General features: G+C 38.3%; 3 protein-coding genes across 4 annotated transcripts in view; all 3 read left to right on the top strand.

Annotated features, from left to right (window-relative positions):
• Positions 1-15,890, top strand: part of tmprss7 (transmembrane serine protease 7) — a 73,714-nt gene extending 57,824 nt beyond the window's left edge. Inside the window, exons 15-18 of the mRNA XM_051926590.1 lie at positions 3,673-3,844; positions 7,737-8,005; positions 11,508-11,644; positions 15,729-15,890. Of these exons, the coding sequence (XP_051782550.1) occupies positions 3,673-3,844; positions 7,737-8,005; positions 11,508-11,644; positions 15,729-15,890 (740 nt within the window). The remainder of the gene's footprint in view (positions 1-3,672; positions 3,845-7,736; positions 8,006-11,507; positions 11,645-15,728) is intronic.
• Positions 15,891-23,922: 8,032 nt separating this feature from the next.
• LOC114651093 (suppressor of tumorigenicity 14 protein homolog) lies at positions 23,923-101,313 on the top strand. 2 transcript variants are annotated; one of them, XM_051926514.1, is made up of 19 exons: positions 23,923-24,183; positions 24,627-24,858; positions 25,009-25,133; positions 26,518-26,585; positions 33,646-33,839; positions 33,937-33,975; positions 34,429-34,648; positions 55,594-55,736; positions 55,991-56,088; positions 60,223-60,332; positions 65,773-65,906; positions 76,908-77,012; positions 77,399-77,509; positions 78,648-78,764; positions 83,947-84,066; positions 84,229-84,412; positions 94,097-94,368; positions 95,473-95,609; positions 100,319-101,312. In XM_051926514.1, the coding sequence occupies exons 1-19, from the start codon at positions 24,097-24,099 to the stop codon at positions 100,475-100,477; spliced, it is 2,655 nt and encodes an 884-aa protein (XP_051782474.1). In that variant the 5' UTR covers positions 23,923-24,096; the 3' UTR covers positions 100,478-101,312. The 2 variants fall into 2 exon arrangements, with proteins under 2 accessions (XP_051782474.1, XP_051782475.1); XM_051926515.1 differs by lacking the exon at positions 77,399-77,509 and having other exon boundaries at positions 100,319-101,313.
• A 3,775-nt stretch (positions 101,314-105,088) lies between these two features.
• Positions 105,089-135,584, top strand: LOC127527503 (transmembrane protease serine 7-like). Its single transcript, XM_051926520.1, has 5 exons — positions 105,089-105,796; positions 126,851-127,070; positions 129,159-129,289; positions 129,980-130,047; positions 135,333-135,584. Exons 1-5 carry the CDS (start codon positions 105,704-105,706, stop codon positions 135,559-135,561), a joined length of 741 nt encoding a protein of 246 aa, XP_051782480.1. The 5' UTR covers positions 105,089-105,703; the 3' UTR covers positions 135,562-135,584.
• Positions 135,585-144,179: the final 8,595 nt, after the last annotated feature.

The raw sequence follows: 144,179 nt of genomic DNA on the forward strand, positions 1-144,179 counted from the left end.
TTTTCCAGCATGGTGGAGGGTACGAGGTGAGGAAAATTGGGCAGGTTCTGTTTAACAAAGTTTCTAATTTGAAGATAGTGAAAGAAATGTGTAGCTGGAAGGTTGAATTTGGAATGTAATTGTTCAAAGGATACAAAGATATTGTCTATGTAAAGATCTCTGAGCAATTTAATCCCAACGCTTTTCCAGATATTAAAAACTAGATATGTTTGCGAGGGTTGAAAGATTTGGAATTTCTTAGTCAAAGTCCAGACCTAAACACCATTCAGAAATCACACCAAAGACCTGAAACATGTAGTGTACGCTTAAAAAATTGTAAAGGTTAATGAACTTACACACACCTATAGGTGTCCACAGCACTATGAGTCTTATCAATAATAACTTCAGTAAACAACAGTTATTACTGCTAAAGAAAGTGTTGTTGAGTCCAAAGTGGGCAATCACATTTTCTCATGGAGAATAGGTTATTGTGAAATTCTCCTTAATAAAAAATAAGTATCTGAATTGAGTTTTATTTATTCTGTCAGGCGCATTTTCATCTACTTTTAGGCATTAGTTAAAGATTTGGTAACCTCCATGCATCTATCCTTTGCTGAATCTTCCTAATCCAGGTAAGGGCCTTGGGAGACAGATTCAATGAGAGCAGAATCAGGCACAAGGCATTAAATTGGTTGGATGACTTATCAGTACATCACAAGGGAAACTTATTAATATACTCGCACATACTCTACAGGGTCAATATACAGTCACCAATTTGCCTAACATGCATGTCTTTTTCATGTGTGAGGAGAAAATCAGAATACCCAGAGAAAAACACATGGAGACACATGCTGAACATTTAAATTCCACATAGAAATTGCCAATAATTCAGCATTAAAGAGGTAAGAAGTAGTAGACAGGGATTCAAATTTTTCACAGAACTGCATCTTGTATGAAATCGTTAACTTTACTTGCTTATCACTACCTCAAAAAACAAGTTTAAAAGAAATGTTTAAAAACAAAAACTATGTTGGTGGACTTATTTCAACAACCCAAAAGTGGCACCAGAAAGACTGGAGATTATCCGAGCTATAGGAACAAAAAGAGGAGAAGCATTAGGTGGCAGTGCCAATCCTTGCTTATGGGTGGAATTACAAATAGATGAGCCCTCAAGTTGTCTCCCAATTGCACAAGTGTGACTCTCTCTCTCTCTCTCTCTCTCTCTCTCTCTCTATATATATATATATATATATATATATATTGTGGCAAGCAGCTGGGGGTGGTACCCAGCCGGGACGCCCAGAAGGACCGGAGGAGGGCTTATGCCTCCTCCAGACCATGAGGGGGCGACTGCCCTGGTGGCTTTGGGGACCACAGGAACAGAGCTTAGAAGCTCAACCCTATATGGGTCCCGTGGTCGCCGCCAGGGGGCGCCCCGATGCCTATGGAGCCCTGGCCCTCAGCACTTCCGCCACACCCAGAAGTGCTGGGGGGAAGAAGACCAGGGACACCCAGAGTGCTTCCGGGTGCGCAGCCAGTACTTCCTCCACACCAGGAAGGGCTGGCAGAAGCTAATCGGGAGGCATCTGGAGCACATCCAGGTGAGCTTAAAAGGGGCCGCCTCCCTCCATTCGATGGCTGGAGTCGGGTGGAAGAAGGAAGGAGCTCGGAGGAGTGGAGGCGGTGAAGAAGGCATTGTGCTTGAGAGGCCTGGACTTTGGGGTGATTGGTGCTGCAGCACTGGGTTGTGTGCTTCACTTATTGTACATAGTTGTAAATAAACGTGTCTGGAGCATTTAAAACCATGTCTACCTGTCTGTGTTCGGGCTGTTTCCCATAATATATATATATATATATATATATATATATATATATATATATATATATATATATATATACTGTATATATATATATATACAGTGGTGTGAAAAACTATTTGCCCCCTTCCTGATTTCTTATTCTTTTGCATGTTTGTCACACAAAATGTTTCTGATCATCAAACACATTTAACCATTAGTCAAATATAACACAAGTAAACACAAAATGCAGTTTGTAAATGGTGGTTTTTATTATTTAGGGAGAAAAAAAAATCCAAACCTACATGGCCCTGTGTGAAAAAGTAATTGCCCCCTGAACCTAATAACTGGTTGGGCCACCCTTAGCAGCAATAACTGCAATCAAGCGTTTGCGATAACTTGCAATGAGTCTATTACAGCGCTCTGGAGGAATTTTGGCCCACTCATCTTTGCAAAATTGTTGTAATTCAGCTTTATTTGAGGGTTTTCTAGCATGAACCGCCTTTTTAAGGTCATGCCATAGCATCTCAATTGGATTCAGGTCAGGACTTTGACTAGGCCACTCCAAAGTCTTCATTTTGTTTTTCTTCAGCCATTCAGAGGTGGATTTGCTGGTGTGTTTTGGGTCATTGTCCTGTTTCAGCACCCAAGATCGCTTCAGCTTGAGTTGACGAGCAGATGGCCGGACATTCTCCTTCAGGATTTTTTGGTAGACAGTAGAATTCATGGTTCCATCTATCACAGCAAGCCTTCCAGGTCCTGAAGCAGCAAAACAACCCCAGACCATCACACTACCACCACCATATTTTACTGTTGGTATGATGTTCTTTTTCTGAAATGCTGTGTTCCTTTTACGCCAGATGTAACGGGACATTTGCCTTCCAAAAAGTTCAACTTTTGACTCATCAGTCCACAAGGTATTTTCCCAAAAGTCTTGGCAATCATTGAGATGTTTCTTAGCAAAACTGAGATGAGCCCTAATGTTCTTTTTGCTTAACAGTGGTTTGCGTCTTGGAAATCTGCCATGCAGGCCGTTTTTGCCCAGTCTCTTTCTTATGGTGGAGTCGTGAACACTGACCTTAATTGAGGCAAGTGAGGCCTGCAGTTCTTTAGACGTTGTCCTGGGGTCTTTTGTGACCTCTCGGATGAGTCGTCTCTGCGCTCTTGGGGTAATTTTGGTCGGCCGGCCACTCCTGGGAAGGTTCACCACTGTTCCATGTTTTTGCCATTTGTGGATAATGGCTCTCACTGTGGTTCGCTGGAGTCCCAAAGCTTTAGAAATGGCTTTATAACCTTTACCAGACTGATAGATCTCAATTACTTCTGTTCTCATTTGTTCCTGAATTTCTTTGGATCTTGGCATGATATCTAGCTTTTGAGGTGCTTTTGGTCTACTTCTCTGTGTCAGGCAGCTCCTATTTAAGTGATTTCTTGATTGAAACAGGTGTGGCAGTAATCAGGCCTGGGGGTGGCTACGGAAATTGAACTCAGGTGTGATACACCACAGTTAGGTTATTTTTTAACAAGGGGGCAATTACTTTTTCACACAGGGCCATGTAGGTTTGGATTTTTTTTCTCCCTAAATAATAAACACCATCATTTAAAAACTGCATTTTGTGTTTACTTGTGTTATATTTGACTAATGGTTAAATGTGTTTGATGATCAGAAACATTTTGTGTGACAAACATGCAAAAGAATTAAGAAATCAGGAAGGGGGCAAATAGTTTTTCACACCACTGTATATATATATATGGCCTTTATTGCTTAACATAGATGTCTTTGTTATTTTAATAACCATTAAATGAAATGTATGCAAATGTGAAATGAAGCAATATGTTTTTGAAAGGAGTAAATTACCTTAAGAAGGGAAACTTTAGATGAAACTTTTTGTTTCAGGCTGTGGCAGTAAATCACAAGGGAAGAGCCGCATTGTTGGTGGTGCCAATGCAGACGATGCAGAGTGGCCCTGGCAGGTCAGCCTTCATTTTTCAGGAACTCTATACTGTGGAGCATCAGTCATCAGTAAAGAATGGCTTCTGTCTGCAGCCCACTGCTTTGGCACTGAGAAGTAAGATTTAAGTGTGCATTATTCTATCATTTTTCTTAACACAAAAATGTTTTTTGAAAAGATTTAATATAATTATTTTCTATTATTTCATGCACTGCCAGTTAAAGACTCCTGGTGGTAGAAGACGTAGAAAGAACAAAAATAAATAAAGTTACTATTTTATTTTGTTTTATCAACAAAAGATTAATGATCACTCCATAACACTATGCAAATTATATTTTTATATTATTTGCTACACATACACACATACCTATATGCACACAGTATAGAATATAATACACCTCTGAGTTGTGGAGGGAAAAGACAAGATTGTTATTGACTGCACCCCCTCTCATCCTGGAGTGGTATTGCATTCTTGAACCTCTCCACATGAGTTAGATGAGTCTGACAACATGGCATACTGGGCACAACTCTAAGTTGTGGTAATATATGGTCTTCAGATTAACAATAAGCAAGAGGTGTTATGACACTATTATTTAAAGATTAAACAGAATAGCAAAGGAACATTTTGAACCTAATAGAAAAACAAGATTAGTAAAACACTGCAGAAACTAACGGAAGGTCAAAATAACACTTTAAGCTACCAAAGAAAACGCTGGTATAGAATTCACAGAGTTCAATGATGTTAAGATAATACAATAGCACAATGTTTTTTATAAATAATTTAATTCTACTAGGCCAATCCGATTGAACATATACATTTAATTTATTCACCATTCATAAGTTAATTCACTACCAATACTTTCAATATTTGCCTTATAATAAATCTGAAAGCCAAGCTCTGTTCACTTGTTTGACAGAAGCACCGTAGATCGATTAACCATTAACCGAGGAAACGTGAATTCAAATACTAGTTCAAAATAGATTAATTGTGACACTTTTTCATTCAGCTAAATGTGACTAGGGAACTCAAATTCAAATGGTGTTTAATCCAAACAGTTAGGTTTTATAGATAGATAGATAGATAGATAGATAGATAGATAGATAGATAGATAGATAGATAGATAGATAGATAGACAGACAGACAGACAGACAGACAGACAGACAGACAGACAGACAGACAGACAGACAGATAGATAGATAGATAGATAGATAGATAGATAGATAGATAGATAGATAGATAGATAGATAGATAGATAGATAGATAGATAGATAGAACTTTATTTGTCCCCAAGGAGAAATTTGTCTTTTTTATCAACAACTAAATATAGTACACATTATTCAGTTAATACTGTGACTCAACTTAAATATTCACTGTTACATGTATAGTTTTATCATGGTTACCATGTGAGAATAGAAACAATTCTGAAGGGTATATATTTCTTTTCATTGCATTTAAAGGCCTCCTTTCTCAGTGCAATATAACAGAGAATCACTCCTCACTCTTTCTAGGTGAATGACAACAAAACATATTGAGAAAATAAAATAAAAACACAGCTATGGGTCAGACCCCCAAACTCAGATTTTCAAACCAGACAGTGGGCATGTCTCTACAAAGACAGCATACAAGATTCACATGATGCTTGAAGCATTTGCACTCAGTAGTGATTCTGATATATTCCTCAAACTTGCAATTACAAGTCAACAATTTTTACTTCTTTTGAAAAAAAGTTTTTCAGTTTTATTTCAATGGAGACATTGGCCAAATTACACTTAGAAAATAAGGCATTCTTAAGACTGAGATACAAATAAAAAGAAAAAAGGAAAAATACCCAGCAGTAACCAACCATGGACAGGGCATTAGGAAACCATAGGGCAGACCAAAACACACAAGAATTACTTCTGCAACTGTGCTTAATCAGAATTTTCAGTGTGCTTTACAAATACTGTGTGGCTTTGAAATGTGGAAGTAGAGCAGGAAGGACATTGTGCAGCACTAGTGTTTCATGTTGCTGCCTTTCCCCTGGCTTTAAATTATATCCCAGGCCATTTCTTTCTTAAGTCTGTATGTCCTTTCTGTGTCTGTATGACCTATCTGAGTGTACTTTAATTTCCTGACACTTTTCAAAGACATGCAGAATTTGATTGGCAACTTCAAACTGGCACTTTATGGTGTGTAACAAACTGTCTCCCAATTTTCTCCCATTGAAAGGATTTATACAGTAGGGATACTTTTTAAACTTATATAAAAATGTATTAAGTTCCTATACTGTTTTTGCTTTCAATGTTTGAGTAATGCTCCACAAGAAATCTATTAACTAAATAAGGCAAAGAAATCATAAAAAACATGTATATTGTTTAAAACAATACACATGCAACAGTAAGCATTTAACCATAACAATTTCAACAGTTCCTTAAAGCCTATACATAATCCCCTAGTTGTATTAGAACACTAGAACAATGTAGACAAGAACAGGCCATTCAGCCCAACAAAGTTCACCAATCCTAGACACTTCATTCTTCTAAAATAACATCAAGTCTAGTTTTTGAGGTTCTCTAAAGTCCTACTGTCTACTACACTACTTGGTAGCTTATTCTATGTGTCTGTAGTTCTCTGTGTAATGAAAAATTTCCCAATGTTTATGCAAAAATTACCCTTAACAAGTTTCCAACTGTGTCCCTGTGTTCTTGATTCATTTTAAAATAACATTCTCAAACCACTGTTGTAATATCCTTCATAATTTTAAACACATCAATTATGTCTCCTCTTAATCTTTTGCTTAAACTGAAACTGTATTATCTAAATGATTATGAGACTAATAAAGAACAGCAACAATAAACAGTTCAATAATACAATACAAATAAAAAAAAATACTTTTCCCATAAAACAAGCAAAGATAGATTTTTAATTTGTTTTTATAACAGCAGTCTCGTACTTCTCTTCCTTCTCTACATGTTTTAATCCTGTGTAAAATTAACACCATCTTCATAATAGAGTTGTGATTGCAAAACGAACTACTTTGGCCCCAGTAGTTCAAAGGTCTCAGTATTATTAAATGCTTTTTTTACTGCGCAGTTTTCCTTCTAATGGAAAAAATACATTTGAGACATATGTTCAAAAATAAAATAATACATATACAGGACAATGAGAAAGACAATAAAGTAAGGGTCGGATAAAATATATTTTTATGTGGCTATGCTACAAGATACTGTAGGAATATTTGTAAGTGTTGTGGGAAGTAGCCCGGACGCAGACAGATGGACACCATTTTAAAGTCCACCACACGTTTATTTCCCATATTTACAAGGTCCATAAGTGCACAACCCCAGTGCCTCCAGCACCAATCTTCCCAAAGTCCAGGCCTCTCTTCCAGTGCCTGCTTCCTTCAGGCCACCTCCACTCTCCTTCACTCAGAACCTTGTCCACTCCTCGCCCGACTCCAGTCATCGTTTGAGGGAGGCGGCCCCTTTTATACATGCCCGGATGGGCTCCAGGTGCTTTCCCGACACTTCTCTGCGGACACTCCCCTGTGTGGCGGAAGTGCCGGCTGTGCTCCCGGAAGCCCTCCGGGTGTCCTCAGTCTTCCTCCCCCCCAGCACTTCCTGGTGTGGCGGAGGTGCTGGGGGTCCGGGCCCTTCAGGCAGGGGGACGCCCCCTGGCGGTCTGGAGGAGGAATGAGCCCTCCTGCTGTCTTCCTGGGCGTCCCGGCTGGGTGCCACCCCCAGCCGCGTGCCACAGTGTGTATGGTGAAAGGTTTGGATCCTGCCTTGATAATGCAGCCAGTGTAGGCCCAAGCTAAATGCAACCCTGTATTGAAATAAATGTGTTTGAAAAATAAATGTTTTTTAAAGTTTATAACATTTTTTGGTAAAGGAAATATATATTGAGAGCATGTACAGTATTTGGTTACTAGCAAGATCTATGGACTAAAAAAATCAATGAATGGTGAATTTATTTTTTGTGTTAAAATTATTAGTTTATTTATTTTATGTACGCATTTATTTTCATCAGGTTGTCTGATCCTCGGCCTTGGCTAGCATATCTTGGAATGCGAGTTCAAGGAAATCCAAAATTTTTTTCAGAGATACGCAGGATTGTTGTTCATGAATACTACAATTCTAGAAGCTTTGACTATGATATTGCGCTGCTACAGCTGAAAAACACATGGCCTAAGTCCCTCAGTTCAGTGATACAGCCAATTTGTATCCCATCTATTATTCAATCAGTGCAGTCTGGGGACAAGTGCTGGGTGACAGGCTGGGGAAAGAAGTCAGAAGGAGGTGAGTAGTGACATTCCAGAATTTCTATTTTCTATGAAATACAATTTTAAATAAGAAAACTTTAAAAAATATTTAATAACTCATGTGTACTACAGTACACAATATACAGTATATATTAATGAGTAATAGCTGCCACATTAATTTTAATACTATTATTACCAGTTATCAGACTAAGTCAGAATTGAAAAATAATAAAATTTCCTTTGTTTTAAAACATTAAGTATTGAAATTCAGTTCAATAATATAATTTATTATTCCCTTTTTATTTGATTGACGTGAAAGTTAAAATAACATACATATGGTTAAAATTGTGTTAATATGCTATACTTAATATCAAAAACATTTTACTCAATTCATTCTATCTTAATTCAGAGCAATTAGATAAAAAGGGCCAAGGAGGTCAGGTGCAGTGTGAGTTGGGTAGTGGCCGAAGGCGGGGACCTTGGTGGTCCGATCCTCGGCTAAAGAAGCTGGCTCTTGGGACGTGGAATGTCACCTCTCTGAAGGGGAAGGAGCCTGAGCTAGTGCGCGAGGTCGAGTGGTTCCGGCTAGATATAGTCGGGCTCACCTTGACGCACAGCTTGGACTCTGGAACCAATCTCCTTGGGAGGGGCTGGACTCTCTACCACTCTGGAGTTGCCCCCGGTGAGAGGCACCGAGCGGGTGTGGGCATACTTATTGCCCCCCGACTTGGAGCCTGTACATTGGGGTTTACCCCGGTGTACGAGAGGGTAGCCTCCCTCCTCTGTTGTTTGTGCGTATGCACCGAACAGCAGTTCAGAGTACCCACCCTTTTTGTAGTCGCTGGAGGGCACACCTTTTGGGGACTCCCTCGTACTGCTGGGAGACTTCAATGCTCACGTGGGCAATGACAGTGAGACCTGGAAGGGCGTGATTGGGAGGAATGGCCTCCCCGATCTGAACCCGAGTGGTGTTTTGTCATTGGACTTCTGTGCTCGTCATGGATTGTCCATAACGAACACCATGTTCAAGCATAGGGGTGTTCATATGTGCACTTGGCACCAGGACACCCTAGACCTCAGTTCGATGATCGACTTTGTGGTTGTGTTGTCGGACTTGCGGCCACATGTCTTGGACACTCGGGTGAAGAGAGGGGCGGAGCTGTCAACTATCACCACCTGGTGGTGAGTTGGCTCCGATGGTGGGGGAGGATGCCGGTCAGGCCTGGTAGGCCCAAACGTGTTGTGAGGGTCTGCTGGGAACATCTGTCAGAAGTAGCTTCAACTCCCACCTCCGGCAGAACTTCGACCATGTCCCGAGGGAGGTGGGGGACATTGAATCTGAATGGGCCATGTTCCATGCCTCTATTGTTGAGGCGGCTGACCGGAGCTGTGGCCGTAAGGTAGTTGGTGCCTGTCGTGGCGGCAATCCCCGAACCTGTTGGTGGACACCAGCGGTGAGGGATGCCGTCAAGCTGAAGAAGGAGTCCTACCGGTCCCTTTTGTCCTGTGGGACTCTGGAGGCAGCTGATAGGTACCGGCAGGCCAAGCGAAATGCGGCTTCGGTGGTTGCTGAGGCAAAAACTCGGGCATGGGAGGAGTTTGGGGAGGCCATGGAGAACGACTTTCGGACGGCTTCGAGGAGATTCTGGTCCACCGTCCGGCGTCTCAGGAGGGGGAAGCAGTGCAGTGTCAACACTGTGTATGGTGGGGATGGTGCGCTGCTGACCTCAACTCGGGACATTGTGGGTCGGTGGGGGGAGTACTTCGAAGACCTCCTCAATCCCACTAACATGCCTTCCAATGAGGAAGCAGAGCCTGGGGACTTGGAGGTGGGCTCCCCCATCTCTGGGACTGAGGTCACCGAGGTGGTCAAAAAACTCCTTGGTGGCAGGGCCCCGGGGGTGGATGAGATACGCCCGGAGTTCCTCAAGGCTCTGGATGTTATAGGGCTGTCTTGGTTGACACGTCTCTGCAACATCGCATGGACATCAGGGACAGTGCCTCTGGATTGGCAGACTGGAGTGGTGGTCCCCCTCTTTAAGAAGGGGGACCGGAGGGTGTGTTCCAACTACAGAGGGATCACACTCCTCAGCCTCCCTGGAAAAGTCTATTCAGTGGTTCTGGAGAGGAGGGTCCGTCGGATAGTCGAACCTCGGATTCAGGAGGATCAGTGTGGTTTTCGTCCTGGTCGCGGAACAGTGGACCAGCTCTACACCCTTAGCAGGGTCCTGGAGGGTGCATGGGAGTTCGCCCAACCAGTCTACATGTGTTTTGTGGACTTGGAAAAGGCGTCCGACCGTGTCCCTCGGGGAATCCTGTGGAGGGGTGCTCCGGGAGTATGGGGTACCGGACCCCCTGATAAGAGCTGTTCGGTCCCTGTACGATCGGTGTCAGAGCTTGGTCCGCATTGCCGGCAGTAAGTCGAACCCGTTTCCAGTGAGAGTTGGACTCCGCCAGGGCTGCCCTTTGTCACAGATTCTGTTCATAACTTTTATGGACAGAATTTCTAGGCGCAGCCAGGGTGTTGAGGGGGTCCGGCTTGGTGGACTCAGGATTGGGTCACTGCTTTTTGCAGATGATGTTGTCCTGTTTGCTTCATCAGGCCGTGATCTTCAGCTCTCTCTGGATTGGTTCGCAGCTGAGTGTGAAGCGGCTGGGATGGGAATCAGCACCTCCAAATCCGAGACCATGGTCCTCAGCAGGAAAAGGGTGGAGTGCCCTCTCAGGGTTGGGAGCGAGATCCTGCCCCAAGTGGAGGAGTTCAAGTATCTCGGGGTCTTGTTCACGAGTGAGGGAAGAATGGAGTGTGAGATCGACAGGCGGATCGGTGCGGCGTCCACAGTGATGCGGGCTCTGCATCGATCTGTCGTGGTGAAAAAGGAGCTGAGCCATAAGGCAAAGCTCTCAATTTACCAGTCGATCTATGCTCCTACCCTCACCTATGGTCATGAGTTATGGGTAGTGACCGAAAGAACGAGATCGCGAATACAAGCGGCTGAAATGAGTTTTCTCCGCAGGGTGTCTGGGCTCTCCCTTAAAGACAGGGTGAGAAGCTCAATCATCCGGGAGGGCTCAGAGTAGAGCCGCTGCTCCTCTGCATCGAGAGGAGTCAGATGAGGTGGCTCGGGCATCTGATTAGGATGCCTCCTGGATGCCTCCCTGGTGAGGTGTTCCGGGCACGTCCAACCGGGAGGAGGCCCCAGGGAAGACCCAGGACACGCTGGAGGGACTATGTCTCCTGGCTGGCCTGGGAACGCCTTAGGATTCCCCCGGAAGAGCTAGAAGAAGTGGCCGGGGAGATGGAAGTCTGGGCATCTCTGCTCAAGCTGCTGCCCCCGCGACCCAACCTCGGATAAGCGGAAGAGGATGGATGGATGGATGGATAGATAAAAAGAAAGTCACCAGTAGTTAAAGAAAAGTTTATTTATATAGCTGAACACAGTATATTAAGTGAAGCTTTCATTTTAACATGATATAATTTGATCACATACTGCAAGAACTACCGTAACCTCACGATAAACCTCTTGGTTTACCAACAGATAGTGAAAGCCCATCAATACTACAAGAGGCTGAAGTGGAAATTGTTAGCCAGACAGTATGTCGAATGAGGTATGGTCCACTATCCTCACGTATGATTTGTGCTGGAGTGGCTTCAGGAAAAAAAGATGCATGTCGGGTATGTTTTTTTACATATGGTTTAGACTTTCAATTTAAAAATTCAGCATTTAAACCTCCAACAGCGACCTTCAGAAGTATTCTGAACCTTTGAAAGGTTTCCAGTGTTGCATTGAAAATAATACTTATACATCTTGTTTCAAACCTTTTAAAATTTATTTCCCAAACTGTTTCTTTAGAATAACAGTTTATTGTCTTTTACAACAACAATATTTCATTTGAGGTGGTAGGTTAAGTTTAGTTTATCAAAAAAAGGCAGCCACAAAACATAAATAGCTTTGTTGCATTCAGAAATATTCTGCAAGTCTGTATTTCTCCATTAACAGAAAAACAAAAACGTGATTTCTAAGCTAAAAAATATCTTTCAAAACTTTTATAGATAAAAGATAAACTGCACACCTACATGTGGAACAGAACTTAGCTATGACAGTTAACCAAACAAAAAGCTGAGAAAAACCTGCTTAGTCTATACTCTATGATTTTGCAAAATTTACAACTGTTAAAGCCTTTTCTGCTATCCTGTTTATTTTGGTTTTTCATTTTCTGCATTTAGGTACTTGTTCAATGAATAATGTAGTATGACTGTAGGCCTAAGTGCTTGAGATTTAGATGTGAGTCAGTTTTGCTACTAATGTAGCACCACTATTACAAATGTTGTAAGATAAAATTAAGAAGAACAATACTAGATTTTTCAATAACTGTTACTCTTATTATAATTATTCTTTATTTAGCATATAAATACTGTTACCACCCAGTTTCAGGAGACTAGGGTAGAATCTGACCCTGTCACTATCTGTGTGAGGTTTGTACATTCTTTCTGTGTTTGTGTGGGTTTTCTCTCCTGGTACTCATATGTTTCTATTATGTGGCAAAGGCTAGGCTAGGTTGATTGTGAGAGTGTGAGTATGTATGAATGCATCCTGTGATCATCTGGGTCTTTGTCAATGTTTGATTACTTCTTTTTGACCAATGCCTTATGAACCTTAATTGAACTCAAAACATATAGAAAAAGCATTATTATGTATTTTCTGGCACATCACTTTAACCAAAATGATTTACAATAAAAAGAAAATCTATGTACATGCTATATGTTTCACTGTTGGTCAGGAAACCACAAATGTAAAATGCAATGGAGAATATAATTTTAAGAAGAAGAAGAGCTCAAGAAACTTAATACTACAGTTACTGTAACGTAAAAATGTAACAACAGTGCAGTTAATTGATGGTTGAAAGGATCAATACAGTTGCAACTATACAAGAGAAGACAGAAATCATTAAAAAGTTAAGCAAATCTAAAATGTTCTGTGTGTGTGTGTTGAAGGAACATCTGAACATCAACAGACTAAGAGGCGATATAATGGTAATGGGAAGTTTTGTTGCACACCTTGGCATTACAGGTTTAGAAACTGAGTACATTTTATCATATCCAGAAAGTTTAGACACAATTATTAGGCAGACCAACAAAGAATGGCACCTCCTTGGATGAACAAATAGAATGGTCAGACACTGGAGGTAGTAGAAGGCAGAGACATTCAGGCATTTGTTGGTCAGTAAAAGAAGTTTGATGTGCATCCTATCAGTAACTGGAAGCCCAGGGAGACAGTGAAGCAGGTTAGTAGTGTAGTTAAAATAACAAATACTAGAGCATTCTTAATGAATTGGAGACAGACTGTACTTGCTGGATGCCCAGCTACAACAGAACTGCAATAGTCAAGCCTAAAAAAGGAAACATCCAGAACAATGACAGAGCAGTAATCTACTGAAAAACCTATGATTTCAAGTTTATGATAGAAAGAGAGAAATAGGGAGTGTTCAATAACTGTTGGATAATGTTAAGAAAAATGTGGTGTGTGTTTATATTGTGCCAATGCAAAATTTGAGGTCTATTCAATGTAAAAAACAAACATTACATTAAAAAAAATCATTCTTGTCCATGTAATTAAAAAAATGTATAAGCTACAAGTTCTTATGAATACAAGTGAATAAAAAGTGAAATCAAAAAACTTTATGATCTAAAAAGGGGTGTCTGATCCTTCACCTTTTAAAGCGAACAGCTTTATCTTTATTCAAAACATACTACATACAGCCTACAATGACTGCTAAAATTTTCCTAAATATTTATATACCTAGCTTTAGCTACACATTGGCTATATAAAGTTGATGTCTATTTTGGACTAAAGACAGAGCCGAAAAGAGATCCAGAGAATAGTGCAATTAAAATCTGTAGCCTGGCGTATGACAATTGGAAAACCTGAGAAAAATGGGCAATTCTTCAATATGGCACATTCATACCCTCATCTTTCAGAATCTTTTTCTTTGTATTGGTGATAAACCCATATTTTTCAGCCAAGGGCTAGTCAAGGCATCAAGACTCTATCATGAATCTGGACTAGGAACATTCCAGTTACTGAGGTCCAGGTTTTCTGTTCCTCCTTCTTTCTTCTTTCAAACCAAGACAGTCCTTTATAACTATTCTTGCTTGTTATCTCCAAACTTTAAGTCAGTGGCAGTAACTGCATCTGCTAGACCTCTATCTTTCTTTGCAGTCTTCTCCCACCACCTCCAATCTCAACTTCTGTGGAAAGCTATACTTAACAATATGTCTGCATTTTCTAAAAACCCAAATTCTCAGCAAACACAGCTTAATATAAACTGCCTGTACCTTACCCCACATAAACTTTATGCTATGTATTTGGCCATGTATCCCATCTGCCACTTGTATCGTTTAAATGTCCCTAGCACTTTTTCCACATGTTTTGGGATTGTCCTCCTGTCTTTGCTTTCTAGATTGATGCTTCTAATTTCATGTACTCTATTATTTAGCAGAGGCTATTTGATCTGGATACCATTACTGTAAAGTTCATTGTAGTCTCTTTCAGGAAATCGCCTGACTCTCTTTCTCTCTGTTTAAGCTTCTGGAAATCCTCTTTCTTTAATCTAGTCTTACTTGAACTTTTGGTTGCATGTATCAATGGATCATCTGGCTCCTATATAGGTGAAGGGTCAAGCTGTTGTGCATTTGGTGGGGATCGGGTTAGCTGCAACCTCTCTCAACAGTCTACATTGGCATCAATAACTCTCAGTTCTTAAGGGATCCTTTTTCCAGAGTAACTTTGGGAGGGTGGTGTGAGGGAGTTGCTATAGCTTACTGTTACTGCTGATTTTTTATGATTTTATTATGATTAATGTGCATAAACCCTTGGTCAGCATTAGGGCTTACAATGGGAGACTAAGGTCGGGGTGAAACATGCACTGATTTCCCAGGTTGGTTGCTAAAAATGAATTAAAAATCCAACAATTTTTTAGAATAAACTATTATGTAAAAACTGGGAAGGAATTAAATTTTATTACTTTAGTGGGAAGGCTAAATGGGGGGCACTTATATGAATCTGTTAATTATCAGTCCCAAGGTCAGTAGCAACACAGCACCTGTTCAGCCATGGCTAAAACCATAAACCCCAACTAAGTCCTGGGCGCAATACACTCAGTCAGCCCTTCAGGCATAGTTAAAGCCATAACGCTAACTAAGTCCATGCTGCAGACTCCCTCAGTTCCAGCTGCCATTCCATACCTGTATAAATTGAGCAAACCGCATGAGTCTTGTGGGAAAAGCACCTTTCTTATGTGGATATTTAATTAAGATGTGTGCTGACTGCAGGCTGCTGAACACCATTCTTTACACCAATATATAGGAACACAGCACTGATGAAATGAAGGAAAAACATTTGCAATAATAGCTGAGCATGCCCCAAAAATGTGGCTGATCATGGAGAGGCTACTGGTTTTAAAAAAAAATGTTGCCCTAATTGTGTATGCAAGATTTTAGCTTGAAGCAATCAATACACCAGTAAATGTTTTTGCCATCTTAATTGAACTTGATGATTTGATTGCTGCAGGCATTGTTAAAATTTTATTGGTACCCAAGAGGATATATAAGAAACAACTTAAAAGTCAGGGCTCAATAGTTACATACCAACAGTATTTATTTTCCAAAAATGACAATTGCTGCAATAAAATATAAAATGTTTAATCTGAAACTGTACTTTAAATGACTGATTATTTTTTAATGTTTCTCTTTTTCACAGGGTGACTCTGGAGGTCCACTATCATGTCCAGAGAAAAGTGGTGGAAAGTGGTTTTTAATAGGCATTGTTAGTTGGGGTGTAGGTTGTGGAAGACCTAATCTTCCTGGTGTGTATACAAGAGTATCAAAGTTTGCTTCCTGGATTCAGAATTATGTCGTCTAACTCAAATGGTTAGAGTATAGAATAAAACTTATATTTGTATTACTGTACTTATGTTTGTTTTTTAAATAAATAAATATGAAATATTTCAAAATTAATCTTATTATTTTAAATATATATTGTACTACTTACAATTTTTTTAACTAAATAAATATTTTTGATTATTTACTATAATTAGGTCTCTCCATGTTTGTGGGTTTTTCTGTAGGTACTGTAGTTTTCCTCCCACATTCTGAAAAACGTGTGTCTGGTGACTCTGGGATTTTCTTAAAGGTGCATACATTAAGTTAATAATATATTTACTTTGCATATTTTGATATACTAAAATCTGTATCAAAAACCAAGTTATAATTCAGAAGTGAATTGTACAATTATATGTTTAAAACTACAAACTCAATGAACTTAGGGCTATGGTCTCATGTGCCACTAGGTTTTGGAGTTGGCAAAACAAAATCCACAAAATGTACATTTAAATTGATCAGCACCATTAAAATATTTCAAATTAACCCAAAAAGAAAAAGAAGAGTAACATTTCACTTACTCCTTTTTCTTTTGTCTTAAACAGACCTTTGCTTATGGAATATCAACTTAGCAGCAAACCTGGCAATGTTTACATGTTTGTTCCTGATCAAAAACATGAACTGTTGAAATGACTGATTGGGTCAGGAAATAAATATGTAAATAAGTAGGAATTTTTAACATTGCATGACAATAGCCATGTCATTATATGATATCTTCTATTAACAGCCACAGCCTCAGAATACATATTTCACAGCCAAAAGAGACACAAAGGGGCTTTCAGCATTTCACTATCTTTTGTTTGGATAGATGAACATCACACTCCTGTATCCTCCTCCTGTATTTGACTTCCAAATTGGGTGTGACAATTATGAACAACATCATTTTCAGTGTACAGAATAGCCAATCTAGTGAAAAATTTAATGGATACATATTTATCACTGTTATTTATCTCCTGTGTCAATTTATTGTCTGAAATTTTAAAAAAATGTAAATAAATACACTTATAGAATGCAAAAGATATTCATCTAGAAATGCATATTTTTTGGCAAATAGTTATTAACTCAGACCCCTGTGACCCTGTAGTTAGGATATAGCGGGTTCGATAATGGATGGATGGATGGATAGTTATTAACTTTAATTCAGAAAAAATGCTAGGTTTTCAGCCATAAAAGTGAACTTGTAAAAAAGGGCTTTGTGTTTCCATGTTTCCTATTTATAAATGTAACAATTATATTTAGTTCAGTAACCGAATTTTAATTAATTCTGTGTTTTTAATTATTAGCTTTTGTATTTAACCTGGATCTTCTTAGGCTTACAGTTTATATTCTGTAATGGCAAAATCATTCTTAACTAAAGGTGAGTGTATGGGATAATTTGCTCTTTGAGGTTAAAAAACATATTGTCAGTTTAACTAAAGTGAGTATTTTTTCAGTTTCATCTCCTACTTCGCCAAATAATATAATACACATTTGATATTTGCTTTCATTTGTAGAAAATAAATTATTGTCTAATGTTAATAAACATTTAACTTGTTAAAGATATCGGTCCATTACATATGTATCCCTATAACACAAGCTGTTAACTCTGAGAAACATGTCTTTTGATTCTATTGTGCCTTTGAGTCTGCCAGACCTATTCCAGTCAGAGTTTCCTCCAGTTTTCAAGTTCCTTTTGATGGTATAGGAAACTGTACTCACTGACACCTTGGCTTTCTTTGCAAGATCCACACTTATAAGGGTTATAATGGTCTGTCTGTATTCCATTGTTAATTGCCCTTTTCTTGCTCTTATGATATCAATATAAAGTGCAATATTGTCCAGATGATGCTTCAGAGGGAGTAGCAATACAGTTTGTCCCAACACTGCTTTTATTCAGACAGAGGGTTTGTAAGTATCAACACAATTTTGGACACTTTTTCCGTAAAAAGGGCTTTTTGTATAACTCCAAAAAATACATTATTTTTCAGTTTCTGGTAGCCTAAATTCATTTTTTAACTTCTGGCAGTTTACCACTTACCTTTCTACTATTTTAGTTTATTCATGAGACTTGAACTGCTTATATCTCAATAAAATTTGGAAAGTGGGGATGTAATGTATGAATATATTATACAGTATGTATTAAATTATTCAAACTAATAACAGACAGTCAGTCAGCCACTTTCCAACCTGCTACATCCTAACTACAGGTTTACGGGGTTCTGCTGGAGCCAATCTCTGCCAGCACAGGGCGCAAAGCAGGAACAAATCCCAGGCAGGGTGCCAGCCCACTGCAGGGCACACACATCCACACACCAAGCACACACTAGGGACAATTTAGGATCGCCAATGCACCTAACCTGCATGTCTTTGGACTGTGGGAGGAAACCAGAGCACCCGGAGAAAACCCACGCAGACACGGGGAGTACATGCAAACTCCACGCAGGGAGAACCTGGGAAGTGAACCCAGACAAACTAATAACAATGATAATTAAATTATCAATGCTTAGAATTCAGAATTGCACACACATCCACATTTGTTTATTAAGAGCTTCTGTAAAAAGCCAAATGCCCCCCTGCAGACAACAGCCACTTTTCTTTCACCCACAGTTTGGAGAATGAGTCCCATAACAACCGCTAATATAATTTCTGGCTTCACCCCGGAAGTCCCATGTCTTCTGCTCCATGAGCTATTTAAAGTTGAACTAAAGACAGAACTGAATGGAGATCCACAGCAGAGAGCAATTCAAAGCTGTACCCTGAGAGACAGCCACAGAAGGATGCCTATGTCCAAGATAACATTTCTTTTTCAAGTCTTTATATATTTTTTGTGCACATTAAACAGGGTTTCCAGCTGGTCACTAACCCTTTGACATATCCCTGTTGTCAATTCTTTTTATTATGTACAGTATATTGTTGAATAACAGCCCAATAAAAAAGGTAAAGGGTATTGCACCACAGGTGACTCCATTAAATGTCCTGTGTTGAAAAAGTGAAAAATAAATTAGGGAGTTCACCACTAGTGATACTGAGCCTTCTTATAGGCATTTTAAGACATTCTTCTAGGAGAACTCTGCTCCAGTCAGCTGTTTGGTCCTGACAGACCCAAACTTCCTGTGGCGATGGAATTTGAGAGTCTGATATCTCTGCGGCCTGGATCCTGCATCCTGGAGCTATAAGTACAGTATGTGGAGCTGACACCCTATTGCATTATTTGAGTCAGATAATCCTTCCATAACCCTAATCATAACCACGGTGCAAATGGCAGGAGCTCTGGAGGTTTGCAGCTAGACTCTATTGGCGACCATTGTTGTCAACTTCACCTTCTTGGACCGCCCTTTGCAGTCAACTCCACCTCCTTGGACCGCCCACTGGAGCCAACTCCACCTACTTGGAGCTCCAGGGTGTAGGTTACAGACTGCAGAGATATACACTTGGAATTTAAAGCAGATAAGGCAGAAGGGGAGGAACTGATGAGATAAGAGAGGAAGTGATGTCAGTAGTCTTCTGGTGATACATAACATATGAAGCTTCTGTTAACTTGTTTCAACATTCTTTTCTCAGACATTCCTACTCATAATACAGCAATGTAGCATTTTAAAGCAGATTAGAGCTTTGACAGTTATGGCAGGGATCATTCAACATCCCTTATTATTCAATGCTTTTTTGTCAACAGGCACAGGTTATCTACTTTTGATTAAATAAACTAAAAACATGAATTTAACACCAATGAGTTCAATTATTTAAAAAAAAATATGTTCATCATACAGTACATTATGTTGCAAGGTTATATAAAAGTATGCTGTTTATTCATACCTTTATACTAAATTTTCATTTACCATTTCACTAAGAAATTATAATGTGAAATATTGAGAACATATTTCTGGCTGTAACATTGTTCAGGAAATGTAGTTAAATTCTGTGTTTCTTTTCACAGTTGCCTTTGGCTCCCAATATTAAAAAATACTGTTTGATTGGGATGCATTTGTGAATAATGCTTAATTAGTGTGTTCTATTTATATACACATTATGAAACAGTATGTCAGAAATCATTTATTGATTATAATAACAGCACAACACTCATACTTGAATGAACACCATCAGTGATCCTGTTGCACTGCCATGCAAATTCATTACTTAGAAAATAAAATGGTGAGTGACAAAATATTAAAATTGTACAAAGTAACATTGTTTTTATTACACACTGTACAATATGTTGGTAATAAGCTGGACCCCTTCAAGGGTGCTTCTGTGACCATGTTGTGGCTTTCTACGATCTTTTAATAAAAAAGGAAGTGGGTAATATAAATGACCGAATGCACTGAACACTGGGGTGGTCAAAAGGTTTTGAATTTGACCTAATTAAAGAAACTCCAATAAAATCCAGTTTTATTTTTCAACATAATCCCCATGAACACTAATACACTTCATAAAATTTTCACAAAGCCTTTCTCAAATAAAATGTTTTTTCATGCTTGGCCAAACATTTTTCTGTAGCTGACATGATGTCTGCATTATTGGCATAGGATATCTCACGGAATTAGACCTTCAGATTGTGAAACAGGTCTGGAGAAAAGGGTGTTAATTCTCTTGAATTCCACAATTTTGAAGAGCAGCCTATTCAACAAAATGCAGTGTAAGCAGAAACATTGTTGTGAAACCGATATGTGATGGTAGAGAGTGGTCCATGTTACTTTTCTCTAATTCACTGCCATAAACAACAAACTAAATCATAATACTGACTGGTTTATATGAGGTTTTTAAGACAAGCAATCAATACGGACTACAACTTTCACGTCATAAAAAGTTGTGCACACAATCTTGAAGTTCTTTGGTGATAGAGAATCAACATGCTTCCAATGTTTCATTTGATATTTGGAATCTGGGTCATAGTGTATACATCAGGTTTCCTCTCAAACAATGAAATGCTTCTTAAATGTTTCCCAGTACTAATTTGTCAGCTTGAGATTCTCCTTGGAATGCAATGCAGAGTGATGCATTTTTTCAGGAGTCAACCTTCTAGGCGCCCAGTATGCCAAGTTTAATTTTTCATGCAGAATGGATTCAGTCAATCCTTAATTAATCACCACAGCATCTTCTGTCTCACACACTGATTCGCCATTCTTTCATTTTTCCATTTTGATTTGCTCCTGTGTGGTGTTGATATCCAAGACCAGCCAATCCCTGGGTCACCTTCAAGAGATGACCTACCATAATAGTATTTGGCACCCCATCTCTTGACTGTAGCAAATGAAGGGCCTGGACCTGGTACACTTCTATTAAGCAAGAATGAATCTCTGAAGGCATATTGTTCTCTAGCATTACTTTAGTTTTCTGTCACTCCTGTTGACTATGTTGTGAAAAAGAAACATAAACAGTTAATCAATCACAGATGCTTGATGCAACAATTAACATGTTTTATACATAATTTTGGTTTATATTATGTTTTTTTTTTTACATAGAATCTGTTTTTGAGGTTGTTTGATCATTTTGATGTGATTATTGTTTTTTTAAAATTTTATTCCTGATGCAGTGGCATGTATTACGTGACTATTACTGATTTTGATGTGTGGCAATAAATATGACTGTGATCACTTCATGGTAACATGAAGCAAATAAATGGAGTTAGAGGGAAAAACCAGGTCAGAGCAAAAAATACAAAGACACTTTGATCTGTAATCTTGTACTGTTAAAAAGTTTTGGAGGGTTTAGATCAAAAGCACTGAACACTTAATTCAGGTCTCCTTTAACTTATTACACACAGCATTGATGTTTATAGGCTGAACATTTAAATGTCCCATTGAATGAACTCACAGATTCAAGCACTATACAAATAAGAACAGGTGAAAAGAATTAATACAGTGAATTATGTGTAATGTCTCTGTAATGTTCTGTTCATGGGAGACCCCTCAAGTGATCTGTGCAAGCATTTAAACTGACCAAGGCATGCCATTGCTCCTGGTTTCTGCTGTATATAGGGTTTGAAGTGGGATGGTGAGCTGTACTAACATTTACCGGTCTGTGCTTTGCAAACTGCAGTATAGCAGCACATGGCAGTCTGACCTTGAAGGGGACACCCCAGTTATTTTGCAATATTGCATGTATATTAACACCAAGCCGAAAAAAACCCACCCTTTGAAGTTTATGTAGCGCTCAACAGTCCTATTCTGGCTTTAATTTGAAGGTATTTTACATAACATTGAGAGGAGTAAGAAGAAGCTGACAGAATAGGGAGCACTACGGGTACCAATGGAGGCCACTTGCTAATTGCGACTTTGAGTTTCGACAAATGTTTATTCTTTCATTTCACATCTCATTTTCTATGCAGCTTTTTCATTATGGGCTATACAGTCACGCTAGGTCACCAAGGCATAGTAGGCTCCTTTGGAGGTGGCTGTTGTACATCCTCTTTTGCTGACTGCTAGATTCATCAGGTCTTGGGGTTGTGTTGATAATTAGCAGAGGAAGGCCAGTGTTAAAGAAATGCACAGCTTTCTCCCAAACATCAGCATGGCAGGTTTGAAACCAGTGGACTCCTGAACAGCAGAATGATAAGCTCACACAGCTTGGCAGGACAATGTTGGTCTCAGTCTCTCTGATGCCATTAAAATGGACAGATAAGTGACCAGGATCTTGTTAAACTTCCCACAATATCATCGCTTTGAGGGTTTAACAGAGTGGTGCAAGTCTTGTGGGTAAAGAGGATCTAACATACTTTCTTCATTAATTTTGACTCAAAATTCTGACCATGGTTTCTCTACAGAACTTCAAGTACACCGAAATGGCATCTCTTCAGTGAGGCTCCTGGAGTCTGTGGCCACACTCTGATCATACTTCATAAAATAATCCATGGCCATGAGGCCATAGAGATTATCAACATCTGTGGTTGGAGCAATACTCAGGCAGCCCCTTTCTATGGATTTCCCCTACTGCAATTGAAGAGTTAGGAACAAATTACTGCAAGTGCATCTACTATCAGAAGCTAATGCACTAGAGATCATACCTTTTATTACACTATAATTTACTTTAAATACAGCAATCAGCATCACATTCCAAACACAATTTAATATACGGTACTGGAAAAACTGAGTTGCATTTCTCATATACTGTATTTGTTTACCTTTGGATTTTACCCTCCATGTTCCCACTGTACAAGAACCTGTCAAGAACAAGTTCAAAGCACTAAAGCAGCACTGCAGCACAGAATGAATGCTTTTTGAAATAGTGAATTTCGCTACTTGCTTTTCTTGTGTAGTGCCTAATCAAGTGTTGGCAACACCTATGCCTTTACATTACACACCAGGTTTCCTGTGGTTCCTCAGAATGGCCAAGTGGGGCCTGAACAATTGTCCAAGCCCAGGTCCCTCTAGTCCCAGTTCATGTCCACCATCATCGTTAATGTGACGGGAATGACACTTGAAAAGAGTGCCTGTTCTTTCTTGGCGCTGTTACATAAACAACCTCACACACTTACACTGTGCCAATTCAAAGTTAAAAGTCTTAGGGATATGGGAAGTAAGCTAGATCGGGGATCACCTAGCTCGTAAACTAACTTAACACGGATTCAATGAATTCGCACCAAGCTCTGCAGCTAACCACTACACCACCGTGCCGCTCTTAATGGAAAGCTAGTTTTGGTAAAATGACGTACACAGATATTCAAAATTAGGACATTGGAAAGCGACACTTGTTGATTACAATATAGTTAACAATTAAGCCTAAACATTGCACTTTACAAGACTTGTTTATTATAATGTATAGGCTACTCTCGTCATTCTCAAATAACATTCTGATGTGTACTATGAAATCTTTCAAAAGACATTGAAATTCAAATTAAAAATATGTATGCTTACAATGATTCTTCAAAACTAAATCCCAATATAACACTAGAGAACACAAAAACCTCTTCGCTCCAGCTGGAGAAAACTTCTGACACCTGGGCTCCCAAGTTACAGCCATGCGTACAGGAGTAGGAATACGACAGCCAGCGCGCCGTTTAACCGCGGTGCATGCTGGGTTATCCCCTGGCTGCCCTCGGCTGCAGAGGGAATGGTACTTGAGCGGCGGTCAGAAAGACGACTTTTCATTTCACTCTCACTTTTTGCAAGCAGCATCAGCGCTTTACTTCTCCGTTGCTTCAGACTAGGCTGTGCTTTACATTTTTATTGTTTGGTTTCTTTTTTTTTTCAGTTTATTTATCCCCAATAAAGGCGATGATAACATTTCCTAAAGAGAGGCTTAGCGAGATTTACAGCATATCAAATTATCGCAAGTGCGGTGACAGCCAAACACCTGAGAAGGTAAGAAAGATTTTCCTAATGCTTTGGCGCGAATTCTTCACGGTGTACATGTGACAATCAGTTTAGTAAAATGTGCCAGAAACAAAATTGCGCATATATCATACCTGTTAAATAAATAAAAAAAATAATAAAAATAAAAAAGTCGTCGTTGAGTTTTGGAAAAGTAGAATTCTGCAAGGCTCAGCTATATCTTTACATATATATGTATCTATATTAAATAATGCAGTACTTAGTTTGAGTTGTGCTATTATTTTAATCTAATTTGTTAACTAGCATATCCTTATATTTCCTGCGGACAGGAAGAAACTGAAATTACAGTGTGGTGAATGAATAGATTTCTACATGTATTACTTCCACATGATCATATCTGCAACACAATATACCAGGATGAAGCCGTTTAAATGTTACTTTTATTAATATGCACATTTCGATTATTTTTTCAGATTTATCACTTTACAGAGCATCAGAAAGAAAGCTGGAGTCGGGATCAGTGCCCTGATCGCTCACAACCTGCAACGTTTCAACCTTCCCCATGCAGGATTCGTCTTTGCTGGAGAGGGTGTGTTCTTTCGAGATCTGCAAAAATCAAGGCTTACAAAATATGGCTTCTCGGACCAGTACCAGCAGCCCTGTTGATTGTTGCAGCAATAACTATTATCCTTTGCTACTGTTTGAGTAAGTGAAGCTTTTGTTTGCATATGCCACTGAATTTCAGGTACAGGATCCTTAAGACAGTGACATCTGCACTAAAGTACAGCATTCTACCTCATCTGATACATTTGAGTGAATCAGTTATTAACATCTATAATATACAACTTTCTACAGCACCTGCCATTTCCACATTCTACCTTGGTGGAAGTGTTGAAATCACCAATGTATCTTTCACAAGTGAGCTGGCAGATCCTCAGTCCCAGCAGTTTCTTTTACAAGCTGAAGCCATTCGAAATTACGTAAGTAGCTTGTATGTTTTCTTATATGACATCCTTCAAACTATTTTTTGACAAATTGTGTTTTGTGTTAAAGCCTTTTTATTACCCATTTAAATGTAAAAACTTTGCCGTAATCTGATCTTAGTAGCTCTGGTATTTGCCCCCTTTTCTTTGAGGAAACACAACTAGAAGAGCCCTCAGGGAGTTCAAATTTCAAGGTAGAGTACAAGAAAAATGTCCTTGTCAAAACAGAACTGATTATTGAAAACTTAAAACATTTTAAAGTCATGCTAAAAATCTGTGTAATTAATTCTTCCCAGGAGGTGTTCTTTAAGCTGTAGTAATATTGATTTCCTATTAATAAAGTTAATCTGTTTCTTCACCTGAATCATTAAGCATGATATGGTTTCCCAAATAAAACTCCTTTCTATCTATCTATCTATCTATCTATCTATCTATCTATCTATCTATCTATCTATCTATCTATCTATCTATCTATCTATCTTCTAAATGTTTGTTATGTAATAGTTTAACACCATAAAAAAATTTAGCGAAACAGTTTAATAAATTAATAAAGTCCATGAGATACTTGAATGAAAGCATATTTAAATGACTTGTATCAAAAGTAAAATTTTTACAGTAGTTTAACTATAAATGATACATTACTTTAAACAATGTAATTTTAGTCTAACAAAAAATCCTGACATTTTTTTCTCCATTCATCCATCCATCCATTTCTAGTACCTCTTTGTAATGATAAAATTGTACTTATCATTCAGGAATGTTAAGAAGAATAATGTCCCTATTTTATTGGCTATCGTAGTGTTTTATTAAAAACATAACCCTTTATAAAGATCCAAATATTTCTTTGTCTTGAACATACATACCTGTAGTGAACCATTGTGTTGATAGTTCAAATAGTTCTGTTTTGTTAAATGCTCAATAAACAATTTATGACAAGAAATATGTACATTTGTAATTTTTTTTAGTATAAATCTGTGAAACCAAAAATAATACACATTTACTCACCATTTGAAAGTATACAATTATTTGAGTTTGTGCTGTATTTATTTTATATTTTTTTTAAGAACCGATTTTTGGTTTGTTCTTCATAAGTTAAGAGGATGTGACAATACCCCTTTGTTATTAAAAAAAAGAAAAAAAATCACAAAAGATTTGATCTCTTGAGCAAAAAAGCTTTTTGTCTTTTCAATGCAAGCTATTATTGACCTCTGTGCAGACTTCAAATTGTCATGTCAGAGCACTGTAAGATTTTAACTCCTGTGGAGCAAAATCCAAGGAAGTATATTTGAAATAACATTGACAAGTGTATGTGTTTGAGTTCCCATTGATAAATAATTTTTGTTTATTAATATATATTTTTTTACTTTACACTTTTTGACAGTTTGCTACGATATATGCATCATCAGTTTGGGGAAAATATTATTTAAAGTCCGTCATTACTGCTTTTAGGTAAGTTTGCATTAAATAAATATAATTGTCAGAATAGTATCAAACAGTCTTGTTTAATTTATTCTCAATTAACTAACCATAGATTTATTATTCTTGTTTTGCATAAAGCTCTCTTAATTTTCTTTACTATTTTTGTGCATTATTTCACATTATAATGTGTATCTTGCTAGAATAAATTTAGTGAGAAAGGGGCTAAAGAGACAACAAAAATGTTGGTTATTTTAATGCAGAAAAGTAATAATAAAAAATGTTGTATGCATATTGCAGTTATGAATTTGCTATTTGTTAATCATCCATGATTTCTATTTGTACTTCACTTTTCAAATTAATTTGTATTTGTTTCATGATTTTCTATAGTGGTAGATGTGTACTAATTAGGTTTAGCAGCAGCTTTAGTCTGTAAAATCAACCATTGTTAATGCTTCTTCATTGGTCCCTGGAGACTGTCCCAAAGACAGATGACACAAGAGCTTTCTGTTCTCTTGAAATTGCTGATGTACTGTGTACATACCCCTTATTGGTTAAAGTAAGAATGGCTCATCTGATATTAATTGAGCCTTTGTTAGTGTCTGCAAGACTGTCTGAGGACATAGTGATCAGTTTCACTGTAAACTAAAGGCAAAGTATGGCATCACTTTTTTTAAATCCTTTTCATATTCAAATAATGAAATGTAGCAAAAGGAACAATTGATCTTGACTTGTAGAAATATTTTGTCTTTTAAGCAATTTTAATGCCTATTGAAGGTGAAGAACACATGAATTCTATCATTTATGTGCTCATTGTTACAGTGTGGTTAAAACATACAGCATAACATACTAAATAATAAAGCATATATGTGTGTATATATAAAAACATACAATTTTTTGATGTGATTGTTTTTTACATTTTGAGACTGTATTTAATACCATGATTCAATTTTAGAGTGCTATGAAACTCTTACTATTCAGCACTTTTTGAATATTACAGAGGATGTTTGTAAAAACAAAGATTATAAGACATTCATGAGAAGGCATGTTCTTTTTTTAAGAAAATGCATTTGGCAAGCAGGTGGCAAGGTGGCACAGTGGTAGCACTACTGCTTTGCAGTAAGGAGACTTGGGTTCACTTCCCGGGTCCTCCCTGCGTGGAGTTTGCATGTTCTCTCCGTGGGTTTCTTCTGGGTGCTACGGTTTCCTCCCAGCGTCCAAAGACATGCAGGTTAGGTGCATTGGCGATTCTAAATTGTCCCTAGTGTGTGCTTGGTGTGTGTGTGCCCTGCGGTGGGCTGGCACCCTGCCTGGGGTGTGTTCCTGCTTTGTGCCCTGTGCTGGCAGGGATTGGCTCCAGCAGATCCCCGTGAACCTGTGTTAGGATATAGCAGGTTGGACAATGACTGACTGACTGACATTTGGCAAGCTTTGTAGATGAAACTTTTCATTATATTGGCAAAGCATTATTGTGGAAAGGATTGAGGAACTGTAATTGATCTGTTTTATCGATTTTATTTGGAAGAATGGTTGATTTAAATATGAAGTGCAATTTTATTATCTAAGATTATGATTCAGTTGAAATGTAATTAGTGTTTTGGCACAATTGCTCCTGCATGTTTTGATCTTTGCTTTAGTTTTATGTGTCACTGCTAATTACTGTATTTTGGTAGCCTGTTTCAATTTTCACATTTAAACACACCACACCACAACTATGATTCTGTTCACTGCTCCTTCCAGATGCTATGAAACACCTATCCTGCCTTAGAAGCTCAAATAGTGATAGGATGCCCTTTGTGTCACTTATATCAGAGCAGCTGAGTAACCGGACATACAAGCTGCAGGCTGACTGATTGGATCCTCCAGTTTGATACAAGGTCTGTTCAATTAATATTTGCACTCGGTCAGAGTAGGTCTCTGTTTTCACGATTTATAGGTAGCTGTTACTAATGTATTTCTTGATTTTGGATCATTGACTATAATTACTTAAAACATATTTCATTTGTTTTAAAACATATGTGTGGTGTGTTTAAATTCAAGAGAATTGAAGCAGGTTAACAATTTCAAACAATGTTATTTAAGAAAACAGCTAGAAAGACAATCCTGAGTTTATGGCAGTCTACACTATAAGACAATTTGTAGCTTTGTTGAAAAAGAAAAATATTGACTTTTTAAAATATTATCTCATAAACTTAAAAAATGTTAGAATATTAATGTGACTGGCCTAGACAGTATTCATTGCAAGTTCACAAGATTCTTCAGCTCCAGCATAAGGTTTGAAACTGGGTTGCCTGTTTTGCTTTTTACACACCACCCACTCAGATAAAACACTGTCCCACTGACTCTGCAAATTCGGGAAGTTACATATTATTCAGAAAATTGCCGAGACAATTAGGCAGTTTTTATTGCAGTTTCACTTTGTTAATGAATCTTGCATAAGTGAAACATCATAGTAAGAGATCAGCATTTCTTAGTAAGATAATGGTCTTTAGCTATAACAAATGGTGAAGAGGATGAGAATTGTATAGGGATGGAATGGCGGCATAATCAGTATTGATGCTGCCTCAAGGATCTCTTCCAAGGACTGAATTACATACCCAGATGCTGACTGTGTGCAGTCTTCACGTTGGTCCCTTGTCTGCATGGGTTTTTCTTTACATTTGTTCCCACATGCCCAAAAATGTATAGATCAGGTTAATTGTCATTTAAGAGTTCTTGTTGGTCTTATAGTGGACTGGTTTCCAGTCAAGGGCTGTTTCTTGCCTTGTGCCTTGTGCTGCCAGCATGGACTCTGAAGAATAAATCTTATTTCATTCTTTTTTTAAAATTTCAAATGTAAACATGCCTGCGGTATTTCAGCAGCTATAGTGAATATTGAGTATATATTTAATGATTTGGAGATTGAAATGAGTGAAGTTCCTCTAGGATTAAAAAGATTAAAAATAAAAAAAACTACAGCCATAGTAGCCTTTTATTCAAGTGCTCTCAGAAGAGTTAGTAATTCTATATACATTTCCTTTAAGTTGTGTTTTTTCAGAAATAGCTAGAAAAAATGCCTGATTATATAAATTAGGCCTAATTATATAAAACCGGTGCTATATGTGATGCTGGTAACTACAGTTTAGTTAGCCTAACATGTGTTCAACAAATATAAGGCAAGGTAAAGAAACAAATATCCTCCTCTTCAATTTATCTGCTACTTAGAACAACTGTTTTGCATCTTCACCCATGGAATAATTACTTCTAGGGCACTCTCCAAATAAATGTAAAATATTGCCTCTGACAGAGTGCAGCCTTTTATATTGGCAGGACAATCTTGCCTTCTTCTCATAAGGCTTTGGGTTTTGGTGAGTTTTTACATGTCTAGAGACACACTTTTCAATCTAGCAGCCCCGATGCCCTCAGGGAACCCCATCACATTTGGTAGGCTAGAACTAGAAGTGAATATAGGTCTTATAGATTGTAGGCAGATTTTGACACTTGAATCTTAAATTTTATGTAACCAATGTCAATATAGTCTTGGTGTAATAAGAAGATTTTTCACTTTTCTTTTTTTAGAGCTCATCTAATGTTGGTATTTCCTATTTTCTTAAGTGTTGAATTTTTCCACAACAGAAGCATTGTTGTCATAAGCAGTCTCTTCAACATTTTTATTCCTTTTTGCATTACTCTTGAGACAGACATTTAAACTGAGGTTTTTTTTTTTGTATGAAAGTATAATATTTCCATTTTAATATAGTCATGTATACAGTTTCAAGATGTTAACTTGTAAAAATAAGCAACTGAACACTTTTTTTGTCTTTTTGGGGTAACAGTTGTTGTGTAATATGCTTACATAAAGGTGGCAGAAAAGTGTGATGGTTAGCACCGGGTTTGAACCCCTCGCTCTGTCTGTGTGGAGGTTGTATGTTGTTCTTGTATGTTTTTGGGATATAGGCAGAAATGACACAAGTTATGTTAAATGGCGACTGATGTTTGCAGCAGTCATTCAGGAACATTAGTTTCCACAAACATTAGAATTTTTTTAGTACAAGATATCCTGTTGATTCCTAAGCTAGAATTGGAAATTTTATACTATATGTCAAATCATTTCCTAAACTAAATTGGCCTTGTAACTGGAGTGTGATTGAGCTTTACTTCATATCAGGCATTTGTAGAATAATATGATCATATGGATCAAAATAAATGATTACCCAGGGGCTGTGTGAATAGAGACTGACAGACATAGTTTATCAAAATGTTTGTATTTATAGACCTAAATTCAAATGAACCATTGTATACATTTTTCGCCATACTACCCAGTTCTACAAGTTGTATATTGCTACACTGATATATATTCTTTTTTTCCTCTATCTTCTGTAAAGTTTTTGTTTCCAAGTAAAGTCCATCTCTCTCTGTCTATCTATAATACTTTTATAGCTAAAATGATATAGAGATTTAAAGAAAAAATATATCACCTGCATAATATGTAAAAATTATATATATTGTGATACAGGGCGCTATATTGGCACCTGACCCGGCACAGACAGACTCTGGAGGCACACGTAAAATGTTTATTTTCTTCACCTGGGGTCCACGTCTTCCCCGTGTCTTTCAGGCACAACACAGTCCTAGAACCACAAAAACAAAAGCACACAAACACAAATCCTTCCTTTGAACAATCCTCCACTTCTCCCAGGCAGCTTTGTCTCCCTCCTCCCGACTCTGGTTCCCGGAGTGGTGGCTGCTGGCTCCGCTCATAGCCCACCCGGAAGTGCTTCAGGTGTTTGCTGACCTAATTCTGGTTGCACTTCTGGTTGTGGTGGAATTACCGCCCAAATGGGCTCATGAAGCCGTGCAGTTCCCACCGGTGGTGGCCACTGAACCGAACAGGGCTAAGCACCGAAGTCCCCTGCCTGTGGCCCTGATGCACCCCAGGGGGGCTGTCACCAAGTGTTCCGGGGGAAGCAGTGTGTAGCCTATGGCTGTTTCCCCGGATCAAGTGTCGAAGGGTCATCCAAGCTGGGCATGGGTCCTGGCCGTCTGCCACAATATATAATATATATGCAAGACATACAAATAATTATATGATAAGAATATGTGCTAAATGGGGAGACAAATTATTCTTCCTTTAACTTTCATTTCTGTCACGTGATTGTGCTATTACACCTGGACCTAGAGAACACATTGGCGTGAAGATTTTTTTTCCACCAAATTTCTTAAGTAGATTCCAGTTCTTTTGGATTATTGATAATGTCGTTTAATTCACTTTCCTGCTCCACTGACAGACTGAGGAGATCATTCCTCCCCCACACTATGCGACTCTTCAATTCTACCCGGGGGCGGGTAAACGTTAACATTATACAATGTTATTGTCTGTCTGTATACCTGCATTGTTATCACTCTTTAATTTAATATTGTTCTTTATCAGTATGCTGCTGCTGGAGTATGTGAATTTCCCCTTGGGATTAATAAAGTATCTATCTAATTAAATATTCTGGTCCTTGTACCTGTAATTATTTTGTAATTTTATAACACTTTTTTAACTCTTTTTTTCTACATTTTTTCCCTAAGTGTGTTATTCTATTCCTCTGCTTAAAGAAAGTGAAACATCTGAATATTTACACAGTATAAGTTGTCTCATTTGTCATTTGTTACTGTCATTTGTGTTCCTGTTAATAAAAGGGAACAGTAAAGAACTTAAAATTCTTAATGAGCTATGAAAAAGATTTCTGTAAAATAAAATGCATAATATTGTGTGTCTATTGTGTGTAGAAGAAGTAAAAGTGACAAGATTAAATTCTGAGGTGGCAGATAGAAAGTTAGAGTGAGCCTTCTAGACATTAAGCTGAAAACAGCTAGTGCCAAACATTTGAACCAGTGCAGCACTCTAGGATCAGGATTGTGCAACGTATATTAGAGTGACACACGTAACCACCCCTGGTTAGGCAACATACACTTGGGCATGAAGGCATGTCGAAAGACATATTGCTTGCAGATGTTTCTAAGTAACATATTATAAGAGCCCACATATGTAAAACAGTAGTTCTATCTGAGTACATGTCCTTTAATATTATTTACAGATGATAAATAGAAAAACTGAATATGTTACACAATTAAAATGTGAATTGCTGAAACACAGATACATGTGTGTATACAATTGTACAGTCAGTCATTAGTCATTTTCTAAACCACTTAGCTTTGAACAGTGTCACAAGGAATGCCTTTCAAGGAACAAACCCTGGACAGGGTGCCAGTCCATCATAGGGCACACACACAAACACACACCATAGCCAATTTAATGTCACCAATCTACCTAACTTGCATGTCTTTGGACTGTGAGAGGAAACCAGAGCACCTGAAGGAAACCCATGCAGATAGAGGGAGAACATGTAAACTCCATACGGGAAGGACTGGAGACATGAACCCTGGCCTTCTTACTGTGAGGCAGCAGTGCTGCCTCTGTGCCACTTGCATAGAATATACATAGCAAATACAATAACAGCATATTATGGATTCCTTCACTCTATTTATACAGTACCATTTACATCCCCACTGTGGAAAAATATTGTTCATTTTATTTATTGTTATATTACTGGAACTTGCAAAGTGCAAAATGGAAAGGGTTATGTGTGTGGATCGCCTTTAGAATTTTTTTAACTGTCTGGGTCAATTGTAATAAGTATTTTTTGGAAAACACCAATTTTGAAATTAGTTTCATGAAATTACCAAATTAAAACCCATTTATGAGTTCTGTCTTTAAAATGAGTATAACCATCTTTTTCTTGATGGAGAGGTATGGCAATCAGAAGTGGGAAACAGAAAAAAATCATTTGCTTAGGATGAGAAAGAAAAATTTTAGCATGTTGGGCCTTTAGTCGCGTGGATGAGCCATTTCATTCAGTTGATGTAGGCAATAAAATATACAATAAATATCTCCAGTGGGGCAGATAAACTGAGTGACTAATTTGTGTGTGTTCTTTTATTACTTCCTTATCTGTCCCTTTTGTGTATGTGGTAGGTTACATCTTAAAAGCATACAATTATTGAATTAGTAAACACTAGAGAGAATAGTGTGCACTAATGACTTCAGTTTTCTAACTTTTTATTACAGTGAAGGAGAACAAGGAGCTAAAGCATTCTACTGGTGTAAATTTTCTGCACCAGCTAATATTGCACACCAAATGAAAAACACAAGATCCTTCAATCTACAAAGAGTTATTGGAATTAAATCGAAAATTAACTTTACTCGTGCTCGCGAGGAGGTATACTCGTTTGATGAAGATTTAGACCCAATTGAGTTATTTGGTAAATCTTATTTGATTATTTTTAAAATTTTTTTAGTGTATGTGGTTTCATTTGTATTGTATTTTAAAACCAATTCAATTTTTTTGTTTTATTATAGATTCTAATTCTGGAGAGTATGATCTAGGAGTGAAATCGGGTAAAATTCTTTTTTTCTTTATTAGGTAAATTGAGTCTTGGATTTTTCAATTACTTAATAGCTTTTGAGGAGAAATTATATTCTAAAGGTTACAGATACATCATAATTAATAAAAATTGTGAATTTACTGTTATTTGTGTTCCTGTTGTTATTGTTGTGTTCAAATCTAAATTTGGTTTGTGAATTTCCTCTTGGGATTTGTGAATTTCCCCTTGGGATTAATAAAGTATCTATCTATCTATCTATCTATCTATCTATCTATCTATCTATCTATCTATCTATCTATCTATCTATCTATCTATCTAATTTTTGTAAATTTCCTTTAAACATATTTGTTATTGAAGAAGTAATTAGAAAGATGAAATGTGCTATGAAATATATAATTATCTACTAATTGTATGTAATATCTTCAAAGTTGCAATTTTTCTGTTTTCCATTATGGTTGTTTTACAGCAATATCATTTGACCTTTATGCGAAATATGGGAACAACAGAACATTAACCTTGACGAGTCCCAAGAAACCTTATTATCAATGGAGACTAAGAGTTCCTTCTGGTCATGTGGTTCGATTAGTTATTGTTACATTGCATGGAGCATCACCAGGAAACTGTGCAGCTCATAAGCTCTCTGCCTATGATTTTTTATTGCCCCTTCAAAATAAGATAATTGCAAGGTAAGTCAAAGCTTTGAATGCATGTTTGTTTTGTTTATTTGTAAGGCAATTAGTGGGATCTAAAATGAAAAGCAAAACCTACAAAGTCACAGGACACCGTCCTATGCATCTGTTGTAAAAATCATCTGGAACTTTGCTGATATCGATAATGATAAGAAATTAAATTTACATATACCTTACACAAATGCCAAAACTTAATTTCACTCCATGCCTCTTCTGCACATAGAAATGGATTAAAACCTATATGTAAAGAAAATAAATACACTTAAAGATCTGCACATATATAAGGCAGAAGTAAACCCTGGCTAGGAAGTCAGTCGTTAGGATGGCACACTCCTGCACAAACCTCATCCAATTAGAGAGTTTCTAATCAACCTAATATAAACACATTTGAAAGTTTGGATGTAACTAGAGTTTCATTAAGCTTTTGTAGTTCTTAAAAATAACTGATTGTCACTAGTATATCAGTAACATACTGTATGTTAAAAAGGAGTGTAATAATAATAATTCATTACATTTGTATAGCGCTTTTCTCAGTACTCAAAGCGCTGTAACCAATATCATAACACTTCTATTTTGTTCACAGTTGTTTTGAATGCTTCTCTCCTTCCAGTCAGATTCTGTTTCAAAATGTAATTGGACAAGTCTGGTTAAATTATTTTTTAAATTTTTCAAACTGTTGGCATGACTTTTAGAATGTACTATATTGTGTACCATTTTGCACATTCAAATTTAATCTGTATGTTTAGATAACATGCAGTTTTGTAAAGACATGTGTAAGGTTATTAAATAAGTTAATGTATTTGTTCATTAAAAAATATGTGAGAAGTGGTAACTGCTGTTCGCCTTTCCTACAGTGCCTGAATTTAAACAGCAGCATTTCTGTATGATGATATGATTTATTTCCACTAAACTCCTCACTCTACAGCTACAACATATAATGGCTTTTGGCATTAGATATCAATTTGCCGGAGTCCATCATCCAAACCCTGGCAACTGATTTTTACAGCAGTCATTCAGGAACATTAATTTCCACAAACATTAGAATGTATTTATAAAAAGATATCCTGTTGATTCCTAAGCTAGAATTGGAAATTTTATTCTATATGTCAAATCATTTCCCAAACTGCACTTTATTTCTTATACGTAGGTAACAGTATTGTACTTCAATTACTGTCATTTTTCTCCAAAGAAGTCAAATATATCTGTACATGCATTACCTTGGGGAAAAGGGAAATTTATCATCTCCAAATTACTTTTATAGAAAAAAGTAAAAGAAAAAAAAGATTAATTTCAACTTTTCTTATAGTGCAGCAGACATTATCAGTTAGTCCTATAGAAACAGGAAAACATAACATATTAATCAAGGCATAAAATATACTACATACTTAAAACAGGTGCTAAAATAGACATACCAAAGTAGCAGGGTAACCCAGGATGAAGGCAAGTAATATTAGTAATGTAATCAGTGGTACCAGGCAATATAACAAAGTAACCTTCACTTTAGAAATCAGTCATGCCACTTCTATAAACAGATAGGTTGGACACCATTTGTCTTGTTTTGAACTCTTTGCTTCCACTGCAGGCTTGTGAGGAGTCTGAAAGTGTTCTGGAAGCATTATACACGAAACTAGAACAAGTCCTAGATGGTACACTAATCCATTGCAGGGCACACTCACTCTCACAAAGCCACATCCACTGTTAGAGGTAAGGTAATATTGCATGAGTAGTTAATGTAGGACACAGAGGAAGCTCTGTTAGACACACAAGATTTGAGAGCTCCATACAATTAATGACTGAGCCCTGATCTCTGGATATGTGAGGCACCTTACTTACAATTATATCAAAATACTGAGTGACTCTAACAATTAAAAAAATTAATTCAGATAGTTGAGTAAAATCATATATTAAATAGCCTTTTAAAGTTAATAAAGACATTGTAAGCAAGGAAAATTACTTGTACAAATAGTTAAATAAGTTTATAAGGTGTTTACTGTACCCTTATTCACAAGATTGCAGATGCTTTAATGATACTGTTTTATTTCTAAGTATTGTTTATTTAACACAAATTAAAGTACACTATGTGTTGGAGGCTTAACTTGGAAGATCATCATTACAAGTATGAAATATTTGGTTAAGGGATCAAATATTTCATCTGTTTTATTATTACAGATGTGGAGGCAGAAAATACATTACAATTAACATCTGGGGCCATTCACCAAAATGTGTTCATGTTTCAGATAACTATAGTTAGCTTTGCATTGTTTTAAAGGCAATTTACCTGTAAACTGGTAAATATATTGCAGTGAAGATATTTTCTCTCCAGTATGAACTAACAAACATTAAGTTATGTCCTGGTAGGTTTGAATAAATATGATGATAAAGTACTGAAACTAAAACAGAGCAAACCATTTAAAAAAATAACAGAAACCATGGTAATTAAAATTGTCATTATAGATAACTATTTAACTATTACAACAAATAATTAAAATGTATTAAAAAGAGTATGCAGCACCACAAAATTCAGCTACTCCCCTATGCAAACTTGCCAGGCTGAAAATAAAACTTCATTCATATAGTAATAAACAAGGTATTTTATAGTATCACATCACATAATGGCATGTCTTTTTTTTACAGTTGTCTCAAACTGCAGAGCTAAAAAAATCCTCGGACAAAAGTAAAACTGAGTACAGTTTGCAAATGACACCATGTTTGGCCCCGTCATGCATTCTGATACTTGTTTTGTTGGCTGCATGTGCATGCTTAGATAAACATGGTTTCTCTGTTCTGTGTAATTTCAATGTTTTGATTATAGTAAATAAGGAGTATTTCCTCCTAAAAGCTAATAAACAAACAAAACATTCAGTGGTGCTTGAACATGTAGTAAAGTAATAGATCAGTATGAATTTGTCATCATGCATACATGGTGCAATGATATTCTTACTTCTACATCCCTTACAGACTAGTGGCAGTCTTATAATACAGATGAATACAACACGATACATTATATATATCATTCAGTACTATCTATACTGTATATAGTAAAAATACACATCATGTATGCTTATGCAGTTGACAATACAAGCAACTATTGAGTAACCTTATGACCTGCAGATAAAACTGTCCCTGAATCTAGCGGTTTGAGTGTTAATGGTCCAGAACTATTCAGCAGAAAGGACAGAAAAGTAGCTATACATGATGGCTGAGGGAAGTGTAGGAATTTTCAGGGACCAATAGTATTCAAGAAAAGTAGCAAAAAAAAATGACACCAATATTCAGATGAGTGAATACAAAGATAGATTTTTAGCTGTATGTGAACATCTGTGTCTGTTGATTTCCTGCTCTTGTTATAAATGATGATTTCAAACAGTGCCTCCAGTTTTATAGGGAAAGAGTGATACATAACATTGCATTGCATTGTGATGAATGGATGGCATCTATAGATAATTGTACTGGTTTGTTTACAATGAAGAACACCAGGAGTAGAGACATAGTGGGAAATTACAATGCAATAAATGGGCAAAAGAAGGGTTAAGGAGTAGGGATCATACTGGAAAAAACTAAATCAAGACACAAAGGAACACTATTTAAATATGCTGACCTTAATAAACAAAGTGTGTCTGCCACACTTAGTATATAAATTATATGCAAGTTTAAAATCCTTGGATGCACACAAGAAATTTATTAATGTTTGGATACAAGATCTTCAAATTTGCAAGACAGAGAACTGCAAGAGCACAGTCATTCTGGTCAAGGTAAGTTGATGAAGCTGTTGGCATTTCTTCTTCTACCCTCTTGTGCTAGTCTGAGCTCTTATGCTAGTCTGTTGTTTTTTTTTCTGTTTGTCAGCAAGATGAGAAAGTGTACATTTTTTAATAAACTTACATGTGGCAAGTCATGATTTATTATTTACAGCACTATATTTTGTTTATGCTTTTATCTATCATTAAGTTTTTACTAATGTCCTATTTGAAAAGACTGACTTCTATAATAAAAGGATTTTTCATTAACTTGGAGTTTTATAATTTAACTGGAAGGCAACTCAGTGTTGCACCAGTGTCACTTGGTAGGTTATTCTCTTTGTTGTTGTTGAAATGCTCCATTTTAACTCATTGGGTTTTTTTTTTTGTTTTTTTTTATGAAGAAAATTGTCACAGTCAGGAATTGAACCTCATATACCTAACACACCCCTAACATATTCTGTCATCATCCATAATACTGAGCCACCAAAGCCAAACTGACCAACCAGATTGCTCTGAAGGGACTGGGCACAGAGACATACACACATACGGTACAGTTTTTTATATAGCAGATTTAATTGATAAACATAAGTCAAAACTGAAATGTATTTAATTCAGTTCTTACGCAATGGTACAAAAACAGATGGGCAAAAATGAATGAAAAAATGTATTCAGTATTTGGCCTAGTATTTTCTGGAATTAATCTTTGGTGAATAATTTTTATTTTAGTGCCTAACTAGTCACAACATCATTAACAATTATCTAGTCATCGAAAGGTTCTAAAATTAGCTTATCTTATTCTTAGGTCACAAAAAGACCTGTTTTTCTTTCTACAAAAAATTTGTACTTATCATGTACAGGACATTGCCGCAGACCCTGTCCCTCACAGAATCTATAGGTCTTCCCTGACAAGAAGAATGTAATTGCTAAATAGTTAAAAAGATACTGGCAGGTGGGACTCTGGTGCCCTCTTCCTCAGCCTGGGCATCTCCATTGGTGGTAACATCAAATTGTGATTTTGTGTTGACAATTAGAGGTATTAGTATTAACATAATAAATCTATATCCCATGTCTCTGTTATATTAGATTATGGAATCAATACAGGGATCTGTGGTATTCAGATTTACATTTTCTGGATTTAGGCAGGTGGGTGTGGTAGAGGACAGTGTGGCAAGGTTGTCTGTTTTCACCACCAAGTGCTTGCCTCAGTTCCGGATAATGCTGTTTGGATTCATTCTGCCCCACCTTTAACCGTCACCTTATCGTGGTGGAGGGGTTTGCGTGTCCCAATGATCCTAGGAGCTCTGTTGTCCGGGGCTTTATGCCCCTGGTAGGGCCACCCAAGGCAAACTGGTCCTAGGTGAGGGATGAGACAAAGAGCGGTTAAACAAACCTCCTATGAAGAAAAACCATTTTGGACGGCGTTTTCCCTTGCCCGGACGCGGGTCACCGGGGCCCCACTCTGGAGCCAGGCCTGGAGGTGGGGCTCGATGGCGAGCGCCTGGTGGCCGGGCCTGCACCCATGGGGCTCGGCCGGGCACAGCCCGAAGAGGCAACGTGGGTCCCCCTTCCCATGGGCTCACCACCTATGGGAGGGGCCAAGGAGGTCGGGTGCAGTGTGAGTTGGGTGGTGGCCGAAGGCGGGGACCTTGGCGGTCCGATCCTCAGCTACAGAAACTGGCTCTTGGGACGTGGAATGTCACCTCTCTGAAGGGGAAGGAGCCTGAGCTAGTGCGCGAAGTTGAGAGGTTCCAGCTAGATATAGTCGGGCTCACCTCGACGCACAGCTTGGACTCTGGAACCAATCTCCTTGAGAGGGGCTGGACTCTCTACCACTCTGGAGTTGCCCCCGGTGAGAGGCGCCGAGCAGGTGTGGGTATACTTATTGCCCCCCAACTTGGAGCCTGTACATTGGGGTTTACCCCGGTGGACGAGAGGGTAGCCTCCCTTCGCCTTCGGGTGGGGGGACGGGTCCTAACTGTTGTTTGTGCGTATGCACCGAACAGCAGTTCGGAGTACCCACCCTTTTTGGAGTCCCTGGAGGGGGTGCTAGAGGGCATACCTTCTGGGGACTCCCTCGTTCTGCTGGGAGACTTCAATGCTCACGTGGGCAATGACAGTGAGACCTGGAAGGGCGTGATTGGGAGGAATGGCCCCCCTGATCTGAACCCGAGCGGTGTTTTGTTATTGGACTTCTGTGCTCGTCACGGATTGTCCATTACGAACACCATGTTCAAGCATAGGGGTGTTCATATGTGCACTTGGCACCAGGACACCCTAGGCCACAGTTCGATGATCGACTTTGTGGTTGTGTCGTCGGACTTGCGGCCACATGTCTTGGACACTCGGGTGAAGAGAGGGGCGGAGCTGTCAACTGATCACCACCTGGTGGTGAGTTGGCTTCGATGGTGGGGGAGGATGCCGGTCAGGCGTGGTAGGCCCAAACGTGTTGTGAGGGTCTGCTGGGAACGTCTGGCAGAGCCCCCTGTCAGAAGTAGCTTCAACTCCCACCTCCGGCAGAACTTCGACCACATCCCGAGGGAGGTGGGGGACATTGAGTCCGAATGGGCCATGTTCCGTGCCTCTATTGTTGAGGCAGCTGACCGGAGCTGTGGCCGTAAGGTGGTCGGTGCCTGTCGTGGCGGCAATCCCCGAACCCGCTGGTGGACACCGGCGGTGAAGGATGCCGTCAAGCTGAAGAAGGAGTCCTACAGGACCCTTTTGTCCTGTGGGACCCCGGAGGCAGCTGATAGGTACCGGCAGGCCAAGCGGAATGCGGCTTTGGTGGTTGCTGAGGCAAAAACTCGGGCGTGGGAGGAGTTTGGGGAGGCCATGGAGAATGACTTTCGGACGGCTTCGAGGAGATTCTGGTCCACCATCCGGCGTCTCAGGAAGGGGAAGCAGTGCAGTGTCAACACTGTATATGGTGGGGATGGTGCGCTGCTGACCTCGACTCGGGACGTTGTGGGTCGGTGGGGGGAATACTTCGAAGACCTCCTCAATCCCATTAACATGCCTTCCAATGAGGAAGCAGAGCCTGGGGACTCAGAGGTGGGCTCCCCCATCTCTGGGACTGAGGTCACCGAGGTGGTCAAAAAACTCCTTGGTGGCAGGGCCCCGGGGGTGGATGAGATACGCCCGGAGTTCCTCAAGGCTCTGGATGTTGTAGGACTGTCTTGGCTGACATGCCTCTGCAACATCGCATGGACATCAGGGACAGTGCCTCTGGATTGGCAGACCGGGGTGGTGGTCCCCCTCTTTAAGAAGGGGGATCGGAGGGTGTGTTCCAACTACAGAGGGATCACACTCCTCAGCCTCCCTGGAAAAGTCTATTCAGGGGTCCTGGAGAGGAGGGTCCGTCGGATAGTCGAGCCTCGGATTCAGGAGGAACAGTGTGGTTTTCGTCCTGGTCGCGGAACAGTGGACCAGCTCTATACCCTTAGCAGGGTCCTGGAGGGTGCATGGGAGTTTGCCCAACCAGTCTACATGTGTTTTGTGGACTTAGAAAAGGCATTCGACCGTGTCCCTCGGGGAATCCTGTGGGGGGTACTCCGAGAGTATGGGGTACCGGCCCCCCGGATAAGGGCTGTTCAGTCCCTGTACGATCAGTGCCAGAGCTTGGTCCGCATTGCCGGCAGTAAGTCGAACCCGTTTCCAGTGAGAGTTGGACTCCGCCAGGGCTGCCCTTTGTCACCGATTCTGTTCATAACTTTTATGGACAGAATTTCTAGGCGCAGCCAGGGTGTTGAGGGGGTCCGGTTTGGTGGGCTCAGGATTGGGTCACTGCTTTTTGCAGATGATGTTGTCCTGTTTGCTTCATCAGGCCGTGATCTTCAGCTCTCTCTGGATCGGTTCGCAGCCGAGTGTGAAGCGGCTGGGATGAGAATCAGCACCTCCAAATCTGAGACCATGGTCCTCAACCGGAAAAGGGTGGAGTGCCCTCTCAGGATTGGTAGCGAGATCCTGCCCCAAGTGGAGGAGTTCAAGTATCTCGGGGTCTTGTTCACGAGTGAGGGAAGAATGGAGCGTGAGATCGACAGGCGGATCGGTGCGGCATCCGCAGTAATGCGGGCGTTGCATCGGTCTGTCGTGGTGAAAAAGGAGCTGAGCCGCAAGGCGAAGCTCTCAATTTACCAGTCGATCTATGTTCCTACCCTCACCTATGGTCATGAGCTATGGGTAGTGACCGAAAGAACGAGATCGCGAATACAAGCGGCTGAAATGAGTTTCCTCCGCAGGGTGTCTGGGCTTTCCCTTAAAGATAGGGTGAGAAGCTCAGTCATCCGGGAGGGGCTCAGAGTAGAGCCGCTGCTCCTCCGCATCGAGAGGAGTCAGATGAGGTGGCTCGGGCATCTGATCAGGATACCTCCTGGACGCCTCCCTGGTGAGGTGTTCCGGGCACGTCCAACCGGGAGGAGGCCCCGGGGAAGACCCAGGACACGCTGGAGGGACTATGTCTCTCGACTGGCCTGGGAACGCCTTGGGATTCTCCCGGAAGAGCTAGAAGAAGTGGCCGGGGAGAGGGAAGTCTGGGCATCTTTGCTCAAGCTGCTGCCCCCGCGACCCGACCTCGGATAAGCGGGAGACAATGGATGGATGGATGGATGGATGGATTCATTCTGAACCCAGCCAACATTGTTGCCCCATCACATCAACCCAGCTTGAGGGAGACAGCCTAGATTTCATCACTAGCTTGTCAAGACATATTGAAGAAATTGAATACTCTTCAGAATTAATTCATCTTGGCTTAGCCTGATATAATGTTCACTTTTCAGGTTTAGACTGACACCAATGGCCATGGACTTGGGGCTGTATTAACCTGGTTGAATGATGAAGTCATAGTGTATGTTTCAAGAGCTCAGCTATTGTGTGTCAGCTGCCTTAATTCAGTAGCCTCAATAGCCTCTGATTCTGCAGGGTATAACTTGAGCCCAAGTCCAGTGGTCTTGTATGTCAGGAGATTAAGAGGGGCTATGGCTAGGGAAAAGGGGCACATTTACTTTCTGGAAATTATGATTTTTTTTTTTTTTATCAAATTAATACCTGCTGGTTGTTCCTGCAGTATTACTGTGACAGCCCTTTTGGTGGACACACTGAAGGAATGCAGACTTTAATCAAGATCTTTTAGGCAGCTTGGTGGTTCATCATGATGTGTGGAGTCGCATGAAAAAAATGCCTCGTATTTCAACAATATAAAAATCCACCTGGTTTACTTGTGACACTTCAGATGTAAATATCAATGAATAAATAGGGAGAGATTTTGGTAGTTGATCATATAGGACCACTGCCAAAGAGCAAGATGAAGAAGTCCTTCTGGATGAGCAGTGTGGATTACTTCATCAAATGGGTGGAGCTATTTGCTTTGTCCACTTTCAAGGCAGAATGGCTTTGCTCCATCCTGAGGGATGAGATCACCGAGTAAATGTTGACAAAATATATTATTTCTGATCAGGGTCCACAATTTACAAATACAGTCATTGAAGATTCCATCAAGAATTTGGGGAGAAACCTAAGACGACCAGCACATTCACCCCTAAACCAACTTGACTGAGCAAATGTGTTGGATCATAAAGACCTTATTGGCATCTTTTGTCATTTGAGCACCATCAGGAGAAGTCAGTGTTCCGCCTTATCCTTAACTTTACAGTGCATGATGTGGCAGTTAGACTTCTGTGGTGTTACCTCTGGGTCAACAAATTCTAGGTCCTCTTGAAAGAGTAATATCAGTTTCTCTATGCAACAATTCATACATGTCTGAATTACTTAAAAAACAGGTTGGGAAGAGATTGATGAGATGTCAAGGTAAGCAGTCCAGGTCTTATAACAATCAGAGGCAACAATCAGTTGAGCACCTGGTCTGGCTGCACTAGTATTCTTTCTTAAAAGCAACATAGTTTTTTTCAAAGAAGCTGACACCAAAATGGTTTCATCCAGCTAGAATTAGTTGATTTTTTTTGGTCCTGTAAACTACCTTGTGCAAATCCATATTGAAAGTGGAGATAGAATTTTTTTTTTTTGCAAATGTGCCCACTATTAACCCCTACTTTTGAGAAAAGAATGGTCTGGGGTGAGGATTTTTAGTGATGCCACAAATAAGGGAGATTTTTCATGTTTAATGTGTCTTGTTCAATGTTCCGTCTATATTGAAAATATTGACTCTGCAGATGTCTGTCAATCCAGTAGGACTGTATTAATAATCTTTGCAACAAATGGAATTACAAATCATATTTTACTTTGAGTAGCTCCTATCTGTTATATTCTAGACTTTTTTTACATTCACACCTGCATCAATAGTTTTTGGGACTTTGTACAGTATATACAGTATTAGTGTTGGATTGTTACTAAAATTTTATGAATATTGATACCAGTGTTCATATCTCAAAATGGGAACCAAAAAGTTACAGAAGCAAATAACACCCCATCCCTATCTCCCACCTTGCAGCATTTTGCAAATCAATATAAGGAGCAGGGGAAGAGTGTCCTGCTTGTGGGCATGTTGAATCAACCTAGATGAGATTGCACTAATAAACAGTTGAGTGCAAGGTGTATAGAAACTACTTTTTACTTCTGGTACTGAAATTAACAGAATGCTGGTATCATACTATGTTAAAAATTTGTTTTTGCGTACATTTTTAGTACAGGTATAAATGGCAGCCCTAGTATATAGTGTTTCATTGTTTGTGTAGTCATATCTTATTATTTATTTATGGTAATGTAAACAAAGTACATATCTGTACATAATACTCTTGCTCAATAATTTTTCTGTTGTATGATTGTTTTATTATATAGGTATTAAGTACAGTGGAGTTTGACTTTGTTTCTTTATAGTATCATTCTGGCACATTTGTTACGCATACCTTTTGGCTCATACCTCTAAAGGTCCCTGAAACGAGGTTGCAGCCTTTTCTTTAATGTTCAGCACACCTCAAACTAACTATTACCTGAGGAAACATGATTTATGACAAAACAAAAGAAGCTGTTGCTTCTATTGATACTTTCAAGCTTTTATAATAACCTTTTCCATGACGTCTTTCCCAAAATTCATCCTAACCTGTTTTTAATAGTAATGCATTTTATTTATATAGCGCCTTTCCCATGCTGAGATTCCTCTGCTGATTCTCTTCTCTTGTCTTTAATTTTGACTTTTGATTTGTATAACTCGCATTGCAAATTTTTTCTCAAAGCCTGTTAACGCTTTAGTCTGAGAGAGTTGTTTATCCTCTTGCTCTAAGAAGCCATTATGTGATGCCCAGGTAAAGGTATACACAACTGTCCACCCTGTCATGTTGGAAACAGGTTTAGAAGGGTACAGCCCGGACACAGACAGGCAGACACGTTGCAGTCCATCACCACACGTTTATTTACACTATTACTATATACAAGTCCTTACGTGCACCACACCAACAAACCCCAACAGTCTCCCAAAGTCCTGGCTTCTCCTCCAAGCCGTCTCTTCACTGCACACACACTCGGGGCCTCTCCTTGCCGCCTCCTCTGACCTCGTCCACCTCCTCACCCGACTCCAGCCTTGATTGCAGGGCGGCGGCTCCTTAAATAGGTAGCTGGGTGCGGCTCGCAATCAGCCACCTGCCACACAGGGTTCTTCTACTATAGCTTAAAATTTGCTGGTGGAGTTGTAGCTCAACCTGTTAGCCAAGAGTGGTTTATGACAGTTTGCATTTCTGTTTTTCAGGGTGTATGGGTAATCCCTGTGCTTCCATATTGAGGGGTTAAACCATTGTGAGATAGGAGCTATAAAGTTTTTATAAGCTTTCTGTTACATGTGTAATCTTGACTCTTCTTTTTTTTTTTTTTTTGCTGCTATTTATCATGTTTCATTGTTTCCATCCTGTTACTATTTTGGACTTAATTTCTTATAATGCCTTTTTACTATACAGTATATCCTCTGTAGGAAATGAGGCAGGCTGGTGTGCCTTGCCTACACAAGGTTTTAATGTGCTATAATGTATCTGTTTAGGACATACTGTTACGCATGGCAGAAGGGGAAGGGAGTGGGGTTTGTTATAGTCTTGTTATAGTATTGTTATAGTTTGGGTGGATGTGCAGTTGGAAGCCCTGTGAGTGATTTTCTGTTCTTGCATTTACAATTAGGAAGGAGAGCTTGAGTGGCATAATGCATCTATGCTTTAAAATATTTTAATTATTATCCATCCATCCATCCATTTACCAACCCGCTGAATCCGAACACAGGGTCACAGGGGTCTGCTGGAGCCAATCCCAGCCAACACAGGGCACAAGGCAGGAAACAATCCCGGGCAGGGTGCCAACCCACCGCAGTTAATTATTATCATTCTTTAATTTTCCTTCGCTTTTCCCTGTCATGTTCAGTTTTCTGTACCTTTTATAACTAATCTCATTTTGGCATTTTAAAATGTTCAAGCATTCTCTGGTGTGTAAAAAAAAAAAAAAAAAATAGATTGTAGATAATCTAGGCTATTAACTAAGGATGTCTCTCAATTCAGAAATAAGCATATTTTGTAGTCACTTCTTTCTCAGCTAGTTCTTGTAAGTGCAGTAAGATCATTCTAATGTGACACAAACTGTGCAAAATACTTGGCTCTGATGATGCTTACTGCTTTTGCTACTTGTTAGTGGAGATGGGTAAGAAAAGGATTGTCCTGTGTGTTACCTACTCCCCAAGTCCGTATTAGTCATCACTCTTACCCTATCTAACCAATCAAAGTTTAAATTTCAAAAACATTGAGATAATTATCAGTGTTGAAACAGATTTGTATAATAAAATCACTATTAGGTAAATTCCACCCCCTTTCATCATTGTATTCTGCACTCCACTTATTCAATCTCAAAATTAATTTGTTATTTAAATTTGGTTGAATGTTACCAGCTAATAAACTCATCAGTTAAAGAATATTCTTTTTTTCCTTACCACTGTCACTCCCTGTTTAGGAACGACTGTATTTTTATTTCCCAATCTCTCACACCACAGATCAATCCTTATGCAATTTATTTTCCCTCAGTGTTAACCGCTGGACATTCAGTACTTGTTTTGTACGTACTGATGTTTCGTTCAAGAAGCTATCCCTCAAACGTGATGAATTTATTACTGTTAATTCTGACTGTGCTGATGATCCTACATTCTTGTGGATTGCTGCCAAAGGAGCAATAGATGACTTCTCCATACTGTTTGCATAATCAAACAACAGAAGATCTCCAAACCTGAATCACAACTCTTATCTTTAGAGACCAAGTGCCCTCGTGTGGCAATCAAGAGACATGAATTATTAGTTACTGAAAGTAAATTGAAATGAAACTCTTTGTTACTTCAAAGAGTGGAGTTTAAGATCCACCACATGCAGGCTCAATATTCTGTATCCATTGCTAAAACCAGCAACTTATTGATATTTGGACTTCTGAAGTGTACGCCTTCTGCCTTGGTTTTGAATATTAAAACCAAAACAGGGAACCTTGTCAGTAAACCCAGTGAAATGAATAGATTTAAAAAAAATTCTGCTTTGACATTTGCAGTAAGTTCCAGACCATATTCATCTAAAATAAATTAATTACTAGAACATTTGGTTCTGCCCAAGCTCTCTGAAGATGAAGCTAGCTTGTTTTTAAAATAACTGCACTATTATTTTTTATCAACTCAGATACCAAGCTGAAAAATTGAAACTAATTTGATTTTATTGTAGAGAAGTGGTAGTTGTAGAAGGACCTGCTTTGTGTTTGCATAACAGCCAGTGAGTGTTCAGACTAGAAATTGAGTACATTCCATGCACACAAGCAATGAGAAATTTTGGTAGCACAAAGAAAAGATGGATAGAGATTGTTTTGTTTGTCGTACCATGATATAGTGGAGCAGTGAAAAAAGATGGGTCCAGATTGCATCTTATATTCTTTGGATTCTAACATGAGGCAACATCACAGTACTGTATTATCATTTAACAGCAGTACAGGCCACTTCTGTTTCAGAAGGTGCCCTAATTTCCTTAATTTTTCCTACTTGTCAGGGGAGTAGAGTTCCAAATGAATGTGTTAAGACCTCAGATGTGGTGACAGCTACAAGAACATGTGGTCAAATGTTGTTGGTAACTGTCATGATGGCAACCCTAAAACTTGCTGGTGAACTATAATTTTAAGGGACACTGTGAAGTTGAATAAAATGGCATTCAAGTGGTAGAAGGGTCTCCACAGAGATACCTAAATTCCAAAACACTTGCAGCTATGGCTGTGTCCAAAGTGAAGGCCAGTGTGTGGGCTGAGTTTTGTGAGACAAGATACACTTTGAATGGTTTTGAAGAAGTTCTGGGAATCCATTTGACAGCTGAAGAAAGGTAGGTAAGATATCACACAGACTGTTCTAAGCAAAAGTTAAGAAACACTGAGATCTCAATTGTAAATATATTTGAGAGGTGAAAGGAATATTTTGAGGAACTCCTCAGCTTGATGGAAAACGCTCTCCTCTCAGTGCCAGAACCATTGGATAGGGTGGGGTCCATCTTTGTGGTTAAGGTTGCTGTGGTAAATTAAAAGCTCCCTAATGGTAAGGCTGCAAGATGAGATTCAATTAGTCATGCTGAAAACACAATATATTGTGTTGGTGTCTTGGCTAAATGTACCTCCTCAGTGTTGCATGGACGATAGGGACAATAAATTAGGTCTAGGAGACTGGGGGTTTAGGATCCTGTTTATAAATATGGGTACAATAAGGTATCACCCTATTTTACTGGGGCACTAGAATAACATCAACATCTGATAGCTAAACTTCATGTTCAGGAGTCCCAATATGGATTCTGTCCTAGTCATGGAATAGGGCACAAACTCTTTAGCCTGGCAAAGATATAACAGAGATTATGGAAATATACTAGTCCTTTCTACATTTGTGGATATGAAAAAAAAAAAGTACCATATACTCCACAATATCTTCAGAAAGTTACCAGGGGTTTAGAGTGTTGTTACTGTATATATTTGCATTCTGTATTTGTGGAACAAAAGTTATATTTACATATTTAGTACTAAGTCAAGTCTGTTCAATTTGGAGTTGAACTCAACCAAGGGTGTGTCATTTCTCCTCTTCTATTCATAATTTGCATGGATAGGATATAAAGTTATGGCTGAATTTTGGAAGGTATTGAATTTAAGAACATAAGAGTTGAATCTCTGCTATTTGCAGATGAAGTTGTATATATGTCCTCACCACATCAGACTGGGATATTAGAGTGGAATGATTTGCAGCTGAGTGTAATGTGGTTGAGATGAGAATTAGGACTGCTAAATCAGAGGTCATGATCCACTCCAGGATCAGAGTTGCTTATTTTCTGTAGCTAAGGAGTGCTGCTTCAAGTGGAGGAGTTCAACTACCTCTGGATCTTATTCATAAATTAGGGTAGTGGTTATCAGAAGTTACATGTTATCTCATACTGCTTAGATGGTCCATGGTCAAAGCACTTTTAAAGTTTTTACTTCTTGCTGTGCTGTTGCAGTCAGCAAAATCTTAAAAATCCCACTATTGAATGAAGGCTGCTTTTGGGTATTGTATGTAGAAATTAGTTCTTTTTAACCTTTCTACCTAAAATTGTGGTATTTTTGTATGTTTTACATAACTGTTTATAATCCTACATTTCAAATGTGATTTATTTCATAAGGGTCAATCAGCATTCAACTGGTAGGACAGTGATATTACATGCTTGTTAATCTCATTGATTTTAACTGCTGGTAAAAATGATACATGCATTATTAAAAATGAAAAGGTTCAAGCAAAAATTGCTGCCTAATTCTTAGCACTGTCAATAGGTCCCATTTTAATAGGATTTTTTTGTCTGATTGAAGAAATGTAGTTGGTAAAGTGAGGTAATTTGCTCACAAACAGATGGTGAAGGGTAGATACACAATATCTCTCAAAAAAAGTAAAAATGACATTGCAATGACATTATACATTATGAACGTCTGGAGTTAAAAATAACCCAGTTATACCATCCATCAGTACATGTGACAATACTCGTATGTTTTACTTCTATTACTAGCTTTGACAGAACTAATTCAAAGTACTGTACAGAGAGTGGAAAACTCATTCAGTTAGAACATATCGTGTAAGTTTCCAACAGATTTCCTAAAGATTTTGAATATATATACAAATATAAAAAATATAGACAGAACAAATTGTGTAACTTTCCTACAGATTTCCTACAGATGCTTAATACTAAGTTTTGCTGACTTTCTTGCATAATGTGTATTTTCTATTTAATAATTTGTCCAAAAGATGTTGCTATAAAACATAACAAAAAATTGAAGCCAAAGTATTTTTGGCATGATAAGTGCCTTTCTAAAAAAGTGGAACTTTTGCAAGCACCAGCGTTTTTTAGGTAAAACACATTGCAGTATAAGCAGATGGAGAATGTTACACTCAAATAAACTGGGGGTCTTCCCTGAAAACCCATCCGTTAAGGACAACAGAAAGGTCAGGAGTGCAAAGACACTAAGATCTGCTAAAGAGAGTTGTAGCTTATTGTCTTGGAAACATTGGAAGGTCAGCTTTACCACTAATGGCCAGGAGTAGTTGAGAGGAGAATGAGCTAACATTCATCTTGTGAACCAAAGAGTGGCCAGGGTCTGATGAGATAATGAAGATGGGAAGTGAAGGAAGGACCTGTGCAGAAGTTTGTAGTCTACCTCAACTGGTAGACAAGAATTACAAATCTATTTAGGAAGGTCCAGAAAGGCAGAAGAGTTCTATTTTCTTTTTTTGTTCATTTTTACTTTGAGTTGTCCCTGTGATTATTTGTTCCTATGATCATCAGTCCTTCAAGGCAGCATGCAGGTATGCTTTTAGAGCAATAACTTAAAAGTAACTCCTCTCATAATATTTAATATTTAACCTTTGCTTTATCACAGCTACAGCTAAAATGTTTTAACTTCACAAAGATATAGATAATTAAAAATTGTAATATTTGTGTTTAACATAAGCTTTAAGTAATATGCTGAAAACCAGAATTGTAGATGAAGAAAATTATTAGATAGTATACATTTTACTTATAATGTAAATATTACATATCAATTACATGCACAATATTTCTCAGTGGTGATGTTCATTTCTTGTTCATTGTGCATTTAGAAATAGAAACTAGAAGATACACTTTTGCATAATGTAGTATTCGGTTCTAGATTGCCTGGGAGTGATAGTCTTTCTTTGCATTTGCCTATATATTAAAAAATAGCAATTCGTTCATGTGCATCTACAGTATCTCTTTGTTCCACTCAACCAAAAACAATGGCCCATTTAATAAGTTAATTTATTTTCTTGGAAACATCAAAGGAGTCTGCCCTTTTCTTTCAATAGTGCCAGGAATGCTTGTGATGTAGCACTACCAGGTGTGTAGCCAATAGAGTACCATTTTATTAAATTAGTCACTTAATGATGAATACACACAAGTGAAATGGTTTGAGGAAAAGAGAAATAATATTGAATTTAAAGTTCTTAACAAGTGAATAAATTAGAATGAAGCGAAAAATATAAGAACTAAATAGACTCCTTTATACTAAATGTTTGGGAAGCATTATGCATCTTTCTGAATTTTAAAGATGGTCAAGTGGTATGAGTTAGAGTGGTCTGTGATGGACTAGCACCTTATCCAGGGTTAGTTCCTGCCTTGTTGCTGGTCCTGTTGAGAGAGACTTCAGCTTCAGCTCACTATTTGTAATTTTTGAGATTTTACTCATATACAGTAGTTAAGAATCAGCTGTGTGTTTAAAATGGAGTTCAGTTAACAACATGGGCTTACATCAAATTAAGATACTGGTTTGAGAAAAAGATCATATAAAATATGAACTTCCTGAATTTGGACAAAGCACCAATAGCATTTATAGTTAAATAGTCTGAAATAATGAAAAATATAGTGTCTCAGGTTATAATATGCACCTTTTCAAACTGAAGGATGAAAAATTTAAGAATGTCTGTGCAGCTTAATAGTACAAGTGTAAATTATTTGCTGTAAGCAAAATCAATTTTTAGCCATCCATTATCAAATTACTTAGTCCAGTTTAAATTTGCAGGGGGCCAGAGGACAATCTCAAATGTAAAAGTAATTCGTATGTAAAGAAAAAATAAGTGAAAACAGTGTCATTATTTCAGCTAAAAATAAAAGTGATTCTTCAAAATATGATTTTGTAGTTAATGCTTCACAGTAAATATAATAATAATAATTGAACACATTTTATGACATGAATTGTGTTTTAGTTTATATTTTTTAACATAAAAATATCACAAAGTTTAGCTGAGATCATCTGAATAAACACTGTAGGTCAGCCCCAATCAGAACATTTTAATTGCTGCCATAGAACACCTGGAGGAAGCTTCACAAGCACATGACGCACACATACTGCAGCCAGACATACAAGTTTTTGATTAAGTCTTCATATCTGTAGTAATAGAGTAATACTAACCTCTGTGCTGCCCATTAATTTCATACAACACCTTATCAAGTCTCTTAATGCATGCTATCAGTAATATTGGCTATAGCACAAAAATGTCCATAAAAGTTTTTTCCATACCTTTTTTCTAGAGAAAGGATCAAATTATATGCTACGGTAATCATTTTTTTTTCTTTATCTCTTTTCATATACATCACGTTCACAGCTATTGCAGTTATGGACATGCTGAGTCTTTTTGTGATCTCTGCACACTTGAAGAGCGCCTGTCGTAACAGCATTCAATCAGTTACTTGTTCACTGGTGTTTACTGTTTGTCCAAATTAGACAAATTTGCAAAGCAGAATCTTCTGATTAGCTTTTTTAAAGGTCAATCCGTATTCATTTATAGGACATACAAAAATAAATAAAACATCTAAATAGCCAGTGGTTTAGTAACAATTAAATGGGTTTAATAAACCCATGTGAAATACTGTGCATTTTCAATGAACATAAATGTGAGCTCATTTGGACATGAGAAAAAAAATAGAATAGTTATTTTTGATTATAGTTTTATTCAGTTATTGGTAATCAATACATGGCGACAAGGAACCCCATCTGTCTTTTTAGCAAAGAAAAAAACTTGTCCCCACAGGACTTCTATACAGTCCAATAAATTCAGTTTTTAAGATTTTCACTTAAATATTCCTCCGTAGTGCTGGACTTTGCCCTGGACAAATCATACATTTTATTCATTGTGGCAAAGGTGCACTTTATTGCAAATCAGTAGCACAATCATATTCCCTGTAGGATAGGAGTTCTGAGAACTCCTGCTTACTAAACACATCCTGAAAAAAATTATACAAAATACTTTCTATAGAAAGTCATTGACCTAAGGTGGGAATTATCTTAAAAAGACAGTAATTCCCCAGAAGCCCAGTTTATTTTAGGACTGCATTTTTTCAGCATTTAAATGCAAAAAAATATTTTTTCTTTTGCAACCTGTGATCAAGTGTGATATACTTAATGGAACCCTTCCCAATTGTTCCACGATCAGCTGAGTTAATTAAAGTATTTTTTCTTTCAAAATTGTTTTTGAATAGCTCTTTTACTATAAAAAGTCTGAACTAACAAAGTTGATAGTTCATATTAATTTATATTATTGACTGACACAAGGAAGGAGTTATGAGGTTGTTTAATGCTACAACAAAGCTGCATGACATTCTTTTTTCATTATTTTTGAGAAATTGTTCAAAAAATGCCATCAGTTTTCACAGTACAGACACAACCTTTCAGAACTGCATTTTTTTTTCTCTCTTTTAAACTTAATTCTGTGCCTCTAAGTAATTTCAAGGCTTTTATTTCCTGCTTGAGAAACTAAGGGAATTTTTTCTGCACATTTTTAGCCTACTCAGTTATTCAAGAGCATATTTGGTGCTTTTAGAATCTTTGCTAGATTAGATGTGAATTGTCCATAGTATGTAATCAGACCCAGGAATTATGTCAAATGAGTGAGTTTGAATGGAGCTAACACTTTTGACTATTTCACTTACTTTTTAAATGTTACCCAGACCTGCAGAATGGATAATGTGACCAAGATGTTCCAACTAAGTTTGAAAAAGTCACATTTTCTTTTATTAACTATTGATTTGTGTTTTTCTAAATATCCTAGGACTTCAGCCAGTTGTTCTAGGTGCTTGGCATCATTATGCCCTGTCTCTAGGTATAATTCAAATAGCAGTCTAGGCAGAGTAGTGTTATAAACAAGGCTCAGGTACTCGGAGTAAAGGTTTTTGTTATAACAGGAAATGGAAAGCACCATTTGTGAATTTTCCCTTGGGGATTAATAAATTTATCTATCTATCTATCTATCTATCTATCTATCTATCTATCTATCTATCTATCTATCTATCTATCTATCTATCTATCTATCTATCTATCTATCTATCTATCTATCTATCTATCTATCTATCTATCTATCTATCTATCTATCTATCTATCTATCTATCTATCTATCTATCACAATTACGTCATTAGGTGACAGACAAGAGTTAGAGCAAATAAACTAAAACAAAAAGCCAAAATAGATATTTAAGCCCATGTTAACTTTATTTTATGTGACTGGCAGAGAGTGGTGATTAATTAGCCTTTACTACAAACAATGGGAAAACTGCAATTTGCTTATTCATTTTCACTTGTACATCAATGTCACTTAGTAGACCTAGAGTTTATATGTTCAAAAATATTGTATGTCAGATACAGCAGTATATTAGCTTTGCCCCATATATTTCTGTTGAAATAAAAAAATGCTGCATCAATATCTAGTTCCATTTCTTTCCTACAGTATTTATATCTTTATACAAAAGTCTAATAGAACATATTTTGTTACACACATGTTTTAAAATAATGGTTGCCTAATGCACCATGTTACAAATTCAGTTTAAAATCAATATACAGTAGTGCAATTACAACAGCAGCTCTCCAATCTCTAACTAATATAATCCTACAACCATGGCATTTTGTTAAAAATAATTATTTCATCAGATTTAAATGAACTTAAAGTTTATGCATGCTCTAAATGTACATTTAGAAGAAAAGCATTTCATGGAAGATAAATCTTCAAGTAGAAATGAATGCAACAATGGAGTGTAGCTGCAGTCAATTTGAAGAAATAAAAGTAGGCTTCTGGAGGTTTATATAATGTTTAAGAAATAAGAGGGACTTGTCACCTAAAGCTCTGTCACAAGCTTCCTTTTTAAAGGAATGTTTATTTTATTTTATAAGATAATATTTTTAATTTCATTACATTATAATTTATAGGTGGTGTGGCATACCAGTAACATGGACTCCTCCTGTCATAAAATTAACTTCATCTGGTAATGTGATGCTAGTAACTTTCTCATTCAACAGGCAAAGAGATAGTGCCATTTTTAAGGCTTATTTTCAAGCTGTTCCAAAAACAGGTAAGGTTATAATTCATCTTAGTCTGACTGTGACAAATAGCAAGTTTCTGTAGTTTGACTGTTAGCATGTACTCTTAAAAAGGTATAAAAAGCTGCTTCTGGTAGTATGCAAAATGTATAATAATTTATTCAGCTGTGCATGCCAATTAGAACAAACTTTCAAAAAGAGCAAAAGAGTTGGTCTGATCCTTATATAACTTGCATTATAATGCCTTTGTTTATTTTACTCATTAAATTTGTTTATTGTGCCTTAGGCTGCGGTGGAAGCATTAGCTCTTGGAATGGTACACTGTCTTCTCCTTATTACCCTAGCCATTATCCTCCTAATGTTGATTGCACATGGAATGTAAAAGTAAGAAAAATCTTATTCAATAAAATGTATCACATAACTTTAATGCTAAAGTTTAAGGAAATTATTTTAATTACTTAAAAATGTTTCAGTTAATGTATTTTAAATACACCATATCTTTAGTATAATCCATTCAGCTATGATTTAATTTATTTTAATTTTAAGTATGTCACAAAGGGTTTGGTTAAAAGAGGATTTGTGTGTGTTTTTTTCCCCAAATACCTACTCTTTGCTAATTTAGGCATTCTATTGTGTCATCATTTTGTAACTAAGTAGGCCAAAGTTGTTTGAGATTTGGCAAGGGTAAAGTTTAGTTCTGTAACTTGATGTTTATAACAGTTAGTGTAACATTTTCTGATTATGATGCTTTACCCATTTGAGGGTGGCAGGGTTGTACAATTAGTTATTAGTTTATTAATTATTGGAAGTATTTAACAAGAGCTCACTTCGGACATTCAGTAAAAATGGAATGCAAGAATAAACATAATAATTCTTAAAATGCATGCTACTTTAGGAAACAAATTACTTCACTGGACTCATAAATAGTTCACCAGTCAGGAATCTTTATACTTTTTGTGTGCTTTGTAAGGTGAAACAGGCAGACAAAGGGAAGTGTACATCATAAAGCAGGGGAGGGGGATGTTTTTCCTATCAAGGGCCATTTAATTTTTTTAATAATTCTTTGCATTTATATAGCGCTTTTCTCACTACTCAAAGCGCTCAGCAATTGCAGATTAAGGGCCTTGCTTAAGGGCCCGACAGAGCAGAGTCCATATTGGCATTTACGGGATTCGAACCGGCAACCTTCCGATTGCCAGTGCAGATCCCTAGCCTCAGAGCCACCACATCCTTAATGGGCTATACTAAATTACTGAATATATATCACACTAACCTCTCTGATGTGATGGCCAGAACTGCTTCTCTTTGGTGAATGGTTTGATGTCAAACGGTAGTGATGATTATGCTATTCGCAGCTGATTTTGGTCAGTCAGTCTTGAGTGGAATCGAGTCTTTGCAAGATTCAGTTTTGAAAAGAGCTGCACACAAGAGTAGGTTAAATTTCAGACCATGTCTCCTCAGAATGGGAAAGTCATCAGGACGTATATACAGTTTATAGAACTCAAGCAGAGAGCGGTTGTTGTACTTAGCTTTGAGCTTGTTGTTGGTTTGCAGCTTTATGATTTCATGTTGCATGTTGTCAGGTACATCAGCTGGTTCAACATTAAATCGCATAGCGAATATGTTACCCTTTTCCAGTTGCACTTGCCACAGCTTTCATTTTACTCCAAATGATTTCATATACAGTGCTGACATACAGAGCAACAGAGAGCTGAGAAGCTGATTAGAACCTTGGAGCTTGATGTTAGCTCTGAGAATTACTAAGTAATGTCCACCATGAAGGCCAAATCACGTAGTCACTTTCTGTCAGTGAGTTCCATGACAGGCTTTGCCTTCATCTTCATGAACTCTTTTACTTCTTCCCTCAGTTTGTAAAACCATGTGAGCATATCTGTGCACCTCACAATGGTAGGCCAGATCTCCATACTCCAAATCAAGCTCACTGAGTAGCTCCTTGAACTGGCAACTGTTTAGACCTCTGTTTTTGATAAAATTTATGATGAAAGCGACAGTTGTCTTTACATTTTTGAGCTTCAGAGAATGTGCACACAGGTTTTCTTGATGTGTGATACAGTGGCATACCACTAAATCACTTGGATCGAGACTGAGGCAACTCACTTCTTTTATAACAAATGCTGTCAATCCCTTTTTTGGGCCAACTATTGCAAGGGTACCTAATTTTTCAAATGGTAGTTCAAATTTCATAATAGCTAAAACAAGTTGCTCAAACAAATCCTCACCTTTAGTAGTGCCATGCATGGCTTGCAAAGACAGCAATTCCTCCCTCGTATCAAACTCCGCAGTAATCCCTTGCACAAAAATGGCTAATTGGGCAGTAATTTTTATGTCTGTTGTTTTATCGCAAGTCAGAGAAAAAAACTGGAATTTCTCGGGGTATCCTTCACTATGTTTTCAATATCTTGGGCCACATCAGTAATATGCTCTGCATCATTTCTTCGAGACAAACTGACACATTGGAACAATTGCTAGTAGCTCTGCAGCAGCAATAAGGCACTAATTCACAAATGCTCCTTCTGAATGAGGTTTCAGCTTCTTAGCAATTACCACAAAATTTCCTTGCATGACCATGTCCCTGTTAGAACATGGTCTTGTGAAAGTGGCTTGTTGGGCATTCAAATCCCGCCGAAGAGTGTTAAATTTATCCCAGCGCATTTGTCCTTTCAACTCTTCCACTTTAGCATGTTGTGAGCTGCAATGGCGCTCGAGATTGGCCTTTTTCATCACTGCGAGCACGTCCCCACAAACTAGGCACACTGACTTGCCTTTTATTTCAACAAAAAAGTAATTGTTTATCCATTTCTCTTTGAAAGCTCAACATTAATCATCTACTTTTCTTTTCTTGACTGACGCCAATGTGTGTCAGCGATGATAATTAATGATAAGTCTGTTGTGTTCACTCTGACTGTGACCAAGACTGGCATACAGCCGGACTGTCCCACCCAGACGCCCCTTGCTACTATTTTATTTCAGGAAAGAAACTGCATTCTATATATTTTTTTCTGAGTTGTTTTTTGTATAAATCATTAATGAAAAAATACTAATAATTAATGAACTGCAAGGTGGGCCGGATCAATCTGTCTTGCAGGCTGTATATGGCTCAGAGGCCAGAGGTTCCCCACCCCTGTCATAAAGGATACCAGTGTGCCATACAGGCAGGTGTTTGGCTTGGAACAAGCACTAAAGGTGCTGCATTTCAACTGACTTCTGATGGACGCCACCCTTTCCTGCTGTAGTATTTAAGGTCTGACTGATGAGTTGTGGCCTGTTTTAAAATTATTCTCAGGAGTACTTCCGGTGCCACTCAAGCCCGCCAAGAGGCGCTTTCTGGTCATCAGCTTTTCAAAAGAGATGAAAACACTACACTTCCTAGAAGTCTCAGAGGGAATCTTAAATACTGCCAAACACTTTCTGTGTATGCATGTTTCCCTTTACAACTGTTAGTAATTTTAAAATCAGTGTTTATATTGTTATTATTTGTTTTGTATTTATGATACTATTAACAGAGGTATTGTATTGAGTCTTGAAATAAAGAATTTTGGTGATCTTTTTTGATGGATTGGTTGTTTGAATCTACTTAAAGATTACAGATATCAGAGACTATCAGGGCTGTGGAGTCGGTAGATACATCCTTCGACTCCATCTCCGACTCCTTAGTTTCCAGTACTTCTGACTCCAACTCTGACTCCTCTGTATTTAATATGCTAATGTATTTTCCATGTTAATTGAAGGAAGGCAACATACATGTCATTTAACCACAGAACTACTGGCTAGGAAGCTGACTCTATACTGTATTGGCCAGTTTAAACAAAAGACAAGAACCCCTGAACACACATCAGGCCATAGCACACACCTACACCTACATCATTACACTTGTTTACACTTAAATGAACTTGTTAAACACATTATATCTGAAATAAAATGAAAACACTTTTTGTAATGTACCATAATCCAGATTACAATATGTGAATGTCAGGTTGTATAATAGCTCAGCTGAATTTCACCCTAGTAGTAACAACACTATGCACTGGGCTTTATTCTTATATCAGAAAAGTACTTAATTATGACTGTTGTTTGTGAAATGGGACATTTGAACTTGCTGTATTTTTTTTTTTTCATTACAACTTAAATTTATTAGGAGTCGGAGTCGGTACATTTTTGCCGACTCCGACCTCGACTCCAGGTGCCCAAAATTGTCTCCGTCTCCGATTCCTTGACTCTGACTCTGACTCCACAGTCCTGGAGACTATATTAAGTTTAGATGCAAAGCAAGAACTTATCCTGGATGGGGTATCAATCTGTTACATTAAACTTTATTGTAAGAAACAAGTGCTCTGTATTTGATAAGATTTCATTTATGTATCTAAACAGGAATTATTACATTGCTTGTGTGTTGTAATTAGGAAAGCAAGTAATAATTTACTCACGTATTAATTACTTATGTGTATATATATTCCTTGGAAAGAACAATGACTGTTTTGTTTTTTAATCACCATCTAGGCTCCAGTGCGTGGATATTTAATATCACTTACAATAGTATTTCTAGATATTCAAGATTCACCAACTTCAAACTACTGTGACAAAGACTGGCTTGACATAAATGGTGTCAGGTAAGGTATATCTAACAGCAAAAATCTGTTATCTTGAATGTTATTTTAATAGTATTTTAGATCCTTCTACCTGGGATTAAATTCCTGGGGCCTCATGTATAATGCCGTGCGTAGAATTCGCACTATAACATGATGTAAGCACAAAAGCCGAAATGTGCTTATGCACAGAAAAATCCAGATGCAGGAATCTGTGCGTTCGCCAACTTCCGCTTTCTTCCGCTACATAAATCCCGCTCAGCGTGGAAATAAACGCACGTGCACGTGCTTTCTGTCCCGCCCCAACTCCTCCCAGAATTACACCTCTTTGAATATGCAAATCAATATAAATAGCCCTTAAGCCCAGCATTCTGTGAAAAGGCAATGGCAAAAGTACGAGAAAAAATAGAAGAATTTCAGCGAGTACCAAATGGAGGCAAAGAAAAACATAGTATTTGTTGGTTTAAACAGTTATATAAGCAACAAAAGGAAGTTGATCGAGTGACATAGCGTGTTGGAGAAACTCGAAAGCTCAAGTTCACAAAATCGCACAGTGCCCGAAATAAAAAAGTTGTCACATATCAAAGTCAGCGTGAGAAGGCGACTCGTAGCCCACCGTCTGAGTGTCATATGAAAACTTATTAGGGTACAGTGAAAAAAAAAGGCACACAGTGGGGAAAAAAGCATGAAATGTCAACTTTAATCTCGAAATTTCCACTTTAATCACGTAGTTTATTTTGTCATTAAAGTAGAACATCATAAACTTCATCTTAAAATCGTTTAATTTACTAGTTTCTCAAATCCCATCATAACTAAAGTAGCACGTTAAATGCTTTGTTGTGTATTTGATCTTATATGTGCTCTATGTGCTCTTCCTCCGACAGGACATAGAATCCATAACGTTCGTAATATTACAGCTCTCTGAATAATTAAAATACTGAGAAGTATACGTGATATCATTTTCATGATGATATGAGTTAAAGCATGTTATTAAAGATGGAAACACGGTGACGCAGTGATTGTTCATGTCTTACAACAAGATGCTTGCTGCGCCATGCGCGACCTTCAATGAAATGCTTTATTACAGAAGTACTGTCTTTTTCAAACGTACTAACCTCCAATTCCTGTCCTTACTTTTCTTTCTCCAAATACCCAATCGCCACACAATCAGCTCTGTAATAGACGTTACGCCATCTGTAAGCTTAGAACGCCGATTCTTCAAAACTTTTAAGGAACATCGAAATATCTTCGTAATGTTTAATTATTCTATCCATCTATCCATCTATCCTTCCAGTGTCGCGCCAGCCACAGCATGAATACAGCGCGAGGCAGGAACAAACCGTGAACGAAGCTCAAGCTCGCTAGTGGATGTGGATCTAAGAAAGTGTAACAACACAGGAACAGTAGCACTGCTTTGACGCTGGGTGCCACCAGTCTGCAAAACCGAGCGGAGAACTTGCGTACAACAGGGTATGAGGTACCGTGGAAAAGTGCGTGGCTTTACGCCAAGTGTAGGTTTTATACATTGCGATTTGAACGTGGAAACGTTCTTACGCAACATTTCTGTGCGTATGCACCGTTTATACATGAGGCCCCTGGTGTGTGGTCTGAATATACCGTATATATTTTACAACAGAAATATAATTATCAGACTCTCTTAGCAGTGTTCACTACAGCAAATACCACTTAACAATATGAGAGTAATTGATGATTGGTATGTTACTGCACACAGGCTTGTAATATGTACACATGAAATGAATGAGGAGATTTATATTTTTTCAACTTCAAAACACTATGCCCCATGTAGATGATTTTAGGCATATTTTTTAGTCGGTTATGAATGTATTGTAGAATGCTGCATGTACCACTTTTGGGTATTGAACTACTTTAATTAAAGACTATGAACACATAACCTGTCAAAATAAATAAAAGTCTTGTTGCTCTCATTTTTGTATTTGAATATGATCATAAAACTATTTGCCTTTTTAAAAAATGGCATTTGCACCAAGACACTAGAATAATGCGCAACCCAAATCTTTGGAGAAACTGAAGTATATAATAGAAAAAACATTTCGTACATAGTTAATTCTGACTGAGTGATCTTATGAAAATTGATTAATAACTATTTCAAATTAAGCAAAAGCTTTTATTTGTAACCTTGTGCAACAGCTTTTAAAAACACAAGAAAAACCGTCTACTTTTATGCATTTTCATTTATGGAACCCACATGCAGGTACAGTAATCCCTCGCTACTTCGCGGTTCACTTTTCGCGGATTCACGACTTTGCGGGTTTTTAAATACAAGTGATTGCCCGCCTATCGCGGATGTTATGTTCCAGACCCATCAGCAACAGGAGAAAATCCGCGATATAGAAAGACCATATAAATAAACATTTTTATAGTTTAAGCCTTAAAATACCCATCCCACATGCTTTAAACACATGTAAACTTATAAAACACACTTTGTTAACACATATGATATGTGGATGTCGGGCTAAGGATATGAGTAACATCTCACTATTATAAAACATTTTAACTTCACGCAAGACAAGACAGTGAGACAGGAAAATTGGTGATGTACAGGCTTAAAATTATTGACACGCAGAGCGACAAGCAGCACAAAGTCCACTTCTCCTTAGCGTTCATTCAGCTCCCCACCCCCTTGACAATGCGAAGTGGCAGGAGCGTACTGCGCTTCCGGGGAGGGGGGATTTGAGCGAAGGTGCGTTCAGCTCTCACACACCCACACACACACACTCCTCCTTCCGAACGCGTAGAGCGACAAGCAGGCATTTTGGCAGAAGCAGCACAAAGTCCATTTCTGCTCAGCGTGAGTTCAGCTGCCCCCCTTCACAAAGCGAGTGCAGACACATTGACGTCTGATCGCTGCGTGCAGTGTGCAGTGTTGGTCTGAGGTGTTTAAGAATGTAGAAAGTGTTTAAGAGCATAGGAAGTGTTTATAAGAGCGTGGGAAAGGTTAACAAGAGAGTGAGAAAGGTTTATAAGAGTGTGGGAAGGGTTTATAAAGCCTTAAAATATGTATAAATAATAAAATAAATATAGGTCGCTACTTCGCGGATTTTCACCTATCGCGGGGGGCTCTGGAACGTAACCCCCGCGATAGGTGAGGGATTACTGTACCAAGAATTTCAAAAAAACTATAACAGCAATAAAATATGCGAAATTGAAATTTTGATGAGGCGTCATTCAAAATAAAATTATGCAGTATTTAATTTTGTTTTAATAGCATTTGCTGATTTTAAGCTTAATGTTAAGAAATATTTATATTTCAAAGTGACTTTTAATTAAAAACATGTGTAGCTGATGCTGTTACTACATTTTTGAGAGACCAGGTTTGTTACTCTGGGTGGATTTAAGATGTCCATTTTATTGTGACTATATCCCTGTCTTTTGACAATTGGTACTTATGCACTTCTCTAAAGTAATGTTTCTAGCACATGTTGTGCATGGGCCGATAGCTCAGCTGTTACATTTCCAGTGAAGTAAATGAGTCATTTTACACATTTGTATTCTACACATTTTGGATGCTATTTGATACATGCAGCTATATTTTATAACCTGAACATTATGATGTTATGGATCATACGAATGTGCATCATGTGCCTAGAAACCTTGTAGCATAATTACACCCAAAGTTTGAAAGTGATGGTGTCCATGAAAGCAATCGTACAAATGACAATGAAATAACATCACTTAAATCACTATAAAAATACCAAATAAATTGACAAAATTAACATTACTGATCAATCCTGACAGAGCCCCTCTTTTAAGGCGCAGGCACCACACACAACCAGCATATTTAGACACACACCTCACTTGAAGTTGCTGCAGTTATCTAGAAACAGGAACATCTCTGGCAGGAATACAAAAGCAGTCCTGTAGTCCAGAGCTTCTCCAGTGAACCAACCCTCCAGCAATGGCAATATGTAAACTTCAGGATTTCATACTTGGTTTTACCATCAATATTAAAAAGGGATGACTCTCTAGATGGTAAAGAAAATAGTTTGATTAAATTAGTTTTAAACCTAAACATGGATGCTGGGGTGAACCTCATAATGAGCTTCACAGTGTGAGTCTTCTGCTTTGAATTTTTTTTGTGACTATAGGCATTTTTCCATATAAGTCAAAACTTTGTTAAACTTAGTATATTATATTTATTTCATGTTGGGAACAAACAAAATCTATCTATCTATCTATCTATCTATCTATCTATCTATCTATCTATCTATCTATCTATCTATCTATCTATCTATCTATCTATAGATAATAATATTTCAAATTAAAAGAATGAGAGAATTCTTAAAAACAATGTTTTATTGTAAAGTCTTTCCTTTCTGTTGCTACAAATTATTAAATGTGTGAACTTGGCCTTTATAATACGGGTGCATTATATCACAGGTGCATCACATGCCTAGAAACAGGTAGTATAATAGCAGCCCAAAGCTGTAAAGTCAGTTAAACCATGGCATCTGTCTATCTTTTTTGTGTAATCATAGCCAAAAGGCCAATATTTCAAATGAAAAGAATCCTTACAAACAATGTTTTTTTTAACTATTTCCTTTATGTTGCTACAGAGTATTTAATGTGCAAACGTGTTCCTTATAACACGGGTGCCATTTTATCATTGGTCATGTGGCAACCAAAAGCTGTACTTGATAAGTAAATATGGTACATGAAATAGCAGTGCCCATGTGAAAAAAACATATCAAAATGGTGGCGTGCATTAAAAAACAAACAAATGAAATTATTATAAATTAAAATTTAAAATAATAATAATAATCATAAATAAAAAAACAACATTATTTGCACAATCCTGTCAAGTCTCTCAAAAACCTTCATATCAAACCCTCTCTATCTTAATAGCAGGAATGGTCAAAAAGTATTTGTCAGATCATTATTCTTCAGCATTCTTCTTCATTCTTCATCAAACTATCATTCTTCAGTAGTTAATTGCATATTAAATTGCCTGCAATGGTCCTGCAAGATTCCACTTTCAGTTTTGTCTTACTTTCCTTTCTTGAGTATTTTCATACTTTCTTGTTAACTGTCTCATTCTGTCTGTAGCTCTAAACTCAATGTATACTTCTATATTTGAGTGATTCTAAAGTAATAGCAGTATTTTAATATAGTTCTTTTTAATATTAGAATGTTGACAATATCTGTTAAATTACTGAATTTCAGAACACTGTATAGTGAAGACAATGCAAAACACTTTTTGGAATCTGTTATTACTTCCTACAATTAAAATAAAAGTTGTATTGGTGCAAATTATCAAGAAACATATTTTATGAAAACATGTTTCCTGATCTAATTAGTGGCATTCAGCACTGGGAAATACCTTCCATTGCATCATGATAGCAAAAACTTTAATTAATCAGAAAATTCATTAGAGAGTCTTTATAAAAATATGTGTGTTTAATAATTGTTTAATTTATCCTTTCAGACTTTGCAATCCTATAGTTGAAAGCAGCCGAAAAAGAGTGTATTCATCTCCTGTTAGTCTCCATTTCCACTCAGATGAATCTATTACTCGAAGGGGTTTTTACATCTTGTACAGGGCTTTCAGTTATGAAGATCGTAAGTAATCCCTTAGACTGGGTCAATCTGAAGAAAAGTAGATTTTTTTACTTAAATGATATAAAAGCATTGTTTAATTTTTAGGAGTTATCATTTCCAGTTTCACTATCTATGTATATTAGTAAAAAATATTTAAAATGCTAAGATTTTTTTGTTAATAATGGATTGTTGACTACTTTAAACATATAAAGTAACTGAGTAGTTACTTTCTAACAAATAATTTCTAAAAGGCACAGAACAATTGCTTGTTTTCATATATAATGTGATTAATTTTGATTTGATCACTAAAATTATTAGCTGTAAAGAAGTGTAACCAAGTACTATTTGCTGAAGTAGGGCATTGTATTGTTGGTTGGAGATTGTTGTAAATTGAATGCAGGCAGTTGCCACTTGTAATCACCCGGATACAATCTCAGTGAGACTCTGGAAAAGAGATTAGAACAACAACCTACAGAGTAAAATTGATTCAAATTCACTGATACATTTACAATACATTAACATATTTTGATATAAGATATACTTTATTCACTGGTATACCAGTGGGTTTACTTGAGCTGCTGCTAAACAAATCCTTTACTATGTAATTTTACGTTGCACATTTGATTCCATTACAGCAGAATACTTGGTTAATTGTGAGTGTAGGTAGAAGTACTGCAATTGGAAATTAAAAAGCGGGAGAAAGTGCTCTGCTGGAGTTCACAAGACTTGGCGTTTGATCGCATTTTCTTGGTGTATATTTCCATCTTTCAATCACTGAGCAATAAAATCGGTTTGAGCTCCTGTTACTTATAGGTTCAAAAACACATTAATCACTTCTGTTAGTATTTTGCTAACGAAAATGAATGATTTATCTCAGACAATTTTGTTAACCTCTTAATTTGTGAATTTCCCATTGGGATTAATAAAGTATCTATCTATCTATCTATCTATCTATCTATCTATCTATCTATCTATCTATCTATCTATCTATCTATCTATCTATCTATCTATCTATCTATCTATCTATCTATCTATCTATCTATCTATCTATCTATCTATCTATCTATCTATCTATCTATCTATCTATCTATCTATCTATCTAAACTTGAGTTACATCTCGGTTATATATTAACAATTCATTGTTCATCAGTATTACATTGAATTGAAAACTTAATGTAAAAACTCCTATATCAGAGTTAACTATTAAACAAGATGTTCAGTTAACAAAAAGGATTTATGTCAAATTAACAGTCAGAAAGAAAGACTGTAGAAACTATGACTTTCCAAGACCAGGATTGGATATCCTTGATTTAGATCAATAATAAGGCATTATGTTGGATGCTCTTGCCACTATTTCAGAGACTCGAATCACAGAATTTTATTGATTTGTTAATGATGGAAACTGAAGTCAACTAAACCAGAAATAAAAACAGTACAAAGTAGATTAATGAGACAGAGTGTAAGATTATGTTGGAATATGACTACAGTGAGTAATAACTTTACTTTGGGGCAATGGAAGGATTAAGGGAAACAATGGTAAAAAAAATAACCAGGATAGAGAGACAATTTTTCTACCAGTGAGTGTACATGTGTCTTGAAAAGTCTTCCACATCTATATATATAATTCACTAAAGCACCCGACCATGGGCAGGCAAGACACAAGACAGAGCCCTGCCCGCCAACTCACCGAGCCACACCCACCAACGATTCACTACGCACAACACTATAGAGCCACACCCGCCAACTCACAGAGCTCCGTCCAACAACTCTAAGACAATGGGATACGCACGACAGAGCCCCGCCCGCCAACTCTAACCCTCCTCCCGCGTCATGGGATACGCACGACAGAGCCCCGCCCACCAACTCTAACCCTCCTCCTGCCATACTCGCAAACTGTTTTACACGCTGCATACAGCGATTCCCAACCGCCCCGCCCGCCAACTCTAACCCTCCTCCTGCCACACTCGCAAACTGTTTTACACGCTGCATACAACGATTCCCAACTGTTACAAACATGCTTCTTCTTAGATGGTTCTGCAGGAATGGGGAAAACCTTTGTCTACAAAAACCTGCTTCATACCATACGTTTTAAACGCTGCATACAGCGATTCCCAACCGCCCCGCCTGCCAACTCTAACTCTCCTCCTGCCACACTCGCAAACTGTTTTACACGCTCCATACAGCAATTCCCAACTGTTACAAACATGCTTCTTCTTAGATGGTTCTGCAGGAATGGGGAAAACCTTTGTCTACAAAAACCTGCTTCATACCATACTAAGAGCATAGTGTATTTGTTGGCTTGCCCGCCTGCCCGCCCACCTGACTGTTACCAGCATTGACCGTAATGTACTGGAGTGTAAAATAATCGCAGCTGCTACCTCACAAACTGTCCTTATTCCCTGGATGTCGTATACGCAAGCACGCAAGACAGAGCCCCGCCCGCCGACTCTAACCCTCCTCCTGCCACCCTCGCAAAATGTTTTACACGCTGCATACAGCGATTCACATTCATGAGAAACATGCTTCTTCTTAGATTCTTAGATGGCTCTGCAGGAACGGGGAAAACCTTTGTTTACAAAAACCTGATTTATACAATACTAAGAGCATAGTGTATTTGATAGCTTACCCGCCTGCCCGCCCGCCTGACTGTTACCAGCATTCACCGCAATGTACTGGAGTGTTAAACTATTGCAGCTGCTACTTCATAAACTGTCCTTATTCCCCGGATGTCGGATACGCATGCACGCAAGACAGAGCCCTGCTCCCAACTCCTCACCTGTGTCGCATTCATCTGTGTACAGCCCACATGCACCTGTGCGCCACGTTGACTGCTTATTTTCCAAACACATCCTGTCACAAACTGTCCTTATTCCACGGATGTTGGATACGCACGCACGCAAGACACAGCCCCACCCCCAACTGCTCATCTGTGTCGCTTTCATCTGTGCTACAGTCTACATGCACCTCTGAGCCACGTTGACTGTTCATTTTCCAAGCATGGCCACAGCTTCAGATGTATTTCATGGAAACAACGCTTCTTTCAATGTAATACAAATTCCTGCATCAGGTAACTGTATGTTTCTATCAGTCAGATATTTTTGGAAAAATGTCATCGACGAAACTGTTGCTCTCGAACTTCGCAACATGGCTGTAACCTTTGTTTGCCAACATTGGGATAACTTCTGCGACGTGCTATCCATTGCTCTTAGTCATGGCGGCATAGTCATACAGTCTGCTAAACAATACGCTGACTACATGAATACTTCCGGAGTTTATGGTGGTGAGGCAGAAATTGTGGCGATGTGCCAAATACTTACAGCTACTATCACCATTCACTTCCGAGAACGTCCTAATGCCTCTCCTCGAGTGTACAATCAGGGCCAACGTCTCTCCATATCCCTGCTCTTTAGCGTTTTTTTGGATCATGGGCATTACGAAGTTCTCTTGCCTCTCACAAACACACGTGCTGACCTTCTGGTGCCATCTATTGACAATGTCGGTATGTGCATACAAAATACACACCCATGTGATCTCCACACTGATGTGACGTCACCTTCCCACTATCCTCTTATTGAAAAACATTTACAAACGCATTTCACACCGGAATTGCAATGCAACGTTTGCTCCAAAACCTTCACACTCCAGAAATATCTCAACGCACATTTAAAAACACACTCCACTGAACAAACGCATTCCCCACAGGACTTTCAATTCACCATTTGTTCCAAAAAATACCGACTGCAGAGATATCTCAACGCACATTTAAAAACACACTCCACTAAACAAATGCTTTCCACCCAGGACTTTCAATGCACCATTTGTTCCAAAACCTTCCGAAATATGAGGGTTGTCTGGGTTCATGCGGAATTTTATCGTTTGTCGAGTGTCAGCCTGTCGAAACCTGTTCTGCTGTGTAGAGGGATTATTCAAGTGGTTGCATGTTTTTGTTCAGATGTTTTGCTCCCTCTTTTCCTTCAGAATGAACACGAGAAGCAAACGAACTGAGAGTGCCCAGCCGGCGCTAGCGGCAAAGCTCCCGACTCCGTGCGTGCGTGACTTTCGAGTGATGATTTTTTATGACTTTTCTGATGGTTTAACAGCTAAAGAGTGCTGCCAAAAACTTTCTCGCATCTTCAAGAAGAATGCTCCAAAGAAGACGATGGTTTTTAAGTGGTTCCAGCGCTTCAGCACAGGCCACTTCAACTTTGACGATGAAGAACGTGAACTGAAACCGCGAAGTTCGACTGATGGCAGAAATGCTGATCGTGTGAAGGAGTTCCTGGAAGAAGATGGTCGTGTGACCATCAGGAAAATTGCCCTGGAACTTGGGATGACCCAGTATGCTGTCGACACCATCATTCGACGAGATCTTGGCTTTACAAAGAAATGTGCCCGATGGGTTCCAAGGCTGCTGACTGTGGAACAAAAGCAAGCTCGCATGGAATGGTGCAAGTTTTTCCTTGACAAGTTCAACAATGGCCAATCGAGGACTTTCGCGAGTGTTTTGTGGCGTGGGTCAGAAGAGCCCAAAAGTGCATTGATGTTGGCGGTGAATACTTGGAAAAAGTTTAAAAAGGATCGAAGTACATGAGAAAAATAGAAAAAAAAATCCTTGGCTACTTATTTCGAGTGATTCCACGTGGAACCCAGACAACCCTCATATCTCAACGCACTTAAAAACACACTCCACTGAACGAATGATGCAATGTGAACATTGCCAGGAATGCTTCAAAACAACTCGCACTCTCAAGAAGCACTTACAAATTCATTCCCCTCACACCTTCACTTGCACAATTTGTGAGGAGGACTTCACGGCTGAGATGGATCTCCTCAACCATGTGCAAATCCATTCAACACAAACATTTGTATGCAACATTTGCGACAAACCATTTCAAAACACATTCCCTGACAAAATCCTTTCAGTGTCAACACTGCACTAAATCGTTTGAAACATCATTTCTTCTCAACAAACATACGAGAACACATTCCCATGACACATTCTTTGAATGTGTACATTGCAAAAGCTGTTTCAAAAACTACATCATCTCGCAAATCACATGCACAGTCATCGCATTCAATTATCCACTGCTTTTCAAGAAGATACTGCCATTCCCGTCCAAGAACATAACATTGGCCTACCTAACGCACTATGTACTTCTTGTAATGCTCTTTATATGCCAGCAGAGGTCAACAAATCCGGACATTACACTAAGTGTTGTCATACCGGCAAGGTGTCTTTGCCACCGCTATCTCAACTTCCTCTTTTATTACAAAACCTCTTGACTGGCAAGAACCCGCTGTCACGGAATTACTGTGATCATATCAGGGAATACAACTCTGCTTTAGCTTTCGCTTCAATGGGCGCACACATCGCTCAACCATCTGGCCACGGACCGTATGCTTTCAGAATCCACAGTCAAATTTATCACCAGGTCTCTCCTTTATATACCAATCCTAATACGTCACCACAATACGGTTAGCTATATATCTTCGATACTGCTGAGGCTACCACTCAACATTTGCAAAAGGAATGTAACAGCGCTTGCAGTAACATTTTGTTGCTACAACTAGACAAAATGATATGACAGGTTAATCCCTTCACTAAGTCTTCCGTGCAAATGCATGACATTATCACTCACAGTAACCCTGTTGCTGCTGTACGAATGGTATTCATGGAAAATCCAACTCAGGATATGAGAAGGTACAACGCTCCGTCCTGTCAAACTGATGTTGCAGCTATCTTTGTAGGTGAAGACGGGGAACCTCCTGCACAACACGACATTTGCATATACCCAAGGGGAGATGCTTGCAAGCATATTTCTGTACTCAATATGAACTGTGACCCCATGGTTTATCCACTGCTATTCCCTTACGGAGATCCAGGCTGGCACATACAATTGACCCATGTAGAAGAAAAGCGAACCGTGAAAAGAACACGAGTCACGCAGCTCCAATTTTATGCTTACAGGCTTGCCATGAGATCTTCATTTAGCGTCTTGCATTCCAGTGGCAAACTCTTCCAGCAATACGTCGTCGACGCATATGTCAGAACAGAAGTTGCGTGTTTACATTACCTGCATGTAGAGCAATACAGGGGACTGCTGGATGCTGTCACTGCGAAAGCACAACACCATAACCTCCGCCCTGGACAATTGATCATTCTTCCCTCTACCTTTCAAGGCGGTCCAAGGTACATGCAACAGAACTACCAAGACGCGATGGCAATTGTCCGCAAATGTGGAAAGCCTGACTTATTGCTAACCTTCACCTGCAATCCTGCTTGGCCGGAAATCTCTAATGTCATTTCCCATCATGAGCAAACAGAACACAGACCGGACATTGTTGCTTGCGTCGTTCATATCAAACTGCGAGATTTCCTAACAGATATTCTGGAGAAGAATATTTTTGGCAATGTTCTTGCTTACATCTTCGTCATTGAATTCCAAAAACGAGGATTGCCTCATTGCCATATGTTAGTTACACTTGACTCACAATCCAAAATAAGGACCAAGGATGATATAGACAAATTTGTCTGCTCTGAGCTTCCAAATCCCAAAATACACCCTCGACTTTTCCAGCTTGTCACTAAATGCATGGTACATGGTCCGTGTGGAATGCTCAACGCCAACTCACCTTGCATGAAAGACGGCATGTGTAACAAAAATTTCCCAAAGGACTTCAACGCTGAGAATCAAGAAAACACACAAGGATACCCCATATACCGCCGAAGACGGGAGAACTGCCATTGTTGGCAAATACGATATCGACAACCGTTGGATAGTTCCTTACAATCCCTGGCTTTCTCAGAAATTCAATGCTCATATGAACGTTAAAGTTTGCGCGTCCATTCATTGTATCAAGTATCTATATAAGTATGTCTACAAAGGACATGTCGCTGCATCCATTGCACTTCACAAGGAGCCAGACGATGGTGTTTTCCAACATGACGAAATGCAGACTTTCCTTGACGGTAGGTATGTTAGTGCTCCTGAGGCTATGTGGCGTTTGAACGAGTACAGTCTTTCAGAAAAATCTCATGTTATTACACGATTACCGGTTCATTTGCCAGAACAACAAGTCATCTTCTTTCATGAGGGTCACGAAGAACAAGCGCTACAAAGACAAGCCAACAAAAACACTATGCTATTAGCATGGTTTGAACTCAACAAGACAGATCCCGAAGCTGTAGAGTTACATTACACTGATGTTCCCCAACATTACACATTCCAAAAGCCATCTGGAAAATGGAAAAAGAGAATCAGAGGAGGCACAAAAGTGATCGATAGAATGCCTGTTGTTGCCATTAACGACACCGAAAGTTATTACCTCAGACTTCTCCTTACCCGTTCCGTAGGCGTCACAAGTTTCCACCATCTACGAATGGTCAACGGCGTCGAATGTGACACTTTCAAAGAAGCTTGCCAACAATTAGGTCTTCTTAAAGCTGACAAGATTTGGCATGATACTCTTACAGAGGCATCCCAGATACGAATGCCACCATTCTTGTGAGAACTTTTCGTTTTCGTCTGTGTCTTCGGCGAACCCCACAACGTTCCATGCCTTTGGGACACGTATAAACTCTCCCTTTCTGAGGACTTTCTCACAAAATATTCCACATGCACTGCTTGCATGTATGCTCTCGTGGAAATTAATGACATGCTGCAACCACATGGCCTCAACCTGCACAAATTACACCTACCCCCCCACTGATATTCCTCCACTGTGTCATTCATCTCTCACCTTTGAGGCTCAGGCTGAACACTCACACGCTATGGAACACTACAACAAACTCAACACAGAACAGAAACACGCTGTTGACACTGTTTTACACGCTGCATACAGTGATTCCCATCCCCGACAAACATGCTTCTTCTTAGATGGTCCTGTAGGAACAGGCAAAACCTTTGTCTACAAGACCCTAATTCATACCAACAGAGCTAGGGGAGACATTCCTACAACCGTAGCATCTACAGGAATAGCTGCAACAGTGTTACCGGGCGGACGAACTGCACATTCCGTTTTTAAAATACCGTTGAGGCTGAATACTACTTCCACATGCAACATCAAACCTACCTCGCCAGACGCTCAACATCTTCTGCAATCCAAATTGATAGTATGGGACGAGGCGCCAATGACACATGCATACGCATTCCAGGCAGTTGACAGGTTATTACGTGACCTCACTGGTGACACGCAGCCATTTGGAGGTAAAACAATACTATTGGGTGGAGATTTCCGACAAATTCTCCCTGTCATTATGCGTGGCTCCCGAGAACTTACTGTCGCCAGGTGCATTAGCAAGCAACCTTTGTGGCGTCACATGCATGTTCTTACACTAACGACAAATATGAGAGCTCTTCCTGAAGAACAACATTTCGCAAAATGGCTCCGCGATGTTGGAGATGGGAAAAACGGAACACCTGTGACATTGCCTTCACATTGTTTTCCTTTTATTTCTGATCCCGTTCAACAACTATATGGGGACATCGACTTCTCAACTGTCACTCTGGAACAACTTAGCACCCGAGCTATATTAAGCGTCACCAAGGAAGACTCGCTACACCTTAATGAACAAGTGCTGAAACTTATCCCTACTGATGAAGTGACATTCACCAGTGTTGACTCCATCATCACAGACGATCCTGCAGATCAACTTTTATTACCCGCATCCACATAAACTCAAAATTAAAATTGGTTCAGTCATCATGCTTCTCAGAAACCTCCTGCCAGCAAAAGGTCTCTGTAATGGCACTAGACTTTCTGTTACCAGCATTCACCGCAATATACTGGAGTGTAAGACTATCGCAGCTGCTACCTCACAAACTGTCCTAATTCCCCAGATATCCCTGACCCCATCAGATTCAAATTTGCCTTTTACTTTTACACGCAGACAATTTCCTGTTAGATTGGCGTTTGCAATGACAATTAATAAGGCACAAGGACAAACTTTCAAAAAGATATGCCTGTATCTGCCAAAACCAGTTTTCAGTCACTGACAATTGTATGTTGCTCTCTCCAGAGTTCCATCTTTTCATTCACTCACAGTTGTATCCTCAAACGCACCCCATTTGGACAACTGTGTCTTTCAGGAAGTGTTCAGTCATCAGTAAATAATTATGCGGCATATGCTATGCCGCGGGTTGGGTAGTGTTATTTGTTACGTCTGTTTTTTGTTGATACATTTCATCATCTGATGTTGTTTACTGCATCCCAATATTTAAGCATCCCATTTAGACTCTTCAGTCTCCTGACCACTCCTTGTTCCTTTAGTAACAAAGCATATTTATGATTAAAGAGAACTGTCATGAAGCTGATGACCATGGAAAATATCTTTCCTTCTACAATAAAACAGCTCACTGAGAAGATAGTATCATCAGTTTGTCACTGCTGTGTTCCTTCCATTTTTAAGGTGTCCAAAATTATGCTTTCTCTCAAAAACCAAAACATCTCCTGGGTTTTTGATTAAAGCCCTCTGGCACTAGCATATCATTCTTTTGCATTTCAAGTCTGCCACCAGCACTTTACCTTTATGTTCTTTACAGTTCCTAAATGTCACTAGAAGAAGCAGTAAATATATCTTCCAACAATACACTGTATTACAACTTCTAGACTACCAATGTACTTATGATAGTATATTTTCTATGGATTTCATGTCCGCGTATAAAGCAATTTTCTTTAACACCTTCATAGTAAACGATTTTGTATGAAAATCTACATGTATATTGGATCTTTGACTTTCTTATGAACAGACACCAAACTTTGAAGCTGGAAAGCCATCAGTGAGGATTTTATCTCTCTTAACACATGGACATCTCAGATATGCATTCTGTTTCAACAGTACATACTAATGACCACTTATATTAACAATTCAATATTAATTCCATTACAGATGACATCACTCAATTAGGCTTAGTCTCAGAAGGTAATGAAGTGCCATATTGGAAGGAGATGAATTGGGAACAACCTATAGTTAAACCCATTCAGTAAGACCAAAACAGTTGTACATTTTATTAGATAGTCCTCCAAGCTCCTACTTGTAACTGGTGACAGCAGGAGGAAACCATTTAAATTCATTGAAAATACATTTTATCAAAGTCTGAACTGTAATTGAAAACATCACTTAACAAAGGCAGCTTACCAGCAATTGGATTTGCTGCATCAAATTATAAAATGTTTATCTGTCAGAGTCATTATTGCATAATCATATTAATATTGAGTTATGGAACCTACTATACAGTTAATTACAAGTGTTATCACTTGGGAATATACAGTAATTTCATAAATGAGGGTCATTTTGTTTGAAAGTTAACAATTTGACCTTGTTATTAATTTTGCATATTTTTTAAATTTTGAAATTTTCTACACTAAATATGTATTCATTTTGTTTATTTTCTGATCCAAAATATTCCTATGCAGAGTCACAAGGGGCTAGAGCCTATCCTAGCACCATTGAGCAGAAGGCAAGAAATTTTTCATGGGGCAAGGTTTATCATGGGGCATTCTCAGCCATACATCCATATTAAACCATACAGGCTCATAAATTGTAAGGAAAAAAATCTATTTCTTCAGGATGTGGGAGGAAACTGGAGTACCAAGAGAAAACCTATGTGGAAATAGAGGATATGTGCAGCCTCCAGCAAACACTGCCAATCTACAATTTGAATCCAGGATCCCAGAAACAGCAGCACCAACCACTGCACTGACCATGGCACCCTCTACCAAGTATATGGTTTTGAATCAAATGCTATGCATTTATCCTTCTGAATGAGTTTTTTTGATTACATATGTTTAAGTCTTAAAGTTTGTATTTATAAAACAAGTACTGTCTCCATATTGTTATCTGTGGAAGTTATGATCATCTTTTTATAGGCCTATTACTTCTTAAGATTCTTAAAAATGTTCACATATTCATTCTTGTTCCTTTTAAAATCCATGGTATTTTGCACAAAATGTATTATAGAACAGTCCACAGAAAACTTTAAAATTATTTATGGCTTTTTACATTTTTTTTGTGTTTAATAGCTTGTCCAAAACAATTCCAATGTAAAGATGGCAAATGTATCTCTTTGAAGAATCGTTGTGATGGCTGGAAAGACTGCTCAGATGGAAGTGATGAAATTAAATGCAGTAAATGTCTTGTAATTTTTTTTTTTAACTAAATTCATGGTTATGTGTCATGCTTAGTTTACTGACTTTTACTGATTAATATCTTAAAGTTTACACCTTTAGAACATTTTACTTTTTACTTTTACTTAGGTAAGTACAAATGAGGATATCCAACACTCAAAAGTACACAAATTATTTTCAGTTTTTTTTTTTCTATTTTACATAATATGATTACACAATTATGAGATAATCAAAAAATATAATGCAAAGTCCATGATTTGAAGCATAGTGCCAAAAAATGACTTTGTACTAAAAGATATAAGCTATAAGATGCAATAATAACATTTTAAAATAGTGAACACATTTGTTCAGCTTTCTTTGGTGTAACGCATTTCACTCTTTTTTAGCCAAATGTAGACAAGGGGAAATTGACTGTGGAAATGGTCAATGCCGACCAAATCCTAGACTTTGCAATGAGAAAAATGATTGTGGAGACAGTAGTGATGAAACAGACTGCAGTAAGTAAAAGTTAACTCAAAACGTAAATGTAAAGGATTTCTTGTATTATTTTCGGAAGTATTAATTCTCTCTTCCTTTCTCTGGGTAAATGGCATCGGCTATAATTGTATCTCATAATTGTCCATCATCATGTTTGGCACAGAACACTAAATGATTTCTACTGAACTTTGTCAACATTGCTTATATACATGCTGAATCTCTTTCACTATCTTCATAGCCACCGTAGGCAACAGGTTGGTTATTTTGAAAAAGACAAAGATTGAATATCCTGCTGAAATGCTCCCATCTAATTTTCAAGGACATGTTTCTTATATGTAATGTATGATGATGTCACTACAAAGAAGTGACATAATGTATCAAAAAATCACACTGATGAAATGAAGTGTGATTGTCTAAAATACTTCTTGCTATCCAGTAAATTTAATGTAAATAATGGCTTTTGGGGGTTAATTTTATTTTCTAAGATAAAACAACCAAAAAAGTATTACATGACATACCTCAGCTTTCACTTTATTCTTGAAATGTCGAAATGTTGCCACGACACTTCAAATAAAACTTTTAAAATTTAGGCGTTGCAACATGGATATTTTTTTTGGCCTCACATGAAGCACATGAAATTATAATAATATGAATACTTATTACTGTATATGTAATAGCAGAGGGCATTGATTCAGTTTTTGTTCTTGTTAGCCTCTGTTTAGAATTTGTGCTTGTGTGGTTCTTCTCTGGTTACTCCAATTTCCTACTACATTTCAAAAAATTCTCTGCTAGGTAAACGGGAAATTTCCACATACCAAATATGAGTAGGTGTGCCGTTTCTTTGGCTGTAGCCCAATGAAGGACTTGTTCCTGCCTCGTACTTGGATGTGGTATGGGTAACAAAATTACTGACACCCGTAATAAGAAAAAAATAGTTCAGAAAACCAGTGGACATATACTTTTATATACTCATAACAGATTTTGAAATTAGTGTCTTTGCAACAGTAACTTATTTTCACTGTGTGTGTTGTAGTAATGTGACCAAAATATTATTTTAATGAAAAGAGGCTGAATTTTTGCACTTTAATTTTACATATATATGGATGCATGCCATTTGACAAAATGTTGATCTCATCCCAATCTTTTTATCCACTTCAGGTTTAGAAGAATGTTACTTCTACTGCCCAAATGGAATCTGTATTCCTCAGTCATCCCTTTGTGATGGGATAGTGGATTGTAAAGACCGCAGCGATGAAATAAACTGTTCTAGAGCATGTAAGTGAACTTTGCTTCATTAATAGTCTTCTTAGGTGCTGAAGTAACCTTTACATTTCATCCAACTGGGCATATTAGATATCCTAGCAGACATTTTTTTTTTGTATGAGACCAAACATGGTATTACGTTGACATGTCAATTAATTATTTTGATCAAGGGTCCTCAATACAGATCCAGAAGGCTGCAGTAACTGTAGGTTTTCATTACAGCCACTTTTATGTTATGCTCTTCAAAGCAGGGTTGTTGAGCCATTCAAAAAAGCATCCAACTCCATCTTCAGTTTATGCTAAAATTTTAACCATTGCTTCTATATGACACATTGTTATTCTGATTGTTTGGTAAATATAAATTTATAGTATATATTATGATGCTTTACCTCACCTCAATAATATATGGCAAATGAGAGTGATGGTGAATGAAGAGAAGCATTAGTGGTGTGTGTCAGGACTGGGATCCTATGGGATTCAAAGTAAGCACTTTTTCACTCACATGTGGACTAGAATAGGTAATCAGTATTGAGAAAATAGGGGTGACCAATTGCTTATAAAGTGCAGTAAAACTCTAGTAAAAATGCTATTGCTTTGAATATGAACAAAATTCATTACATTATAAAAGTCTAGTTTGTGCATTACAAATCCAATTATAATGCTGTTATTTTTATGATGTTTTGAGTGCCTTATATTCAATGCATATTGAGAAAAAGAAGCAGGCAGACAGTCAATATTGACCAGATTAACACAGTAACAAGGATGGGGAACATTTAGAGTAGATTTTGACTAGTTTTAGATTCAGATGAAAAGCAGGTGAACTATAACAGCTGTGTTTAATGCTTCTGTGTTTCGGAGAGAAGCAAAAGGTGCTCCCTGCTAGCATTTAGCAAGATAAAAAATAGGAAGTGATAGGTGTAATTGCCTGAAGACAAGAAATGCTTATTTCTGTAATATGAGCATTCAAAAACTACAAACTGGTGTGCTAAGTGGAATACTTGGAAAATAGTTTCATATTTAACACTAAGCACCCTGTTTAGGCTGTGTTATGACGTGCCTAAACATATTCTTGTCTTTGCTCTGTGTTGTTAGGGGAATTTAATTTTTTTCTCAATTTCTTGTATTATTTTTCTGTTTTTGAGAACTACCTTTTTGTGACAGGTTTGATTTCTGCTTTGTGCCAGATGTTACTGGGTTAAGCCCTGGTGATTAGATAATCATTAATGAGTCGATTTGTAGGAGTCCATAATGTGATTCTTCTTTTAGGCACTGATGCAGATATAGAGTTGTGATTTTAGCAATTTTAAACAAACTATTGTTTTAATAAACTAATTGTATGTGGTATGCCATTTTAACCAGGTATGCAGTTAAGTTGCACACAGGTTTTTTTAACTTTGGGTAATGAACAAATTTATCAAATCTGGTCAGCTTGATGAATAAATGAATTGAATCATTTGTTCCCATATATTTTAAATAAACATGCCACTTTAATAAAATATTTCCAAATATGTACTCTAATATATTCAAATTTCAGATTACTACATATGAATGGATAATTATTTTGCATATTATTAAAAAATGCTTACAGGATATGTAACTGAGAAATTTTGTTTGCACCAATATGGTCCTTAGAGTGAACATGAGGTTGACTATTCCTCCTTAACTAAATGACAATGCACTGTATGGCCTATTGAGCATTATAGTTGTCTAGTGTCTAGACAAAACGTGATTTTAAACATTGACACACAGCAAGGCCAAGTTCATGATTGTGCCAATGTGGTGTATGGTACACAAAGGGTAAAAAAACAAATCTTTACATGGTTTCATAAAGAGGTCTTTGAAGAGGCTGAGGATCATGGCATGCTGTAAAAACACATACCAAGCAAGAGAAATTGAAACACTACACTCACAAACACTCACTTTTTCTCTGAAGAAAGCTGCTGACAGGTCACCTCAGTATATCATGCACAAAAAAGGAAGAATTGTGCTGGCATAGATGTTTATTGAACAACTAGCAGGTTGTGTGGCTTTAAATGCCATTATGAAGTGTTTGATCTGAAGTCTGAAGATCCCAGAACTGCTGAAGTAAATAGCCTGCTCATTGAACAGATGGACACTACATAATACACGAATGAAACACTTTATTAAACTTTTAGAAGATAACTCTCCATAAAAATGAGTGAAGTAGAAGGAACCGCTCTGAATCTTTTACGGGCATATCTGCATGTGTCTACAATATCTTTATTTTGTAAATGCAAAATTAATTTCTTCATCTTTACCGAATGACTATTTTTAACTGTAACAAAAACTAAACTAAAACGATTCTCTCAAAATAAAAACTGGTCAAAGTAAGTCACAAAAATAAAAACTAAATTCAAAGGTCAAAAGTACATAAAACTAAAATGAAACTTAACGAATGTATTGATGGGTTCAAAGAGCATAGAAACAAAAAGCAATTCAAAGAAGAAACTAAAATAACTTTGTGTCTAACACAGAATCAGTTGATGCATGCACAGTGGTGGTGCTGAAATGGGAAATCTTTTAGAGTAGTCAGCTCAATGCTAGTGGTACTGACTGACTCCATAGATGCGATAAAAATAAAGTTCTGTTGTGATTTAATCTGAAACAGGAAAGCCAATGCCACAAAAACATTCACAAAATCAAACAAGTTAATTTGGTAAACTGTAATAAGGTTATTAATTTAATTAAGGAGAGTAAACAAGAAACACCTTCCTTAAGTAAATAACAGAAATTAAGCTAAAAATTTCTTCTTGATAGAAGGGTGACATGAGAAAAAATACTGTAGCTTGAGATCATAAATATATCCTGACAAGTTGAAAAATAGGTCATCAGCTTTCTTACTAGAACTACCTGTCTGCAGACACTGAAATTTAAAAATGTGTATTATTTAATTTAGACATTTATGTTATTACTTTAAATTTTTATTTTTTCTTTCAGCTCTGTGGTTGAAATGCTGCACATGTAGCAATAGTTAATTAACTCAAAAAGAGAAAGAATCCTGACAAAAACAATAACTACATTTTGTTTAACAACAGGACTAATACAATTTTTGCTCTCAATGGAGCCTAATCTACAGTGAGATCTGGATTCTGAAGTAAACAAAATAAAGTATTCTGCCTTAGTAAGAGAACAATTAAAGTTAATAAGAAAATGTTCCTCCTTCCAACCCTTAATTTTTCAGGGATGCAGAAAGCAGGTACAAGGTAGAAACTAGCCCCAAACAGGGCACCTGTCCCACACACACAACACACACGCACACATTCACTAGCACAGTGTTGAGTCATTACTTTAATATAACACATGCTTCTTTGTAATGTGGGTAGAAAATAAAACACATGAAAACATAAGGAAAACACACCTCTACCACAGTAGAAAAAAATGTACCAAGTATTGTTGAAATTTGTTCTTCATGAAATTAGTTTTTATTCATTAAAGTAGTACAATGAAATGCTTGTGACTCACATCATTTATTATAACATTCATTATTCTTTACATCAAGAACTTAATCAACCTGTCAGAGAATGTGATGAAAATAGTATACATTATTAGTCAATAAAAAGTGCATATTGTAAATGAACCTTGGTCAAACTGAAAATGAGATGCTTTATTATAAAAGTGTTGAAAGGAAACGTAGGCAACTTTTATACATACCTTCAAAACTACTGAACCATATGGAACTTGGTTAGAAAAGATACATCACTTAGTTACTGTAGGAATTATTTCACAAACTGGCACATCCAGTAGATTCCAGGAGATGATAGTAATAGGACATAAACATAGCATTAGATATTAGTAAGTGAAGTAAGCTAATGAGGAGCAGGTAGCAGGGATCAAACTTAGCATTAAACATCTGTTAAATGCAGGTCATATGCTCACAGAGACAAAGTCATTCCAGATTGCAAGATAAACCCATAAAATGGCAGAGATTTTAAGAGACATTTTACATTTCTAGTCACATTTAACACAAAGTGCAAACTAATACATAAGTGCAATGCACAAAACTTTAAATACTGTACAGTATGTCCAGTGTGCATTAAATGTGTAATAGATAGTGTCTAGCCTTGCGCTCTGTGTTGGCTGGGATTGGCTCCAGCAGACCCCTGTGACCCTGTAGTTAGGATATAGTGGGTTGGATAATGGATGGATGGATGGATGAAGATGTGTCTACGTGTCAGTGTATTTAATTAGCAAGAATAATGATGAGCATGATGTGAAGTATTTTACTGTCTATGGAATGATGTGGTTGGTAATGGTGGTACAGTAAACATCATGGGCAGCCTAGCAACTAGCAACTATAATGTGATAGAAACCACTTTAGCAGCTTGTCACGCAATTAGAAGTACTTGAGCCTTCTCAAAAGTTCTTGCTAAGGAATTCTTATGTATAGCACATTTGTGTTGTCCACCCAATCCAGTCTGCTATAGAGATGAACAGTAAGGCATTTATAAGGCTACACCTCCTTTCCCTTTGGTAAGAGAATTTTTGTGTAGTGTTGCTTTGATACATATTTGTACCATAGTTTTTTAAACTTCTACAATATGTGTTTTTGATTGTTGTTTTCTTGAATAGAGTAAATTAGAATTCAACACATAAAAACTGTTTTGACAAGAATAGTTCTTTCAGGCCAACATAGCTCGTCAGTGCCTATTAACCTACCTTTTACAAAATATCAGACTTAGAGTGGTTGAGAAGGAGCATAGGACTTCACAACTGTCTCCATAAATGCAAGTGCTGATCAATTTACTACTCTGTAGGCAAACATCAAAGACTTTAACTTAGATATTAAACTTAATAATAACAAGTTGTATGATATTTACACTTTTGCTTTATTGTACTGTCTATTTGATCTGTAATACATGAATAAATGTGTAAGTTTCTTCTGTCTGCTACATTAGTCTGTCTAGTTGCCTGAGCTTACATGAAAGGAGAAGTGCTAAACTACAGCAGTCATGACAGGGACATATGAGTGTTGGATTTGGCGCATTCTGTTAAGGTCTACAACATAAAGAGTATCAAGGAAAAAATAGTCACTCTAGTACTCACCTACAACCAGACCTTAACACCAAGAGTTTGCATCTTTGCACATCAACTTATAAATTTAAAAAAAATATATACATTTCTATAAATTATTTCATATTGCAAAACCCTAATGCTATTCTACTTACCTCCACAGTTCAAAAAGTTTGTGCTTCATCTTCTTACAAATGCCGTGATGGGAAATGTGTTAGCAAAATAAATCCTGAATGTGATGGCATGAAAGACTGTGCTGATGGAGTTGATGAATTAGGCTGTGGTGAGTGAATAGGTTTTTACATTTACATGTAACTTAAGTGCACTTTGTTGAAGTTTAGTATGTGTGATACTGTATATTGATGTAAAAAGTAAATTCTACTGGTTATTGCTTTACAGCAGTTTTTTGTAGAATATCTGTATCTGTAAAAAATTATTGCTGCAGGATGTGGAACAAGGCCTTCAAAGAAAACCAAAATAGTTGGTGGTGAAGATGCTCGGACTGGAGAGTGGCCTTGGCAAGTTAGCCTTCAGATGGGAAAATATGGACATATCTGTGGAGCATCAGTCATTTCTAGCAAGTGGCTGCTGTCAGCTGCACACTGTTTTCAGGACTCTGACGCTATCAGGTAACATTAAGCCTACTCTCTCGAGTAACTCGTTAACAATATGTAATGCCAGTAAATCTATTCACCCTCCCCCATGATTATTCAGATTTAATTTCACTGGTAACTTTTTACTGATAACCAACACACAAACTCTATATTGTCAATACTAAATTAAGTATAATTACTTGTATATATGAAGTACTCATTCCACATGTATTCATTCACTACATCTTGATAGTCTCTCTGGTGCAATCTGGAAGTCATATTATTAACTGAATAGAGGGTAGATAAACACAGTTAAGATGTCTTATGTAACTTCATTTTAAAGACAAAGACAACCATCTCAAGGAAGTTCCTTTTTTGGTCAACATAGCCCATAACAAAATCATGTATTTGAAAAGCAACTAGCAATCTACAAAATTGTACCGGAGCTGGCATCTGTTTGTATGTATGCATGCATATACTGTAGTTATGTTTGTTTCTGGCAACCCACAAAAATGGGTGCACATGTTTTCAGGAAAACTGGGCGATAACTAGAACATACTATAATTTACAATATGGGCTGCCAGGAATGACAGGTGGCACACCATGAAATGCTCTACTGTGATCTGTTGACAGAGGAATGTTACGTGCAAGGTTAAGTTGGTTGTTTGATTCCCACATATCATGTTTTACTTTCTATTTTGTCAGAGATTTCCCTCACTATTCTCTCATTATCTTACTATGGTTGCCTGGAAACTCAGGTATGGCAGTGTTGTTTGCGGATGTTTTTGGAGTTCAAATGCCATTTTTATGTCCATTTTGTTAATTGTTATTGTTAACATTGTCGATTTATTTAGTTTCTTTATGTTTAAGCATCTTTTATGTGCCATGTGTTTTTGGGTGGTCTCTTCTCCTGATATCTCCTCCGTGTCCGTGAGACTATGCTGGGAGACACAGTAAACATTCTTCCGATGGCACATATGGATGTGCCATCCTGAAGGAACTGGCCTATCTTTGCAACATGAATCAGTGGTAGGTACCACCTCATGCTACCCATAGTGACAAGGACACTAGCAAAATGAAAAACTAGAGAATTGGTCAGGAAGGATAATTAGAGAACAATTGTCTGTGGCCATCACCTGCAAATCCATTCCGTTTTGGGGTTTGTCTTGCTGTTGCTTCTCCTGTTGTCACTTTCATTTGTACCAAAGCAGGTAAAGTTGATTGTTATCCCTGAAGCTTAATTGACTTGGTATTAGACTGTGATGATTAAATGTTCCCTTAATTTGTTGAGCAGTGTACATTCAAGATAACATTGTGCCTTTTTAAAGATATTTCAAAACATCAAAATGTCATTTTTTTGTTATCTGAGCTTCAATTAAATATAGCTCAAACACATTTCAAGATATCTCAAAATAACTTCTGGATCATTAAAGGATATTTCAAATGCATTTTGAAATTTCTTATAATGGGTAGGAAGTCTCATTGAAACTGTAGGAAATTTCACAGGAAGTGATTTTGGGATATCTTGAAATAGTTTTTCATACATTTTAAAATGCTTACAAGGTCAATTTGAAATATTGCAAAATTTATTTTATACATCTTAAAAAATTAAGATATTTTAGAGTCTTTTGTAGAAACCTTAAAATGCAAAGGAACATATTTTGAGATATGCAGTATGTAGATAAGTTTCAGATATCGGAAAAGGTCAATTGGTTTTTAAGATATCTGAAATTAATTTTGAAACATCTTATGTGTTGTCTACTAGGTGCATTGTCCTTTCTTTGTGTGGGCTACTTGTTAACAATATATTTAAAGCTAGAGAAAACCCCCATGGATTTTCAGGAAAGAAGCATGTAATTGTAAGATCCAGTTTTGAAAGTTCAAAGTACTGTAAAAAATCCAGTCTTTAAAAACATTTATTTGGCAGTAAATGTCAGAAAACAAAAGTTATTGATCATGATATTCCAAATGACTAAATACAAAAAAACACCTATAGCACAATGAAGTCTAAAGTAAAGAAACAGAAAACTTATAGTATACTATATCTCTGAGTCTTTGTTTATCCTGCTGCTTTCCAGAACTGATTACCTGTAGAATGGCACTGTGAAGTGAGACCACTGGGATTAGAACTATAAAATCTATTTTTGAGACTGTAACCCATAACACAAAAGTGAAAATATAATTTACTGTATACAATTACAGTGGGATTCTTCCAGAACATAAAAATTCATGTGTGGAGGAAAAACAAAGTATTAGAATTATAGTAAAATTAGAGGAAACTTTAGCTGTCACATTGGGCTAACCCACATTTCTTATATTGTTCCTAACTCTGTTTTACTGATGTAGTGGTTTGCCCTCTTGTCAACCCCAAGCCCTATTGCCTAACAGTATTTTTTCTCTCATCCTATTCCCTTATTCATCCTGCTGTCTGTCTTCAGAGCCTATAATGTGAAAGTTCAAAGTTGCCTTCTGCTATTCTTGGGGAGATCTACTAATCCTCTTTCAGATCTTAGCATTTTTTTCTTAGCTCTGGTGTCCATCAAGAATAAACTTAGAGAGCATGGTCCCCGCTTGCCATTGTACCCAGAGATGTTCCCTTGTCACCATTGTTGACTTCCCTCTGTGTCTCCTGTTGGCCTTCTTACCATCATATGCTACCTTAACAATCCTTACAACTGCAGAAGACTCCTATTGGCTGGATAGCCTGGCTCACAGCTCGTCTCCCTCTGCTTACACCCAGAAGTTGGAGTGCCTAATGAAATTACTGTACTAGTGAAGGTTTATAGGCAACATTTTTCTTGTAGGTTGTTAAAGACTTTTGTTTTTGCTGGAAGTTTTACTAGCACGATGTTCACTATAGTGGGTCAGAATTTGAATGGTAACAAATGATGTAAAACCTACATGTACATCCTAAAGTAGAGTATAGAAAAATATTCAGTTACTTTTTATTTATTATCCACTAACTGAACTAGAATGGGTATTTTAGCAACTTTTTCTTATTATTAGTGGCCCAATTTGCCACTAGACCTGAGAGAGACATTCCACTCCTTCATCCTGATATAAAATTTTTGCAAAAGACACTGTGCCATCTTCCATTTTCAGTAAGATCTCCTACTGCACTCCTGCAGTTATTTTTAAAATAGTAGGACACATCCATAGTTTTTAATTGTTGTCAGTAGGGTGCATTTTGGCAGTCTTGATAAATTTGTACATAGGAGGCTACTGCCAAACCAGGCTTCCACCTTTAGCTAAATACAAACTGGTGGGTGCCTTCTGAATGTGTCTTTTTGGCTTAATAGTTAACTTTTGCAGACCTAGAAGGACAAAAGTCAACTACTCTAATTTTCTGTTTATATTTTCTGTGATTATAAGTTGCTGTGTTTTGCTTAACAGTGGCTCTATGAGATCTTTGTGAAACTGTTTGTGGTAAATTGTTATATTCTGTTATCAGTTCCATGCTTAAACAATTTCATAATGTTTATGTATGTATCATGTTGGCGAGGTGGCCTATTATGATCTTTATTTATAACTTACATTCAAAATGCTTCTTGTTTTATTATTTTGTTATTATTGACCTTCAAAATGCTTCTTGTTTTATTATTGATTTTTTCCTCAGAAAAAATGCATAGTTGGGTATATCTGATTTGTGCACAAATCTTTCTGTGCCAGAAAGTGTAAGAATGATCTAAACAAAAACTTGGAAATCAAAACCTAACTTCTCTGAAGTTCTTTTGCTTACATAGCTCTGTTTTTAGAGCCAAGTTTTCAATTATAACCTCTGTGACATTGCTGTTAGGTCATATACGTGAATGTTGTATCACTTTTGGCCAACACATAGTACACAGGAAGGATTTCATTAACATGCAACAATTCATATTATTAAAAGGTAAACATCCATCTAGTTTTTGTGTCGATATATTCAACTCATGATAGGCTAGAGCCTATCTTAATTGCATTACACTCAAGGCAGACTCCATCCTTGGCAGGGTATCAGTATTTCGCAGGGCATGTGCATGCATTTTAACACCTACTTATAACGGGCCAGTTTTAATCACTAGTTTAAATAATCAATTAAACAAATGTTGATATTTTAAGGATTTGGGAGGAAAGTTGAAGTATCCGGTGTAAAATACATGCAGACAAAAAAAGAGAAAAAGTGCAAACCTAGGACAGATGGTGAATATCTCTACAATTTAAACCCAGACTCCTGAATTTGCGATGCTGCAGGGATTATCACTGTGTCACCATCAGGTCAGTCAGGTTGGGGAGCATGCACTACTACAGCATGTTGATGCACCCACCACACAACAAAACAGCTTGGGAACATTGTTTTCAAACCCCCAGGCAGACGTGGCCCAGTCCCACCCTCTAGAAATGACCATCTATCTTCCGTAGCCAGGTGTTACGTGGGTGACCCCTTGGCCTGGTCCACCCGCTTGGATCCTCAACAGTGAGAATCCTGTGAGCCATATCATGCTCTGGGAATTGCGCCACATGGCCATTGTGCTGTAACTGACGCTCCCTCACAATGCAGGTAATATGCCTCATTCAGGACTCGTTGAGCAACCACTCATTTGACACAAAGTCAAACCAACGGTACCCAAAGATTCTTTGAATGGACACAGTACCAAAGGAGTCCAGTCTTCACCTCAGTTCACTGGATGGTGTCCATGTCTTGCAACCATATAGCAAAACAAGAAGCACCAGGACTCTAAAGACTTGGACCTTTGTCCTTTTGCAAAGATATCAGGAGCACCACACACCCCTTTCCAGTGACCTCATGACCCTCATGCTCTCCAAATCCATCTACTGACTTTATAGGAAGAGTCACCAGAGACATGAATGTTGCCGAGGTAAGTAAAGCTCTTGACAAGGTTGACACTCTCTCTGCAGACAGACACACTGCCGATAGCTGTGCCTAAGAGGTCCGTAAAGGCCTGTCTTGGTTTTTATCCAGGACACTCGCAAGCCCAGACACTCAGACTCTTTACTCAGTCTCTCCAGAGCCACGATCTGAGCTTCCATTGACTCCGTGGAGATCACAGCATCGTCAGCAATGTCAAGATCAGTGAGTCTCTCTTCACCAACAGATGCCCCACAGCCGCTCGACCCCGCAACCCTACCCAACACCTATTCCATACAAGCTTTGAACAGAGTAGGAGCAAGAACATACCCCTGACAAACCCCAGAATCAACAGGGAGAAACTCCTCTAAAATGTAAACAAAAAACATTAAACAGCTGTTTAGTAATTTACACATCTTACATGCAATATCCTGTTCAAGCTTCTGTGCTTTCATAAGGATAAACATGATGCTTCAGAACAGATGATTCCACGATGAAACTGTCCTCAGTGGTCCACCAAGTAAATAGGCTTTGAAATCCTACTAACAATAGTAGTTGGGAAAGAAGCACCTTTATGCCCGTTCTAACCCAAACCCAAATCTACAGTATCTATCTATCTATCTATCTATCTATCTATCTATCTATCTATCTATCTATCTATCTATCTATCTATCTATCTATCTATCTATCTATCTATCTATCTATCTATCTATCATGTCCTTTTCTAAATGGCGGGGTGTCTGGCCTATTTCCTCACTTCAAAATGCAGTACTCCTTCTTACTTGCTTTCTAGTTCTGTTATATCTGTGTTAGTCAATCTTTATCATCAGCTCACATTCCATCTCTAACCCATTGGGTTTTGACTAGAATCATGTTTTAAAACAGGCAGGGATTACTGTTTAGACAATCCCCTTATTAATCTCTTCTGTGGATAGGGATGCACAGAAAGTCCGTGGGCTATCTTAGAATGTCTTAAGATTTTACATGCTCCTGCTTCCCTTAAGCATTGTGTTCATTTAAGAAGTCCTCCATTGCCCCATCTCACACTTGGAACCATTTATTACCAACTACTGGTCTGGTAGTGTTCTACCAGCACCCACCAGGCTTTTACAAGATCTTCTTTTTCTTGTATTGTCTGACAATCTACAATACTTCTACAGTGCTGTCCAATGTACAGTTTTGTCCACTGTATTGATGGGACTTTGGCAAATGGGAGAAGATTTAAGAAAATAATGACCCAAAGCATTCAGCTAAAGTCAATCGGGGGGCAGTTAAAACAAAAATTCATTTTTTTCAAATAGCAGTTTTGTATAATCTAGAAAGGGAGATGGATTAAGATTTGAACTACAGTATAATGTTATTGCCAGTTATTATAGGCAGACAGCAGTTTCATATGTAAGTGTATTAATATTTCAAAAAAATATTTTTCAGCATTCTGTTATAAATAATTGATTTAATTCAAGAAAATTTCAATACACTATTAATACATAAAGACTTAGGAAGTTATTTAAAAATGGTCATTTGTTTTGGTAGCTCAAGACTATATAAACCGAAGCATGTGTTGGAAGTTCAACTTTTGGAGGAAACCAAAGATGCAGAGTATTACTTGTAACATAAAAACATGTCTTTATTTAAAATGGAAAGCTTATGTATTACATTTGTTGTACATATTATTTGCTGTATATGTTGTGAACCCAACTATTGCTTTACTTAAAAATAAAAACAAAAACCTATAGGAACTGATGCCAATTGAAGACTGCTGCCTTCAACACTAGTAATGCTGTAACAATGGGAGAACAGAGTAGCAAGGCTTTTCAGCAGATATGACAAATATAGTTCAATAGTTCAAATGTTTTTTTATGACAAGTTCTAGTAATCTGTTTAATTCCTTAATCACTCACTCTTGTATACAATATTACATAACAGTGCAGTGTTGCTTTAATTCTCATTCTATTCTTTATCATTTAGCTAATTATTTTAAGCAGGTTAAAAGTCTTTTAATATTAAAATATACAGAAACAAACAACTGTAATAAATATCCATTTTCCTTGAAGGGACAAGCACCATCTCCAACTCAGCCTGAATTGGATTAAGTAGTTTTAAAAAATATATGGAAGAATGGAATTCATTCTGCCTCTCACAATTTGAAAAGCTAGTCGCATTTATTTATTTTATTTTTTTTTTGCTTTGCACCCTCCCCCACCATAACCTATTTTGAATGTTTTAGATTCATTAAAAATTTTGATCTCCAGTTTTCAACAGATCTTGACATTTTGGGGTCCCTGATACTGTAAACATCGATATCTCGATGATGGGTGCATGTCTATCAGTGTGTCTGTATGTCATAGCTTCTTGAGGACAGTCTAGAGCTAAAACGGCTGGATGGAAAAATACCAAACTCGAAACTTAAGCCTGTTATGAGATGATGATGTGATGATTAGTTTTTGAACCAAATCATGCAAGAGAAAGAAGCACTGTAAAGGAACCCTCAAATACCCTAATTTTGCAATTAATTATGAATTCTTCTTGTCAATTGCTATCATAATGACCTACTTTATGATCAGAAAGATCAGCATCAGAGCATTTAATTACTAAAATGTTATAGAATAGTTTGGTTAACTTGATCCCTAGGGCGACAGTGCCATTATACTGTAATGGTATGCAACATACCCTAATGTCATGACACAGTTCATTCCATGAAATACTGTAGATATGGACATACACTTACGAAGAACATTAAAAGGGACCAGTAGAATAGCCAAGAGCACACAGCTGAATGACACATACCTTAGTTATTTAAGAAGGTATTTGACTTACTTCCTCTTCATCAGGTATCTTGAATCTTTTCACCTACATTCTCATTTTCTTTCTAGATAGACAGATAGACAGATAGATAGATAGATAGATAGATAGATAGATAGATAGATAGATAGATAGATAGATAGATAGATAGATAGATAGATAGATAGATAGATACTTTATTAATCCCAAGGGGAAATTCACATACTCCAGCAGCACCTTACTGATACAAAAAAACAATATTAAATTAAAGATTGATAATAATGCAGGTAAAAACAGACAATAACTTTATATAATGTTAACGTTTACCCCCCCGGGTGGAATTGAAGAGTGGCATAGTTTGGGGGAGGAATGATCTTCTCAGTCTGTCAGTGGAGCAGAACAGTGACGGCAGTCTGTCGCTGAAGCTGCTCTTCTGTCTAGAGATGACACTGTTTAGTGGATGCAGTGGATTTTCCGTAATTGATAGGAGCCTGCTGAGCACCCGTCGCTCTGCCACAGATGTCAAACTGTCTAGCTCCGTGCCAACAATAGAGCCTGCCTTCCTCACCAGTTTGTCCAGGCGTGAGGCGTCTTTCTTCTTAATGCTGCCTCCCCAGCACACCACCGCGTAGAAGAGGGCGCTCGCCACAACCGTCTGATAGAACATCTGCAGCATCTTATCTTTCTCCTACTTTTCATCTTACAAATCAGCTTGTGTATTGCTGGCAGGGAGAAAATGTTTATTTCTATGATTAAAGATTGCATCCTGATGACACCAGATTGTACTACTTAAAAATACTTGGCAATAAGCTTGGGTAACCTGTCTCAGCAGACAGATGAAAAGATGCCTAGAAATTGACAACATGCCAGTTTAAAGTTACTAATGAACCTAACTGTAAGTATGCTTATTTGTAGGATATACATTATTTCTTGAAATTTTGCATTTATCTTTGGATAAATTCAAATGACTCTACCATTATATCAGTGTATATTTGTATATACAGTATAATGTAGCGTACTTTGAAATTGCGAAATGGAAATAGCAGTGTATAAGAAAAAAATGAACTGCATTCAGTATTCTAGAAGCTGTTGTTCTCTTTAGCTTAGGCCATTGATAAAAGAAGGTGGTCCTTATTCACTTACCTGTGCTAACATGAGGTAATGATACTTACTATAGTGCATTCTTTTTTTTTGTTCTTTATTTCACCTTATATGATTTCTTGTATTAGGAATTTGTTAGTCAGAGCGCAGGGTCAGCCATTGTACAGTACCCCTGGAGCAATTACAGATTAAGGGTCTTGCTCAAGGGCCCAGCAAAGTAGGATCTCTTTTGGCAGTGATGGGGATTCAAACCGGCAACCTTCGGGATACCAGCGCAGATCCTTAGCCTCAGAGCCACCACTCCACCCCATCCAAAAACAGCCTTCCTTCACTTTACAGTGCCAGAAGGAAAGTAATATAAAAAGGAATCCTTTAGTATTACATACACCATGTGAAGGGACATGCAGCAGTTTTTGATTTGTGTTGTCTCTTTTTTCTTATTACACATTTAATTATGAGTATAAGTTTAAATTTCCATGTAATGCAAGAATCAAGAAATCACATGAATCCCATTACTGATCTCATTTCAGTGTTGTAAGTAATTACAGCATTGTATATCAGTATAGAAAGAGCAATTAAAAAAATTCTTAATTGAAATACTTTAAAGTCATTCATTGAACCTTAAAAATAAAGGTACACCATTGTTTGTTCCAGTTATCTTTGGTGTGTAATATTTGAGCTTCTCATCCCCACCTAGTGGTTATTTAAAAGCAAAACACATTTCAGGCAATAAAGTAGCAACTCCATACTTAAGTTTTGAATTAATGTGCTTGATATAATTTATTGTTTGCAATATTTCTTCTAAAATATTTATTGGCTAAAATCAAATGCTCATTTAATTTACAAAAAAGGTCAAATTATATAGTATAGAAAGATAAAACTGAATGTGATACAAATATTCCAGTTTATATGTCATTCTCCTTTTCTAAAATGGTTCCAGTATTTGAGACTTTTTAAAGCCATATGATATGATATAATATATATGAATATTGCAGGTACTCTGATGCTTCAACATGGAAGGCATATATGGGCATGAGGATTATTAACAGAATAAGCAATTCTGTTGTGACAAGGTACATCAAAAGGATTGTTGTCCATTCACAATATGACCAATATACCTCAGATTATGATATTGCTTTGTTGGAATTAAATGCTGCTGTATTCTTCAATGAGTTTGTACAGCCTATTTGTTTACCTGCAAGCAGTCACTTCTTCAGTATTGAGAATAACTGCTTTGTCACTGGATGGGGAGTTCTGATGGAAGATGGTATGTGTTTTCTTTTACTTTTTTGCATTTTTTAAAAATGTGTTTTAACTGACTGTATTGTGAAATTCTTCATAATTCTGTTCAATAATAACAACAATATTGAAAACATTAAAATGTTTGCCTATTAATTTCTCAAGAAAATCAAAATGCAATACAACTCTAGTTGTGATATTTTTATCTAACATGGATAATGCTTTGTAAGTAATTTCTGACAATACATACTACACATGATTCTCTATCCAATAACGTAAGCTTAGTGGTAAACAATTGAGTGTAATGCTATTGTCATTTAAGAAATTATAAACGATTTTAAATATTACATTTTGCATGGTTTATAATAGCTCTTCATTGATTGCATAATATTTAAAACAGAAGTAGAATAAATAAAATAAGCATAATAATTTTAAGAGGGTTATGCAGCTCTCAACTTTAGAATCTAGGCTTCAACTGCCTGAAAAAAATTCCTATGTTCTCTGAGTGTCAGCATGGCCTTTCTTCTGGATACTCAATTTTTCCTCCCACATTCCAAAGACACACTGGTAATTTTAGCAGTTTTAAACAGGCCCACTGTAAGTGAACATGGTCCACAGTGAACTGGGGCTTCTTCTAGGATTATTTACATCATTGTGACTGATGTTGCCTGGATAGGCACTGGGCCCCTGGGACACTAAAATGGGTGAGTGGGTTAAAAAACAAATAGATGGATGCATGATAATTTTCATTGTATAATATAAATTTTAAAGGTAAATAGTATGATTTTTTATCCTACAGGCTCTTTAAAATTGTATAGTTAACTTTTCAAGGAGAATGAATTTATTTTTAAAAGAATGACTGAAAAAATATATTTTATTTCTTCTGTGTACAACATATACCACTATGCTCAAACTATGCATTTATAGTTATTAAGTATTTCCTGTGTGTACCCCTCATTATTCCTTAATCAGGCAAAAAATAGAATGTTTATTATACATATATCTAACCTGGAAACTTTAAACTCCTTTTTTAAGTGAAAATTTGTTTTCATAGTCAAATAGAAACACATACCTTAAATGTTTACATTTTCTGTCTTGTGCATTTATCTAAATTTACTGGTTTACATTTTAGGTGAACTAGCATCAGTGTTACAAGAAGCAACCGTGAAAATAATCAGTCATAATACATGCAACAAATTTTATGATGATGCGGTGACGCCCAGAATGCTTTGTGCTGGAAATTTGCATGGAGGGGTAGACGCATGCCAGGTACATTTTTTTTACGGTATTTCTGTACATTGTCATCAACTTTCACTCTTCTTCCTCTTCTTTCGGCTGCTGCCGTTAGGGGTTGCCACAGCGGATCATCTTCTTCTATATCTTTGTGTCTTCTGCATCTTGTTATGTTACACTCATCACCTGCATGTCTTCTCTCACCACATCCATAAACCTTCGCTTAGGCCTTCCTCTTTTCCTCTTCCCTGGCAGCTCTATCCTTAGCATCCTTCTCCCAATACACCCAGCATCTCTCCTCTGCTCATGTCCAAACCAACGCAATCTCGCCTCTCTGACTTTGTCTCCTAACCGTCCAACTTGAGCTGACCCTCTAATGTACTCATTTCTAATCCTATCCATCCTCGTCACACCCAGTGTGAATCTTAGCATCTTTTAACTCTGCTACCTCCAGTTCTGTCTCCTGCTTTCTGGTCAGTGCCACCGTCTCCAACCCATATAACATAGCTGGTCTCACTACCGTCCTGTAGACCTTCCCTTTCACTCTTGCTGATACCCGTCTGTCACAAATTACTCCTGACACTCTTCTCCACCCATTCCACCCTGCCTGCACTCTCTTTTACACCTCTCTTCCACAAGCCCCATTACTCTGTACTATTGATCCCAAGTATTTAAACTCATCCACCTTTGCCAACTCTACTCCCTGCATCCTCACCACTCCACTGACCACTCTCTCATTTACACACGGGTATTCTGTCTTGTTCCTCAACCTGCTCCCTACTATCGCTACAGATCACAATGTCATCAGCAAACATCATAGTCCATGGGGACTCCTGTCTAATCTCGTCTGTCAACCTGTCCATCACCATTGCAAATAAGAAAGGGCTCAGAGCCAGTCCCTGATGTAATCCCACCTCCAACTTGAATGCATCCGTCACTCCTACCGCAGACCTCACCACTGTCACACTTCTCTCATACATATCCTGTACAACTCTTATGTACTTCTCTGCCACTCTCGACTTTCTCATACAATGCCAGAGCTGCTCTTGAGGCACCCTGTCATATGCTTTCTCCAGGTCCACAAAGACGCAATGCAATTCCTTCTGGCCTTCTCTAAACTTCTCCATCAACATCCTCAGAGAAAACATTGCATCTGTGGTGCTCTTTCTTGGCATGAAACCATGCTGCTGCTCACTAATCATCACCTCAGTTCTTAACCTAGCTTCCACTTCTCTTTCCCATAACTTCATGCTGTGGCTCATCAATTTTATTCCCCTGTACTTACTGTAGTCCTGCACATCCCCCTTATTCTTAAATATCGGCACCAGTACACTTCTTCTCCACTCCTCAGGCATCCTCTCACTTTCCAAGATTCCATTAAACAATCTGGTTAAAAACTCCATTGCCATCTCTCCTAAACACCTCCATGCTTCCATAGGTATGTCATCTGGACCAACGGCCTTTCCATTTTTCATCCTCTTCATAGCTGACCTTACTTCTTCTTTGCTAATCCGTTGCACTTCCTGATTAACTATCTCCACATCATCCAACCTCTTCTCTCTCTCGTTCTTTTCATTCATCAACCTCTCAAAGTACTCTTTCCATCTGCTCAACACACTCTCCTCGCTTGTGAGTACATTTCCATCTTTATCCTTTATCACCCTAACCTGCTGTACATCTTTCCCAGCTCAGTCCCTCTGTCTAGCCAATCGGTACAGGTCCTTTTCTCCCCCCTTAGTGTCCAACCTCTCATACAACTCATCATATGCCTTTTCTTTTGCCTTCGCCACCTCTCTCTTCACCTTGCGCCTTATCTCCTTGTACTTTTGTCTACTTTCTGCATCTCTCTGACTATCCCACTTCTTCTTTGCCAGCCTCTTCCTCTGTATACTCTCCTGTATTTCCTCATTCCACCACCAGGTTTCTTTTTCCTCCTTCCTCTTTCCAGATGTCACGCCAAGCACCCTTCTTGCTGTTACCCTTACTACATCTGCTGTAGTTTCCCATCTGTCTGGTAACTCTTCACTGCCACCCAGTGCCTTTCACACCCCCTCCCTAAACTCAACCTTGCAGTCTTCCTTTTTCAACTTACACCATTTGATCCTTGGCTCTGCCCTCGCTCTCTTCCTCTTCTTGATCTGCAACGTCATCCTACAGACCACCATCCTATGCTGCTTAACTACACTTTCTCCTGCCACCACTTTGCAGTCTTCAATCTCCTTCAGATCAACTCTTCTGCATAGGATGTAATCTACCTGTGTGCATCTTCCTCCACTCTTGTACATAACCCTATGTTCCTCCCTATTCAAATACGTATTCACCACAGCCATGTCCATCCTTTTGGCAAAATCCACTATCCTCTGACCTTCTTCATTCCTCTCCTTAACACCATACCTACCCATCACCTCCTCATCTCCTCTGTTCCCTTCACCAACATGCCCATTAAAATCCGCTCCAATCACCACTTTCTGTCCCTTGGGTACACTGTTCATCACTTCATCCAACTCACTCCAAAAATCTTCTTTCTCATCCATTGCACACCCAACTTGCGGTGCATATGCACTAACAACATTCATCATCACACCTCCAATTTCCAGCTTCATAATCATTACTCTGCCTGACACTCTTTTCACCTCCAAAACACTCTTGACATACTGTTCCTTCAGAATAACTCCTACCCCATTTCTCCTCCCATCCACACCATGATAGAACAATTTGAATCCATCTCCAATCCACCTGGCCTTACTCCCCTTCCATTTAGTCTCTTGCACGCACAATATATCAACCTTCCTTCTCTCCATCATATCTGCTAACTCTCTCCCCTTACCAGTCATACTACCAACATTCAAAGTTCCTACCCTCAGTTCCACTCTCTTTATTTTCCTCCTCTCCTCCTGCCTCCGGACACGTCTCCCCTCTTCTTTTTCGGCCAACAGTAGCCCAATTTCCGCCAGCACCCTGTTGACTAACAGTACTGGTGGCGGTCATTGTTAACCCGGGGCTCGACCGATCCAGTATGGAAATTTGTATTGTTTGCATATTGATTTGGCAAAATTTTACACCGGATGCCCTTCCTGATGTACCCTCCCCATTTATCTGGGCTTGTTACCGGCACGAAGAAACAGACTGGTTTGTGCATCCCCTGTGGCTGGGTGGTCGTCAGCTTTCCCTGTTGATCTGCAATAAGGATGCAGAAAAACGTTATGAAATGTATGAAAGACACTTGTCTTATTCTTGTAATAAAACCTGTAGCTGTTTTTTAATAATACCTACTATATTGATGTATAAGTCTGTTTTTTAACTTATTAGAGGTAGCCAAAATAACAACATAGTAATTATTCTGTCATTTTACTTAAATTTAAGCTTGGTGTAGGATAGGAATAGCAAAATAAAGTTAAAATAATATTATTAAAAGGATCACATCTTGCCTGAAGAAGGGGCCTGAGTTGCCTCGAAAGCTTGCATATTGTAATCTTTCTAGTTAGCCAATAAAAGGTGTCATTTTGCTTGGCTTTTCTCTACATTCATAATGGCTAACACGGTACAACACCCTAGTACTAAAAGGATCAATAAAGCACAACACAGAGGACTATATTTATTTTGCTTTTTGAAAAACAAAACAAACATCCTGTGTAACAGTTATGCTCAGATTAGACCATTTCAATCAACATTGTCTGCTGATTTAATTAATCTTTTAATTAAAAGTAGATCCCTATCAACAGATTTAAGGACCGACTCTAGCAGGTACTGACCACCTCGTCTAATAGCATGTGCTACTGTTGCTGTGTCCCTTTCACCTGTCTCTCGCACTCTCAATGAACTCTTGTTACCGCCTGGTATTGTTTGAACAGTGATTCCCAAGTTTGGTCCTGGGGACCCCCTGTGGCTACAGTTTTTTTTTTTTTTTTTTCTAACCAGATTCACAATAAGTGATAATAATTGATCTCATTTAGTTAGCTGGTCTTTTTTTAAATGTAAGAGTCTTGAAAATTAAAATAACAGATGCCTGAGAAGTTCTTTTTTGCTTATTTTCTGCTTTTTTTAAAAAAAATTTTGACCAGTTTTGTACTGCATTTAGTGTAAACAATCACTGTTGGAATTATTTGTTGTTGCCGTATTTAATACTGTGTTCATTAGAACAGCTCAAAAAGGTGTGTATGCTAACCTGGAACAGAATTTGTCTTCTCCAGGTTCTTCTTCTACTATATACTATTGTGCTATAAGTAAAGGAAAGTTTCCAGCACTATTCTACAAAAGCTGCCTTACTGGAAAACCTACTTTAGTGGAGTTTCTACTTATTATGGCTACACATTAGGTAGTGTATATTTCAGTTTAAACATGGGATTAGAGAAGGCGTAAAGTTCACTCAGTTGACATAGTATAAGGGTTTGTTACAAAAGCAAGACCTGTGCATTTTAAACAAATCCTCTATTAACTGTTTTGATATTACGCGAATAAAGAAATTTACAACAGACTTACTTATTGTCTGCACACATTGAACAGGAGACTCAGTAGTTTATTCAGACCATATAGATCTAATTAAACGAAAATCCAGTGTAAAATGTGGTTTTGAATTCTCAGGGTGGCTAAAGCACCTCAGATTTTCAGTGAAGAATAATTGAATACATGCCAATTTCTTTATGAATGCTCCAGTAAGCATGTCAAAGGTTTGTTAAATATAATTGTTACAAAGAGAATGGGTTCAGTTGACTGACTAATGCGAAACTCCCTAATTGTTTCTCCAGGGAGATTCTGGTGGACCGTTAGTGTGCCAAGAGAAAGGAAAACGTTGGTTTCTAGCAGGCATTGTCAGTTGGGGAGAAGGATGTGCCCGGAGAAATCGACCAGGTGTCTATACTCAAGTAGTTAAATTTTCAGAATGGATCCAGCAAAATATTAACTGAAATATACTATCTTCAAAATAACTAAGAAATTTTAAAATCCAATTTAAAATGTGTATAGCAAAGACATTATCCTTCTGTGGACTGAATTTGATACAGTTTGTCAGGAATGCTCATTACAAATCCTTGACATACAGAAAAGAAGTGATTCAGCAAAGAATAATATAAATAAATATTGGAAAAGACTATGAAATGTGTTATGTCACTGACTTTGATTTCCTTGCTTTGGAATTTACAGTTATTATTTTACTGTCCCATTAACACACAAAAGTGCATTGCTGAAAATGGTATTGGGTTTGTTTGTTGGCTTTCCATTCACAATGTGAAACAAGTATGGATCAAATATGTTTGTTGCACATCAGACAATTAATCTTTTTTTATATAACAAAAATAAATAACTTTTCCTCATAGGTTGTTGTTGCTAATATTATCCATAATATATTTATTGCAATTAAAACAGTATATTCAAAAAATTATTATTATTATTGAACTGAACATAGTGCTTATTCTGCACTGTAATTAGAAGGTAAGGACATGAAAGAAAGTGAAGGAATTTTATAATAGCTTTTTAAAACTGATGCATCATAGATACATCTGGTTACCAACTTTTATATACCTTTGCAAAGTTTTTGGTAAAAATGAAAAGTGGAATTTGTATTGTATAATGAAAGAATGTAGAAAACCTTTGCTATGTCGTGATACATTTATTTTTAAATGCAAAAGGAAATAAATGTTTTAACTAATGTATTGTACATTCTGTTAATGAAAATGCTAACATTTTTTAATAAATAAAACAAAATTTCTGTAAATTAATTAGATCAAAAGAATTACAAAGAACAGTGATCTGAGATTACATTGGGTGTATTTCAGCACTTGAGTATCACATTAGCTCTAATTTTTTGTTCCTTTCAGACTCTCAATGACTAGAACTTCACTTCAGATACTTCATGTAATACTGTGTATCATTTGCCCTTCAATCACAACAGCTTCCCTATTCCTTCAATGCACGTTACTGACTATTAAATATTTAGTGATTAAAGGGCCAGTGGAGGATCGGAGGATCCAACCTTTACTTCTAAAGTGTCAGACTTGTTATTTACAGGTTGTTTTGTACTTCACTTTGTCAGAATTTCACTGCAGTATGCCTTGTGAAATGGAGAGGCCACATAAAAGAATTTGGCACCCACTTTTTCAATACTGAAATAGAACTGAAAAAAATATGTATATTCAGAAAACTTTGTATGACTTTGATACATATGATTTCTTAATCCACTTCTGGCTCATTCAGAGCTACAGGGTGATGCATCCTACACCAGCAGAATGTGCTATATGTATCTCAAACCTTTGCAGATTTGAATTGAATGTCGCCTTACATAAGAACAAGCCAAGACAAGTAGTAAACCATAACTGTTTTACCCATGAGAATTGTCTTTAATAATGGAGAAGCAGCCTGATAAACTGAACTGGACTTGTTTCAATGATGTTTACTTTTTAGCTGATCAAAAAAATGACAATTAGCAAGTGAGTGTGTATATAAATAAAATGTAATACCCTCTCTCTGTCTTTTTAATTTTTTGCTTTGCTTGATTTTATTTATGTGTTTTGCACACCAAGGAACTCATTTCAGCCCTCAAATATCATCTTGTTCTGTCTGTTTGTTTGTTTGTTCGCCAGTCACACAAAAACAGTTGAAGTGATTTCAATGAATTTCTGCATATTAAGCTGCTGTTGGTCCAACTTGAAATATAGGCTATACAGCATTTCAAAAATGTCACTGTGGAGAAGGGGGGCAGCCCATAAACTGTGCGTTATTCCAAAATAGCTGAGTGTATCTTAATGAAATGTTACTATGTATGATAAAGTTGAACCAATTTAAAATCCTGGCTACATGGCATTTCAGAAATTGAATTGGAAAGGCTGTTTGTACAGTAAGAGGATGAGTGGGTGAAAATAAGAATTGTATCACTCTAGAATGTCTGAGTCAAAGTTCATGAATTTTTGCATGCACTTTAATGTTGATGCAACTTAAAATCTACACTTTAAAGCCTTTCAACAGTTTCATCAAGAAATGGTGTTGTCATGGAGGGCACAAACTAAATTTACATTGTTATGCCAAAACAGTTTAGCAGATGGTAGTGAGTCTGGCATATTATTTAGGTTTGGGTTAACTTAGTGAAGGATATATGCCATGTCAGTGTTTCATGGGACTTGTTAGCAGTGTAATAGAAGACCAACACACTCGAGAACAGCTAGGTCTACTTTCACAAGGTTTTTTTTATATTTATATTATTGTTCATGCAATTTAAAATATAGGGTTCGTGGATTTCTAAGAATTTCATTGGAGAATCTTAATGAGTGGGCCAGCTCTACAAAAACCACACAATACACAAAAAAGACTGGATGTTCATGAAATTTTACGTGTATGTTACAGTTCACATAACAACATATACAGTTGATGGAGTTTCACAAGTTTCATCATGAACATGGGTTCAATAGACAGATCAACACAAAACAGATAGTTTTACCCAGCTTACATGCCATTTTAATGATTCAGTTATTCAGTAAGCCACCCAGTTTACTAATCTGTGATTAAACATCTATTTGTAAAACCACAGTAAAACAATGTACATGGGCAGAGAAATTGATAAGAAAAGCAGTGTTGATCATGGAGGAAACTAGAATTTCTGCCAGCACTGACAAGAGGGTCAGCATTTAAAAAACATAAATGTTTGCTTTCATACCTCAACCCATTATATAAATATACCCAGGAAATGCTGGATGCTTCAGCTGGTATACTATAAAATAGCTTCACTAGCATATTTACCAGGTTTATATACTGTTGTGTATATTGCCATTGGGAGACCTGGCTAATGGACTTTGCAGGAACCTAAAGGGGGGAACTTCATGTCCAAAAGCAAAATAAACCCTGTTTTAAAAACCAAGGAAGAATGTAGACAATGGTGGGGACATTAGATGGGCTTGTTTCACATGAGGAAAGGTGGCACTTTGCCTGAGTAAGGCTCTGCTAGTGGACACTCGAGGACCCTAGCCTTTAAAAGGCATATGAGAATTACAGGAGGGAAAGAGGGAAGGATGTGATGGAGGGGCGGACAAACCTCATGTATTCTGACCCCTAACATCAGTGCCAAGTTTCCAGCACAAAAATTCAACAAGCCCTTAATGCCACAACTGAAGGAATGTACTGAAAAAAATCCCAAAAAAAGTTGTTGATATCTGTCAGTGTGTGAAGGGCTACATAGTCACCTCTGATGCCTTAAGACTTCACTGATCCACACTGCGAGCAATAATCTCTAATTAGAAAACACTTGGAAAAAAGTGAATCTTCCAAGCCGTGGCTGGCTCCCCAAAATTACTCACAGCATAAAATAGTCAGAAGGGATCCCAAAAATAATTCAAAGAACCACGAGCTTCTCTTGCCTCACCAAAGATCAGTTTTCATAACTTCACAATCAAAAACACAGACAAAATGGAGAGTAGCAAGACCAAAAACATTGCTAATAATGTCTGTTATTCTCTCTGAGACAGAGATAATATTCTATTTATTGACAGATGAAACAAGGTGAAAGTTTTCAGACAATAATGGGGTCCATTTATCCATCCATCTTTCTATCCCATTTATCCAGGACAGAGTTTCAGGATCCTCTTCCAGAAATCATCAAATGCAAGACAGTAGCAATCCCTGGACAGGACACTAGTCCATCACAGGGTGAACACAATCGCACCTGGGCCAACTTAGTAACACTAGTTCAACTAACCTTTGTGTCTTTGGAATGCAGAAAGAAACCGCAGTACCTGTAGGAAACCCACAAGGGCATTGGGAGAACTAGCACCCAGGACGCAAACCTCCATCTACTTACTGCAAGTTGACAGCACTATAACTGCACCACTGTGCCACCCGGGTCCCATTAAGTCAGTCGTAAAGCAATCAAAGCTTAGGAACATCATCTCAACAGTCAAAAATGATGGTGGGATTGTGACAGTGTGGAGATCCTCTGCTGCATCAGGAGCTGGCCTGCCATAATTGAAGGGACTGTGAATAAGGTAATCCTTATCTAGTACTGTATTAGATTTGGGCTGAAGCCCTGGAAAAGTCAACAAATCGCAAACATTGAGGAAATCAGGCAGGGGCAAATACTGGTGACATTGTATAGGCACTGATTAAAAATATAAGAACATATTTATCAATAAGAGAGGAACAGAATACACAAATGTGTCTATTTTTGCTGTTTACTGGTCACTACATTTGACTTAAAATAGTTGGTCGTTAAAAGCTAATAAAATGCTTCAAAAGTACACTCAGACAATGTTTATGGACTCTAGAGCTGTAAAAGGTTTTGGGCAAAATCGTTTGACAAAAAGTAATATTAAGCATGTTCTTCAGTCATTGGATATGGTTGAAGAAATCAGGTTTCAGACGTGCATTTTTCTTTTGTATTTGTGATCGACTAACTCGTACCAATGTAATGGAGTGGCACAGTAGTCCCACACCTCCGCATCTCCAAAGACTTGAATTCGACTCATTGTCGGTATCCGCAACTGTGTCTTCCAACATCCTGTGTGTCTTCTTTTTGTATTTGGCACATGGTCACTGGGCCAGGAATGGAGGGTCGTCGGTGGTGTATCGATTGTTGATTCTCGCATAGAGCTGTACGCTCGCCTGGTTCTGATGGAACAAGATGCTTACGAAAATTAAGAAACAGTTAATATTTCATCCACCTGACAGAATCCTCATGGAAATCGAGGTGAACGAACAGTCGCTCCAATTGCTGAGAGGAATATCCTAACAGAAAAGCGGCGTGCAGGAATCGCATCAAGACATAATCAGCAACAGGGAGCAGCCATGAAGGCTGGAAATTGAAGTATCAAAGCAAATCCATACAACCTGCAATAGAAGACAACGAAAACACGATTCATACACGTTTGAAGACAAATTAATGATTCGAGTACACCTGTGACCTTGTTTATCGTCTTGTCTACGTTTTCTTGGCTACAAAATGCGTCGCTGGTTTTGAGAAAGTAACGCGAGGATGGAATAAGTTACAGTGCCGCTCACCCGCGTGATTTGTCCCGCCCACCGCCGCTGGCAGGCAAGTCCGACAACCTCAGTCAGGAACTGAGAGCATGAAGGCGAACATGCTGCAAAATTTAGGAGGCTGCCAGCACTAATTGTCTAAAGTCGTCTAAACTTGTGAATTTATCACCGCGGGAATGCCAAGGCAGACAGTCGGTGAGTGCGAGGCAAGATTTCAAAACGATACGGCGTCCTCCGGACATCGACTCGGCGTTGCGCAGCCGGCAACCGTAAGTCCTGCGACTACTGGCGGTTATGTGCCTCACTTTACGCTGACTTCACATTGACCTGGTTCTTCTTTTGTAGATGCTGCTGAATAGTCCCGTACTTGTTTTTGTTGAGAAACTGTTTTTATCTCCAGTCAGTAATCCATTCTTGTTACTGATGTTTTATGCCATTCTTTTTAAAACTGTTCTTTTTCTGAGATAGTATTCTATAAGAAAGACATATACATTTAATTAATGAGGGTTATCGTTGATCAACTAAATACATTTTAATCTTAGAAATTATCCGTGCGGTTGTACCTGCATAACTGATACTTGTAGATGCGTGATTTGGTGTTGTTGTGAATGGCGCTATATAGAGTGACGGGTTCAAATTCCGATAGGGTGTCAGTATTTTTTGGCTTTATTCTCTTTCTGTTTCTGTTTTTTCTTCAACGTCTACTCTGTTTTGCTTCCTCACCTCAGTAACTTGCAGGTTAATTTAACTTGTCGGCTACGAGCGACGCTCCCATTACGGTGGAAAGTGCGGGGTCGGCACCTGTTTTGAGCTCGGCGCACCTGTCAGTTCAGAAAAATAATCAATAAATATTAAGAGGATTTGTATTTTCGTCTTGTTCATAAACACTGCAAATATCTATCAAATATTTGGAGATGATCTGCGTCAAGTGTGTTAGGTAACATTGATTTCCCAAGCCGACATGATTTTTTTTTTGTTTCAGATGTAATTGAGATTAGCATTTTGGATACTCAAAAAAATATTAAATGTTGAAGTGTTTCCACAAGAACCGATATCACGAAAGAAAAGTTTGGATGTACCTTACAGTGGAAATGTCGACTCGACCAAAAAGGTCCATCTCTCACCAAAACTGATATAGGACTTCACAGGGAAATAACAAAATTATACAGCATGTGTTTACATATTGTAACGAACACCGAGTTAGTAAGACCGACACACACACTGAATTGAAGTTAAGCCAGATAACGGGCGCGTTTATTCCACAACAAATAATTTACAGCAGTCTTCTAGCGGTATCAAACTCGCAAACGCCCCAATAAACTGCCACTTCACTCGGCAGTCTATTCCACTGTTGATGCCGTCCAGTATTTCGTGACGTGTCCCTTTTCCCAGTAACCCCGTTATCATCTGCAATTCTGTATTTGTAATGCCATGGGAGTCTCCACGTGCCTTCTCGACGCTTCGCGGACTTCAAAGATATAACGAGAAAGTTCCAGGGGTTCCAGGAACGCAGTGCTCAGCACAGCTGTGAATACCTTGCTGTCAATCACCTGTCCAGAACCCGCCCATCTCTAGTGACAATGCTGGCCATTACACCGCCTCCTCCTTTAGCACTTCGTCCTGGAGGGCAATATATAGTCTTTGTAACAGGCAGGTAAGTGTGGCTGACGTGTTGATCTTCTTAGGGTTGCACTAGGTTGTGAAGAAGTATTTGGTGTGTTTGAGGCAATGCTGTTGTTTGTGGTTTGCGTGATAGGTCAGTGGTGGGAGTTGACACTGGGGAAGTCTAGGATGTTTCCTACAGATTCCTATGTATGGTGAATGATGCCTCCTTTACATGGTGCCAAGCAATCCTGGTGTATCTTCCATCCTGGGAAAGGTAACTGCACCCAGTAGACCACATCCATGGAAAGGGCCCACCGACAGACTGTCCAATTTAGGTGAACGTCCCTTCTTTCTTTTCAGGCTGTAGATCCACACATGAACACCAGCTGAAAAAGGATTATCCTGAGCCTGTATACAGTCATAGTGTCTCATAGTGTCTCTTTTGTGTTAGCTCTGCTTCCTGCAGTTGCTCACAAACAAATTCATGCACTTTCTGTCCAGTCTATCCTGTAGCTTTCTGGCATAGTCCAGCCGTATAGGCTTTACAATACTATACAATACTCTCCAAATACCAAGGCTGTAGGGGTCCTCAGCTCCCGCCCCAACATTAGTAAGTGCAATTCATGGACCCCAGAACCGCTGAATGACATGCTATTAGGATTAATAGCAAATGATGATCCCAGTCACATAGCTCCTAGCTTGTGACCAAAGCCAGCTGTGTTTTCAGAGTACAGGTTAAACATTCAGCCAGCCCATCGCTCTGTGGATTCAGAGGTGTTGTGAGTGTCTCCCGAATATCCAGTTGGGTGTACAATGTCTGAAATACCCAGCTTTCAAAATGACATACTTGATACAAATGCAGTTTCACAGGTACTCCAAACCAGCTGATGATGCCCTCTATCAGAGCCTTTGCCACCTTTTCTACCTCTTAGTCTGGAAGTGTGTACGCCTCTGGCCACTTTGTAAAATAGTCCACAGATACCAAAACAAAACAGTTGCCCTGGGCAGATTTTGTAAAGAGTCCCAATACAGCCACACCCGGTCTCTCCATGGGTGCCCCAACACGGTATTACTGGAGAGGTGCTATGGACTGACCAGTAGGATCCTTGTTGGGAGTGCAGATGTCACAGTGCCAACAAAAATCTTCCACATCTCTGCGACACCACCCACAATAAAAACTCTGACAGAGGCACTTTAAACACTTTGTAGCACCAAAATGCCCTACATCCAGGGTGCCATGTATACTCTTTAACACTTCTGCCTGCAGCCCTTTTAGTACTACAATTTGTCACTGCCCTTCTCCTGTTGCCCGAGTATGCTACTGTCTCTTTAATATGCCATCTTTGATAGCCAAACTTTCCCATTGGGACCAAAGTCCCTTCACCACCTGATTGTCTGGTGCCACCTCCTCCCATGTTGGTCAGGCTGACAGCTCCACCCAGCCCCATATTTTGCACAACTCAGAATCATTTTCTTGCTGTTCATGCCAACTTATCTCACTTTCAGGAACAGGAAGCAAACAACAGCTGGGCATTTTCTCTTCATCAGTTGTTTCTAGCTTTTGTTGTCCCAGTCGTGCATAGTGCTAGCAGTATTGTCCTGCACATGGTCTCCAAGACAAGCCATCTGTATTGTGATAACTGCCGCCGTTTCAGTGTTCAACTTTAAAATTGAATGCCTGTAGCCGTCCAGCCAACGACCCATTTGTCCTTCTCTCTCCCAAAAGGAAAATAACCACTGAAGTGAGGCATGGCCTTTACAGATCACGAAGGGGAGCCCACACACTTTAGGTAATGTTGGAAATGATGAACAGCCTCCACCAGCCTTCACCACAGCCAATATCTAATTGGGATAACTCCCTCTTTACTGTTACACAGTAAGTTCAATCCGGTTGGCTCAGAGTGCGGCTGTAACAAGTCGCCACTCGTTCTCCTTGCGGGTGTTGCTGGGATAGCACTGCTCCAATTGCCACACTACTAGCATCTGTGTCCAAAATGTAAGGCAATTGGCAATCCGGAGGTGCCAGTATGGGTGCCTGGCACAGGGCAGTCATTAGGTGATTAAATGCCTCCTGTTCCTCTACACCCCACTGAAAGGGTTTGTCCTTGTGCAGTAACTGGTGAAGGGGTGCTGCTATTGAGGTAAAATTTTGAACAAAGTTCCAGTAATAAGATGTCAGGCCCAAGAACTCACAAACTTGCTTCTGTGTCTGCGAAATTAGCCAATCTCTTATCGGTTCCAGTTTATCCTTCTCTGTGTTGAGACCCTTGCCACTCACACTGTGACCCAAGAGTGAAACCTGCTGACACAGTCAGCAACATATTTCTGGATGTAGCTTCAGGTTTGCCTTTTACAGCCTTTGGAAAACCTCATGCAATGAACTTAAAGCATTGTCAAAGGTCTGTACAAGCACCAATAAATCATCCAAGTACTCTAGATACTGTGAGCATGGAATACCTGCAAGCGCTCTGTCCATAAGCCGTTCAAAAGTGGCCAGCACACTTTCTGTATTGAATGCTATCATTTTGCACCAGTGGCAGTTCCCCATGCCAGTGTCCACTTTGATGATCTAGTGATGAAAACTAACATGACCTTGCAACGAGGTCCAAGGACTCATCTATATGTGGCAGTGGGTAGGAATCCTTACATGTGATGGTATTTAATTGCCGATAGTTTACACAAAATCGCAAGCTGCCATCATTTTTTGGGGCTAGAACAATGGCTGAGCACCAAGTCGACTCTGAGGGCTCTGTAATTCTGGCTGTCAACATTTGTCTGATCATCTTTTTGGCTGCCACCTAATGAGACAGGGGAATGCAGCGATGGCACTGTTTGATAGGAGCTGCATTGCCTGTGTTAGTCTCATGTTGTACCAGATGGGTCTGTCCAAGGTCCTGTGGAGTGGCAAACCTATCGTGGTATTCCAGCAGAAGATCTCATAGCTCCTGCGTCTGAGATGAAGTGAGTTCTTCATAACTGGACGCCCACATTGACTTCAGAGTTCTGTTCCAGGCAGGTGAAGCACTCCATGGAAGCAGGAGATCAGTGGTGATGGCCCGAGTCTCTGGATATAAAGGTGGCTCCAGATGTTCCCTGCGCCCTAAAAGTGTAAGGGCTGTACCATCTGGAAAAATTATAGAACCTTTCCCAAGGTCCAGCTGTACATTTACGTTTTCCATTTGTAAAAAGTCCAGCCCCAGTATGTAGGGGTCTTTGATGTGTGCCACCCAAACTCTTTGAGTCCACCATTGCTTTCCTGTTTGAAAACTTACTACAGCCTCCTCAAGCATGGGTGCAGCTTCTCCAGTTGCATTGGTAAAATGTGTCATCATGGCTGTCAGCTGCAACTCTGGAGGGAGTATATCTGGCTGTATAATTGTTGCAGTGGCCCCCTTGTTAGTCAGCACGTTTATCACCCAGCTGCCAACCTAGATGTAAAGATGGCAATAGTCTCCATCTCACAAGCATCCTGAGGTCATAGATAGCTTCTTCTGGTCACTCTCACACCAGGTCCCTGCCTGAATGCTTTTCTATGTTTAGACTGAGCTATCTCCTCTTGTAGGGCAGAATTTTCATATGTGGCCCAGGGGGTCATATCACTAGTGAAATTGCAGTGTTGGTCCAAATAGGGACCTGTCTCTGTCCAAGGAAGAGATCTGACTTTTCCTTCGGTGGATTGAACTTGCTTTATTCTTGGTATTCTGGTTGTGTGAGGCGCTGATCTTTGTGCTGATATCAGGCTGTACAGGTTTTTCAGCCAACACATGCTTGCATTCTTTTGTCTCCATCAGTGTCTGTTCAAATGTGACAGGGCGCTCTAGACGGACCTGCTGACTCAGTGATGCTGGGGTGAGGCCCTTCAACAACGCGTTTCATGCCAGATCGCTCTGCATAGCACGGAGAAAGTGCGAATACGTTTGTCACACCAATGATTGATTCTCAGCTGCAAATCTCCCCAGGCTCTCACCAGGAATCCTAGACTGGGATTTCCGCTTCTCTTGCAAAACCATTCCCAGTGTTGACTCGTTACGGCCGAACTGGCATTCTATGTCTGCCAAAAGCACACTCTTCTGTTGCCAAATCATCCAGTATTATTAGTGCCTCACCTTCTAATCCCGTGACCAGATGTACCAATTGCTCCCTCAGTCCCCATCCATTACCAGCGGTGATAACAGTAAATCAGCTCCATTAAGCTTCCCATGAGCCCGATCCATTGTACTGGCCAACTTTTAACTCTTCTCCTCAGGGTACGAGGGCTCAGCCAATCTCTGTGTCTCCTCTTGGGGGATAATTGTAAAACAATCCATCCGCTATTAGCAATTGACTACAGTTTTCCTGTACTTTGTGCTCTGGACTCAAAGATGATTTCTGCAGACTGATATCGGTCTTCCCAGCCAGTGGATTACAGTCTATCAGTCGGTGGTACCAACCTTCCATCTGAGGTCGTTTGCCAGTTCAATCCGACTTCTGAACACCAATTGTAATGAACACTGAGATGGAAAGACCAGGACACAAACTCAGTGGAAGTTAAGCCCAATAATGGGCATGTTTATTCCACAACAGATACAGTAATTTATAGCTTACTTCTAGTAGAATCAAACTCGCACATACACTGTAAAAATAATAGTCACTTCACTTGGCAGCAGGGTCATAGCCAGGAATAGATTTTAGGGTGGGCCTGTGTAAAAATGGGTGCTCTAGTTTTTAGTAAGAAATATAATGGTACTTCTGCGGTGGGCTGGTGCCCTGCCCGGGATTTGTTTCCTGCCTTGTGCCCTGTGTTAGGTGGGATTGGCTCCAGCAGACCCCGATGACCCTGTAGTTAGAATATAGTGGGTTGGATGATGGATGGATGGATGGATATAATGGTACTTTCCCAAAACACACATCTATTCATACTGTGGTACATTCACCAAACTGAATTATCAGGACCATGCAAAAGTTGACCAAAAATTATCAAGACGATCACATGTTGTTATGTCATGGCGCAATAAAATTACTCGCAACAAAGCATTAGCATTAAGGAAAATGTTCGCAGTGTAGTTGTCAAGCACCTCCAAAAGAGATGACAATTTTTGTGGTCTTGTTTCCACTTTTTTGTTAATTTGTTGGACTAATACTGTGTATTCTGCCTCCAGGTTATTTATTCCATATAGCTAAACAAGGCTTTTTGAAAAGCCTTGATATTACAGTTTGTTTTGCCATGTTAGAAATAATCCCTCAAAATAAGAAACTATCTCTTGGTGTTCGTCGAAAATACTCAATTAAGCACCTTAAGGTTTTCCTAACTCTCTAATGACTACTACCAATCAGGTTACACATACACCGTAATATCACCCCATTTTTTTATTTATTGAAAATTCAGTAAACAAATGGGATTTTACATGCCACTTCAAAACTGAAGAAAAGGTAAAATAATAAATACCTAATCAATTACAAAATTTAATTGAAAATTTCATATACAATGAACTGATTGGCTGGGCCTTTGGCCAATCAGGGTGGGCCTTGTTGGGCCACCCTTCCTTACACCACTGCTTGGCAGCCTATTCCACTCTTGCAGTGTTCCTGATCATTGTCCAGTGTCTTGTGTCGTATCCCTTTTCCCAGTTACCCCGTTATCTGCAAGTCTATGTTTATAATGCCATGGGAGTGTCCACCTGCTTTCTTGGACTTCAAAGGTGTAACGAGAATAGATCAAGAGGTTCTTGGAACAAGAGTACTTAGCACAGTTGTGTATACCATGCTGTCAATCGCCTGCCCAGAACTCTCCCATTTCTAGAGTGACCATTCTGGCCATTACTATACATATACTAGGGGGCTTTTCCCCCCTGCTCGCTTCGGTCGCCAACCCCCGGGCCAGCCCTACGCACAAGCCACTTTGTGGTTCTGCCGCTTGCATAAGGGGATGCGGATGTACAATTTTAACAGATTGTTATTTTCATGGGAATTGTTACATATGCATGATAGAACTAACTATTTTACATTACAGAGAGTAATTAACCATATTAAAAAATAGTAAAACATAATAATTTGAAAGTAGATTATGTTTCATGTTGCGTTCAAGTTTTTTGTTGTGTTATACGATTTCGTTCTGTTTGGCTTTGAAATTAATGCAATATTGAATTTTGATTCTGTGCTTGAACTTACATTTTGACAACGCAATGTATAACTGCCCGTGAGAGAATTTCATTTCTTTCTGTCTAATAAATAAACCAACCTTTTCGAATGTTTGTCTCTTTGATTTGTTAATTATCTTTGCAACAGGAAATAGTTAATGTTTTAATACGAATGGCATATCAAGATCTCCTTTGTTGTCTAATGTTATCTGGGGAAGATGTACTACATTACCTTTCTTGGATACATCCTTCTTTCAACAGTAATTCAGGTGCTGGAAGACGGGACGGTGTTAATGGTTGTAGTTATTCTTCTGAATATTGTAAGCTGATGTTTTCATCTTCTGCACAATCACCACCAACTGTTTCAGCATAGTCTATTGATACTCATTTAATCAATTTGCCGTGTAACTGATCAACAGTTTTCGCGTTAATTCGTTTGACTTCATCGTTTCTCAGTGCTAGGATTGCCTGTGTACTCATTTCTTCTGTTCCCTTCAGGATGAAATTCATCAAAAAGATTTGGAAATAATATGTCTTCTTTAATTGGGAACTTAAAGTGAGGAAAATGTACAAATTTATAAGAGCTGTGAGAGCAGGAAATGTATCTGTCAAAAGCATGTACAGATGTGAGTGGACTGTGTGCATGTTTGAATATGGTTGAGAGGACGGCATGACTTGAAACAATCTCATGTCAAAAGTCTCGTCTTGCTGGACTTGGAAAAAATCTCTTCAAAAAAGTCTCGTCTCGTCACAGGATTTTTTTATATAATAGATAATATATTTATATATATATAAAACATGTCTGTGTGTATCAGAATCATATCCAGTTTTTTGATAATTTGCCAAGTATAGTGACATGACACACACACACACAATTAAGTATACACCTGAGATAAATACAAGACATAAATGTAAACATATGAATTCAAAGTGCAAGAAATATCCATCCATCCATTTTCCAACCCGCTGAATCCAAACACAGAGTCACGGGGGTCTGCTGGAGCCAATCCCAGCCAACAGAGGGCACAAGGCAGGAACCAATCCTGGGCAGGGTGCCAACCCACCGCAGGACACACACAAACACACACCAAGCACACATTAGGGCCAATTTAGAATCGCCAATCCACCTAACCTGCATGTCTTTGGACTGTGGGAGGAAACCGGAGCACCCGGAGGAAACCCACGCAGACACAGGGAGAACATGCAAACTCCACGCAGGGAGGACCCGGGAAGCAAACCCAGGTCCCCAGATCTCCCAACTGCGAGGCAGCAGTACTACCCACTGCGCCACCGCGCCGCCCCAAGAAATATATACATATTAACTTTATGTAATTTTAGCGAATATAAGTGGAGGCAAGGAAAAACATACTATTTGTTGGTTTAAACACTGGTATAAACAACAAAAGGAAGCTGATCGAGTGATATAGAGTGTCGGTTAAACTCGAAGTCGCACAGTGCCCAAAGTAAAAAAGAAGTTGTCAGATATCAGAGTCGCCGTGAAAAGGCAAGTCGTAGCCCTCTGCCTGAGTGCCATATGAAAGCTTATTAGGGTACAGAGAAAAGAAAAAAAATAGGCACACAGTAAGAAAAAACACGAAATGTCAACTTTAATCTCGAAATTTCCACTTTAATCACATAGTTTATTTTGTCATTAAAGTAGAACATCATAAATTTCATCTTAAAATTTTTTAATTTACTAGTTTCTCAAATCCCATCGTAACTAAAGTAGCACATTAAATGCTTTGTTTTGTTTGTGTTCATCTATGTGCTCTGTGTGTGAATCACTACGTGCTTCTTAAACAGGATTTCTCTTCCTCCGACAGGACACAGAATCCATTACATTCGTGATATTACAGTTCTCTGAATAATTTAAATACTGAGATGTATACTTGATATCATTTCAGTATTCATATCATATCAATTAAAGCATGTATTAAACATGGGAACATGATGGCGCAGTGATAGTGACGAAGTGGCACCCCATCCAGAGATTGTTCCTGCCTCCCGCAAGATGCTTGCTGCGCTGTGCACGACCTTTGATGAAAAATTGATTGCAGCAGTACTGTCTCTTTCAAACGTACTAACCCCCAATTGCTGTCCTTCATTTTCTTTCTCCATGTACCCAATCACCACACAATCAGCTCAGTGATAGATGTTAAGCCATCTATAAGCTTAGAAATCCGAAATCCGATTCTTCAAAACATTTAAGGAACATTGAAATATCTTCATAGTACATATTTAATTATTCTATCCATCTTTCCTTCCAGTGTTGCACCAGCCCCAGCAAGAATACAGTGTGAGGCTGGAACAATGGGTTGCCAGCTCCTTGCTAGTGCTGCGACACCGTGTCCTCACATGTTTAATTATTAAAAATATACATTATTTAAATGATGTTAACATTTTATCTGTATAATGTAATAAACATATTTTGTTGCATTTCATCTTAAAAATGATATCGCCATCGTATGTAAATACGCGCTTTATAAAGTGGTGCAGGTTGTGCAATATTATAACTGTATCGCAAGTTTACAGTGAGGTAATTGTACTAATAAATACAAACAGTTCTACAAGGAGCACTTGATGGACTGATTGAGTGCGTTTATAGTTCTTGGGATGAAACTGTTTCTGAACTGCGAGGTCAGTACAGGAAAGGCTATGAAGCGTTTGTCGTATGAGAGCAGTTCAAAAAACAGTGCGAATGGCTGAGGCAGCGTGTGCTTGATACTGTATACCGATAATTCTCTTTCTGATCAGCTGCTGTAGAGCTGTGATTCCACACTCAGATACAGTGATATAAATACTCAGAGTGATGCAGTGAGAGTAATATGGAAAAAGATGATCTGCTGTGGCAACCCCTAACAGGAGCAGCTGAAAGAAGAAGAAGAAGGTGCAGTGAGGGTAACAACGCTAAAGGAGCTATAGTATTTGGAATAGTTTTGCCATTGCGTGGACCATTATATTGTTACAGGTTAATTACAATCAGGTGCCTTAAACTAATAAACAATATGCGGTTAATTTCAGTGTATATGATAAAGACACGTCAGGGATGTGGATATAAAAAAGAAAGGGAAACTACACTAGAACAAAAGCACTGCTTTGACACTGGGTGCCGACAGTTTGCAAAACCGAGCGGAGATCTTGCATACGCCAGGGTTTGAGCTAGCCTGAAAATATGGGTGGTGTTTACGCCAAGTTTAGGTTTTATACGTCGCGATTTGAGGGTGAAAACGGGAGAACGCAACATTTTTGTGCGTACACACTGTTTATACATGAGGCCCCTGGTCTTCTGTAAACCTTGTTACTTCTTTCTTGTTCCTATGAGGTAGAGCAGGCCTATTCAAATGGTGGCCTGTGGGCCACATGTGGCCCAGAAGCTGCCTCCGAGTGGCAAAGCCTGCTAGGGCTCCAGAATGCAATTAAAATGGTCTCAAATACAACCAAAAATATACTTTGGCAATTATCATTTGTACTTAGTTTGCCAGTTGCGAATGAAATAATTGAAACATTAAATTAATTATATTGTAACAGATACAAAAGGCAATTTTTTTATTGTTAAGCTAATAACATATGTGTCTCCCCCTTGCATATCCCTGAGCCGTATAATGCTAGTTTATATCCTGGGCTGGGTGCGTGGGAGTCGCGGCAAAAATGACATCAGACTTATAAATGCACATGGGAAAATATTTCTAAGTACATGGTGCAGCTGAAGGAACGGCAATAAAATTGCAATGAGAGGCTGGTTATGCTTGTGCCAGAATAATGAACAGAGGGCTGAATATGGCACAACCGGTCATCAAAATAAAAGGTAGGCATGCAAAATATTTGAAATTCATCTGCCCTTCATATAGGTCCCCTGTTATGAATATATCTGTGCCCCGTGAAATTCAATTGTCCCTTCTGATTTGGCTTGGCACACTAACGTGTGATTGTCACTGATCTCCTTGTGTCCATGTATCTTTGCATGCCGCTTCTTTTTGATTTAACACATACTCCATGCAAAATGCCGGCCTGTCCGTCAGTAAACATGTACGAGCAGTTGCCTGCCTGTTGCTTTGTCATGCACAGCGATATGATGAAATCTGCATTTTAAGGTTGAAGGTGAATTAGTGATTTTACCGGGCTGCTCGGTGATTGACAGCATACTGTAAACTTTGTTAAAAATGTATCAAACTGCCACTTTGTTAGTTGTTACTTTAGTCATTTTGACATATGCACTATATGTTCTGTTACTAATAAATTCTTCATAGGGGGCCCATCAACAAAGAAACTTGGGAAATAAGATTTAGTTAAAAAAAATACTTGACACCCAAGAATTCTGTACAGACATTTTAAAGACAAATCATTAAAGTAAAAGTACCAATCCACTTTTCCTGCCATACCTGGTGTCTTGCTCTTAAACATTTACTCAGGTAGTTTTTTCTGGGGGGTGGGGAAACAATTTTCAACAAGAAAGGCTTTGTTGTTGAACTGAAATTTCCCCACTGTCATATGAATGATTAAAACTGTGTGAATGAAATAATTCTATTAAAAAAATTTAATATTTCAACTTTAATATTTCAAAAGCGAAACAAATCTTATTGCTAGTATTGTCCACTTTTTTGACTTTATGCACTTTGAGATGTGCCTGGGTCAGAGGTCTACAAAATGTTTATTATTTTATTTCAGAAGTGAAAAAAAGTATTGCCACTACCTCAGATTCTGTTATAGCTTTGTTGTTGTTTTTGTATGCATTTTTGATGTGCCTGTGGCAGATGTGACCAAATGTAAAAGGGAAATAATGAATAAACATTACTTGTTTTAAAATACATTAATTTGTGTTGATTTAAATTTTGTTATTACCTGCTGCTTACTGGCTGCTGAAATTGTCTGGCCCAGCTAAATTTCTTGGTTTCAAAATCTGGCCTAACTGAAATTGTAATTGAATAACTCTGAGGTAGAGTGACAGCTAACCAAAATTTTTCTATATTCTTAAACAGTTCAGACATTAATCAGTTCAGGCTGAAAGTTTTTAGGAAACACTGTTGTGTATGAGTGGCGCAGTGGTAGCGCTGCTGCCTTGCAGTAAGGAGACCTGGGTTCACTTCCCGGGTCCTCCCTGCATGGAGTTTGCATGTTTTCCCCGTGTCTGCGTGGGTTTCCTCCGGGTGCTCCGGTTTCCTCTCGCAGTCCAAAGACATGCAGGTTAGGTGCATTGGTGATCCTAAATTGTCCCTAGTATGTGCTTGGTGTGTGTGTGCATGTGCCCTGTGGTGGGCTGGTGCCCAGCCTGGGTATTTGTTCCTGCCTTGTGCCCTGTGTTGGCTGGGATTGGCTCCAGCAGACCTCCATGACCCTGTGTTAGGATATAGTGGGTTGGACAATGACTGACTGCCTGACTGACTGTTGTGGTGTACTAAGCTGAGGTTGCTTTGGCTGTGTTCATACCAATTTTGTTCTAATAGCTGCCAGTCCCCCAGATGGACCAAGCCGTATTGGTTCAATGGAGGTACAGTATTTAAGTTGGAGTTAACAGTGCCAATGAGGAGGAGAGGACGTGCTTTGTGGACTGGCTGGAGGGCAGCAGCTCATTAAGATGATAATATTTCTGCTGCAATGCAGCTATAGTATAGGAGTGTTCTAACAAGCTTAGATGATCAGCAGTGAAAACTCTCTGAATATGATAATTGTTATAAGGCTGGGATGCAGGAGATATGTTGAAAGAAACATGGCACACTGTAGTTCTTCATTGTAATGCCTAATAGTTTTCAAAGACAAAAGTTCTTCTTTCCCTTGAAGACCTAATTCCTGAACAGCAGCTGGGAGCAAGATAGTTCACTCTGATCCATCGTCAAGCACTCTAAAGTTTGACCTCTGTGGCGAAGTTGTACTCTGATCACCTTTAGGAGAACTCAAGGTAGAGAGTTACTGTAGTAGGCTTGACTGACACAGGGAATGCTTCTTCTTTTGCTGGTTTCCTGTTAAGCTCATGAAGCACTCTGAGGTGATTTCTTTTGCACAAATTGCAATGTCTTTTCAGAGTGCACTGTGCTGTCTGATGAGATCTGCCACATTTCCGACAGTGCTTGTTTGTCTGAATCCAATGTATCATTTGTTCTTTATTTAATTTCTGGGATAGGAGGACACTGACCCAGGTATAATTCCGAGAACTCCCAATAAGGGTAGCACTTTGGTTTCTTGTCAAGCATCTCTGTTGGTGTTTGTTTAGATAGTAATTGTAATTTGTGGGTTTCTGGTAATTGGTCAGTACCATGGAGGACAGTAGTTGTTCTGAGTTTATTCCTTTGCTGTTTATGCCAATCAGTCTTTTATGCTTTACGATCTTGCTGAGTCTTTATTCTGGGTTGACTTTCACCTTCCTGACACCAGGATTCAAAATTAATCCACTTGTTAAGGTCTAGTAATGTGTATGTGGCACCAAGCTTGTGGAATATTTGTCTGCGGAATGATACCCTCATTTTTGGTGATAGCTTGGTGAGAAAAAAAGCTACATGAGAACCTCAGCACAGTTCGGCCTCACCTTCTGAACCTCAGGATTTAAGTAACCCAACCAATGCCTGGATATCAAATCCTACTGAGTCACATGGTTGGATATTATGGGAATCCATTATAGTTGCTGTCTTTTTCAGAGCTAGTTGGTGAGGTCTTTCAAACTTCTCAATCAGTGCAGGCGTAGTGTCAGAATATGGGGTTAATGAATGAAGGTAAGAGTCTGCCACTAAGTGGGCCTCTTCCAGCTTCAAATGTTCTAACAGAACTTTATACTTGAAATGTTCAGTAGCATCCTTAAGGAGGAGGTTACCCAATGCTAATTTCAGTCTGGCAAACTCACTTTAATTACAATGGAAATCCAGAATAGTTGTTTTTTGCCCCCTATATTGCATCTCTTGCTTAAAGTCTTGCTTAACAGCACCTTGACTTGGTAGTGGTGTATAATTCTGTGTGTGTTCTTGAGCTGAAGAATTACGGATTATTAGCTGCTCTTCGTCTTGCCAGTTGGCAATGGGTGAACTTTGCATGCCTCTTATATCTTGTGCTTCGTGGTAAAAAACATTGAAGTGGTGGAGGATTAAAATAGTTTTGGGTTGATGGGTTTGAATATTCTTATATATTGACTATTCTTGAATTAAATAGTCTTCTTTATTCATAATATAAATTCATTCATCATGAGGGCAGGCAAGGACACGCCGTGGTATTGGGACAGTCACATCATGGCAGTGGTTCAGATGCTGTATCTGTTGCTGGTCTGTAGGCGAAACATTGATGTGGCACTGGTATATTGCCTGAAGTTTGATAACTTGAACGTTGAAGTGATACCTCTCTGATGGCTATCGTTAAGTCTCTTCATCTCCTCTGGGGGGTCTCTCAGTAGTTTTGTTTGCTTATACATTGCTTGCTGTGTCTGTCACAATTGCTGGTTCTCCTTCTGAACTTAATCTACTTGGCAGGTAATCAGTGTGCCTTAATTGGCTAAGGATACCTCCTTGTTCAGATCCACTCATCCTATCAACTGTTGTATGCCAGGGGTCTTCTTGTGAATTTGGTGAATCATATGGTATTGACCAAGTAGGATTTTAACTGGTATTAGGAATTCCATGAAAGGATGAGCTAGCTCTGTGCTGACTGAGAGGTGTCATCTTGGCAGTTCCCTTGAGTATGAAGATAGATGTACATGTATGGGTGAGTGGTGTTCTCTTCACTTTCTTGCGACACAAAATCCTTGATTCTGCTGAAGGCGACATTTAAGTCCATCCTCCTGACGACGTTACTGCTCCTCTCTGACAGTTCTTGTCTTGATTAGTTGCTGATTCATGCCACACTGTGATGGATGAGCTGAGAACAGAATCAGCAGCTCCTGTTGTAAATTGAACTCCCTTAGCCGTCGCTAGAATTACATCCGTTGCTGTGACTTTTTTATTATGGTATGTATGTTGGTCTTCCATGTCAAGTTCCTGGGGCCTCATGTATAACGCCGTGCGTAGAACTCAAACTATAACATGGCGTAAGCACAAAAGCGGGATTGTGCGTACGCACAGAAAATTCCAGATGCAGGAATCTGTGCGCACGCAAAATTTCACGTTCTTCCACTACATAAATCCCGATCCGCATGAAAAGTAACGCACATGCACGCGCCTTCTGTCCGGCCCAACTCCTCCCAGAATTACGCCTCTTTGAATATGCAAATCAATATAAATAGCCTTCTGTGAAAAGACAATGGGAAAAGCACAGGGGAAAATATAAGAATTTCAGCGAATACCAAGTGGAGGCAAAGGAAAAACGTACTATTTGTTGGTGTAAACAGTGGTATAATCAACAAAAGAAAGTTGATCGAGTGACAGAGTGTCGGAAAAACTCGAAAGATCAAATTCACAAAGTCGCACAGTGCCCGAAATAAAAAAGAAATCACATATCAAAGTCGCTGTGAAAAGGCGAGTCGTAGCCCACCATCTGAGTGTCATATGAAAGCGTATTAGGGTACAAACAAAAAACATAGGCACACAGTGGGAAAAAAGCACGAAATGTCAACTTTAATCTCGAAATTTCCACTTTAATCACGTAGTTTATTTTGTCATTAAAGTAGAACATCATAAACTTCATCTTAAAATCGTTTATTTTACTAGTTTCTCAAGTAGCATGTTAAAGTCTTTTTTCTGTATTTGATCTTCTATGTGCTCTATGTGTGTGAATCAGTACATGCTTCCGTTCTTTCTCTTTCTCCGACAGGACACAGAATGCATTACATTCGCGATATTACAGCTCTCTGAATAATTAAAATACTGAGATGTATACGTGATATCATTTTCATGATGATAGGAATGAAAGCATGTTATTAAACATGGGAACACGGTGGCGCAGTGATTGTTCATATCTCACGCAAGAGGCTTGCGGTGCCATGTGCGACCTTCGATGAAATAATTTATTACAGAAGTACTGTCTCTTTCAAACGTACTAACCTCCAATTCCTGTCCATACTTTTCTTTCTCCAATCGCCACACAATCAGCTCTGTAATAGACGTTAAGCCATTTGTAAGCTTAGAACGCCGATTCTTCAAAACTTTTAAGGAACATTGAAATATCTTCGTAGTACATGTTTAATTATTCTATTCGTCTATCCTTCCAGTGTCGCGTCAGCACCAGCAAGAATACAGCGCAAGGCAGGAGCTATCCTTGAACTATACGCTGCGGCACCGTGTCCTCACATGTTTAATTATTAACAATACAGATTATTTAAATGAAGTTAAAGTTTTATCTGTATACTATAAGCAACATATTTTGCTGCATTTCATCTTAAAAATGATACTGTCATCATACGCGCTTTATAAAGTAGCGCAGGTTGTGCAATATTATAACTGTAGTGCAAGTTTACAGTGAGGTGATTGTACTTATAAGTACAAACAGTTCTACAAGGAGCACTTGATAGACTGATTGAGTTCGTTTATAGTTATTGGGATGAAACTGTTTCTGAAACGCGAGTGAGAGTACTGTAATATGGAAAAAGATGATCCGCAGTGGCAACCCTTAACGGGAACAGCAAAAAGAAGAACAAGATGCAGTGACAGTAACAACGCTAAAGCAGTTATGGTATTTGGAATACTATGGCTATTCCCTGGCCCATTATATTGCTACATGTTAATTACGATCAGATGCATTACACTAATAAACAATATGCAGTTAATTTCAGTGTATTTATAAAGCCGCGTCAGGAATGTGGAGCTAAGAAAGAAAGGATGAGCACACAGGAACAGTAGTTTGACCATTCTGTGGACCATTATATTGTTACAGGTTAATTACAATCAGATGCATTAAATTTATGAACGATATGCGGTTAATTTCAGTGTATTTGATAAAGCCGCCTTCGTGGATGTGGATCTAAGAAAGAAAGGGTTATCACACAGGAACAGTAGCACTGCTTTGACGCTGGGTGCCGCCAGTCTGCAAAACCAAGCGGAGAAATTGCGTACGCCAAGGTATGAGTTACCGTGGAAATGTCCGTGGCTTTACACCAAGTTTAGGTTTTATACATCGCGATTTGAGCGTGGAAAGGTTCGTACGCAACATTTCTGTGCGTACATGTATAACGCCGTGCGTAGAACTCACACTATAACATGGCATAAGCACAAAAGCGGGATTGTGCATACGCACAGAAAAATCCAGATGCAGGAATCTGTGCGCACGCATACTTTCACGTTCTTCCACTACATAAATCCCGATTTGCGTGAAAAGTAACGCACATGCACGTGCCTTCTGTCCCGCCCCAACTCCTCCCAGAATTACGCCTCTTTGAATATGCAAATCAATATAAATAGCCTTCTGTGAAAAGACAATGGGAAAAGCACAGGGGAAAATATAAGAATTTCAGCGAATACCAAGTGGAGGCAAAGGAAAAACGTACTATTTGTTGGTTTAAACAGTGGTATAATCAACAAAAGAAAGCTGATCGAGTGACAGAGTGTCGGAAAAAACTCGAAAGATCAAATTCACAAAGTCGCACAGTGCCCGAAATAAAAAAGAAATCACATATCAAAGTCGCTGTGAAAAGGCGAGTTGTAGCCCACCGTCTGAGTGTCATCTGAAAGCGTATTAGGGTACAAACAAAAAACATAGGCACACAGTGGGAAAAAAGCACGAAATGTCAACTTTAATCTCGAAATTTCCACTTTAATCATGTAGTTTATTTTGCCATTAAAGTAGAACATCATAAACTTCATCTTAAAATCGTTTATTTTACTAGTTTCTCAAGTAGCACGTTAAATGCTTTTTTCTGTGTTTGATCTTCTATGTGCTCTATGTGTGTGAATCACTACGTGCTTCCGTTCTTTCTCTTTCTCCGACAGGACACAGAATGCATTACATTCGAGATATTACAGCTCTCTGAATAATTAAAATACTGAGATGTATACGTGATATCATTTTCATGATGATCGGAATGAAAGCATGTTATTAAACATGGGAACACGGTGGCGCAGTGATTGTTCATATCTCACGCAAGAGGCTTGCTGCACCATGTGTGACCTTCGATTAAATAATTTATTACAGAAGTACTGTCTCTTTCAAACGTACTAACCTCCAATTCCTGTCCATACTTTTCTTTCTCCAATCGCCACACAATCAGCTGTGTAATAGACGTTAAGCCATTTGTAAGCTTAGAACGCCGATTCTTCAAAACTTTTAAGGAACATTGAAATATCTTCGTAGTACATGTTTAATTAGTCTATTCGTTTATCCTTCCAGTGTCGCGTCAGCACCAGCAAGAATACAGCGCAAGGCAGGAGCTATCCTTGAACTAGCTATACGCTGCGGCACCGTGTCCTCACATGTTTAATTATTAGCAATACAGATTATTTAAATGAAGTTAAAGTTTTATCTGTATACTATAAGCAACATACTTTGCTGCATTTCATCTTAAAAATGATATTGTCATCATACGCGCTTTATAAAGTAGCGCAGGTTGTGCAATATTATAACTGTAGTGCAAGTTTACAGTGAGGTGATTGAGTGCGTTTAGAGTTCTTGGGATGAAACTGTTTCTGAAACGCGAGGTCCGTACAGGAAAGGCTTTGACGCTTTTTGCCGTGGTTGAGGTAGTGTGTACTTGAAACTATATACCGATAATTCTCTTTCCGATCATCTGCTGCTGTGATTCACACTCAAATACAGTGATATAAATACTCCGAGTGGTACAGTGAGAGTAATATGGAAAAAGATGATCCGCAGTGGCAACCCTTAACGGGAACAGCATAAAAGAAGAACAAGATGCAGTGAGCGTAACAACGCTAAAGCAGTTCTGGTATTTGGAATACTATGGCTATTCCCTGGACCATTATATTGCAGCAGGTTAATTACAATCAGATGCATTACACTAATAAACAATATGCAGTTAATTTCAGTGTATTTATAAAGTCGCGTCAGGAATGTGGAGCTAAGAAAGAAAGGATGAGCACACAGGAACAGTAGTTTGACCATTCTGTGGACCATTATATTGTTACAGGTTAATTACAATCAGATGCATTAAATTTATGAACGATATGCGGTTAATTTCAGTGTATTTGATAAAGCCGCCGCCGTGGATGTGGATCTAAGAAAGAGTAACCACATAGGAACAGTAGCACTGCTTTGACACTGGGTGCCGCCAGTCTGCAAAACCGGGCGGATAAATTGCGTACGCCAAGGAATGAGTTACCGTGGAAATGTGCGTGGCTTTACGTCAAGTTTAGGTTTTATACATCGTGATTTGAGCGTGGAAAGGTTCGTACGCAACATTTCTGTGCGTACGCACCGTTTATACATGAGGCCCCTGGTGATTACAGAGCCCAGAAAAGTGAAGGTTTCCACAACTGACATATTGTTAAGACTTTACTACTCTCAATTTAGTGGGACTGATTTAAATTTAGTTCTGTTAGGTTTTGACTTTATTATATGGAATTTATATGTTTTTAATAAATTCAATAAAAAATTTAAAAAAAAGACTGGAGGGGGGAAGTAATAATGGGGCCCCTCCTGAAGTCCACTGTCATGCCCACAGTTTAGCTTGTTTAGCTCCAGCTTGTTCTCTGCACAGCAAAGGGCCAGCTGCTAAACCTGCCTTCTGTATGCAGACTTGTTACCATTCCTGATGGGCCAATAATGGTTTTGTTGTCTGCATATTTGAGGAGCTTGACAGAGGAGTCCTTAGAGGTGCAGTCATTAGAATAGAGGGAGATGAGCAGTGGGGAGAATACACATCCCTAGAGGGTACCAGAGCTGATTGTATAGGTGATAGAGGTGAATGTCATCAGTTTCACCTCCTGTTTCCTGTTTGTCAGGTAATTGGTAAGCCGCTGACAGGTGGAAACAGGGACAGAAAGCTGAGTTTAGAGTGGAAGAGCTCTGGGATGATTGTGTTAAAAGCACAATTCTAGTTTGTGCTAATTTAATCTCTGCTCCATACTTGACACTTCCTATTTAATTAGCATCCCCATTCATTTTTCTAAATTTTGTGTTTTGAGGTTAATTTTTCTGACAAATATTCATTATGCTATTTTCTAACACTTTTGTAGAAGTTGTGCTTTGATTGTAGTTCATCAGTGTTTGGTAAACCTACTACATATTAGAAAAGCAGAAAAGGAGATAAAAAAATTGAAGAGCATTGATGTTCAAACTCAATAAACTGACTACTTTCTAAATATATTGTGAAATATAGGAAGCAATGCAGTATTAGCATACCTTGTGCATTTCTAGTTAAAATGTTATTTCACCCTAATGTTTAATTAATAGAAAATCATGAGTTCATTAACTTGAGTTTGCAAATAATAGGTTGTCCATACAGTAAGCAGGCAGAGTGGTTTGGTAGCTAGAGGTTTTGTCTGTAAATAAGTTTAGTCTCTATCTCTGAATCTGTACCTCTGAGCAAGTCACTATAACTTCTTGTGGTCCAGTTGTAAAAAATATTTGTAAAACAAGTGTGGGTGTGCATGGTGGTGTATCTTATAGTGAACTGGCCTCCTGCATTGAAAGTAAGTGAAAGTGATGTGTTGGACAGAACTGCCATTTTGCACACTGATGCATATCATTCAAAGTGTAAAGAATATATTTTTGTATCTTAAATGCATGAATGTCTTGTTACAGCCAACCTCTGTTCCCTCTGTTGCCTTACCCTGTCACTCCTCTGCATCAAGCAGTAGAAGACAGAGCCAGACGGCCATCTCACAAGTGGATGTAGGACATCCAGGGAGCATTCCCATCAAGCAGGCTGGAAAAAGCTGCCACCTCCTCCATGTTGTGCTTACCCTGTGCTTGACAACACTGGTGCTTGGGGGACTGGCAGCAGTTACCTGGTACCTCTTGTGTGAGTAGAAGTACAAATCTTAAAGAGTACAGACCTCTGTCTTTTTTTTTTTTTTTTTTTTAAATCTTTGTTTATATTTGTAGTCTTTATCTTTTGACCACAACCTGGTGAGTACAGCAGGAGTGTTGTGATTTAATAAACCTCTAAAATAAATCTGAGTTTTTGATCTCTTTGAATCTACAGAAATATTTGTGCATGTTTAAGTCAAAGTGCGTTGTGAGGCTGTACTTAATACCTGAATGGGTTGAATAGTTTCACTGCTTACAGTATGTATTTTAATACATTCTTATTTGTCAAGGTGACAGAAAGGGGTGATGTTTTACATGTTGGATCAACATAAATGTACACCTGATAATACTACTACTAGTATTATGATTTATCAGCAAAAAGTCAAAAGAGAAAAGATGTGTGTAGTCTCATCTGTGAAGTCAACATTTAAAAGAAATGCCATTGACTGCAGTTATAGAGTAAAATATTGTTTAACTTTTTTCAAATTCTGCCATTTCTAGCTCCTACTATCTACTGCTTGGAGTTCCAGGGAGCTCGAGTCTGACCCAGCAGTATTGTGCATGATGCCAACTCAATAGTCTAGACCAGGGGTCTCCAACTCCAGTCCTGGAGAGCTACTGTGGCTACAAGTTTTCATTCTAACTCTTTTCTTAATTAGTGACCAGTTTTTGCTGCTAATTAACTATTTCCCTTTATTTTAATTGACTTTTCTTGAGACTCTTGACCACTGAATTGATTCATTTTTCCTTAAACAGCACCTAAACATAATGACAACAGATGACCAACTAAGCTGTGGCCTAAAACTACAACCAACTTTACGTACTTCATTCAGTTTCTTAATTTCAAGCCAATTCTCGTTGCTAATTAAACCCGTTGTTTAATTCCATGGCACTCATTCTGCCATGGCAGACATTTCCAGAACTGTTGATTTTCTTTTTTGAGTGCTGTCAAAATGTTTTGTGGACCTGAGCAGATCAACATTACTGAGGACTTCATTTTTCTTTATTTTCAGTTATTGTATAAAGGACACAGGCTGTTGTTTATGTGTTGGTACATTTTGTGTTTTAATATTGTTTGGTTGCTAATTATGGAAAAAAACAAATAATTAAGGGGCTTGAGTCTTAAGTTGTGCATCAATTAAAATTAAGGCAAAGAGTTGATTAGCAGCAAAATCTGGTCACTAATTAAGAAAAGGGTTAGAATGAAAACCTGCAGCCACAGTAGCTCTCCAGGACTGGAGTTAGAGACCCCTGGTCTAGAGTGAAATGCCAGGTTGGCACTGGGCATATTTTCGCATAGGATTTTCCAGTATGGCTTTTGTCTATGAGCAGGAAGCTGGCATTCATATTTGAACACAGGGAGAGAGAGCAGCCACACAGCTGGCACTTAAACTGAGTTGCTATTCTGCCACCCTCCATTTTGTATGTTTCCACCAAGTTCTTCTTTTTTGGTAGGTTTGCTTATGGAGTGCAGGCTTTTCAGTGAGTCTCATTAGGGCCATTTGCCCTCACTCTGCTGCTTAAGGTTCAAAGATGGCCTGATTCAGGCAGTACAAGGGTGTGTTGAGGCGTTCTCTTGATGACTGAGTAGATGAACCTTACATGAGTATTTGGTGAGTTTGGTTTATGTTCTGCTCACTTGCTTTGAAAGTTCCTTGGTTTTCATGGTTGAGTAGCTGCTTGAAATGTATGGCTATGAAATGATGCCTTACAGGGCCAGCTGGTTTGACAAAGAAATCACAACAGACTTTGTGATTTTCCTCTGCTAAGCAAGTATTTTGGCACAGTTCATAAATGAGTTAATGATTGCCAAGTGAAGAATCAAAGGATCTTCATCAATCAGTTCTTCAAAATAATTCTTCAGGGTCATGCTTATAATCTGTGAAGTTGCAAAACAGATACATAACTACTAGTTTAGAGATATCTTCCATCATGTAAAGTTTTATCAATTAAAATAGAATTGACATTGATCACTATACTTACTGGTTTATACATGTAAACCAATATGCAAATATATATTTTATCTTTTTAACAAACTAATAGTTTCTTGTTTGAAAGTTTTCTTTTTTCTTAATTTTAGCAGCTGAGCATTCATGTCCAAGAATTTATTTTGGAGGATCATTCCATTTGATAAACATCAGCTATAACTTATCACTTATGGACAAACAATCAGAGGAATTTAAAACTTTAGCATTGGACATTCAGGTTATTGTAAGTAACCTTCATTTGTATATTGTCTAAGTGTATGTAGTTGTTAAAAGGAACCATGGCCCCATTGACCTGGTTTCAATTTTCAGCCCTGTCAACCAAGTCTTGCAGCGCATGCTCATGAACTAAGGCGATTGTGGGCCACTGTGCCTAACGATGATTTGGTATCTCACTCCTCTTATTGTTTCCAATGCTATTAACAAATTTAGAAAACAAAAAGACTAAAACTATGGCTGGCCTACTGTAGAGTTTATTGTGGAGTGTACAATACTTGTTATGTATGAAAAAAGAGGACTGCTCTTGCTTTGAAAGAGATTTCAGCTCTATTGAAGAGCAAAATACAGGGTAATGGACACCCTTAACACACCAGGAGGCTGGTTTTCCAGTTTAAAAAATACTGTACATACACTCTTCCCATAATTGTGTTTTACTGTTTATAACAAAAAGTCAAATGATGGAGTGCTGAACAGAAATGACTCCAATATAAGGTGAAGATGGATTGCTATTTAAAGAAAAAATTCTAGAGCTGACAGGTTATTAAATCTGAGAGACTCGAGAAATGGTAAAATCAAAGAAATTGTATCATTTGTCACCTTTAACTCAAACCTCATTTATGCAGTTGAATTTTATTTACCTAATTATTTTACTACACATATTAATCATTCATAATACATATAAACTTTTTTCTTACAGTTTGAGGATGCATTCTTAAATTCAAAGTTGGCATGGCATTTTGAAAACGCAAGCATCAATGCCTTTAGGTGAGGTAACAATTACATAATTATCTATCTATCTATCTATCTATCTATCTATCTATCTATCTATCTATCTATCTATCTATCTATCTATCTATCTATCTATCTATCTATCTATCTATCTATCTATCTATCTATCTATCTATCTATCTATCTATCTATCTATCTATCTATCTATCTATCTATCTATCTCATCTGATTGTGATGTACAACATGTGTGATCCTACAACAACTCTCACCCATTGCAACTATATGCGCATTCATGACCCTCACTCTGCAGTTCACTGACTTATTTCAGACTAGCGACTGGGAGCCCGATCGAATCCGGCTACAAATTCTGCGTTTGTGAAATCAATCCTTTCTCTGCAAAGAATTACTTGTTTTTTTAAGTCCCTGAAATGATTTAGTTCTAATATATAGATTTGAGCAAATTTTGGTGTTTCACTCTCTCCGGGGTGCAAGGGTCCAGATTGATGGTATATTTGGCTATGTATTCTGTAACAATATGGACCATGGCCTGGAGGCAGGGATATTTGTGCGCCCATGGATGCACAGGCTAATGCACTGTTGTACTTTCTGATATTTTCCAAGAAGTGCTTGGAGTTTGGGTCTAAATACAGTATGTCCACAGGTTCTTAAACCTGTCAGGGTATCTGTAAGGGTTAATTTGAACTTGACCTTTATGGCAGCAATTGTATTCTCCACCTTGCTTGTTCTCACAGGTGAAGTTGAATGAGTTGCAATGTTTGCACAGTTGTGCCAGAGTAGCTGAGTATTTTCACACCGCACAGCATGGGCTGCTCAATATCTTTCAACCCTTGCTGCATTTGCAGCTGCTTGAGCTTCTTCCGTCGCTTGTGCACTGCTGGCAATATTTCTTTCAGCGTTAGTAGCATTCTGTAGCGCACGTTCTTCATCTGTCCTTTGTGCCCGATTTGCACAATTTCTTTCAGCGTTAGTAGCATTTGTAGCCGCACGCTGCTCATCCGTTTGTTGTGCACGTTGTGTACGTCTTGTTACATGATCAAGTCTACGTTCCTTGTCGGTCATGTGACTTGGTTTCCTACGCATCCTTTCTGCGGCCGCTGCTGTTGTGGCTGCATTGCGATCGTCACTCATTTTAGATCTGAGATCGGCTAAAATTTAAACAATGACCATTGTTAATACCCAGCCATCATTACTCATGCTTCTAACTTGTATTGAGTCGAGGTACTGACACGAACACCATACATACGAGGTATTGACTAGGGATTCCCGGACATTTTTCTTTCCCGCATTCCCGGGAATGAAACTGCTGTAATTCCCAGGAAAATGGGAACGGCCAAGCTCGCATATATACTGTAGCGCGTAAAAGTGTAAAAGTCGATGAAGAAATAAGAGTTATAGTTGAAAATAATTAAGGTGGTGCCATTGCCGCAGCTTGCACTTCATCAGACAACAGCTTTGAACAGCAACTTGAAATTGCAATGCGTCAGTCTGTTGCATCCGCATTATCTGTGCCAAGAAACTTGCCATCACAGAATGATGACAAGAAACTGGATGCATCAGTAAAAGCAGTAAAAGCTGAAATGGTGGTGTTTCAGAGCAACGGCAAGCGCGGGCGTTGTTTAGAACAAGTGTATCAGTATCTGATGATTGTGCCGCCTACTTCAGTGGAGGCAGAGCATGCTTTCTCAGCGGCTGGCATACTTCTGCACAAAGGTGCTCTCTTGCCTGGACGACCGTACGCTGGACACGTTGTGCTTTCTACATTCTTATTACCGCAACTAAAGATACATGTACTTATATGACAGCATGAACTGCTTGTAGATAAGGTTAGTCTTTTATTTGTGTCAACATATTGCAGTAGTTTTATTAAAAATAAGTGTCGGTCGTTCTAAAACCGTTCACATGTGAGATGCCCGTGCACTGTGTCATCCCCGGGAGCCCAGGATTCCCGGGAATGAAATGCAAGGTTCCCAAATTCCCAGGAATGGATAAACCCATCCGGGAATGGATTCTCTAGTATTGACGCGAACACCATACATACGGATACTATCAAATTATATATAAGGATGGACACACTTAAGTGCCAAAGTGTTTTATTGTGTAAGGTCCTATTGTGACACAATTTTCCAATTTTATACTGTTTATTGTGTAGACCTTAATAAAATATCTAAAATCCCACTTACCACTTTGTAATCAGGTGCTTTAGCACTTCCTTCTCCCTTACCTTCTACATCTGTAACTTAAGCAATTAGACAGAGTGAAGAACCAGGCAGGAGTTAAGTCACACATCTAATTATATATTGATAAAAATGCCCAAAAATATGAAGGAAACAGAATACAATGTTTATTTTGCCACCATACTTTAACAGCCTAAGTAGCAGTGCATCTTGCGTCCATAGGCAGCTCTCAGCTAATCTTCAGTCTAGCTTGTTTTGCTACCACATGGCCTTTCATGCCTCTCTCAGTATGGCTGCCAAGATGGCCTCCAATTCAAAACCAATCATAAACAGGCATACTTTAGACCAAACAGAATTCAGGTACAGCTCACCCCCCAGTTGCTTTGTTAGTCAATTTATGGCCCTTCTTGTAGGTGATGGCTTATAGGTGGTAGGTCCAAACATAGTCACCCTTGCCAAGCTCGTCTGATTTGCTCTATTACCTTCACCATAAATTCGTCTCATCCTGAGTTAGTCCTAAGGACTTGGGGGGTTGGTTAGGTAAACATCAAAGCACTGCTGTTCTAAGTCATTGAAGTAAAACGGGCCTTCTGAAACACTAATATTACGCTTGCTTTATCTTGTTTACAAATAAAGACATACAAAGTACTTATCAGCTTATATGCTAGAAATCAGTACACCACACAAACTAAAAAATTGTAGACCATCTTTTCCTATAATACATGCATTCATTTAAAGTGATATAAAGCTTCCTAGCAAAGCAAGTCAGTCTACTTTTTTATAGTGTGATATACCCTACTGATCCACATGCATAAGTTTTGCTCAGACATGCCAGTTCTAGGTCATGTCTTCATTGCACGCCTGCTAGGTAGAGATGGGAATCTTTTTATTCGATTTTGATTCATGGGGTCTTGATTATATTCAAAGCAGATTCCCAATTCTATATAATTTTAATAAATATTTTAAGCATGAATTCAACCATCAGACATTTACACTCACGCCATCTGCACACATAGGAGAGAGTGGCAAACAGTCTTAAATGTAAAGTCACCAAAGTGGCTTTTCAGAACAATGGCATAAAGAAACCCGTTTTCATTCCCAAAAGAACCATCCATGCGAAGGTTCTAGAAAGAACCTATTACTTAGATCCATAACAGGTTCCATAAATAGCAATGAATAGATGATAACAGGTTTGTGAAATGGCAATGAGTTCATAACAACACAGGCCAAACTCAGGTTTTCTTGATCTGTTTTATCCTGCTAGGTAGCCTTTTGAATATTTCTGTTGTGTCCACATATTAGGTACCCAGTCAAAAATGAAATAGTTCTCTGTCAAGCAATGGATCAACCTGGAACTATACAAACCAATGTCATTTTAGAACCAGTATTTTTAGGAGTGAATGTTTCTGCGTTTTGGGTTCATTAAAAGGAAAAATGACTTTTCAGATAAGCAAAAAGACTTGTTCATTCAAGAGAGCCCTGGCAAATCTCATTGTGAAAAACTCTTCACTAGTTCAAAGTGTTAGCAGTGCAGAGGTGAGATAAAGAGAGATTGGCTAATTGACAAGAGACAAGGAGCAATGAATGCTAGTTTTGTTAAGGGTGCAGATCTTTAAATTGTAACATACCTTTGTGTAATTTCTTGGCAATTTGTTTTTTATTTTGGTGGCATTTTTTATGGCTCTCAAGAATAGGAAGGTGTGTTATGCTTTGTTCTGGGGCTTAATCTCATTCTCTGTGTACCGCACTTCAGTTGTCTCAATATTTTACAGTCCTCAGTGTAGGTGTGTTTTTTAACAAATAGCACATTTATTAATAATTATGTATTAAAATAATACATGAAGTATTTCACAGATATATATATATATATACCCTTTTCCTAACATTAATCATTCCACACACATAATAATAATAATGCAATCACAACACTAAAACATAGCCATTTGCAATGAATTAACAGTGGTCAGGGATACAGGACCAGTGCTATAAATAAAAGCACATGAGGCAAGGCACATTTTTGCCCCTTCCATTAAGGATGTATATGAAGGCACTGGATGTGTATGTAATTTTTAAGATTTGTACTTGACGCTCATTGTTTTGTATTATTTTATAATATTAAAAAGTATATATTGTTGCATGAAAATGTTGCTCTTACTCTGCCAGGATGGCAGGGTTTGCAGTTATGTTAATTTAGACAGCACAGTGTATTCAGAATTGTGTACTCAACTGGAACCCTGTCTTTTCCAGAACAGTGTGTGTAAGCACATTTTCATTTTAATGTAGTATTATTTAGAAAAGGGAAAGTTAAGACCAGAAAGTGTAAAAAAAAATTGATTTTGAACTTTGTGAATCAATTTTGAATCAGAAATTAAAAGAATCGAGATTCTTACATACATCGTTTTTTTTTCCCCCAGCAGGCCTACTTTTTGCTTTACCCACTATATACATTCTTGTTTTCACTTCACTCAGCCTAGTGTTTTATCATCACAGATTTTTCTGCTCTTATTTATTTTTTGACAATAATCCTTTAACTCTATATCTGGATGTCCTTTGTGTAACAGAAATCAGGAGGTTGACCCAATATTAGAGTCCCTCAAAGCACCATCAGGCCGTATCTGTCAAAGGATCCAGTTTCTCCACATCCCTGTAAATTCCATTTCTTTGGCCTTATACATATACTGTATATTGTAGTGTAGGATGTGTTTCTTTGGAGTTCTATTGTTATATCCCCATTGTGATTTCCTCATTCAAAGCTTGATCAGGAAAGTGTCACTGCCTCTTATGAGTGTGATACCTGTTCTTCTTACAGACATTTATGCATGTTCATCGTGACTTTTACAAAAAATACATTTTTTCCTAAACCCTATTAAGGTTCATTAGTTTAAGTTACAAATATATTGGCATGTGCATGCTACAAATTCATTAACTTTATGAGCCGTGCTTAACAGTATAACCCAAGGCAGTGTGCCTGAATGAAAGGCTCAATTAATTCAAATCTTATTACTGCAACCGCTTTAGTGCAGTTTCTGATTCTGAAAACATGAAGTCATTCACATGACATGTATATAAGAATTTAGCCAAGCTTTAATTAACATGTCACCCTTACCTATGCTCTTTTCTCACCAGTGATGGCAGTGTGGTTGCTCACTTCTCCCTCACATTTACTTCATTGAAACCAGAGGGTCAGATGAAGGACTCTGCTCTGCTTGCCACTGACATTGCAAACGTACTGACCAATCACCTCAGGCAGACACCATCTGAGGAGAGCACCTCTGGGCACCTGGGAAATTATCAAGTGGATTCATCAACCATTTCAATTCATGGTACCTGGTTTTTACTGCTCTCTGCTTGGTAAATCAGTTGAAATAAATACCTTTAATGCTGGTAGCCACCAAAAATAGTGAAAGCATATGCAAATAAAATTGTAAAGCAGATCGTTTATAAAAATTAATGCTGGTTGTTTTTGAATATGTTCAATAGTTTACAGCAGTGCTGTTAACTATAGGTATCTTCATTATCTACTGTAACTTGAAAATCCCATTTTCATCAACTGTATTCAGTTTATTGGTTTGTGCAGAATTGTGGTACAATGACTAGTAATGCCACCTTACATGTAAAGAAAGAATGATTTAAGTCTCTGCTCAGCCAATGTCTACATGGATTATTCTATATATATTGATGTCTTTGAAATATAAGAGGAAAAATGTTATGCTAATTAGTGACTGTAAATTGTATAAACTGTGTGAGTGAGTGTGAGTATCTGAGAGAGCGTGTCTTCTTAAGAATGGGGGCAGATAACCCTTTTAAGGGGCTGTTGTGCATTCTTTTATATACAGTTAAGGGCAGGCAGCTTTTAAGTAAAAAAAAAGCTTCAGTGAATCTATTTGTTGCTAGGTTAAAGGGATCTTCAGTAATCTGATCTGAAAGTAATTCAATGGATATATCCAAAGGCAGTATTTAAATCAAATCTTCCTGCTCAAGATTTATGAGGTGAGTCAGTGTAAAGGTTAACTAGCAGGCTGTGTGTGCACAGATGTATTGATCTGAATAAGTGTTATTTTGCATGACTTTGCTTTTGGCAATCTTTATGTAGGTACATGGGCAGGGAGTGAGATCAAAACCCTGTGTTGGTCAGGTAATGGATGTGAAGCAACTAGGATTATGTTTGAAGTAAAATGTTAGTTTGTATTGCTCCCTTATTTATTCCTCCCTTGCATTTTATAGTTAACAAAACGGATATTTTTGTTTTAATGGTGTACCCATTGCTAAAAAGGACATGTTGTGTGTTATACACCACATGAAAAGTAAACCTTTTATAAACCTTTTAAAATACTATGTCAAGATAGTGGTGTTCCTTCATTATGGGCCAGTGGGGCACAGCCCTCCCAAATGTTGTGCAAAATGAGTAAAAAACTTCCTTTGGTAATTTAACTTATTATTAAATGTTTATAACAACTCTCAATGTATGCAATTTTTGTCCAGTTTTCTATAATATGTTCAATGTACCTGCTTATCTAGAAAAATACTGCTTCTTGTACAGACAGACCTTCACTAGTTTGCTTCCTTATAATCAGGTTGAACGTGCATGTCTTGCTAGTTAATGTTAAATTAGAGAAGACCATACACATACAAGAAAGTTCTGGAATGAGACAATAGGAATTTTCATGCCAAAAACACCACTGATATTGTAAAAAGAAGATGAGATGAAGGTTAATAATAAAGATTCTAGTTTTGTATTGTTATTAAGATTAGTGAACATGTCTTTTACTTACTTTTTTAGGGAATATTATGGCAGGAGTGTTTTTTCTGGTAAGTGAAGTTGAAAGGAGGGAGAAGAGAGAGAGAAAATTATGTTTTTAAGAAGGGAATGTGCCTTCGATGCTCATCATTTCTGTGTTGGTGAGGACACACTGTACTGGCTGTAATGATCCTCCAGGTTGACCTTTTGGGACAGTTGGACTTCTACTGCATTCTGCATTTCTACAGTGATAGTGATTGCCTGGGTCTTAGTTTCTTGGTTAGAGACATTTTGGAAGAGAATTTTGGTTTCCTTAAATGTTGAGGGACAGTCTAAGGCAATTGAATGCTTTGGAAAAGAAACTTAGAACAATCTGTTGTTCTTCAGCATCATTTAGTTTAATAACTATTATCTTAGTCATTTTTTTCTCGACCTTAAGGTGGTATAGATTACAGAGCTTCCTGTCAAAACTGGTATGCAGGCATATTGCTATAGGAAGAGTGGTCAGAGATCAGAAGCAAATAACATGGACTTAGAAGAGGAAAAAGGTGGGCTTGACAAAACAAACATATTTAATATTTGTTCAGTTTGTGAAAGAAACTGCTCTGTCCCACAGCACAGGGCAGCTGCAGTCAACCGTAACGTGATAAATTTATTTAAATATCCAAGTCAAGACAAAGTCTTGCAGAAGGGTTTTCTAACTGGTGAAATCAAAGCCTTTGTCAAGTGAATACAAAGGCATAGGTACCTTTTGTTGCATCTTCTGACATTTCTCTTAAATTTGTCAGGCTGTAATTATGTTAATAGTGCCTCATGATGATCTGAAGTCGCACTGTACCTCGTGTAGGACTTTCTTACCAAGTGGCAGCAGAGAATTTTGAATTAGGAAAGTAATTTTTTTTTTCTTTGTTCCAGAAGTGGAGGGTAGGACTGTGCTTCTGTAGTTTTCCTACTGCTATTTGTTCCTTTCTTTAGGATGATTTGCAAGTTCAGAGGTTTGTTGAGAAATCTTTCAAGATCTTGCTAGTGATTCTTGAAACCTGCCTGCAGATCCCTCACCTATAGACTTGATTACATTTGCCAAGATAATATCTAGGTGGCAGGCCTTGTCGTCCTTCATTTATTTAAATTTCATCCATTGTTAGTTGTCACGCAGAAACTGTTTTGTGTAAATTGAGAAGCTGCTTTAATGGTGTCATCTGTCACTTCCAATTTGTGTTTCAGTAATTGTTCAAAGTATTCCATCCAGCCTTGGAAGATGCCCGGAAGAAAAGGGGTCTCTTTTTGAACTGCCTTTCCCAAGGTTTCTTCCATTTTTTCCCTAAAAGGGTTTTTTTGGGAGTTTTTCCTTGTCTTCTTAGAGAGTCAAGGCTGGGGGGTTGTCAAGAGGCAGGGCCTGTTAAAGCACATTGCGGCACTTCTTGTGTAATTTTGAGCTATACAAAAATAAATTGTATTGTATTGTATTGTATGTCTTGGAAACCATAAAGTAATGACTCCTACTGCTGAACACTCATTGTAATGTTTCTTTATTTGGTAAAGCAAATCTAATGTGAGCATCTTCATTAATGGGAAGGGAGAGGTGGTGTTTAGTTTGATCATTCTGAGATCTTCATCATTTGCAAAGAATGCAGTATATTATAATGATCACCAAACTTTACATTCCCTTACTTTTCTCCTTCTACTGTTTGCTCTTGATGCAGTGAATCTTCCTCTAGGTCTAAGGTTTGGGGCAAAGGTGTTATTTACATATTTATGTTACTCACCACAGCCCAGAGGTGTGCCCAGTGGTTTTTGGCATATGTTTAATGTGTGGTGGATGAAAAACTTAACATTGTTGTTAAACATTAATGTCAATTCAGGTTTTGTCTTTGAGTCAAGCTGATAGCAATTTATGACATTCAACAGTACAGAAAATTGTTACTTATACATCAGTGGTACAGTAGAATAAAGCAAAAGCTCCTACTTGTGAACACACATAGGAATATTTTGTTTATTTGGTAAAATGACTGCAATGTTAATTCCTTCATTAACTGCATTTCTTTTGCTAAGGAATTTAATTCTGTCCAAATATGTTGTAGATCATTGTTTAGAAACTTACCAATATTGCATTTAACAGCATAATGCTCAGATGAATATTCTTGGCTAGGATGTTCTTTGTCACAGTTACAAAATAATTTACACAGCAAATGAACGTGTATAACCAGCATTTGTCAATACTCAACTAGTCAATATGTACAAATATGTTGTACTACAGTTAGTGTGAAAAGTATACTTTCACCAAATAGAGAAATTATATGCATGGTATTATAAATGTTCTTTGTTAATATGCACAACTGTGGCTGTTTTATAGGGGTAATAAACCCTTACTGTTTTAATACTGTGTAGGAAGAGGAATTAATTGGCTGATGTTAACTATTTAATGAATTATCTTCTTTGCTTTAGTGAGTGCCATTAATTAATGAGACATTTTGTTTAAACACCGGATTTTCTCTTCCTTACCTTTCTCTGTTAGACATACTATATATTGAAATAACTGAATCCAATTGATATATGAAACAGAATGATACAATGTATTGAAAAGCACAACAACTATAGAAATATGATCATTATTTTTTATTGACATTAAAGATATACATAGATAGATGACAGAATAGGATGATCTTAGTTTATTTAGAGGTTTTGTGGAGTTTCCTGTTTTTACAGGCTTATTAATTTAGTACTACAGTACTCTTTTTTAAATTTCCAGTGATATCAGAGTCACCTCACTCTTACACAGCCTTGGGTGAGAAGACTAAATCATTAAGCTATGACTTGAGGCTCTTTTGTTTACAGTTTAGTCAAAAGCTTATAAAAGCTAGAAGTGTACTTGACATAGTTATTCATGAGCTTGTTTTATAATGACAAGTAAACATAAGCAGGTCCTGTTTGCATGTTTGCCAGTTACATTATTTAGTGGGGCTAGGTGGCAGTGGCGTGATTTAGCTATTTAAGCAGCTCTTGAGAACGTCTACTAAAATCTGTGTTCATCAAGAGGTTTTCTTAGTTCTTCTTTGGGATAATCAATATCTTTTTGATGCAAGCGTTTTTCAGTTGCTTATTGATTATTCAATTGAAGTAGTGATAGTCCTCATTATCCAGCTTAACTGCAGTTTTCACTTATCAATGACAATTGTTTTTTCAGCATGTCTTCCTCCCTTACACTCCCTATTCCTGCTATTTCTTCCCTCTACCATGTCTGTCTCTGGTGGGTCTCTATTCCTTCTAACCTAATCTCTCTTCCTTTATAATCAAGGAATTTAATTACTGGCGGACTGTGGAACTGTTGCTCAGCTTGCAATAAGGCTGATTTCATCACTGCCTATCTCTCTAATCTTTCTCTTGATTTCTTAGCTCTGAAAGAAACATGGATCACATCATGCAATTCTGTAACTCCTTCTGCACCTTCCTCCTCTTATAGCATTTCTCAGACTTCATGTACTTCTGGTCATAATGGTGGAACGGGTCTTTGCTTGTCTCCTAACAGGATATTTAATGCTGCTGCTTATCTTAGTTCCTTTTCATTTTCTTCTTTTGAATCTCATGCTGTTCAAGTAACCTGCCCCAATAACACTGTTCTTATTGTGATCTATCACCCTTCATGTCCACATGTGAATTATCTAGATGAACTTGATTTCTTTCTTTCTTCTATATCCCTAAGCTCAGATCCTGCTATCCTTCTAGAAGACTTGCAACATTGACTCTCCTAGCTCATCTGGTATTGCTACCCTCCTCTCTTCCTTTTCATTTTCTCTGTCTCAATTCTGTTCTACTCATTTCTAGTGAGATTGACTTGATCTCACTTTTCCACACAACCTCTTCATCTTCTATATCCATCACTCATTTGCCTATCTCAGATCACTTCATTTCCTTTTCTGCTCTGCCTACTCCTATGCCTTCACTTCCAGCTGTTAAATGCAACAATTTTTTTTTCTTCTATATATCCTACCACCTTTTGTACTTCTGTTCTATCTGCACTTCCTTCTCCCAGTCACCTTGCCCAGCTCTCTGTAGACTGTGCAACAAGTACTCTTTTTTTTAATCTTCTTCTGTCAATGCCCACTGTCCTTTTGTATGCTGCCCTACTCGTAACACTCCTCCTCTGGACTAGCTATCTTCAACTCTCCGTGCTGCTTGCAGAGAACTGCGCTTGGCTGTAAGTGCTTGATGTAACAAGAAATTACTATCCCTCATGGATAAGTACAGCACCCACTTGTCTTTCTTTTCTGCATCTCTGCTATCTGCAAAATATGCTTCTTTCAAAACTTAATTGCATCCTCTGAAAGAAATGCCAGCTGCCTCTTATCTACAAGTCTCTCTTAAGTCCTCCTGATACTCCAAAACCATTGTCCTTCTATCCTAATGATTTTGCTTCCTTTTTTTCCCCAAAGTCACCAGCATCTAAAAACAGTTCAAAACACTGTTGTGCACAGCACGGTGCAGGATTGGTAATTGCACCAGCCCTTTTTGTTGAATGTAAGCACTTGTCCTTATTAGAAAGCATACATTCATATCATACTGTTGAACTGCACTGATTTTATTTTAAAATTTTGTGTCGTCACAACTTCATTACTTCCTTAATCTTTTAAAAGAATCAATAGGTCCAAGCAGTGCTTACACAGGTAAACCAATAATATGTGAGTGTTTCTAGACTGGACTGAATTTCATTGGATTGTGATGATGATTTGTGCAGTCTGACAACACTGAATTTAACCAATTGAATATTCTTTGAAAAATTAACAGACAGATTTTGAACAAGAACAAGTAATTTAAATCATTGTTATGAATTATTTAGATGTTTCTAATGCAAAAGAAAACATTGCATATCAAATACCTTATTTTTAGCAAATACACCATATACTATTATCAAATATTTTAGGACATGAATTTAAAGAAACATAAGTTAAATAACCCAAAAATGATGGCTTTATGAAGGTATTATACTTCTCATAAATATCTTAAAAGTAGTAATTAAATCTAAAAGTACAACAAGCACCTAATGAACAGCAGTTTGTATATTAAACTTCTGAGAGCCTATGAACCTGCAGCTACTTTGTTCTAGGTTGATAGCAACAGTAGATTTCATTAATTGTGGCTAACATCTTCCCTCACAGTCTTTAATCTGCTTGTCCGGCTGGTAGTAATCCCAAAGACTGATGCTGATGCCCCCTGCAATTCACTTGGTAATGTTGTCTTCACAAGGATGAAAGCTGCCACACAAAAGGAAGTATCTAAACAGCTAAATTAAAGCCACCAATTACCTGATCAAGCAGGGTGCCAATTTGCCCCTATCAGTGGCTTGCTCCCAAGCCTCAATGATACAGTGGAACCTCGGTTCACGAACGCCTCTGAACACGTACAAATCGGGTTACGACCAAAAAGTTTGCCAAACTTTTGCATCTCTCGTACGAGAGAGAGCGAGAGAGAGACATACACACATGTGCGCGAGAGAGAGACACACACACATGTGCGCGAGAGAGAGACACACACACATGTGCGCGAGAGAGAGACACACACACACGTGCGCGAGAGACACACACACACACACACGTGCGCGCGAGAGCACACACACACACACACACGAGAGAGAGCGCGAGCGAAAGAGAGAAGGCAGTTAAAGAATGCACCGGGCTTGTTTTTAAAGAGACTGATTCGAGCATTGTTTTAACCTCATTGTATTTAATGAAGGCTTTTTTCTATTGGATTTTAACCTCCACTTCACTTCTGTTTACAGCGATCGGTTCGTAGCGTGCATTGTTGCAATATTATTTTTCTTGGTTGTTTATTAAATTACGGATTTTTCAAATGTTCATTTTTCCCTGTGCTTAAAACTCATTAAAAAAAAGTGTTGTAGCGAGCGATTCGTAGCGCTATAGCGCGAACTCTTGCAATGTTAGTTTTCTCTGTTGTTCAAGGTTTTCTCAGTGTTATTCAATGTTTTTTACATTTAGTTTACTATTATGCTGTGCATTCTATGATATAATTAAGTTTATTTGTGCTTAAAAATCTTTAAAAAAAAAAAAATTTACATACAGTTCGTACAGGTTTTAATGGATCACTGGGCACATAGATCAGGGCACATAGATCACAGACTAGAGCCGGGCTTGGGCTTGGAGGGGGACACAATGGCAACTTATTATGGGCTCCCTGGAAAAGGGACTGCTTCACGAAACCCCACAAAGGTAAACTCCTTTGAGAAAGGTGGGGGTGCCCTGGGGCAGCAAGCAAGGAACATTTTCCATTGGGAATTTAATACATCTTTGGCTGCTCGCTGCTCCTCAGGCTTTCAGCCTATGGGCTAAGATCAGGTGCTGGCTATGGCTAGACCTAAATAATGCCCGGCAGGTGGTGGAGCAACTAGCCTGTGCGCTGTTGCTTAGAGCCCTCCCCAATGATCTCACCCAGCCGGCCTGGGGAAAACCCATTAAAAACATGTCTTTAATAGAGACTGTAGAAAAAATAAGAGCGGAGACCTACTCGGGAGAACCAGAGCGGGACCTGTGTGAAACCTGATGTTCCTGTGTCTCTATATCTGACCCCTGTCTTCACACTACGAAGCCAACGCCGGGGACTCCTGAGACGCAGTGGTGGTTTTCTTGCGGCGATGAAGGGGTCTGCGGGGAGAAAGAGAGGAGGGGGTGGTGTGCTCTTGCTAATCCTCTCTCATTTTCTCATATGGGAGTGGTGATAATAAATGGTTTCAAAACAACAGCATTATTCAATTCTGGCAGTAACATTTCAGTTGTTGCTAGCCACTTGGTGTTACCGCGACAATGAATTAAACATAAGACCAGTCTAACCTGTATGCATGTGGACATCCACCAGTAAGAGTCTGCCTCAGGCTATATCAGCTATGAGGGGACCGTAAAAAAACTGGTGATAGTGGTTATGAAAAAACCTCTGTTCCCGGCAATACTAGGTAGAGACTGGTCAGATAGTAAAAGCGGCTTGACATTCACCACCCCTAAACAGACATTGAACCTAGTAATGGACATGGAGATTGCGTCCTCAGCTGCCATTTTCACAGCCGGAGGAGAGCCGGAGGTCAGCTTCTAACAATGATGTGGAACCTCCTGTGACATTGTGCGCTTATACGTCATCCACAGATGCTGCGGCAACTCTGAAGGAAACCACCTCCCATGAGGTCGCCGCCGATCCTCTCACAGAACTGCACTTTCAATTTAGGCAGACTCCGG

The sequence above is a fragment of the Erpetoichthys calabaricus genome, chromosome 4, assembly GCF_900747795.2.
Source record: "Erpetoichthys calabaricus chromosome 4, fErpCal1.3, whole genome shotgun sequence".
In the NCBI taxonomy this organism is placed as follows: domain Eukaryota; kingdom Metazoa; phylum Chordata; class Cladistia; order Polypteriformes; family Polypteridae; genus Erpetoichthys; species Erpetoichthys calabaricus.

Bases quoted from the DNA above. Each gene is read 5' to 3' on its own strand.
- LOC114651093 (XM_051926514.1), top strand. From the start codon at position 24,097: ATGATAACATTTCCTAAAGAGAGGCTTAGCGAGATTTACAGCATATCA. The intron at 33,840-33,936 runs GTAAATCTTATT...GTTTTATTATAG, and splicing joins AGACCCAATTGAGTTATTTG to ATTCTAATTCTGGAGAGTAT. The intron at 60,333-65,772 runs GTAAGGTATATC...TTATCCTTTCAG, and splicing joins CTTGACATAAATGGTGTCAG to ACTTTGCAATCCTATAGTTG.
- LOC127527503 (XM_051926520.1), top strand. From the start codon at position 105,704: ATGCCAAGGCAGACAGTCGGTGAGTGCGAGGCAAGATTTCAAAACGAT. The intron at 129,290-129,979 runs GTAAGTAACCTT...TTTTTCTTACAG, and splicing joins CATTGGACATTCAGGTTATT to TTTGAGGATGCATTCTTAAA. The intron at 130,048-135,332 runs GTGAGGTAACAA...TTTTCTCACCAG, and splicing joins GCAAGCATCAATGCCTTTAG to TGATGGCAGTGTGGTTGCTC.